Raw genomic sequence first — 121,896 nt, 5'->3', positions numbered from 1 at the left:
AGGCACCAAGCAAAGGTAAGTTTCCCACTTTGCGCTGATTTATTTCCCGTCACTAGATTCATGAGCTACATGTTATCTATGTTTAGAATACTGACTTCTATTCTTGAAGGTTAAGTTAAAGCAACTAGAGTGATTTGTGCTATCTTGAAGATGTTTTACCCATTGTCCAAAATGTGAAATGTCCTCAAGATACCAAAACCCAGTCCAGTTTATGACAGCCTGGACAACTGAGAACCTTTACAGATATTGACTTCTACCATTTCTGTCTACTATATATTATGGAGAGTTGACGATACAAGACACAAGATTATCATAAACTTAGAATATGCAAGTTTGGGTTTACAGCAAGAAATCCTTATGTTTTTGTTTTTCAAATAGAAATCTGCACTGAAACCCACTTGTATACCCTGCACACCTGGTGTCATCCGAGGTAATCTAAACTTTATTTTGCACTATAACTATAAAATTCATGAGCACAAAAGTTACTATGACTGTCCTCAATAAAATAGTCTTGCATGTATTTTTGATGTAAATATATTTGAATACGTTTTATCTTTAAACTTGTTTTAACCTATTTTTAAATGTGGAGCATGAGTCACACTGAGGTACATTTAAATGAACACTGTCACTATTCCCTTTTTGCAGTAAGGAGTCATCATGAGTGGAGACCCGGAAATGGAGTGTTTTGGCGCGGCGGCCATTTACCTCCGGAAGCCAGAAAGAGAGAGGATTGAAGCTCAGAACACTCCCTTTGATGCTAAATCAGCATACTTTGTGACTGAGCCCACTGAGATGTACCTCAAGGGGAAACTGATCAAGAGGGAGGGGGGCAAAGCCACCGTGGAGACCCTGGCAGGAAAAGTAAGAAGAGATGTGTTTGGACTTTGTGCCTCTACTTAGCAAAAGAAGGAAAAATCACCACAGCATGGCAGTGACCCACTAGCAATTTACATGTCCTCTCTCTTTAGAAAAGTCTCACGGTGAAGGAGGATGAAATCTTCCCCATGAACCCCCCGAAGTTCGACAAGATTGAGGACATGGCCATGATGACCCACCTCAGTGAACCCTCTGTGCTGTACAACCTCAAAGAGCGTTACGCAGCGTGGATGATCTACGTGAGTATGAGAAGATCCTTACCTTCAAAGGGGAAAATAATGGCTGGAGGTAGAACATGTTGGAAAGATTCTCCTCTGTGTCTCCACAGACCTACTCTGGGCTGTTCTGCGTCACTGTAAACCCCTACAAGTGGCTCCCAGTGTACGACTCAAAGGTTGTGCAAGGATACAGAGGCAAGAAGAGGATTGAAGCTCCGCCTCACATCTTCTCCATCTCTGATAACGCCTATCAGTTCATGCTCCAAGGTATCAGGCTCTTTATAGCTTCTGAAAATATCTATACTCTTTTGATTCAATTCTACTGACTGAAGGAAAAAAGTACACAAAAGTGTAATATATCTTTTCAAACTCATTTCTTGACAGACCGTGAGAACCAGTCAATCCTGATCACGTGAGTTTACTGTGTTGTTACAAATGGCAGCTTAATTGCAGCAGACACGTCACTGATATAGCCTTATGCTGTGTTGGGTTATGAATGAACCTACAGCACAATGGGTTTGGTTGCTCAGTGATTTGCCTTTTTCCCCCAAAGTGGAGAATCCGGTGCAGGAAAGACTGTCAACACCAAACGTGTCATCCAGTACTTTGCGACAATCGCAGTGGCTGGAGGAAAGAAACAGGAAGCAGTTTCTGGCAAGATGCAGGTGAATAATGTCATGTGACAAGAGCTCTGTGCATTAAGAAACATGGAACTCAGTTGTATTGGCGTTTTACTCTCTAAAGGGGTCGCTGGAAGATCAAATCATCGCAGCCAACCCCCTGCTGGAGGCTTATGGTAATGCCAAAACTGTGAGGAATGACAACTCATCCCGCTTTGTGAGTTTTTGCTCTTCATTACATTTCTTGTAGCTCTTGTTAGTGTGTTTACTCACACTGAAGTTTACATTGAAAACAACTGCATTTTCTCGCAGGGTAAATTTATCAGAATCCATTTTGGCACAACTGGAAAGCTGGCTTCAGCTGATATCGAGACATGTAAGATTACCCAATTTGTCCTCGGCCAGAAGATGAGATGAAAGATCAACTTGTGAAAGTGTGATTGTCCTGTTTGACAGATCTGCTGGAGAAGTCTCGAGTGACATTCCAGCTGTCTGCTGAGAGGAGCTACCACATCTTCTACCAGCTCATGACAGGCCACAAACCTGAGCTGATTGGTATGGGATCAGTGAATATCATGAAGACAAAGTGTTTTTTCTACACACTGGCTTGTAGGACACAGGAAATGACTTGCTGACATCATCAGGTATTTTTCTCTGTCTCTCTTTCTTCAGAGGCCCTCCTCATCACCACCAATCCATATGACTACCACATGATCAGTCAGGGTGAAATCACTGTCAAGAGCATCGACGACATTGAAGAATTCATCGCCACCGATGTGAGGAAACTTTGTTTGGATCACTATTTTTACAGATCAGGGTTCATGTTGTGTGTCGCTGGTTTTGTTCTTTTCAATTAGTTTTCAGTTGGGGGTTATTTAGAGCTGTTACTCATTAAACATTTTGGGAATGGTAAATATTTGCAGACACAAACTAGTGACTCTGTGTATTTCAATTATTTTCTTGGCAGACCGCTATTGACATCCTGGGATTCACTGCAGATGAGAAGGCAAGCATTTTCAAGCTGACTGGAGCTGTCGTGCATCATGGCAACATGAAGTTCAAGCAGAAGCAGCGTGAGGAGCAGGCTGAGCCTGATGGCACCGAGGGTAAGAAACATCTAAACCAGGTGCTCTTGCCCTGTTACTAATCAAAAAGGATGATCATGAATTTCATTCATAATTGGGAATGATGACATTGCATGACTGTACTCCTTCCTACAGTGGCTGATAAAATCGCCTACCTCATGGGCCTGAACTCAGCTGATTTGCTTAAAGCTTTGTGCTACCCAAGAGTCAAGGTTGGGAATGAGTATGTGACCAAAGGTCAGACTGTCCCTCAGGTAATGGAAGTCAGAGAGAAGACTGAAATTAAACTGCAACAATAAAAATAGCAAATCTAGGACACTCTTACATCTTCAGCTGATAGACTCATAATGCCATAAATATTAAATGTATTGTTTATTAGTTATTCCTATAATATTTCCTATCAATTGAACCATCAATCGATCAATGAAGCAGTCAATCAATTGTTTATGAATTCGGTGACCTTCACTTAACTATTCATATTTCTAAAACCAGGTGAACAATGCCGTCAGTGCCCTCTGCAAGTCAGTCTATGAGAAGATGTTCTTGTGGATGGTCGTCAGAATCAATGAAATGCTGGACACCAAACAGCCCAGAAGCTATTTCATCGGTGTCCTGGACATTGCTGGGTTTGAAATCTTTGATGTAAGTTTGTTTACCTGACAGTCCAAGCCACCATCATATATATCATATGTTTTTTAACTGCCTCTTAAAGGCCTATGCTGACCTTTGGTATGTTTTTAGTTCAACAGCTTGGAGCAGCTGTGCATCAACTTCACCAATGAAAAGCTGCAACAGTTTTTCAATCACCACATGTTTGTGCTGGAGCAAGAGGAGTACAAGAAGGAGGGAATCGAATGGGAATTTATTGACTTCGGTATGGACTTGGCTGCCTGCATTGAGCTGATTGAGAAGGTACAACACATCCACTTTGGAAAAACAGGAATAACTTCAAATGCCTAGGAAGTGTTAACATCGTCGTTTCATCACCACAGCCAATGGGCATCTTCTCCATCCTTGAAGAGGAGTGCATGTTCCCCAAGGCAACGGACGTGACCTTCAAGAACAAACTGTATGACCAGCATCTGGGTAAAAGCGCCCCCTTCCAGAAACCCAAACCGGCCAAAGGCAAAGCTGAGGCCCACTTCTCTCTGGTGCACTACGCTGGCACTGTGGATTATAATGTTCTTGGCTGGCTGGATAAGAATAAGGATCCTCTGAATGACACAGTGGTTCAGCTGTATCAGAAGTCATCAGTGAAGCTGTTGTCTCACCTCTATGCAACTCATGCATCTGAAGGTATCCTGAAGGGAATAAAATGCAAGTTTTAAGAAATAGAGTTAATTTACTAAGAGTCACAAAAAATTTTAATCTTTATTTTGTAGCTGAGGGAGGTGCCAAAAAGGCTGGCAAGAAGAAGGGTGGCTCCTTCCAGACTGTCTCTGCTCTGTTTAGGGTGAGTAACTCATTGTGATTCTTTACACATATGAATAAATATTATTACACATATTGTATAAAAAACACTCAACACTTTTGATTTCTCTGTTCTACAGGAGAACTTGGGCAAGTTGATGACCAACTTGAGGAGCACTCATCCTCACTTTGTGCGCTGTTTGATTCCTAATGAGTCAAAGACTCCTGGTGAGCCTCACATAGTCATTGTGGACATACAGAAGACACAGCTTATATGGAACAAGACTGACCTTTTTGTGCCTTTTCAGGTCTCATGGAGAACTTCCTGGTCATCCATCAGCTCAGGTGTAACGGTGTGCTGGAAGGTATCAGGATCTGCAGGAAAGGTTTCCCCAGCAGAATCTTGTATGGTGACTTCAAGCAGAGGTATTAAGTGGGATAAAATGAGGAATATATATTGATATTGTGGAAAGAGAGGCAAACCGAGATAAAAAATCATTTTTGAACATGTTATTTATTTTCCTCTTAATCAGATACAAAGTATTGAATGCTAGTGTCATCCCTGAGGGTCATTTCATCGACAACAAGAAGGCCTCCGAGAAACTCCTGGGCTCAATTAATATTGACCATACTCAATACAAGTTTGGGCACACAAAGGTATGTATTTTTATCATTTAATTGCCAGCCATGCTTATGCAAATAAATGAAAGAATTCACCTGCAGCGGCCCTCTGTTTCAGGTGTTCTTCAAGGCTGGTCTCCTGGGTACTCTGGAGGAGATGAGAGATGAGAAGCTGGCAGAGCTGTGCACAATGACTCAAGCTCTCTGCAGAGGTTACCTGATGAGGAGAGAGTTTGTCAAGATGATGGAGAGGAGGTAGTGTATGAAAAATGTATTCAATAATTTTCAATCATTTTATTACAAAATGTACAGTTTACCAGAGTCCAGCAGTACCTTAAATTTTTGTTTTGTTTTGTTTTTCAGGGAGGCCATTTACTCCATCCAGTACAACATCCGCTCATTCATGAATGTCAAAACCTGGCCATGGATGAAGCTGTACTTCAAAATTAAGCCTCTCCTGAAGAGCGCTGAAACTGAAAAGGAGATGGCACAAATGAAGGTGGACTTTGAAAAAACCAAGGAGGATCTTGCAAAGGCTCTGGCTAAGAAGAAAGAGCTGGAAGAGAAGATGGTTTCTCTGCTGCAGGAAAAGAATGACCTTGCCCTGCAAGTGCAGTCTGTACGTAACCATCACGCATCACCTGATAGCATTTCATGTAGACGTGTGTTTGTGTCACATAAGTCGCTTGTAAATAACATGAAGCCTTTTACATTGGCCACTAGGAAGGTGAAAATCTCAGCGATTCCGAGGAAAGGTGTGAGGGGCTCATCAAAGCAAAAATCCAACTCGAGGCCAAAGTCAAAGAGACGGCAGAGAGGCTGGAGGATGAGGAGGAAATCAATGCTGAGCTGACAGCAAAGAAGAGGAAGCTGGAGGATGAGTGCTCTGAGCTGAAGAGAGACATTGATGACTTGGAGCTCACCCTGGCCAAAGTGGAAAAAGAGAAGCATGCCACTGAGAACAAGGTGCATGAATCTTCTAAATGACTTCAAAATGTTATTTTATTTTATTTTTATTTTTATTTTATTTGGGCACCCTTGAAACTTATTTTGAAAATATGGTTGATGAAAGGTCAAAAACCTGGTTGAAGAGATGGCATCCCTAGATGAGGGCATTGCCAAGCTGACCAAAGAGAAGAAAGCCCTCCAAGAGGCCCACCAGCAGACCCTTGATGACCTGCAGGCAGAGGAAGACAAAGTCAACACTCTGACCAAGGCCAAGACCAAGCTGGAGCAGCAAGTGGACGATGTGAGGAACAATAACACACAGTCATTTCAGTCACATGTAAAGTTTGAAACATAATAAAAATGTATTGTCTCTGTCAACGCAGCTTGAAGGATCCCTGGAGCAAGAGAAGAAGCTCCGTATGGATCTTGAGCGAGCTAAAAGAAAGCTGGAAGGAGATCTGAAACTGGCCCACGAGACCATAATGGATCTGGAGAATGACAAGCAGCAGTCTGAGGAGAAAATAAAGAAGTAAGTTTCCTTGGACTTAATATTCAATAAGAAAATGACAACCAAGTGCAGGCGAGAAGTAATGTTAACCTAATTTTGCTTGATTCTGGAGAAAAATTGATAAAATAAATTTTCCATTCACAGAAAGGACTTTGAAACAAGTCAGCTTCTTGGCAAAATTGAGGATGAGCAGGTGCTTTCTGCCCAGCTTCAGAAAAAGATCAAGGAACTACAGGTGAGTAACTTCTGTACCATCACTGAATGACTGCACTCTTGATCAAGACCTTGATCAAGACCTTGCAAAAATAATAAAGAATATGGATATGGGCAGAGTGATTTTGTTTAACATGTCCATCTCAGGCTCGTATTGAGGAGCTGGAGGAAGAGATCGAAGCTGAGCGGGCTGCTCGGGCCAAGGTGGAGAAGCAGAGGTCTGATCTCTCCAGGGAACTGGAGGAGATCAGTGAGAGGCTTGAAGAAGCCGGTGGAGCAACAGCCATTCAAATTGAGATGAACAAGAAGCGCGAGGCCGAGTTCCAGAAGCTGCGCCGTGACCTCGAGGAGTCCACCTTGCACCACGAGGCTACCGCTGCAGCTCTGCGCAAGAAGCAGGCCGACAGCGTAGCCGAGCTGGGAGAGCAGATCGACAACCTCCAGAGAGTCAAACAGAAGCTGGAGAAAGAGAAGAGCGAGTACAAGATGGAGATCGATGACCTGACAAGCAACATGGAGGCTGTCTCCAAGTCAAAGGTAAAGTTAAAAAGGACGCAAGGAAAGTCATTTGATTAAATCCTGTTTATATCACTCAGCCTCAACATCGTCTTGTGTTTCTTCTGCAGATCAATCTTGAGAAAATGTGCCGAACTCTTGAAGACCAGCTGAGCGAGATGAAGACCAAGAATGATGAACATGTAAGACAGTTGAATGACATTAGTATTCAAAGGGCGAGGCTGCAAACCGAGAATGGTAAGTGAACATACAACTGCCCATTTCCAGGAATTTCAAATCTAATGCATGTAGATTTTGCTTGGTTTTAAGTCTCCATCACCTGCAGGGGAAATTTCTCGCCAACTGGAGGAGAAGGAAGCTCTGGTCTCTCAGCTGACAAGGAGTAAGCAGGCTTTCACGCAGCAGATCGAAGAAATGAAGAGACATATTGAAGAGGAGGTCAAAGTGGGTAAACATTTCTGAACATAGCTTTGGCGATTGGACTGGTTTTACTGAAAAAAAAAAAATATATATATTTTTTCTTTCATTATTGTTACCAGGCCAAGAACGCCCTGGCTCATGCCGTCCAGTCCTCTCGTCATGACTGCGACCTGCTCAGAGAGCAGTATGAGGAGGAGCAGGAAGCCAAGGCTGAGCTGCAGCGTTCAATGTCCAAAGCCAACAGCGAAGTGGCTCAGTGGAGAACCAAATACGAGACTGATGCCATTCAGCGCACTGAGGAGCTGGAAGAGGCCAAGTAATGAAAGCGTCTGGACACCAGGTCAGTTCCTCGTGTAGCAGTTCTGATCTTGAACCTCAACGTGTCCGTTACAGGAAGAAGCTGGCTCAGCGTCTTCAGGACGCAGAGGAGTCCATCGAGGCTGTGAATGCAAAGTGTGCCTCTCTGGAAAAGACCAAACAGAGGCTGCATGGTGAAGTGGAGGACCTGATGATCGATGTGGAGAGAGCTAACGCTCTGGCCGCTAACCTCGATAAGAAGCAAAGGAACTTTGACAAGGTGAGATTCTTCCATGTGGCTTTTCTGCTGAAATCAAGAAAAAATCATTTCGAACAACTAAGAGACTTTGGGGATTTTATATTCAGGTTCTTGCTGAGTGGAAGCAGAAGTACGAGGAGTGCCAGGCAGAGCTGGAGGGATCTCAGAAGGAAGCCCGCTCTCTCAGCACTGAGATGTTCAAGATGAAGAATTCCTATGAAGAAGCTCTGGACCATCTGGAGACCCTGAAGAGGGAGAACAAGAATCTGCAACGTAAGATGTTTTTAAACACAGCAAAAGTTTTTTTTTTTTCTTCCAGTGAAACTACACACTTACTGTATGAAAATAAAAAAGAGGGTAAAAGACACAAATTTGAGAACAATTCTTTGCACCTTGTTAACAGAGGAGATTTCTGATCTGACCGAGCAAATTGGAGAGAATGGAAAAACCATCCATGAACTGGAGAAAGGCAAAAAGGCTGTTGAGATAGAGAAGTCCGAACTTCAGACATCACTTGAAGAGGCTGAGGTACAGAATGACAGTTTAAAAAAAACATCTATTTTTAATGATGCAGGATCAAATGTTTGATTTCTGTCCCACTGTTGCTACTCTCCAAATCAAGGCCACCCTGGAACATGAGGAATCAAAGATTCTCAAAATCCAGCTTGAGCTCACTCAGGTCAAGGGTGAAATTGACCGAAAGCTGGCGGAGAAGGACGAGGAGATTGAGCAGATCAAGAGGAACAGCCAGAGAGTGATTGAGTCCATGCAGAGCACCTTGGATGCCGAGATCAGGAGCAGGAACGATGCCCTGAGAATCAAGAAGAAGATGGAGGGAGACCTGAACGAGATGGAGATTCAGCTGAGCCACGCAAACCGCCAGGCAGCTGAAGCCCAGAAGCAGCTGAGGAACGTCCAGGGACAACTTAAGGTTCATCTGCTCAACTGATCTTCCTTGGTGCCTTTTCACAAGGAGAAATCCAAATTGTTAAATACACCTGCTTGTGTTTTCAGGATTCCCTGCTGCACCTGGATGAAGCAGTCAGAGGTCAGGAAGAAATGAGAGAGCAGGTGGCCATGGTGGAGCGCAGGAACAACCTGATGGTGGCCGAGATTGAGGAGCTGAGAGCCGCCCTGGAGCAGACGGAGAGGAGCCGCAAAGTGGCCGAGCAGGAGCTGGTGGATGCCAGCGAGCGCGTGACCCTCCTGCACTCCCAGGTAGGTCAGGAATAAGAGAGCTAATAGGAGCAAAGAGATGGAAGTGGAAGATATAATTTAAAATCCTGTGTGTTTAGAATACCAGCCTCATCAACACCAAGAAGAAGTTGGAAGCCGACTTCATTCAAGTCCAGGGTGAAGTGGAGGATGCTATCCAAGAGGCCAGAAACGCTGAAGAAAAGGCCAAGAAGGCCATCACTGATGTAAGGCATCGGGGTACTTTAATGGTTATTTGGTGAAATATATTCTCAGAACTGACAAGACACCGTCTTCTTCGCTCACGTCTAGGCGGCTATGATGGCTGAGGAGCTGAAGAAGGAGCAGGACACCAGCTCTCACCTGGAGAGGATGAAGAAGAACCTGGAGGTGACAGTGAAGGACCTGCAGCACCGCCTGGACGAGGCTGAGAATCTGGCCATGAAGGGGGGCAAGAAGCAGCTGCAGAAGCTGGAGGCCAGGGTAGGTCCACTAATGTCCAGCTGGCTAACAGCTGGTGGAAGCTAGAAATGAACTTGAATCTCTTCATTTGAATGCATCCATCTGCTGTCCAGGTGCGAGAGTTGGAGGCTGAGGTTGACGGTGAGCAAAGACGCAGTGCTGAGGCTATCAAAGGAGTGAGAAAATACGAGAGAAAATTGAAGGAGCTCACCTACCAGGTAATTGACAAAATTTACACAACCTCTTATGGTTACAGTATTTTAAACATCTGTGCATACATCTGCACATGCCAATTGAAGTTATCCCTAAATTATTTGTCATTTATCAGACTGAGGAGGACAAGAAGAACATTGCCAGGCTCCAGGATCTGGTGGACAAGCTGCAGCTGAAAATGAAATCCTACAAGCGCCATGCCGAGGAGTCTGTAAGCATAGCAGTTTCATGTCAGCACACACCATAACGGGGGACTTGGTCGAAGGGGTTTGACTTCACCATGGTTTTATCACACAGGAGGAGCAGGCCAACACTCACCTGTCCAGGTTCAGGAAGGTGCAGCATGAAATGGAGGAGGCTCAGGAGAGAGCTGACATCGCAGAGTCCCAAGTCAACAAGCTGAGGGCCAAGAGTCGCGAAATTGTCAAGGTACCCTGCAACAAAAAAAAAGTCTGAGATAGAGCAACTCTGGATTTTTCTTTCCGCATATACCATTTGACCATATATTGTCATCCATTCATTTCAGACCAAGGAAGGAGAGGAGTGAAGAGGAATTCCAGAACATAGAGTAACAACAAGTCATATAATATGAACATGTTGTTGCTGTTTCTACCCTTTCACTTTAAAAGTCAATAAAAGCAGATAGTTTGGTGCAGTTTTGTCTTTCTATTCTTCTATTCAATGTTTCATCCCTTTTGGATCAATGTTTAGTATTTAACATACACAATGTGTTATATGACAACAGCCCTCAGGGAGCTAAAAACTACTGTAGGCTCAAGTTGTAACTTTATTCAAACAATATTGTTTTTGAGAAGCTACGGGCAGGGAGAGGCCTGTTTACGAGTTTGAAAGTCCCATACTGCTCACCTGAAGACCACTTCAAAAGTGAAACTCAACACTTAAGACTCGTTTTCAAAACAAAATGTATTACACATTAATAGGAGGTTGAAACTGAATAAAAGAAAAAACTGGAGCCAAGTATTAAACTAGTATGTGATGGAGGAGCGTCAAAAAAAGAAGAGTTGACTTACTGCTTTTGACCGACAGAGGCCAGCATTGCATCGCAAGACGACTTGTTGGAAATCTTGAAAAAATTGAATCGATTTCTGACAGGACCAAGGTCATATTACATACATATTTATTCATATTTGGAAATTTATTCCCAACAGGGGGTGTGGTTTATACCTGCACATACGCAAAAATGAAGCATTAAAGCAAAATAACACTATGACTATCCAAAACACACAGTTTAAAACAAAACAAAAGAATGGCTAAGAATAATACATTAAACTATTCTGAAGTGGCCTTCTATGAGCCCTGATGTAAATCCTGTTGAAAATGCACAAGGAGCTGAAACACACAGTTTGGAGCAGACACCCTTCAAAACTGAGACAGCTTCAGCAGTTTGCTCACGTGAAGTGGGCCAAAATCCCCGTCAAGAGGTGCAGAAGTCTCATTGAGAGACACAGAAATTACCTGATTGCAGTGATTGCCTCAAAAGTTTGTGCAACAAAATATTAAGTTAAGGGTACCATCATTTTACTTTTACTTTCGTTATTTTTTTTTCCAATGACTTAGTTGAACCACAATTAAAAAGTAATGTCTGATTTTCATTAGTGAAAAGAAAGAAGTGCAACACGCACACACACACACACACACACACACACACACACACACACACACACACACACACACGCGCGCGCGTATATGTACAGATAGATAGATAGATAGATAGATATAGATAGATGTATTTACAATATTTATACTGTAAATGCCGTGTCTCCCTCACTAGGTGGCGCTGTTGTTACAAGGGTCCTGAGAAAGCCTGCAGAAAGATACCATTGGGCCGCTGCTGACGGGGACTGCTGCAGTGTAAACAAGACCGTCCGAGGCTGCAGCAGGGTCCCTGTGAGAGGACGCCAGCGGGTTGTCGCCTGCCGTCAGGGAGCGCGCCCATTACGTGCGTCTTAGATCGTGTCTCTTTTGCTTTATTTCCTTCGTCGATTTGTTTGTTAAGTGCGCAACGACTTGGGAGTCCGCAGTGGAAGGCGCTCGTGTTTATTGCTCAACTGTGCACTTGACAGTCTTTGCACTTTTTGAAAGAAGAAGAAGAAGAAGAAGAAGAAGAAGAAGAAGAAACAGCCCCCTTTGAATCGCGGTCTTTCGGTCCGATGCGCCTCACCACCAACAGAGCTCCCTTTTCCTGCTCCGTCTCGGGGAAATGACGGAGAAACAAGAAAGTCAAGATGCCGAGGAGGACGCAGCACCGTCCGGGAGGAGCGCGACCTTGCCGCCGCTCCGGCCGCCCTCCGAGCGCCTCTCGTGCCAGAAGAGCAGCGTCTGCTCCCGCTCCTACTTCGTAGTGGTCATGGTGTTTTTCCACGTCTACATCTTCAATGTCATTGCGCTGCTGTTTTACGTGCACTACAGCAGCGGGCACGACCAAGACACCAGCCGGGCTCGTGACGCCCCCGGCAGTGAGCAGCAGCAGCAACCGCAGCAGCAGCAACAGCAGCGCCGCCTGGAGTCGAGATCTTCGCCACCCGAGCCTCGCTTCATGCATGACGTGTCTCTCGCGAGGGTCGAGGGGATAAGGGTGAGTAATGTGATGATGACGCATCGGTGCCTCCTTTTTGTTTCCTCTCTGTCTCTCTGTCTCTCTCATCCTTGCGGACACCAGCAGCGTCACTAACATCACCGGTTACTGTTTCTCCTGCCAGGTGGGACACGTCCAGGAGGTGTCGCTGGTCCCAGGCAAAGTGCATGAAATGCGGACTCTGAGTTTGAAACCTCTGCTGTTTGGTGAGGGGGCTTTTATTTGTGCGTGGTGCATATTTTTCTATCACCATCCATCCATTTTCAATACCAGCTTCTTCCTGCACTCAGGGTTGCAAGGGTCTGCTGCAGCCTCTCTCAACTTTGATGGGGCGATGGCAGGGTCTCACCCTGGACAAGTTTACCGCAGGGCCACATAGAAAGACAAACAAAGACATTCAACCATTCGCAGTCAATATAGAGTTCCCAATTCACATCACATGCATGTTTTTGGAGTGTGTGAGGAAGCCAGATAACCCAGAGAGGCCCCACACAAACACAGGGAGAACATGCAGACTCCACACAGACAGACCCCAGGCCGCGGGGATCGAACCTGCAACCTTGTTGTTAGGTGACAGCCCTTGTCATCATTTTGTGCACCATGTATTGGACAACATTTATGTTTTGTTTGCTTGTTTGCCTTGTTTTAGTGTGTCATCCAGTCAGCCTACATACACCACTAAGTAGCGTACATGTGTATGTGAAAATCAATGAAGGATGAATAAAATGGGCCAGTGTGTCCTGAGGCAACTGCTCCCCCAACAGTGCCCACCACATGCTGGTCTCGCTGTTGACTGGGCCATGCACTGGCCAGTGTGAAACAACACGAACGAACGCACAGTTCATTTTGGTTCCAATATACAAGACTCAAATTGTGTGAAATCAGCTGGCAGAAGACACTTACAAATTTGAGCAAATATATTTTCTCACAACAAAATTTAACAAACTCTGTAGACAAAAAAGGAGTTGACTGGAGCCGAGGCTTATTTTTGCCTCATATACAAGCCATAAAATAAGAAAGTATTTGAGTGATACGCATAAAGAAAAGAACAAATCTCACTGTAGATTCTTCTTCTTGATCATATCATATTTCACATCATGCTGCTCCAAAAGGTTGTCTTGCTTGACACAAACACCTCGCCGGGCTTGTCATCACTAATCTATTGGATTTGCCAGTGCCCTTGGTGACATCACGTAGGTGTGATTTACAGCAGTGGGTGTATGAGCGGACTTTCTGAAAAGTTGCCCAAGTAAAGGGAATTTTACTGCATTCTACTCAGTTCATTTACAGAATAGAGACATATTGGTAGATAACGTTGTTATGGTGAACTATTAAATGGTTGGTTCTAATAATATTAATACAAGATTGCTTGTTTTGACAACTCTCTTTTCAAAGCACTCATATTGAAAGCATGGTTTGTTCACCCCACAGTCATACTGGTGGGGGTGAACTGCATGTGTAACCGCCGCTGCCCTGAGGCAGCCAGGCTGACAATCTGTGTCAAACGGCCCCTCCAACCACCACTGAACGCTCACTCTCCTTTTTTCAAGACAATCTGGGTGAAGTGCACCAAAGGACACAACAACAGCAACTGGGATAGAGCAGGATTTGAACCACTCTACCTTCTGAGCTGTTGTCTCCCAGATTCTGCTCCCAATCAGTGCGCCACGTTTAATTGATGCCGCGTTTGCTGCAGAGATCCCTGGGTTTCTGTCCGAGGAAGAATGTCGGGTAGTGATGCAACTTGCACAGCTGAAGGGTCTGATGGAGAGCCAGCTGATGGTGCTGGACGGTCAGGAGGAGCTGGCCAAGGAGCTCAACCTCAGCCCAGAAGAGATCTTCACTCTTCTGGACATTAACCAAGATGGACAGTTGCAGCTCCATGAGGTGACGTTTCAGTTTCAGTTTGTACTGTGAGAACTTTAGCTGGTTCACCCACCCAGTCAGCCAGACCCAGCTGACCCACCCCTTATGCCCTCTGACAGATTTTGACTCATTCACGAGTAAGAGATGGGATTTGGCTCACACCGGAGAATCTTAAGGAGATCTATACTGGACTCAAGGCTGACAAGGATGGTAACGGTAAGAGTATTTGCATATTACAGGTGAAGATTGGATGAAAGCCATTTTTTAAAAGGATACAAGCAGTAAATACAAATATTTCATCAAAATAATATTCAAAATATTTCATTTTTTCCAATTTAAATGACAAAACATAAACAGACATGTTGATAATATGCATAACACATTTTTTTAATCTTATGAATTTATGTATGAACTTATGTTCATGAATCATTAACTCTCATGTGCTGTCCACGTGTTTGTTTCTTCTTATTCTGGAGTGACAAATATAAATATAAACCATGTGTCATGTTTTTTTTTTGTCTTATTTTGTTTTATTTTGTTTTATTTTTCTTTAAAGGTTGGACTGAGACATACAAAGCCCCAGCCCAGACGTGAAATGGGGGAAAAAATAACTAATTTGTGGCCACAATATAGATATAATTTGTGCACGAAACACTAATTCATTTCGTGCGCATGTTATACCTATTTCATGCTTACAAATAAGTACTTTGTGCACATGTTATTTTTTATTTCATGGCCACAAACTAGCATTTCATGGGAACAAATTATTGTTTCATAGGGACAAATTAGTATTTTATTGAAACAAATTAAGTTTTTGTGGGAACAAATTATTAGTGTCTGCAAATTCTATCTATAGCGTGGCCACTATTTAAATTTTTATTATGTAATTTCTGGGTCACTGTAAAGACAAGCTAATTAAGTTTTTAAAAAATGAACATACAGTAATGAGAAAGCCTAAGTATGCTTTCAGAAAGGCAAACTGTGATTGCAGCAGACAGTCACTGCTTTCACATTCTGGACAGGTTTGCTGAGTCTGGAGGAATTCCGCCTCCTGAGCAATGACGCCTTCCAGCGATTCCTGATGCAGCAAGGTGTAAAGAGGAGTCAGCTGGTGAGAAACAGCCGACACACCTGGCTCTATCAGGGCAAAGGATCTCACCAGGTGCTGCAGGACATCAAAACCAGGCAGGTCAAACCCCCCCCCCACCTTCCAGCGCTACAGTCTTATGCTTCTGCATAGAGTGGCGGGGAAAATTCAACACACACACACTGTACTGAGAGAAGAATTCAACATTTTTCCTACCTCTTTCTTTTAAAGGGTGACGCGGCTGACGCGGCTCCCGCCCACCCTGGTGGACCTCAGTGAGCCGCTCCAGGTGGTTCGCTACGAGGAGGGAGGACACTACCACGCTCACCACGACAGTGGGCCGGTCTACCCTGAAACCGCCTGCACGCACACCCGCCTCGCCGCCAACACATCCACTCCCTTTGAGACGTCCTGCAGGTGAGATCGGCCAGGGGAACGTAACTCCCCAAAGATCAACTAAGAGGGACGCCAAATCATGTCTGAATCCATTGTGTCTGATGTGGTTGTGCATCGACATCGTACGAGCCCTCTGTGGACTGCTGGCATGTGAACTTCTTCCATGTCTCTACATGGTCAACTTAAAACTGTGCTTTCCGCCTGTCTTTTTGTGTACGTCCGTGTAGTGCTTCTCTGCACGATACATGTGTTTGTCAATTTAAATCTGTGTCGCACACCTAGGTACATCACAGTTCTCTTCTACCTGAACTCTGTTGAGGGGGGTGGGGAGACTGCATTCCCTGTGGCAGACAACAGGACCTATGACGAAGTGGTGCGTAATTGTGTGCAGATCTTGCAAGTGTGTGCGGAGGCGAGTGTTGTGTACATTCTGTGCATGTCTCTCTGGTGTCTGTTGAGGCTCAATGGTTAGTCAGTTGGTGCATCACGGGCCTCTTTGTCGTACAGCGCCACTGAGGTGGATTTTGTGTTTCAGTGTCTCATACAGAACGACGTGGATCTCCTGGACACCAGAAGGAACTGTGACAAGAGCAACCTCAGGGTGAATCCGACCAAAGGGACGGCTGTGTTTTGGTATAACTACCTATCTGATGGAAGAGGTAGGGGCTCAGTGAAGTTCTTATTAATGTGGTGCTATGCAAATACATTGGTTTATACTGACTTTTAGCTGTGTAAAATCATCATACCATTTTCCATTGAGCATCACTGCTATCTGCTAGCTTGATAGCATTAATTATTCATGAAGCAGAGTCGGGATGATGAGAACAATTGTGTTGCTAGTTTATCAAAATCTGAAAATGTGTTTATATTCTATCACCCCATGTCCAACACTGCTCTCAGCGTTGGTGTTAGCAGGGCTCTGACCAATCCTAGCTATGTTAGGTTGAACGTAGGGTTCTCTTCAGGGTAGTCTGGACATTTTCAACTCAATATTGGGTAGGGCTATTGGTTTATAGGGTTAAAATCTATATACAGATTGTTTTGTTTGCAGCCATAACTCTTACGCAACTTGCGCCACAACAAAATTTAGACTTTTCTGTTGCATGTGGTCAGCGATGCTCACAGTGTTGTGCAATCAATGATTATGTAATGGCCCTTTGAAAAAGAGCCTTAAAGAAAAATCAACAGATTTTGTATGTATTTACCTAGTACAAACAATCACTTATTTGGCTTTCAGGTTGTATAGCTGTTAAAAATATGATAATAATTTTCCACAAACTTGGAAAATATTTGGACAGCTTCAACATCACCATGGAATGGAATTTAGCTTCATAACAGCACTTATGTATTGACATTTTTTTCCCGATTAGGTTGGGTGGGAGAGCAGGATGAATATGCCCTGCACGGCGGCTGTGTGGTCACTCATGGAGTCAAATGGGTGGCAAATAAATGGATCAACATTGATCCGGATTATCAGCGGCAGATTCGCTACCAGCAGCTGGTTGCACAACTTCCAGAGGATGAGGATGATGAAGGTTTGAACCTGAACCCTGGCATGCACACTTCTGATGTACATCAAGACCTATAAGCGCATAAACCAAATCTATTAAGTCTTCCTTCGTCTGTGCACAACGCCAGTCTCCAGTAGCAACATCCTCTGTGGCCGGTATGAAGAGACAAGATTTATTCAGGGAATGAGGTCACAGTGGATTTATGCAACTGTAAAGAAATGATTTTGCTAAGTATGCTCGGATAATGCTACCCTATATTTTTGAATCTCCCAGTGAATTTCCCATTTTAGTACTATTGCACTATAAACTCAAAAGAGTTGCTAGAGAGAGTCTATCTGCATGCATAAGCTTTACATGTTCTGCTGTGGCGATAAGCAAACTTTTGTACTTGAAAATGGCTAATGTAAACATTTCAACATAATACATAATAATACCAAAAAACATACAATAGAGTGAAAAACAGCTCTCGAGTCAAACCAGTGTGCATGCCGCCTTCTCTTTGTTTCTCGAGTGAAAATTCTGTCAAATTTGTATTTATTTACAGTATGGATGGGTTTTTGTTTTTTGTTCGTTTGTTTGTTCATATTTCCATGAAAATGCACTGCACCATTGATCCAAAGTGGGTAAATTAAGCTTGCAGACAATATTTTTATTGATTGTACTAAAGTGTACTATTGATGTCATGTACAAAATAAAACTGAGACAACTAAGAGTTTAATCACAGTCTTTACTCCGCCCTCAGTGTTGAACGTTCTGTTTGCTTGGAGTCCTTAAAGCTTTGTGCTGTCGTACATCTCCTGAAATACAGGCACAATGTTACAATAAGATTTCAGGTTTAGTAGCATGTAGTGGTAAATCAAATACATTGCAAGCAACATTGAAATCAACCCCTGTTTTCTGATGTCACACTTGATCTCAAATCCCTGATAGCATCTATTAGGTTAGGGTAGGACCACATAACCCCCTGAGCAGATCCAAGTTCCGGGCTACTTCAGAAATGGGGGTGACTAAAATATTGCTTTGTCTTCACAGTAGAACCAGTTCTTCATGTGAATGTAAATACCTTTTATTAGCAAGTGAAAAAAAAACATTTAATTTTAATGACTTTTCCATACTAAAACCATACATGTGTGACTTCTCTTTTGTCTCACCATAATTAATCCCATGTCAGTTTAGGGTAAATGAAAAGCAAGTGAATAGCTAAATACCATGTGCTCAATTCACTGATCAACAGCCTGTGTGACTGCTGTCTACACCTACCAGCGGGGGCTCGTAACTGGGGAATGACGTGGCTCCGTGATGACTCAGACAGTAGAGCACAGCATCGTGAACAGTGGCGAAAACACACCTCTGTGTTACTGACTCAGAGAAGAATTCGCCAACCTCCAGCTGTTGCATCACGGAGGCTTGAGAGCAAACAGAGGTCGCAGGCAAATTAGTTTTCCTGTGACCTCTCACAGAGACAACACGATCAGAGAGGTTATTCACTCACCTTGGCAGCCAGCCAGGTAGATGTCTACATCAATTTCACTGAAGTCCTGGAAGATCTGCCAATATAAATCAGAAAGGTAAACAACAAACCGACAAACCTTCAAATGCAATGCACCAAGCTATTTAGCTACTATGACTATTAAGACATACATTCTTTATGGTCTTAATCGCCACTGTGTCGATGAAGTTCGCCGTGGAGAGGTCTATGATGATGGAGTGAATATCCCAGGTCCACTTGCCCAGAGACCCAAGCGACACCCGCTCCAGATCTCGACTCAGCGTATCCTCACTGCTGGAGCCCAGAGTGGTGGTGTCCCCGTCCTGCACCTCAGTCATCCAACCCAAACTGGTGCAGTCTTGATCTCCTCCCTTCAGGTACTCCCATCGGGAGCGTCCGTCTGCCGTTTGGGGAGTGGTTGGCACAACAAACACCGTGCCGTTCTCTCTTTCGGTCCACATCTCGTCCTCCCTGTCTGACTCGGTTGTGTCTCCCCACCGGCCCGCCTCTTCCTCCACAGAAAACACTGGAATGGCTTTCTGCTGCTTATCAGCCATCTGTGCACGTCTCTGCTGAGTGGACAACGAGCAAAATGGCTGATTTGTCATTTAGGTATACATGTGTTGACGATGACCTTTTAACTGACACTTTTCTCTCAGTAAACATGTTAATGGAGTCACACAACAACCTCTCTCTTGGCCTTCTTTTTCGCTCGTCTTGCAGCCCTCTTCTCCCTGCGTTTTGCTTTGGCCTCCTGCCTCCTCTTATAGATGATCATCTTACTGATGTCAAGGCCACTCTGAAAACATGCAGAGGAAAAAGAGTTTTCCAAGTGTGCCGCACTTCTAAGAATCGGGCATGCGTTTTATGAACAGTAGTGCTGAGATATAGGTCACGTCCCAGGGGAAATGCTCCAATTTTTTTCTTTCATTTAAAGTTATTGGCTCTTTTGTTTTGCGCTGTTTGGTGGATTGGATGACTCAGCTCTATCGGTATGAAAGAACAAAGACACCAAATGGTTGATTTTATGCATTGTTCATCATGGAGACATGGGACTTCTACTGGATACAATTGTGTCCCAAGAGATTAGAGCATTGATTGCTCTCAGCGTCGACGAGCCTCATTGAGCCCGTGATGGAGGCTCTGACGCACACCATGATACTGACACTCTGAAAGCTGTCGCTCCAGTCGTGCAACGATCAGCAGAGCATTCAATCATCATGTACTTTGCAATTTCAGATCCAGACACCCAACGATAAAGAGCCAATACCAATAAATTAATATGAACGTTTTTGGTAGGAGGGACATCTGCTTCTTAGTTCTGCTGTACATGACACAAATGATCCTTTCTAAAATCATTTAAAAGGGAAATGAATAGGTTCTCCAGTTATACCAGACTCAGGACTAATAATAGCTAACAGCACCAATATTGGCCAAACACAGTCATATGTGGTTATGGAAATTTTCATTAGAGATTATGACATCAATCTGTTGCAAATTAACAAAAGAATATCTGAAAATACAGGTAAATTTAGGAAGTGGCAGATGAAATTAGAAAATAAATATATAATTGGCAGCAGCCATGGGTAAAATATATACATATACATAAAAAAAAATATATAAAAATAAGAAACTAACCTTTTCTTTTAAAGCTTCAAGGAAAAGTTCAGCATTGGCAAAATACACAGTAGCAGAAGAGCGAAATATAGTGATGCCTGGAATCTCCCTTGCCTGACGAGTCAAAAATAGTTAAGTTCCTAATAAGTCAAAATGAAAAGGTTGTATTTGTATTTGTATTTGTATTTCATCTGTTGGTTACCTTTCCATGAGTCTCTACATCCACATATAATTCTGTTCCTGGAACATTTCCCAGGACAGAGTAAGTTGGCCTGCACACAGGGTTGGGGCAGCCAAAAAAAGAGTTTACTCTCACACACACCAAATAACAGCATTGAGACTGAAACTGTGGCAAATTGCAGAGGACTCTTACATCTGAGTTCTGATGATTACAGTCAGCAAAGCAAAGGATATCGATGCTGCAAGACCCAGATCCAGATTTAAGAGCATTGTTGACACCCAGGTGACAAGCCAAATCATCTGGAAGGATTCAAATTGAGTTCAGTGTCTCTTTCCTGTGATGACAAAAATCTTTGCCATTACGGCAATAATGAAGTTCTCACCAGATCAATCCTGCTGCTTTTCCACAGAGTGACAACATCATAGTGCTGCTTAAACATCCCCTTTAGATTTACGAAGACAATGGATGCAAGAACAGCCTAAAAAAAATAAGCACACAACATTTTGTATGATTTATCAGACCTGTGCCTGCAAATTTGCATGGCAAACATTAAGTTAAAGCTGCAAGTTGCGTTCAATGGACTGAGCCTGCTGTGGCACGCTGACCCCTTCTGACCACTGCCGACGCCTGCTGACCCCTTCCGAAGGCTGCCAAAATCCTTCAATAAGCTCTCCGCGGCGTGACTGTATGAGTCAGAGGCCCCAATGAGAAAAACTATTGATTTATTTTTGCATCGCTGGAAAGCAGTCACATGGATCTGGGTGGCTGCTTCTGTTTAAAGATTCAAAATATTTTATTTGTCTCTTATCACGTTACATGGCAGTGAAATGTTGGTGTTGGTTGGTTGTTTTTCATAAGTGGCAATGTAGAGCCTAATGGGTTCATTCCTCGTTTTTGTAAACACATTTAGTTTGTGAAATATGTACTGAAAGAGGTCTCATTAGTCATAAGTGTAAGCAAGTTATGCAAATTGTGCACTTCAGAGTATATGAAATGTAAGTCTTGATGAGACCAGCACAGGGTTTTTTGTCCCATGTCTCTACCACCTTCCTAGTGGCCGCTAGGGCCACTTCAGTGTTTTTGGGTGTCTGTAGGGGGCGCTATTGACCCAAATTTTGTCATCTCTTCTTTTAATGATTTTTTTTTCACCAGCTTGCCAAATTTGGTGAGTTTTGGTACATGTTTAGGGCTTCTAATTTTGGCAGAAACAGGCAGCAGAACTGTAGTCAGAAGAAAGACGTCACAACTTCAAGTGAGGTCTTCGCCATGGCGATGACCTGCTCTGTTCCAGAAATGGTCTATTGCTGGGGCTCAGTCCCTAATAAAATCCATTACAGGTGCACAAAATATCTTGAACACTCGAAGTATCTGCTGTGAATGTCTAATCACAGTTCAGACAAATGGACACAACATGAAGAAATACAAACAGAACCTTTGGCAGCTCCTGGAACAAGGGTCCAAGTTTCAGTATTGTCACCAACACCACAAGAGCTGAGGCCAATCCTGCCAACTACATAAATCACAGAGCATTTGGGTCAGGTTACATTGATGGACTTGCATTCAAGAAAACCACAATTCTGTTAACAGCCTCAAACTGGCAACTGATATTCATTCAGTGGTGAATAATGAATTCCATTAATGCCCCTATAGGGTGATGGTAATTAACAGGGCACAAAGGTGGAATCCTTTGTTTTATCAGACAGATTTTTGGAGTGCTTTCATTTTGTTGCTAACTCACTTGTGTTTTTCCTCCAGTTGTCTCCTGAACAAGACTTCGAGACATTGAGGGACAGACCGAGTAGCACTGGAGGAAGCCTCCCACCGTGTTACTGAGTCCCAGCGCCACCAGCTCCTACCGCCCAACAAGAGTCATGAGAAGCATATGGTTTGCTACTGTCTTCTGCAGAATTAGACATATATAACATGTCTCACCTGGTTACTGTCCACCTTATATCCATGCTTGAGTGCAAATGTCTTTCCCAGCGAAATAGATATGGCATATCCAACTATGGCCAGTGCAAAAGCATCGCCAATGACCTCTCCAAAAACACTGACATCTGGTACACTGGGAGAACTTAGACTTGTGTGTAGAATGAGCACACACAGTAGTTGAGTGTCAAAAACAAGGCAGCAGTGTCACACAACTTATCTCTTATATATATCAATGTTCAGTCCAAATCCTTACCCACTGGGAATTTCTCCAACAACCGGTATAGTGAAGTTGCTGTTAAAGTTGCAGTAGGATGATATCAGTGTTGCTGCCACAATCTAAAAAAAAAAAAAAATCAAAAAAAGAAGCCACAGCTCTTTAAACATTTTTCAAACCCGCAAATCATCAATAGACTGGTCAATATTATGCTAGGAACGAAAATAATTATTAGCCATGAATATTTCTTTCTTTCTTTTTTTTTTTTTGCTGTGATGTGCAAAAGCAGAGGCTCAGTGCAGCTGCTGCGTCAGCTACTTGTTTCCACTGTGTCTCAGGGGTTTTTTTTCCACTCCTCTCCTCCCCCACTGCAGCAGCAGCACATTGTTAAGAGGAAAAAGCACAAGAGGCCAGAGAGTGTGTGTCCTCGTATCAACTGACTGTGATGAGCTCCACTGGGATGATCACTGGCAGCTTTGGACGAAGAAAGGAGTTGAGCTCCTTGGCTGCAATTAGAAACATCATGGACACGGCGCTGACCACGAGCGTTGGTATATGAGTGTGCGGCAGCAAGGAGCAAACATCTTTCAGAGTCTGAAGAATTTAGAAAGAGATTCATTGTTAAATGAATACAAGTCAGCCACTGAAGGAGTTTTAAGTTTTTGTCATGATCTTACAATTGACAGCAGGATTTGGACTGCGATTCGGAAGGTACTCACATACACCAGTGACAGAGGACCACTAAACCTCGTCGGCGACACTCCAAAGATGTATTTCAGCTGTGCCACCACAGCATGTCCGGCAGCCGCTGTCGTGTACGCCCGCACCAAAGGCTCAGACAAATATGTTCCCACAAAGCCAAATTTTACCAAACCAAGCACCACCTATGCAAGCAATCGCTTGTTACAGAGCTGCCAGCAGCATTTATCAATAAACTCTGCTGTAGTGTATGTGGGACACTATGTTCAGACCTGAATAAGTCCTCCTAGAACAGTAGTAGCAGCAGCCACCTGGACCCTGTATGAGTCCCGGGAAGCTGTGTCCACCTCCGCAGTGATGTTGGTCCCATTGGTTGAGAGAAAATTGCTGTCGGGGGCAAGTCTCTCTGTCACACTACCCACCATGATGCTGAGCACGGTGAATGTACCTAAACGCAGTTAAAAATGACACGTGTGTGCATGTGACAAGGGGGTCTCAAATAGTCATGACACAATGCATTTCTATTTACCAATGGAAATATGACGTGACGTTCCAAAAATGATGTAGACGAGTGCAGGATACAGAGATGTGTAGAGCCCAAATACAGGAGGCAGAGAGGCCAGTAATGCGTATGCCATACCTGTGAGAAAAGTCATTGTATATACAATTACATTCAAGACGCACACAGCAAAATGAAATTTGGCTTTGTTATAACTGCAATATTGTCTAGGAGGGTTTAAACATCTTATTATATTTTGGTAATTTAATTCTTCAGTCATAAAATTGGCTTAAAATGATTTATATCTCCTCTGTATTGAGAGTCACTTAATATAATGATAGAACGTGTATACCTTGTGGCAGATGCATTATGCCCACACTGATGCCGGACACGAGGTCAGGCATGCCGTAATCCCAGATTGAGTACTTTGGCAGCCAGTATAAGACAGGCAAAGTGCTCACTACACTGTGCTTTAGTTTTGGAATGCTGCATCTGAAGAAGCACACAAAAATCCAAGTGAAAGTCGTGATGAAAAATCGACAGAAATCTACAGCTTTAATATCCAAGCAGTTGTGTTGACTGCCTTCCTGTTTAACTGTTAAGATGTCTTTTACTTTGTGGTGACACTTTTTACTATGGATGAAAACTGGTACGAGTGTATTTGCTGTTCATTACTTGTACTATGTTCATTAACACGCACTGTGCACTGACCCGCCCCAAAAAACTAATTGATGTAGAATTCACAAAAGATGATCTTACCTTAAGGAGTCTTTACAGCGTTGGGTTAGAGGAGGGTGGCTGTCAGAGTACGTTTTCCTTTGTGCTATCTCTTGCAGTTTCTCCTCATCCAGCACTTCCCGATCAATTTTGTATTTTGAATATCTCCACATTGATTCCATTTTTTTTTAATTAACGAAATCTGAAATCCTGCAGATTCCAACAACTTCTTTCTATGTTCCCCTTCCTCTGTCTAACAACACTAACTTATGTCAGAAAACTAGCCTTACCTACATATGGGCATGACATAGTTTAATGGTTAACTGCAGTTGGGAAGTCCCACTAATTATCACATACATAGGCATATGAAATTAGTTCTCTACATTTGACGCATGATGCGGCTGACGATCCAACCCACAGTCGATGCTTTGCCACTAGACTGATTGGTATGGGGCCAAGTAATTCACGACAATGATGACAGACAAGAAGAAACAAGAGCACTAATTTTAGTCATGCAAGGGGAAAAGATTAACTTAATTTTTGAACTTTGACAGATGTGTTTCCGTGTTTTGACTTTTTTCCATTCTTTGGCAAAAATGAAGCTAATGAACCATGAAATGAGACAATTCATGCATGCCAAGAGGGGGAAAAATATATATTTTTTATTGTCTGCACAAATGGAATATTACCATCTAACTGCCTGTCTGCTGTTGATATATTTATCTAAATAATGTTGCAGTTGGTCTCAAGAGGTTTGATCTGTTGTTTTTTTTGAAGTATTGGTACGATCTGGTGTATAACACGTGGACATGCTGGGTCTTTAAGAGTGTGCCGTCATGAAATATGAAGCTGCGAGCAATGTTTCATTTCGGTCATTCCAAAGCCGATGACACGTGACTGTGGCAGACAAACTGGAGCACAGCCATAACTCAATACAAAGATCTAGATAGTAAAAAAATAATAATAATACATTTCTCTAAAAGCGTTAAAACAAGTCATTTTTGCAACATCTCTGTTTTATAACTGTACCCGCTCTTGAAAGTTCAAACCAATTCATGGTCCTCTTACTGTGAGCCAAAACACAGTCTATTTTTGGCTTTGTAGCTCAGAGGGCTCCAGTAAAGGGGGCACATATCTTTGTCTGTTTCAAGTGCAGACCTCTTTGAGCTGCCCTGACTGACAACAACAACACATGTGCTTGGGACTGAAAAAAATTGTGTTTTCTGGATTTTTTAAGAATAAGGAAAACTGACGAGAGGCACTACATGACTTGGTAAGGCATTTGGTTTTGCTTGACTTAACAATGTACAGTTTGCTTGAATATTAAGGACATTATAATTCCATTGCTACTTAGATTCTAATGCTTAATTATACCCCAACATTATACCATAACGGCCTTTACAATTTTTCAAGAAATAGGCATAGCATTTATTCTAGTAAGCATTGAAACATACAAATATAACATAAAATCCCACAAATACTTTTGTAAAATAATACAATTAAAAGTACCTCTTACTTGGCAACATATAAAAGTGTCATTTGTCAAAATCAATGCCAATGAAATTACCATTGCAATGCCATTGTGTGTTTCATTCTGTCTCCAATCTGTCTTTTTTTTTTTTGTCTTGCAGACAAGCACGCAGGTAGTTCTCACTGTAAAAAGCTTTGTGCATGCTTCTTGCATCTTTTTACATCTCGCTGTAGCTGAGATTTTGGGACAGCATGGATCTCACGTCAAAACACGGACTGGTGCTGCTCGACCAGCTGAGAAAGATGAGGGAGACGGAGCATCTGACAGATGTGGTGCTGGTTGCCGAAGGCGTCAGCTTCCCCTGTCATCGAGTCGTCTTAGCCGCCTTCAGCCCATACTTTCGAGTCATGTTCACTTGCGGCCTGCGAGAGTGCAACAACAGGGAGATATTCCTGCGTGACACGCCCGCAGACAGCCTCGCTCTCCTTCTGAACTACATGTACTGCTCTGATCTTCCTCTCAACAACACAAACGTACAAGGCATCTCCATTGCGGCCTTCCTCCTGCAAATGGACGACGTCTTCAGGCGCTGCCAGCAGCACATGACAGACAACATGGACGCCTCCAACTGCCTTGGGGTCTTTTACTTTGCCCGCGACCTCGGAGCGGAAGACCTCGCAGACCACGCTCAGCGCTACTTGAGGCAGCACTTTGTTGAAGTTTGCCAAAATGACGAAGTGCTGGAGCTGGAGGCCCATCAGCTGGGGAGGCTGCTGACATCCGATGACCTCAACGTCTCTCGGGAGGAGACCATCCTAGAGGTGGTGCTTCGATGGGTCAAGCACAGCGCTTACTCAGAGGGCGAGGTCCGCCTCCCGCACCTTCCCGAGCTACTGCGAAAAGTCCGTCTGCCCCTGGTTAATCCGGATTACTTGAGAGAGACAATGAAGAGGAATGCCGCTCTGCTGGCTGAAAGCGAATGTGTGGGTTTGCTCAACGAAGCTCTGGAAGCGACAAGCATGCAAGCCTCGGCCGTGGCGCGCAAACTCAAGATGCGCTACGGCATGGAAACGACGGATCTACTCCTGTGTGTTGGAAATGATGGCAGTGGGATCAGGTCAAGGTGTGGTAATTACTCGGAGCGTAGCTTTTGCTTTGCTCCGTCCACAGGCCGGGCCTACTACATCACTTCGCCTCGATATGGAGAGGCCCTGGGTTACGTGGCTGCCGGGGTTGTCACTGAAAAAAATGACATCATAGCAGCAGGAGAGGCGAGCGCACGCAAAATGGCCCGACAGAAAGACATCAAAGTTGAGATTTACAGGTGAACGTGACAAGACTTTTGATGATGTTTCCTAAAACTACAAAGCTAATGGAAATTATTATCTTTTGTCTCCAGATACAATGTAGAGGCACAAGGAAGCTGGGAGTACCTGACATCAGCAGAACACCGTGACTCATATGCCCTCGGGTCACTGGGTGAGACCTTGTACTTAATGGGTGGACTGATGAAACTGAAGAACCAGTTTTTAATCACTAACTGTGTGGAAAGATGGTCTCTGCAAGGTGGACCCTGGCGCAACGCAGCCCCCTTGCCTCTGCCTTTGGCTTACCACAGTGTCGTCAGAATGAAAGACCGCCTTTATGTGATGGGTGGTCGAACACCACAGGTGATATTCACGCGCTGAGAATTGTTGCGATACTTTTGAACTCAAGAAAAACAGCCTAATGTATGTTGATGCTCCTCTGTCCTTCCTTTGTCACTGTTCAGTTTAACTGTATAGATGATGAGCCAGATCGCCTCAGTAACCGCCTTTTGGAGTACGATCCAATTGCAAATAAGTGGACAGAGTTGTGTCCCATGATGTACTCCAAATACCGCTGCAGCGCTGTCGTACTCAATAACGAAATTTACGTGATGGGTAAGAATCTTTGTTTCTACCACGTGATTTTGGACAGATTACTGTGTAAGAATAAGTGTTCCAAAATGATGCTATTTTCCAGGTGGTATTGGCTGTCAGGGTACGGATCGTGGACAATCACGCCACTGTCTCAGTGTGGTGGAGATCTACAACCCAGATGGAGATCATTGGAGAGAGGGACCTGCTCTCCCTTGTCCTCAACTGTCACTGCGCACCACTGCTCCGAATGCAGGAGTGGTGGGCGGCAAGATATATGTGTGTGGGTACTACAAAGCAGCAGGTAATGTGTTTCAGAGATCTCTCTCTCTTTCCCTCCCTGTGACTATAACACCCTTTTAATTACTGTTCTAATTTTAGATCGACACGAGGATATAACAAAGGACATTTTGGAGCTGGATCCCTGGGAAAACCGGTGGCACGTTGTAGTTCGACGTGCGATGATGCATGACAACTATGATGCTTGCTTAGTGGCAACTCTCAACCCAAGGGGACTTATGTCCCCACCTGCTGACTTAGTTAAACAGTGACAACCTGTCAAATTAGATCCGAGTCGGTTTCAAAGACTTGGATGCAAAAATCAATCATTAATAATTGATGCACTTACTGCTGGGCCAAAGGCATACCTTTTTTCAAAAAAAGTCTTACTGCACTTTTGCATGAACGGGTCTCTGCGGAGAATGATTTGCACAATATTGGAATGAGAACAGATGAGTTGTAAATATGGTATTTTTGAATTTGAATCCAGAAACACCTGTAAAAGTTGATCACCCTAAACTTGCAGCTGATTTAATTTTCTGGGGGTAATGTTGATTAAGTTTATTTTGATCGTTCGTTATGTGTTATTTAATGCAAAAATCTAAAATGTTCATTTTGTTTATCCTGAAAAAACTAAGAGAACATAACACTGAGGATTCTTTGTGGCGCTGCATGCAAAAAAAAGAGTATAACCTATTGGATCATCCTAATAATAAATAACAATGCATTCTGGTTAATGTTTTGTCAGTTTAATTACTAATAGGTAAGTTATGTAAATCACAGGACAAATTGATAATTTTACCCACTTTAATACCTAAATTTAAAAAAATTGCTTGATTAAGAATTGATTTTAATTCTGCTTGTTTTTGCAAATAAATATGCACTGTGCCAACATTGTCTTGATGTGAGTTTTTATTTAAAATACCTACTTGTGCATTTATAGTCTGTTGGTGTTTTCTAGCATTATTGTGTAGAGATTTAAGGAGGAAAACCTGCTTTAACAGCTTTAAGGTCTGAGATCAATGTAATGATCCATTCATTTTCTATAGCTGCTTCCTCCTGCACTGAGGATCGTGGCGGTCTGCAGGAGCCTACATGCATGTTTTTTGGATTATGGGAGGAAGTATCTGGAGAGAACCCACATAGACAAAACACATAGCAAAATTGAATGATTGATCAAAGGTTGGTTAGTTGGCAAAGGCTTTTTATTGACACACCTACAAAATAAGTACAAAATAATTGTTGTTTCTCTAAATATAATGAAGTACATAGTCATTAACGATGCCAAGTCACTTCAGGCAAAATTATAGTTTTTATTCTTAAACTTGTACAGAATAGAAATAACATATGGTATTCTCAAAACTGAGCAGAACAAACAAAAAGGCTTAACTACTCTGAGCTCATCTTTTCTCATCTACAAATCGGAGTCAGAATTCATGTCAAACCACTGCCAGGGGCCTCTGGGGCTTCCTGGGGTGCCTGACCTGGATCCAGCGGAGAGCTTCTCCATAATAGGATCCATTTTTTGGACGCACTTGCTGTCCTGGGACCAGCATGTAAAAGGAGAGATTAAACAACTCCTAGCTTTAGATTTGTACATGGTCTGATGTTGGATGCAGTGTGGGCAGACACTGTCCTGGTTGATTACTTCTTTACCAGTAAACATATTTTGTTGTTTGTTATAATTATTTTCAGGTCGACAGTTTTCATCTGTGACTATGTGCTTATTCCTCTGTGACAGCAGCCGTGGTTTTCTAGTGTGCTTTTGGCTTCTCGGAGGGTCTTTCCTTTTTCTAACAGTAGGCCTAGGGTCTTTAGGAAGAACCTTTGTCTGATTGTGACCAAGGTTGTTGGACACACATGTGAGCTTAGTGGCTTGACGCTTGTTGTGACACAGTACGTCAGAAACCAGATGTTCCTGAACAGGGGACGTCTGAATAGCAACATCCATCACTCTCGTAGTGACAGGTTTGGCTGAGTGTTCAATGACAAAGGTGCTGAGCTGCTTGAGGGCCTCCTCAATCAAATTCTGTTCTCTCTTCTGATCTTCTCTGAGATACTCCAGCTTATTGTTTAACTTTTCTAGACTTGAGCTGAGATCAGCGGCGGCCTCTCCACTCTAAATGATAAAAACGTTCAAATCAATAAATCTGTGACACTTCGTCATAAACAAAATCTTTTTTTTTTTTAATCTCAACCTAATTCAGTTGTATTTTTGGCTCTGTAGATATGAATTCACCTTCCTTTCCAATTCAGTCATATTTTCCTTCGTTGAACTCACTCCATTCACCACGTTCTCCATTTGCTGGGAAAAGTCACTCAGGAGACTATTGAAACTATTCTGTACTGGGATAGAAATGGATAAATATGGCAACATTTGAAACTAATTTAGTAAAAGTCTCTCCATATGAAGATATATAAACAAACAAATCAAATAAGTATGAGTGTGAGTTAGATAAGATGAAAATCCTTATAAATCTACTGGGCTAAGAGCACCATCTACTGGCATTGCCTTTTCAATTTGACTCCTCAACTGTATACGCACAGTTCACTATGCACACATATGAAGACATGAGGTGGTATTAATCTTAAGAGTTCAAACAAAACAAATTACTTAAAAAAAAAAAGAGTAAACTTACATGTTGAAACAGAAATGTCAAGTTTCTCAAGACCAGTGCGGCACAGAGATGTATTTTTGTCAGTGCTAGAGACAAGTTCTTGTATCTGGGGGATCAGCACATTTTAAATTATTTTCCATCATCATAAGAAATGCTTTAACAATGGATTAGAGATTAAAATTAATGTTACTCACGCTGTTAATAGTTTGCAAAAAAATATGCCATTGCTTGGTTGAAACCTCACTGTTTGACAAAATAAATCATGAGGAAGCTGTTTAAAAAATCGTGCTCTGAACACCTTTTTCAGAAAACATCTTGAAAATGCAAATAAAGAAGAAATAAGAATTGTACCTGTCCCTATGGTCTTTTGCTCGTCTCTTATCCTCCTCAAATGTATCCAGTATTCCACATGGTTTTCCTCTGTCCTTTAATTCTCCAAACAGGAGAGGCTTTGTGTGATACGTACTAGAAAGCTTTTGTTCAGTTTCCTTGAGAGTATAAAATGAAAAATAAAGATAGTTAATTCCCACTCTCTCTATCTGAGTGTGTGTGTGTGTGTGTGTGTGTGTGTGTGTGTGTGTGTGTGAATCAGGGGTTATATATAATCAACAAAGTCGACACAACTGATGTATCTCACCTCAGAGCTTTGTTGTTCTGAACTCATATCTGGAGAAAGGGTTTGAGAATTTTTGGGCCAAAACTGAGACCCAAAAAATGCTTGAGAGTCTGTAACACTGGAGTAGCCACTGGTTGCCACATTCCTGTTTTCCCCAGTAAGGTTCCATGAAACAAAATAAACAAAATAAACAAGATTTGGTTGAAAATATTTAAACATTCCAGGACAAACAAACAAACAAACACACACACACACACACACACACACACACACACACACACACACACACACACATTTTATGCAACTCTTAGATTGATTAGGGGTACAACCATTTGTAGTATAAATTAGAAATTAAGTTAAATATTAATGACTGGATATGACGGTCAAACTCGTAAAATACCCACCTGCCTCCTGTTGGGATGCTCAGCATTTCTTTTATGTTTCTCATATGAGCCATTGTGTTCGGCAGCCTGCTTGCACAAAACAACACACTGAAAACTGGTCTCTATGTTCTAAAAACACCATATAAAAGCAGCTCTAGGTAACTTTTCGACCATAAAATGATGCTTCCAAACTCAGTAAAGCGGTACATGACCGATTAATAGGATCAATGGTGCCGCCTCGGCAGCGGGGGGGGTTGTGCCGGCTGTAACTGCACTGCGTAACTTTCAAGCGCGACCCGACACGCCGGACGAACCACTATATGGCAACGTCACACGTTTATTTAGAGGCTGTTTTACATACTACTATTACAAATACATAAGATTATAAAATGACGGAATGGAACCCAATAATTAACCTCGATGAAAGACGAAGTAATAAAATTGTTGAACGTTTGCTACGACGTTATTGTCAATGTCTGTTTTGCATTTCATATTGGTGTTTTTCCTGAACACATACGAGCGCTCCAGCTAGGCGACTATTTGTATTTTCCCACATCAACTAGCGCTGCAGCGTGTTTACTTCGTCACTTCGCCATTTCCACCGAAAGTTACCTGGAGCTGCTTTAATTGACGGAAACACCACGTTCGCTGTTTAATTCGATTTAAGCTAACACGAAGTAATTTTAAAACGTTTAACACTCAAATCGTGTTACCTGTTTATCTCGTAATTTCAATCAAGTACTTTCCACTGGAATTGTGAATTAGGCAATGCGGGTTAGTTGTACTACAATACGTCGTTCAAATCTAAATGAATATGGCTTTTTATAAATAAAAAAAAAAGTCTCTTCCTCGTCAAAGTTCGGTTAATGTGGAGGTTGAGATGCGGAAGAACGCGAGCGCACGAGACTCGGGCCATACGACTTTATGTAGCAAGACAATGAGTCGTTCATGGTCCACGAATCATGGGGGGAACATAAATAGTTTACCAAACGCCGTTGAAAGAAAAATATATATGGGACGTCTTTTCTGTCTTTGAGTTTACAATTAAACAAACACATTTCGTATTCAGTATTTTTATCAGTTTATTAATGTGCCTTGGAAAATCACATTTTCTTGGGGGGGGGGGGAGCGAGAGAGAGAGACGCCGGTTTGAGTTAATGAAACATGTGGCAAGATAACTGAAATGTTACGAGGTGCATGTTTTTGAACTATGCTATTACGACCGTCACTGATTTATTTTGAAAAGCCCACCCGGAAGTGTGCAGGCTTAATCGAAGCTATGTTGCTCTACAGGGTTGTGCGCACTGTAGGGTTATCTCTGATTGAATTTGTGTTTTGATGCTGTAGCTTCTAAAACCTTAAACGACAGTTTTAAAACGCCCTCGTGGAGTACGAGCTGAATCATCGGTCACGCCGCAGCCTGATATTTGGTCGAGCTGAGGCCTAGTGTTTAACAGGTAAGTTAACTTTTGGGGGTGGGGGTCCAAATTTAAACTGTGCAGCCGCTTAGCTTGTGATTGTGAACATGTCAGAAAACGTACGACAACGTTTAGCCTGTTACGCATGAACTCTGCTTGCGGAAGTGTTACTATAGCGCTGACCGAAAACCCCATCACGACACACGGCAGGTAACTTCCTGACAGTGACAGGTGCTAGCTGGCTAAGCACCTTGCCTTCATTCTGCCTCATTGTAACAATGCCTGCACAATATGTTGCCAATCATTATTCTTCAGTAATTATTATCAAATAAATGTATACATATATATTTGTATTTTTGCATAGTCCTACTTAACTTCGGCATGGAACTGCCTGTGACAATGAAAGTTCAAGATTGAAACTATAAGTCCTGATGAGTCTGACTGTTTGTTTGTTTGTTGTTTTGTGTATGCGTGGTTTGTTTTGTTTGTTTGCACCAGCAACAAATGTGTAACTTGTCATTCAGAAATAGAATTTCGATTGCACTTCTAGTTACTTGGGTGATGTAGGGCATTACATCAGTACATAACAAATGTATCTACCTATTGAAATCTTTTTTTTAATCTCTTATTGGCAACCACGAGTCCGATGATTTCAAGACAGTAGGAGGGTGGATTTGTATCTGATGAAAGTCTATTTGATATTTAAGGGCTTAGAAAATGGCTCTGTCATTCCTCTTGGTCTTGGCTGCTACCGTGATTCTCATCAGACCTGAGACCCCAGTGACTAAGGTATGAATTTTAAAGTGACGTGTGCAATTGTGTCTTTCCCCTCCCTCCAATGTTTAGCCTTTTTTTTTTTCTCATGATCTGTGACCGTTCTTCTGTCTGTAGGCCCTTCATCAAAACTCGCTTGAATGCTGTGGTGAAAAACAGAAGATCAACAATTCATGTTCAAATGACACACATTGCGAGCCAGGTACATTGTGCAGACATTACTGTCACTGTTATTTGATTATGAATAAATTGATCATTCGCCTAAACAATACCAAGTAAACTACAAAACGAAGAACGAAGAATAGATTCTATTTTACGGAGACGTTTAACAAAACAGAGATGGTGCAGTCTATCATGCCCCGTCACCATTGGTCAGTATTCAGTGGCTGGCTGGTAGTCAAAGACAGCGTTTACAAATTTGTGTGTTTTTTTTGTTTTTGTTTTTTTTTCAAGAAAATGCTAAATATTACTGATAGTGTCCTACTGTTTATTGTATATTTTATTAATCAGTTATTTCAGTTTACATCATTTTTACATATTTTTATTAAAGCCAGTAATTTACATAGACAAACATTTTGTATATTGGAAGGATTGGTATAGTGCACAGTGAGAGACAGACAGCATTACATTTGTCAGCAATCTGCTCTCTAAATGTCAGCCACTGACGTCTAATGTTTAGTTGTTTTGATCATTTCACATTATCTTGAGAGAGTGTATAATGTTGTAAAAACCCTGCTGTTGTTCTGCTGTTTGTCATTACTGACCAAAGATTAATTGTTAATATAATATTCCATTTCAGGATGTTTCATGCGATATCTTGAGAACAGCAACACTGTCTGCATATTCTGTGACTCGGCAGCTGTGGATTTGGAGAACATAACAGTTTGCACTTACAGTAAGGATCACAAGGATCTATCAAGCTATTGATAATGACCTGTTTTTATCTATAAAATGGTGAGTCTAACGTTGAGATTTCTTTTTCTTTTTCCCTTTTTTATTGCAGATTATACAGTGGATAAGAAAAATCACACAACAGTAACAACTGTCTTTCCAAAAATTGGTAAGATGTTACATCTGGTCACCTCTGTGTCTGTTGGAGTGCTTCACTTTGTGTGCCTTTGTGTCTGTGAGCAGGAGGGCCAGGTGTGGCTGCCTCTCTTCTTCTGGGGACTCTGTTGATAAGCTTGTTCCTGATTCTCTCCGTGGCCTCTTTCTTCTACCTCAAACGCTCCAACCGTCTCCCGAACATCTTCTACCGCCGCAACAAAGGTAAACACGACACAGCAGGCTACGCAGGCGGAGCTCTTTCAGGCCCAAATCACGTATCTCCTGCTCCACCAGACTCATGGCATGCATTAATCCTGCATGGCTGATTTGACTGCCAGCCAGTGAAGTTTGAGTTTTAACAATATTTTTTTCGTTTTCTTACAGCGTTCATATTCCAACCAAGTGAGACAGTAAGTTGATTTTATCACTTTTAAAATACAAATTTAATGCACATTTTACATATGTAAAAAAAACAACCCTGAAATATTTGCAAAAAAACTTTTTTTGTGTGTTTCGAAAGTTACTATCGCCTACTGCAGGCCAATAAATGCAATAATCCAAACACAAATAAATGCAAACAAAAAAATGTATATATTTTTTATTTATTCAAATTTATTGTTAAAAAAAATGTCAAAGAAAGCATGTGGGTTGTGGCTGACTGGACCAAATGATTTTGCATTTTAGAGTCATTCTAAATGCAATGCATGACAAATGCATTTGGTGTCCAAAAACTTTTTTCCTCCTTTGTATGAAAATACTTTTCTTTCTTTTACCACATCATCTGGAAAAAGGTTTTTGTAAGTGTTGTGTATTCAAGGTATTGTTTTAACTGAAGTTTTATTTTGTTACTCCAGGCTGTTATGATCCCCTCCTCTTCAGGTGAGACAACTAAACATTTCACCCTCGTAAAACCGCGTTACCGAGCAGTGATTCGGCCCATGTTTGACAGGGTGAGGTAGAAATGTGTTATCAACAGCCACTGAAAACCACAGGAAGCCAAAACAACACCCAGGTGGATTTTATTACGTTAAAAGGAGCAAGAAAAACCTGAATGCTTTGAACGTGTTTGTGTTCACTTAAGACGTCAAGACGTTTGGCTCAATTCTTTTATTTATTTCGAAAAAAGAGTGTAAATATTTTTTTCCCCTTTGTTCGGTGGCAGTAGTATTCGTATTACTATAAACAATGTGGACGTTGTTACGTAAAAGTAATAAAAAGAAAAATAGCAGCAGTCTGTGCCATTCAAGTCCAGTGCAGGTCTCCTCTTGTTATACCTCCCTGGTTGGTTATTATGTTCTTACCTGTTTTATTCTCTGTTGTAGTGAGGAAGCCAAGGTATGTCAGGAGGGAGCGCCACCCGGCAGCAACAGTGAACAGTGCCACCGTGCCAACCGCCTCCACTGCTGATGTGTAGAGGAGGAGGGAATTGTCGGGGGGGTGGGGGTGGGGGGTGCTGGTGCAGGTAGGAGAGAAAGCTCAGGAACTATGGCAAAAATTTTACTTGACGTGAAGGTGCATCAGAGCAGCTGACTCATTGGCAAGTGGCCACATTTATATGTAGCTGCTTCTGTTGCTTTCTGTACACTGAGGCTTGTCACCATCTATTTAACAAATGTCAGTCTCAACAAAGTTAGCTGTTTTTTTTAATAGATTTTCTTGGAAAATCTTCAAGAATTATTTATGTGCTATATTTCAGGCAGCACTCGCTTTTTTTGTTTTAAAGTAAGTTAATGTTTTTTTTTAATCTGCTGTTTTGCAATACTTTAAAAGATGTGATGATGTTTCTCTTCTTTTGTCCAAGAAACGTAAATCTTTTGTTGTGTCTTTTTAAAACTGAAGTTCACATTCATTACATGCTTATTTGCCCATGGGCAGCGGTTGTTCCAAATATTTGTGCGATGCTAACTTGCGGCTATTTTTAGCGTTACCTTATCTCTGCTACAGGAACAGCTACTGATAAAGAGGCAGCCTTATGATCTTTGATGTAAGTCTGTGTTATAAAATTGCTTATCAAAGTGGGTTTTTTTTTATTGTTTGTTATATATTTTTCTATTGTTTATGTATATGTAGTATTTATTTGTGTGTTTTTTTTGTTTTTTTTCAATGTACACTGGTTTGGTGTTTAGACTCTCACAGTTTAGTGCCAAGTTTTCAGCGCTGTGTTTGGGGTGTGACGCCGCCACCACAGAGACGTCCTCCGTTCAAAACAAACAGCATTCCTCCCTGTCTGCTGGTGCAGTCTTCTGGCACCGCAACACTATAATAGAGGCTGAGGGCGGCACTATTGAAAGTGTTGTTGAAATGTTCCTCACACCCCCACAGACATCACCATTTGTAGCCGCTGCAGCCTATAGTTGCTCAAAAATGATGATGGGGACTGGTGTTTTAGGTTTTGTCTGACAAGGGCCTAAACGTGAGAGTCGTTCAGTAGGAGTAGAGCCCTTATGAGGAAGAGTTACTGAAGACTACAAAATTACTTTTAATGCTTTTATTTTGTATTCTCACTTTTAATGACTAACCAAAATGAATGTATAACTCAACAAACCATTGCTTACAGCAGTTACTGAAGTGTCATTCTACACCAGGGGCACGCCAATAGAAGTAACTAAAAATCACACTCAACTTAAAAAAAAAAATCATGCTTTGTTTTAAAATTCTTCACAACCTCACTTGTATCTAGTGAGGTTTCCTTCCTTTACATTTATTTATTTCCTGAAAAATGGAACCATCTGATCTTTGTGCACTTTACTTGTCTGAGGTCCTGATCAAATTAAATGCATGGATGCCAGACTGACTTCAGGTTTTGACTATATTTTAGAAAGCGTTTGCCAAATGTTGTCTGAATAGAGTGGCTTTTACTGTGTGCTGTTAATGTGGACAATGTGCCGTTGTGAGCTTTAAAAGCAGCCAACATACAGTTAAGGTGATGAAGAATTGGGTATGATTTCTATCTAGTGGCCTTTTACTGCACATACTTAAAACCCAAGGCTATTCATATATAATATATATATATATATATATATATATATATATATATATATATATATATATATATATATATATATAATCCAATAAATTTAGCTACATGCTATTTTTTTCCTCATCATTTTATATCTTGACAACACTAAGGCTGAACAAGTTTTCTTGCTAAGTAAATGTGAAGAATATTAAATGAAATAAAAGGCAGCAATCAGTCCCCTTTTCACCTCAAATGTTTGCCTCTGCACAAGCATCTGTAAGCTGAGTACATGTATATATGGTTTCATACAAATGGAGTATTGTTTTTTGTAATGATGTACATATTGTCATTGCGATACCATGAAAATTGTACACAAGACGTGTAATGTTAAATAAAGCACCTTTGCAGAATAGCTGTTAATCTCTGTGCATCAATGCAGACACTAGGATTGACTGAACTCAAGTGCTCGAGCACAAATGTGCGCTTAGGTTGGCGCTTTGTTCTGTAAACAAACAAACTTTAAATACAATTCATTGTGATATGCATTGTCATAACGATACATTTTGATCGCTAATGAACACAAGAATTCCTTAAGTTTTTCTATACTAAAGTTTGTGGTGAAGTGCTGAATATTATCATTATGATTATTATGATGATTATTATTATTTTTACTGTTATTATTATTATTATTATTATTATTATTATTATTATTAAGAAGAAGAATTTGATCATATAGAGAAATCACAAGTGAACTAATGCCTTAGTCTTGGAACTTATTCCCCCATATGAAAAGGTGGTGACTTTCATATGAGGGAATAAGCTCCCCCATATTACAAGAGCTGGACATAGGATCACATTTCCACCAGGTGTGTTTAGTACCTATAAATATCAACCTCCACAATTATTTTTATAATGGCAGCAAAAGCTGTGTCCTGTGGCAGATCTAACTTGCACCAATTTCCCATGTCGCTGGACTCAGGACAGAGCTTGTGAGATTTTCTCTTTTTTGTTTGTTGTTTGTTTAAATGTCATGGAAATGAGATATGGATAATGACAGGATGTAATGTGGAAGAGATAACACTTTATTTGAAAAAGGTCAAAGATTTCCTTCCCTATAATATATACAGCATGCAGTTCAGACACATTTCATTTTAGAAATGTTTGGTTTTTTGTTTTGTTTTTTTACATTTTATGTTTACATTGAGCATTTTAAACAATAAAAAAGTTCTTCCTTTTTTTGAAGTGAGAGAAAAATTATATATTGTTACTTTTATAATTATTTTTTTTAATATTATTATACATAATTATAAAAGATACTCATTTGTTTGGGGGGGTTTTGGTGGGGGGGGCTTTGAAATGTCATACATTTGGTAATGGGGGGGTTGTGCGTTTATATAGCAGCTACATGTGACCGGGCATACTACTCTATTTATAACAGCTGAGGCTCCGGTTTGAAATAGGCAAGGACAGACAGACGTCAGAGCTGCAATGTTCCTGCAAGGTGAAAACACTGACACTGTCAAAGTGGACGCGAAGTCTTTCTGCCACAGGTAGGTCTTTTTGCATGCAGACATGGAAAACGTGGATTGTTTTTGTGGTACGTTGAGTTCTAAAGGGGTTCAAGACAAAAACGTAGTGAAAACAAAAAGAAAACTTTTGTAATTCAAGCTAAGACGGCGAGATGTGTCTTGGTCTCGTCTTCCGATGGTTGTATTCTGTTGCATCAGTGAAGTTAATATGAACTTCTGCGCTGCTGCGGTTTTAGTGTACTTTCACTCTCAACAGCAGATTTTTTTTTTTCTCCTATCAGGTCATGTGACTGAGTGCAGGGTCACACAGTATTTTGGTGGGTGGTCAGTTATGGATCTTGTGGCCAGAAAGTTGCTTTGCTGCTTTCTGCACTGTCACACTAATGCAAGCGCATGTTTGTTTTCCCCTCGACCTCTTAATGACCGCTATTTACAAGCAATGCTAAGCTTAGCCAATAAATTCACGCTCTAATTTTAACTCAAGTGTGTTGGTACAGCTCTGATCATAACCTCAGCGGGACATTGGGGACAAACTGAGGCCACCTTGCTGCTGAATCCACCGAAGCGGCTCCTTCAAAACCCAATGTTTTGCTTTTCTTTTTCTGCAGATTGAAGATCATGTAAAATTTCAAAATGGATGACTTAGATCATAGCATGTGCATCGCAGATCACGACTGGAAGAACTTCTATGAGGAAACAGAGGAGTGCTGGTTGCTGCAGCCCTTGCTCGCCTGCTCTGATGACTGGAGCCTGAGTGATTCTGAGGATTCGGGAAATTTAAGTGTGTCACTCGGCACATACCGACTAGAGCTGTGTCGGAATCCTGCTGCAACCAGTGATGGTGGTGAAAGTAACACAGTGGGATGCTGCACCGAAGATGGGGAGATTAGTCAGAGCCGCTCAGGCGGAGAACAAGACGATCTCACGGCTAACACTGAGGGAGAGAGAGGCAGACAAGCTAAACCTGCCACATGCTGCCACACCACAGCCCCCTGCACAGAGGCGGTGTACCTGAGGCCCGTAGAGCATGTTCTACAGGTGACAAGTGTCCCAGGAACATCACGAACCACACAACAAAATGCCCTGTCTCCAGATGGGAAAGCAACTGAGCTGAAAAAAGGAGACGGAGACGTGCAAAAAGAGGCCAACACGTTATCCCTCGAAGAGCCTGACCCACTTTCTTCCAACCAGAGAGAGCTTAGCGCAGGGAGAGACGTGAGCGGCGTCGCCAGCAGAGCAGAGAAAGAGCGCTGGTTCATCACTGTGAGTGACGGCCCTCCGCGGCAACGAGCGCGCACGAGGGCCGTGAAGACAAAAACGAGGCAAAAAAAAACTTGTAGAAAAGAAAACAAGCCTCGAGGCTCGCTGAAAAAAAAATTGCCTGGAAGTTGTAGGGAAGTGCAATCCAATGAAATCTCAGCAGGGCGTCCCGGCTCTGGAGGAGGCGCTGTGGCAGGACTCAATTTGGAAATGACTCCGGCATCAGATAATATGTTGACGACTGATGTCGACCGTCAGGACCCCAGCGGCCCATCATCCAGTACTGGACCCTCAGGGTTGGACAGTGAGACTGGAGACAGTCTTGAGTTTGTCTCAGCTCACAGCTGGGATTCTGACAGCTACCTGTCAGCAGAAGAGGAAACTCAAGAAGCTCAACACCTGCCAAGCTCACCCCCTCTGAGGAAAAACCCCAATTGCGACTCAATGGTATATCATGGCCACAACACCGTCCCCCAGAACTGTGAAAGCACAGATGCTGCACTGGCTCTTCCATCTGCTGCTCAATCTGCCAACAAAACTCCCAACGAGTGCTCGGAGTGCGATGCAGCCGAGGGCTGCGTGCCCGTGGAAACGCCTGGACCCCAAGCACATGGATCCGTCCATCCTCCAGCATCTGTTAGCTTAATGGGGGACGAGTGCGGCCTCCCCAATGTGCCTGACGTGACTCTGACACCTTGCACAGTGGCAGACAGCCCTGAAACATACGCGGCAGCAGTGGGTCACCCTCGCCCCGTCTATGCCATCTCGGCTTTTTGGGACGAAATGGAGAAACTGACGATAAATGACATCCTGCAGCTGAGGATGGGGAGGGGATCACCTCCTGCGGGTGCAGACAAGACGGCAACGCCACATGTTGATGACTTGGCAGAGAGTCACGGCTCTGCGGTCGACCCCGCGGAGCTCAGCCTGCCCGATGCCAGTCTGATGGACGGCTCCGACACTGCTGACTCGGACTATTTCACTCAGCCTGATGACTCCAAACCGGACCGCTCGAGTTGTGAATTCTCTGCTTCCGATTTTGAGGAGGAGTACTGGCAGTTTCTTGGCACCAGTAGGAACCCCAGCCCTGACCCTCAGACCGGCAAAGTCCGCGACTACCCATTTACAGGGCATGAGGAGGAGGAATCCACGTCTGAAGGGAGAGACACCCCGGTGCCTCCTGACAGCTCGGCTGATGGGTCTTTTGAACACCAGGAGGCTTTCACCCAAGGCAATCCGCCGGATCCGAGACCAATTTTAAAAAGCAAAAGTGTGCGCAACATACAAGCCCTCAACACATTGGATTTGCGTCTGGATTCTAAGGATGAGAGCAGTTCGTTTCTTTGCAGCTGTCTATCACTGGAGGGAGAAAAGCTTGAAGGCGCAGATGATGGGTTGGAAACTCAAATATCGTTACCCTTTCCACCCGACACGGTTGCAGTGAATGACTGGGCACAAATATCTTCCCTTGAAGTGCCTGAATGCTGCTACACAAAAGAAAATGCAGGGACAAACAGCAGGTCTGTCATTGTGTACAACCCAGAAGATATCTCACCGGTTTCTGCATTGGACCACAGTTTTCTGTACACACTCTGTTGTTCCCACGTCAGCAAGGAGAAACCCGTCCCTATTTTCTCCTATTCCCACTCAACCATTAGAGAACTCACATTCCCCAACTACATTTTCCTGAGCACAGACCCGATCGGCGACACAATCTTTCCCTTCACAGACGCAGGGGACATGTGTGACACTGTCCGTGGACTGTCTTCAGAAGCGCCAGAATGGTTTCCCACCTGGAACGGTCTTCTGCCAATGAGGAAGATTCACTTCCATGGTAAAGGTAGCATCTGGTGGAAAGGGTCTGGAGCCAGATTTTTCCCAGTTGAGGACCGCAAGTTTTGCAGTGACAAGGCAGACCTGCCAATACCTCGGACAGATCTCGAAAGCGTCTCTGCAACTGGTCTTCAGACACGCAGAGATTTAGCAGTGCAGCAACGGATATCGGACACAATAAAGATGAGTACGTTTGAGCTGAGCATCCACACAAAACACAATAAAAGAGCCTGCAGTTGATTTAAATATATTCTTCTGCTGTTCTCAGGGCAAGATTACCTCTTCTCCAAACTGAGGCAGTCCGACATGTGTTTGGTCTGCATCGCCTTTGCCTCCTGGGTGCTGAGATCCTCTGATCCAGATGCTGCTGATGCCTGGAAAGCTGGTATGGAAACCTGCATCTTCACATCGCTACTATCATTGAGAACTTTCTAAAAGAAAAAAATGTTCCAAATGAATAATGCACTGTCTAACTAACAAACGTCCTTTTTAGCTCTGTTGGCCAACGTCAGCGCACTGTCTGCGATCCAATACCTGCGACAGTACGTGAGGAGGAAACCTTCCCAGAACAACCCCTGATACGCCCACACAAACATCTGCAAATATTTTTTTTTTTAACTTGGGTCCAACACGCTGGTAGAGTTGCAAATGTGCCTTTTCTGTAACATGGTGGAAATTTTAATTGAAGGAGTTATTTGAATATGCTGACTATTATTCCAACTTGCCATTGCATTATGTAGGTCCCCATTTATGAGCCTGTGGTAGTAATGCTATGATGTTGTTTGTCAGCCGGGTAAAACACACAAATCAGCAAAAGAATTGCCATCGGATAAGTTACAGTAGCTTGTGTCACAATGAGTTAGACTGACACCGTTTGTTTTTTTTTTTTTTTTTTATTTTACTTTCAACATAATGTTCATTCGTCATGATAGCTTCTGTTAGTCCCATGTATGATCTGCCTTGTTGTGTTTTCGGGTTAGTAAGTAGTACTAAGATAGTTTCTAAGAAATACAGGGATTTTAATAGCCATTTTTGAAAATCACAGGACAGCAGTCCAACATGCAAATTAAATCAATAGACAAAATAATAGTTTAAATTACCTGCCTTATGCTTCGAGACATTTAACTGAATGCAATTCACAATTGTGTTTGTTTAAACCCCAGTATGTTCATGGATACATCTGGGACAAATGCTTAAACTGCTTAAACAGATCTTTATTTTTCACTCGTAAACATAAGAGCAGCCTCACGTTCTGGGAAGTTCATTGACAGGATAGACAAAACACTTTTTTGTAATTATGTAGTGTGGGACCTAAAACCAGATTTTTCAGGTCTGGTTAATATTGCTGTGTGGACCATCCTCCGTGTACAAAGGCGCACACATTTAACATGCCACATTTCCACATATTTCAGTGTTTTGTGAAGCTGCATTTGAGCCTTGATTAAATGGCAGCTAGCATTTATTTGGGAGCAAATATCAAGATGAGCACAGGGCATCGGCACAGGAAGGTCATCTAAGGTTGTGTTGCAGGTAAGGGTCTGGAAGGAATTTTGTGGTGCATGTTGAGAGAAAAGGCATAGTAGGTGAAGACTTTGGCAATGGTTGGTCCTGATAGACTGTCAAAACATTTTTGGCTTCATACATTTATATATCAAAACAGAAAGAATACTGTACGAAGCAAAAACTGCAGCAGATTTATGGTTTTGTCATTTGATCAGCATCTTCCAAACCATACTTTCATGTTAAGATTACGTTACGTTATAATCTTTTAAGGATTTTCCAGATGTTTAACCTTGTTAAATTTGATTTACACAAATTTGTTTTGTGCAATGATGAAATAAAGTCTCTGTGCAATTTAATAGCTATCAAAGCTATACCAGCTGCTGACAATGTGTCAATATTATTCTGGTCACGAGTTCCTTGAGTCTCCCACAGACCACGTTTCAAAAACCATAAGCATCTACAGTGAGTTGTCATCGCATTAACAATAGACTAAGGACACACAGCTTCACTGCAGAAATATTTATTGAAATAAATATGCAATGGATACACTTTCATATAATGTCACATAAATATGAAACTTAAAGGTGGTTCTTTTAGAATTTCATTAAAATGCTCAAAATTTTAGGTTCCAATTAAGTTTTTCTTTTTTTTTTCTTTTTTTTTTACATTTTGTCTCTAATTACACTGCCTGTATGGCAGATCATGGTAAAATCATTGTTTCACTTTTAAACACCATATAATCTTTTAGTTAATGACTTACTCTTTATTGTGATGACTCAAGGGTGAAGTGTTCACATCTAATGCTATATTAATAGTTCTCATTCATATAGTGAACATGTATTATATACAATCTCAAAGCTGAGGGAATAAAACCTCCGGTTATACCGTGAAAAGATATCTTAATATATAAAACTTTAGGATTTAGACAAATATTTAGCAGATTTAAGAGTAAAACCAACCTCTACTATGCTAAACACCATTATGCAAACTGCTACTCTAGTTTAATGGGAAATGGAGACTGAGTCATGCTAGGTCATTACAATCATTCAAACACTGGTTTAAATGTCATTCTGTACAAGGGAATCTTTTATAAACTATAGGAATATTTTTAAACTTAACACCACAGTCAGTCAGTTTTAAATCCATATTAATAGCTGTATTAAAGGAAGTCAATATCACTGCATATGAAACCAGCTTACAGTTTGTCAGAGAAAAGCCAACGCTTTAAATCTCACATGAACGGGTGAGACTGATCATTACTTTGATAATAAAATTAGTATAAAGTTTTGAGTTATATGAAATTCTCTGACTGACATTTTGACAGTCCTGTTAAGTGCTGAACAAGGAATGCACATAAAGAGTCACAAAGAGTTTTTATCTCTAAAATACATTAAAACAAAACAAAAAGAAAACCAGACACACAAATATTCTTCTATTGTTTTATATGTAATTATTATTCTATTGGGTGAGAGTGTAGAGTTTCATGCACCACCTGGAACTCAAGATGGCTTGTCACCTTCTTTCTTCAGACGACTAAAAAAAAAAAGAGAGAGAAGGAAACAGGTAACCGTTTAGGAGTGTCCTGCTGGAGCAATTGTTAAAGCAAGTGTGTGTGTGTGGAGTGAACGAGCCCGATGTGCTAATGTTAACTAAATTTATGCTGGACGTAACCCTAAATCTGCAGAGTTGCCAGAAGTCACCAGAACTCTGTTACCATGTCAGGTTTCCTAGGGGACCACTATCAGTGACGGACCTGCCTCCATGTTTTTTGTTTGATTTTCTTCATCCACAGCCAGTTCAATTAAAACTGAACCACTTGAATATTTTAGCAGAGCCCGACGCCCTTCATTTAGCAGTGTCACTGATTGTTGTCCCGTTGGAAACACAACGTAACAGTTCTGGTACCATACTGGATTCAGGGTTATACCCAGTATACTGTAATTCCAGCATTTACGAGCCCCTTTCATGCTATTCACATGTGTTCTCTGAAATTTGGTGTGGTTGCCCACTGCAGAGGTTGCTTCTGGCTATTTATAACAGCGAGAGGTGCAGCTGCCAATTCACACGCACTGACATGCCTTTGTGGCCGGAGGAAAATTGTGTATTGCTCCTTTAATAGCAACAATTTGCTTGTGCAATTATTTCTCTATTCTTCTATCAAAGAGAACTAAAGCCCACTAAGAGTCAAACTCAAACCGTTTCTAACTAAAAAAAACAAAAACAAAACCCAACTGAAGCCCTTGACGGGACCCTCAGGATAACTTACTTACCTGTAATAATCCTCCTGACTTGGTAGAGGGCCTCCGTGCAGGTGATGCCCATGCAGCCACTGCTGCTCCATCGCCATCCTCTGCAGCTCTGCCGACTGAGCGTGCATGGCCTGGAGCTGGTGAGCGGCAGACATGGGAGGAATTGGGCCCTGCAGCTCTCGGGGATACGCCGCTCCTACAATGAACAGAAGCGTGAGCGCACAGTGGTGGGCTGAACCTTAGGAATGCTTGAGGCGAGGCCGGAAAAAAGCGCGTAAGAGAGACACGACGAACCAAACAGCGGGTGACGCAACATCTCATGATCATGCGGAAGATCGCTGAGCAGCGGGTTCGGGATCGGGCCACCGGGGAAGGGGAATCGGGCCAAGCGTGGTCCATTTGCCAGTGGGTCGACCAGAGGGTGTGGACTGGACCCTGGGTGAGGAAATCAATTTGTGTGTAAATTAGAGCTGCCAGCATGAACACGTTCATCGTGACGGAATACAAATACAAGGAATAATGCACTCATTTTTTGACTACATTTCAATCGCAAGCCTTTTGTCCTTTCCAAGTTGTAGTGCTGTTCTGTCAAGCACCTTGTGTTGCATTTTTTATGTATGAAGGTGCTATATAAATAAAGTTTGATTTGATTTGATAAGTAGAAAAGTGTTCTTAACGCCCTCCTGACAAATCTGGTTTGGATTCATGACAGCGGTCATGTTTCATTCAACAAATGCTTATGAAATAAGTGGGCCTAGTGCAGCCTTGGACAAACTATGGCCCGGGGGCCATATGTGGCCCATTGAGATTTTTAATGTTGTTGCAACACTTTTGTTCCTTTTCAAATTAAAGCACATTTTTAGATAAATCCCATGATATTTTTTTTTTTTTTGGTGAACCACTACTCAAAACGTTTGCCCAAATCCTTCCTATGTGTTCATTTGGTTCCTAACTAAGACACTCTGGTAAGAACTGCTTTACATTAATATGGACATAAAAAGGAAAAACTACAGAATTTTAAACACGCAAATCTAAACTTTGATGAATCGCAGTTAACTATGGAAATTCAGACCTTGTCTGATTTAAAAATTGTGATTTAAAAATTGAATCTTCTGACAGCTCCGGTATGAACACATGGATTCGACTTGCGCCACGGCCGAGGGTAAAGGCCATTTGCAACCCCTCGCTCGCGGCCTCACCTTGGCCGAGCGGGTCCTGCTGGTGCAGGTGGAGGTGCGAGTGGATGTGGGAGTGCTGGTGGTGGTGCGGCGTCACGTTGAGCATCTGGAGCCGCGTCGCCGGGTCCGTGGCCACCGACGCCATCCTCTCGGCGTGCAGCCTCTCGGCGGTGAGCCGCTCGGCGTAGGTCAGCTCCGGGCGCAGCTGGGGCCCGGCCAGCGCCATCCGCTCCCGCTCCAGGTGGCCCAGGCCGGGGTGGAAGTGCGCGAAGGGATGCGGGGGCCCCGGGATGTGGGGCAGGGCGATGGCGCCGTGCCGGGCGAAGTGCTCCATGGGGTTGGCCGAGGGGTGCAGGGCGTCCAGGTCCGGGGGCTTGACCTCAAAGCCGGGCTTCATCCTTTCGCGGAGCTCCCTCTCGCGGAGGTTGCGCAGCTCGCGCTCCCGGAGGCCCGGCTCGGCGCTGTACAGGCCCGGCATGTGGTAGGCCAGCAGGGGGTCGCCGGGGCCCAGCGACACATAGAACGGGTGGTTGCGGTTGGTGGGCGACATGACGTGGGGCCGAGCGTACTCGCTCAGGGTGCGCAGCGCCGGCGTGTCGGGCCCGATGTAGGGTGGCACCGCCGCCACGGTGGTGGGCGGCTGCTCGAAGGAGGAGCGGCCGTGGCCCGGCGCCACCATCGGACCCTCGCTCATGCGGCTGTCCTGGGACGAGCTGGACGCTCGCTGCCGGGGAGAGCAAACGTGTGCGTGTGTGTGTGAGAGAGAGAGGGGTGGGGGGAGAGAGAGAGAGAGAGCGCGCTCGTGCGTGTGACAGGAGAGACATATGTCAGGTTTGCAGCAGCGGTTCAGTGTTTCACTCACAGCGCTCCGGTCCGCCTCCCTCTCTCGCTCCCTCTCTCGCTCCCGCTCCCGCTCCCGGTCTTTCTCCCTCTCACGCTCCTGCCGGGACGAGAGCTCGGCCTCGCGGCGCGACCGCTCCACCGCCTCCTCGCGTTTCTTGGCCAGCTTGGAGGAGGACAGCGGCGTGAAGAACAAGTCCGTTCTTGCGCACGAGTTGTAACCCCGATCCAAGTGTTTGATAAACCTGAAAGGAGGGAAGATATTTTCTCATTATTTTCTTGAAAAAGTTACTTTTTTCCACCTCATGTTGACTGAACAATATAAGATGTGAATTTAGAAAGACTCTCCATAAAGTTGTGATTTGATGTTTGATGTTTCCTTTTTCTATTGAAGATTATGTAATTTTAGCAGAATCACTTATATTGACATCACCGTCTCAAAATGTATCTCAAATCACAAAAATCTGACATTAAAAATTCTTAACTGAACAAAACAACAGATGAGGTAAAAACACTCCGACAGAAGCAGAAACGACAAACACTGAACAACTATGAACCATGTGACAGGCAGGACGCGTGCAGACGTACCGAGCAGACTGGCTGGCGTGACCGGCCATGTTGATGACGGTGGGCTCGGGGGAGGGGCTCCGAGGCGGCGACGGCGGGCTCTCGGGCTCCTCCATCTCGTCCAGCGGCTCCTCTTTGATCTGAATCTGCGAGCCGGCCAGGCCGGTGCCGGGCGGGGGTCTCAGCGGGAGAGGCGGGTACGACGGCTGGAGGCTGGGCAGGGGCCCCATGGCCGAGGCCGCGGCGGGAGCGTGCGGGTGCGAGGCCGCGGAGGGGGCGTGGCCAGGAGCCGCGCACTTCCCGGGGACGTGCTGCACCTGGGAGATGACGGGGAGGTGGGCGGGGGGGAGGGGCGGCACGGCCATGGGCTGGGGCATGAGCTGGAGGGGTGGCGGGGGGGCGCCGGGGAGGTGCTGGTTGGGCAGGGAGTTGAGGGGCTTGAGGGCGGGCGGGGGCGGCAGGTTGGAGGGCATCTGGGGGAAGGGCGTGGCGGACTGGTGCGGCATCTGCTTGTGCGAGGGGGGGATGGGAGTGGTGGGGGGGGGCCTGATCTGCGGCTGGACCTCCCGGAAGAAGGGCGGCGGCCGCTGGGGGGCCGGCGGCGGCGCCGAGCTGAGCGCAGGAGGGACCTGGAACGCTGAGGCCAGCGCGGCAGAGTCCTGGCTCATGGGCGAGGGGAGGGGGGGCGATGGAGGGGGAGGCGGGGCAGATGGAGCGTGCATGGCGGGCGGGGTCCGGCGCGCAGGGGCGGCCGGTGGAGGGGGGTCCGGCGGCGAGGCAGAGGGGGGGCTCGGGGCGGCCTCGGCGGAGGAGGCGGCGACGGCGCCCTGCACGGGCTGGGGGGCGGAGGGGGGCTTCTGGGACGGCGGGGGGAGGACCGGAGGGGCGGGAGGGGCCGGCGGGGCGGGGGCCTCCGCCAGCGCCGCAGGAGGAGGAGGGACCGGCTCCGGCGGGGCGCCGGCGGGCTGGGCGGAGGAGTCGGAGTCGCTCTCGTTGCCCTGCTGGGGGCTGGGGATGCTGGGCGAGGAGCTGCGGTTGTCCTGGTCGATGTCTTTGGTGTCGCTGCTGCCGTCGTCCTGAGCGCTGCGGCTCTCGGAGGAGCTCTCCTCCTCCACCTCGGCCTCGCCCTCCGAGCGGGAGCCCTGCGGATCCTGGGCGGCCACCAAATCACACTTAGTGACGTGTTGAATACTGACTTGCACAGCAGGAACTTTAAAACCGTCCATTTACTTTTAGGTTCAGAGATTAAAATTTTTAAGGAAGCTAGTTTAAGAGCACGCTTTGTATTTAGGGCCACTGAATACAAAGGCGGGCTTCCTTAAATCATGGCGGCACAAGATGGTAGCTAATTAGGAGCAAGACCCTCAGTGTTCTATGTATATTCTTATATATATATGAGAACCGTTTGACAGGGTAGGAAAACCAAATTACTTTGATTGTACTGCGAGAATACACTTTTAGTAATGTATTTATGGGCAGCATTTTAAGGTTTTATCAATATAAAAATCATAAATCATGCCAGGTTTTACACACAGGACCTTTAAGAGCCCCTGAATGTCTCACCTGTGTCTTTGCCCTTTTCGGTGTGACTTTCTCTGGCTCCTCTGGCTCCTGAGCAGAACTCTCACGTCCACGCTTTGTTGTCTTTGGCAACGTGACCTCCTCTTTGATCTTCTGCAAAAACAAACAATTGCAGAAGACAACGTGCTTGATTATGAGTACATCAAGTGCAATTTTTTTTTTATTTAACATGCCAAGTTTTAATGACAATGTGCATTGGACTCAAAGGATGCTGCAGGTGCAAAAGCGGGTGGTTGGGGTACGGTTAGGATACTTAGCAGCAATTTAGCAGGCTAAGTTATCGTTAGCATCGTGCAGTGTCCGTTGTAAACCACTATTTGCTGTTTAATGACAGTGTTTGGAAGAGGACCACAGGCTTAATGGTTTAAAGGGAGGAAGGAAGAGGACATTCACATACACATAAATGAGCACAGCTGGCCTGGCCGATGGGGAAAAAAAAGAAGAAAAAAAACGCACAGTGGGTGTCACTTTTTACTCTAGATGTCACTGTAGCACTACTTGTGCAGAAAGCATTTCTTCCTGAAGTCCAACAGGATGAATTTCACATATAACTCCTCAAAAATATATAAATAAATAAAATCCTAAAATTCTTAGGTTACATAATTGGTGGGCTGCACTCACTATTGAACTGTATTTTGCTCACCTTGTTCTTCTTCCTGTTGGATTCGTTCTTGTTGTCCGTGGAAGACGACCTCAGAGAAATGGAGGATGTTCCACTCATGGAGGTCTGGCCCCTTGACGGCTGATCCTCATTGGTGGGGGAGCCGGTGAGCCTCCGGTGTCCACTTCTCAGAGACGACAGCTGCTGTAAGATATTGAGCGGAGGACCTTTGAGTTAAAATACGCAGGAGGACTCCGTCACGATTACAAAAGAAGTAAGAAAAAAGAAGCAAAGAAAAAGGTGAAAGTGACGTTGGAGGGCGCCAAGCTTACAGCTGCTCGGCTCCGTCGCGTCCTCATGCCGTGCTTGCTGTTCACCTCCTCTTCCTCTTTGACGGGTTTAAACATGAAGGCTGCAGATCTCGGTAGACATCCATGCTTGTTTTCGTAATTCTGACAACTTGAACACAGCAGCTGGCTGCCTCGGCCAGCCTGGTGCCAGTCCTTAGAGCCTGGACGAGAAAACGCCAGCAGATATCTGTTTCACATTTGCTCACTGAAGTCTGCCGTGACACGTGACAGCTTACGGATTCACAACATGCACTCACTTGTTGCGCCACAGTGACTGCAGCTTTTGATTTCCTGCTCGCTGTCCTCGCTGTCGAGGTCATCGTCGCTGGCAGAGCTTGCGTCCACTGCAAGGGGGAGAAATCATTTTTATTTTTATGTTATGAGCTCCACGTTTGACAAAGACGTAGCTTTAGCAAAGCTTGACGGCAACACGTTTTGGGAAGAAGAGGCTGCGCGTGCTGACCAGAGTAATTTCGTGACGGGGTGTTGACGGGAGCGGCGGCCGAGCGGGTCTTGGCCTTGCGTGAGGAGGGCTGTCGCCGCTGCTGACGGTAAGCTCTCGTTCCGGCAGCCTCGGGAGTTTTCTTCCAGTGGTAATAAAAAGTGATCAGCTCCCCCTGATGAAACGACGACACGTCAATTCTTTCTTCTGAAAAGCGTCCCCGACCGCAGTTCAACCGCAACGCGGGATCGTGCACGAACGCAGGCGGCGTTAACCCACCGTCTTTTTGCCAGGCAGGAAGTCTTTTCGGATGCGAAAGAAATTCTTTCCATATTGCCTGAGGCCTTTGATGAAGCGTTTCTGTGGGGAAACATAATGTTAGCATCAGTTACGGGGATGACTTATTAGAAATGAGAGTTAAAAAAATAATTTAAAAAAATCAAGCTTTCAGTCGGTGAGATTGCAACAAGTTCGTCAAACTGAAGTGAGCCTGGTGAATTGTGAAATGTTCTTCATTGTTTAGTCATTCTTATACTCAATACTTCAATACGTCTCTTCAGGGGCCACTCACCACATCGTCCTCCGACCAGCATTTCTCAATGAGCTTCGGCAGGGGCTTCTTGACCAGGCGCTGGAGAGCTTTCGCCGCATCGTAGTGACTTGCGTGCAGCTTGATCGTTAAAAAAAGCGCAGACGTGAGGATTCATGATAAACATAAAAAAAAAAAAATGCACATCGGCTGAGGCCGGGAATCTCACCATGTTGAGTGCGTTGAGCGTGGTGTCGTCTCGGGAGGCGGCTAAGCATCCGTCTTCCGTGGATCCTCCGTCACACATTCCTGCAAATGCTGCCATGCTCCTGCGAATAACAAAAATAAAACAGTCATTTCTGAGGTTACTACTAGAATAAAAAGCAAGATGAAAAATGACTGACAGCACACGTCATGTTTTCCTGTTTCCAGCTTGATCCAGCCTACCAATGTTAGGCATCTTTATGTTGTATCTTCAACGTAAATGTTAACAAGTAACATCTTGTGAGACATCAAAATATTATTCATTTTATTATGATGTGCGTTGCATGTTAGTGTAAGAAGTGTGAGTGTGTGTAGGTGTTTGTGCGTCTCTGTATTTGTGGCTTTGGGAGGGTTGGGTTTTGTTTTTATTTTATTTTCTCTCTGTTGTTTATGTTTTCTGTCTTTGTTGTGAGGCACTTTGAGCTGCTCTCTGTATGAAAAATGCCATATAAAAAAAGAAAGTTTAAAGTTTGACGTTGGATATGAGTGCCCAAATTAAAACACGACTACTGATTTGCATACTTTATAAATGAGAACATGCTTGTACACGTTCTACATGTTTGTTCTACATGTTTGCTGTCTTTTCTAACCGTCAAAACTATTATGCCATAAGCTCTTAGAGCACAGCCTGCACCAACACAATTAGGTTACACACTAGGGTAAGTGGTCGGCCAGTGTACTGCAGAGTCACACTAACGCTAAGCTGCTGTAAGGGCCTTTTTTGCAGACAGTGTAGAGGATTTGGATTAAAATATACCTGCCAGCAGGTCAACAAAGACTCCAACTCAACCCTGAGGTTTATTAATAATCATAAAAACAAAATCTGCGTCTTTCTGCTTAACAATGAAGCGACTTGGACTGACCTGGCAGCTCTGAGATACATCAGAAGGTCACAGTCATTGACTCCCGGCGTCCACATCAGTTCTTCTATCTCAGTCTGACTCTGTAAGGTGGGAGCCGGCCGCTGCAGCAGTTCTGGCAGCTTAGCCTGCAGTTGAACCAGAGAGGGCAAGGACACGAAACAACACACACCCTCGTTAGGTAGGCTGCTTCTAATAAGAGCGACTGAATGTTTTGCCAAGATCAATATTTAGGGTAGTACAGAAAATAAGGCACAAGAGTGGGTCGTTGCATGTAAAATGCAATCGTCACAACGTTTACCGCACAACTTTGGGCAAACAGAGAGAGAAATAAATTGACATTTTGATATTAAAAGTAAATATTAAAGTTAACCTTAAAGAATTAAAAGTGTAATTTGATTTGAGTTACAGTAATGATTAAATGAAGGATTTCATTATGCAACATCAATTTTGATTGGGTCAAGCAGCAGTGGAAGTGAGTGCTCATTTCCCCACATCATTATTTATGACACTGACATTAATTCCATGCAATAAGACTTGACTGAAACATAGTGGGAGTACAAATAAAAATCTATGAACGTGAATTATAAATTTAAAAAAAATATCTGAAAATATTTTTTTTATCATTTAAATCAAATTTAAAGAAAACCTCATTATTAAACACTTTTAGTAATGAGGAAGCGACCCAAATAATTGCACAATGTACCTGATGACTCGGTCCCACTCTGATCTCACCCTGAGTGCTGTTCAGGCTCCTGAAATTAAAAAAATAATGATTAGGGTTAGGGGTTGGAAGAATAATAATAACAACAACAACAACAACAACAAATCATATCATCTTCACAATTTCAAACGCTTTACAGCAGCTTATACGCTTGGAAATTCCTTCAGATTTCAAAGTTCAAATAGATGAACATTATTATCATAACAGAGCCTTTTGGTATGTGCACAGACAGTAGTGTTAGTGTTAACTTGGGTGTTGTCACAGCAGCTCGCCTTCATCCCGCTGACTACACAGCAGTAAAACAACATCCCGCCCCCGCATCACGTTAACCAATCTCAACTGTCACCTGCGTCGCTTCCTCATCATGCGTGAATGAAACCCGAGCCAGGCCACAACGACGGACTGTCAATCAATCATACATGAGCGGCTAATTCTTTTACGGTCACCATTACGCGAACAGTGTGTGCTACTTTTTTTTTTCTTGACAGGCTGTCAGAAGCCGCTTGACTAAGTCCCATGACAGTGTTGGCCACATCGATGACAAACAGCGGCGTTAGCATGCACAACATGTCGTCAAGATACGTGAAAACCTTTACACACGGCAGCTTTAACGAGCCCTGTCAATGCGCGTCAGCCCCGACGGAGATAACAGCCGATTTACTAATCGTCCGAGCTTAAGCTCGATTTGATTTGACGACGGTGTTGCACTTGATAACCGCAGGAATAGCCCTTAGTTCGATAAAAGCGAGCAGGAAACCATAATCCCAGAGGGAATCGCTAGCTGCTAACGAGACTGTAACATTACGCCGTTATTTGGCTAGCTTGTTAGCCAGACACGAACTTCGTGACCACTGACACTTCAAGTATTTCATGCAAACGGCTCTCAAAGACACACCAGCACCGGTTCAAACGCGTATTCTCGCACGAGGCGGATGAAATGCGAAAGCTGACGCGGTGTAAATCAAGTTACCTGCGCGGACTGAACAGGTCGTCCATGTCGACGGATGTTTGGATGAGGCTTGTTGACACTACGCAGCGCAGTGGGCGATACACACAAACTATTCGAATCCCCTATTACATGGCTATTCAAAATGGAGGCGGTGTAGTGGAGAGAGGCGATGTTTTTTTTTTTTTTTTTTTTTCTCCCTCTCTCGCTCTCTCTCTCCCTCTCTCTCCCTTCCAGTGCAATGACCTCAGCAGCCACACAGCTAAACCTTCAAAGTTGTCTGGCTCTTCATTACTGAGCATGTGCCGCGGGTCGGCAGCAGGAGCCACAGGGGCCGCTCGACACAGCTGCTGCCGCCGCCGCCGCTGCTGCTACAGTTACACAGGCGTCCATGAATCAGAGATAGACGCGGTGTGATACTATCGCCGCTGTGGTTATTTAACCGCGTTATGCAAGCGCGACACTTCATGCAGGACGGCAAGGAAGGGAGCCATTACTGCCAGATTTGTCACGTTTAAAAGGACCATATTTCACGTTTATTTTATTTTGTTTGGTTTTTTTTGCACAAACGTTCGGACTGATGACTGACTTTTTAACATGTACTTGTTGGGCAATGTATTGGTTTTTAGGATATGGTCAAATGCAAGGATACTGTTTCATAAAAATAAAAAATAAAAAGATAATGAAATAGATGGTGGTAGTAATAAAAGGGAACATTTAACACATGGTGTCATAAAAACGTATCGTAAAAAAAAAAAAAATTGATACTGCAAATCTGTATGTCTTTACCACACTTATATTTACACAATTATAATATATACATATATACAACTATATTTGTAAATTGAAATAATTTGAACCTGTGCATAAAAATAATATATAATATTCTTTATATTGGTCACGTATACTGTACAAAATGTAGTGTAAACTATCGTATCGTATCATCCTATCGCACTTGTCCTCTTGTAAGCAGCAGTAGACAGCCACTGAGCAGCACCTGGGCACTGATGCCACATTAATCAGGTACAACATTGAATTATATATATATATATATATATATATATATATATATATATATATATATATATATATATATATATATATATATATATATATATATACATATATATATATATATGTATACATACATATATATATTTTTAATACCCACCTCGCCTCTTTAGCAATGGAAAACATGATAACAAAATAATGGATCAATTTAATTCAACGTGTTTCATCAGATGCAATCAAAGATCTAACACATGTTCAATGGTATTGTAATTCCATAACGAGACTATTAATCTACTCACTGAGGTTGTCATTTATATAGGGAGCGTGCAAGCTTCTCACCAAGGTTTGAGAATCTGTGTTTTGGTCATGAGCAGAAGATCTCACATGTTCTGCATAAATATAATTTCTTTTCACATCTTAACCCTGATCTTAGTATAATTCAATACTGGAAACAGGCTACCGTCTATTAAATTTTCCTCCAGTACAAATTCAAGTTAAAAAATAAGATAAACTACTGCAGATATTTTGATGACACAGCACCCACATTAACATGATAGTACATTGCGTCAATACCACAATGTGACGCAAATACTTCTGCGGGCAGAAAAAAATGAAATAAGCAGGAAAAGGGTGCACGTTTGATAATAACCTGCATCTGTCCAATTATTTAGTCATTCAGAGTAAAGCTTCATTTCTTGTTTACTGAAACTGCATGTTAAAATTTTAAATGATAAAACTATGTGATGTAAACAAAAACAAAATACACATTTTATCATTGACATAACTTTATTCAGTTTGTCTCCAAGTGCTTTGTTTGTCTTTAGTTTTCATTGTTGCAGATTAATATTCATTTTAGAATCCAGCCTATTCAATTATTGCACATAAACAAACAGGGCATTAAGATTTGATAGTCAAGTGCCAAATATCTGTAGCTACACAGAGTTTTTTCTACAATATCAAATCCACCTTTTAGTACAATTGTAAATCTACATTAACCATTAGCTCCTTAAAGTGGCAAGTGTTAAAATTCAGTAGACTGATACCAAGTAGGTGGCAGGATTACTTCGCTGAAGTAAATCGCTTAGATATTCACTTATCCAAGGGGTTTCTGAATTTCTTTCCAGCAAAACGAGCTGCATCTCCCAGTTCCTCCTCGATTCTAGAGTAACAAAGACAAAAATTGAAGAAAAAAAAAAGGGCAAAGGAGAAGTTGCGCAAATACAGCTTGCAAAAAGTAACCAAATAAAACCAAAATCCCTCAGTTTGTGCGTGAGACTTACCTGAGAATCTGGTTGTATTTGGCCAAGCGCTCAGAGCGACATGGTGCTCCCGTTTTAATCTGTGAGACAGACAGTAGTAACGTTATTTTACCTTCATAGTCATAATAAAACTAATAGACAGATATTTATCTATCAATAGATAGAATTTCCTGCCCTTTACATGGAGCTGGAATATAACCTGTGCATAAAAAGTAGGGTATGAAATACTAAAAAATAGTCTTCAGAACAAAAATTAAAAGCATAATGAAGGACAGGGATAAAAGGATTTTTTTTTTACATGCATGATTAATGTTACAACACTACATGCATCTTCAGGGTCAAACAATACAGGGAAGACGATGCTCCTACATAAATGATGGTTTAGCTGTGTATCAATAATAATTTAAAGTTGTGCTAAATGTGATGTGCTTTGAACTTTTTTCCTCATAAAACTTGCCTGATACGTTAACATTTTGTATTTGTTTACACTGTATGTTTTACCCCACAATCTAACATAGTAAATGTACTTTTTCCATGTATGAACTGTATGTACATCTTTTTTTTGAATTTTTGAAAGTTTTCATTAATGAAATGAAACAAATGCAGACTATTAATATTCTGATTACCTGTCCAGTGCAGAGTCCAACCACCAAATCTGCAATGAAGGTGTCCTCAGTCTCCCCAGAGCGGTGGCTCACCATAACACCCCATCCGCTCTCTTGGGCCATCTTGCACCTGTAAAGACAAATAAAAGTGAATGAGAAAAATATATATGATAGATACTGTACAGTTAACAACGTCATCCTGTGCTGTACATACAGTCAGCAGGTTTGATCGATGAAGATTTATTGCTTACAATTATTGGTTGGTAGTGATTGGCAGCAGGGACAACAGCATGTGTTTGTGGTAAAAGTAATTGCGTGTGCTTTGTAACACGTCAAGCTTCAGTTTCTCATCTGACTTACGCTTGCATAGACTCGGTGACTGTGCCAATCTGATTAACTTTCAGCAGCAGACAGTTGCAGGCCTTGTCCTCCACTGCCTTGCTGATGCGATTGGGGTTGGTGACGGTGAGGTCGTCTCCGACAACCTGGATTTCTGTGCTTCCAGTGAAGTTGGACCAGGCTGCCCAGTCATCCTGGTCAAAGGGATCTTCGATTGAAACCACTAGGAGCAAAGAATGTGTGAGATGTTCAGATAACGGGCAGATAAACTGGAGTGAGTCACCTTACAACTGTGGTTCAAAAACTGGTTATACGAGTTCAAAAAGGATTCAGTGGGAAAAGTGAAGGGTCATTTTTTTTCTTGAAAGGGTGACCTGGTGGTGCGGTGAAAACAGAACTTAATCACGCATTAATTCACTAGATGATTAGTTTCATTATAGTTTTAATGATAGTTGTAATTTTCTGTGGAAATCAACCATTTTTCATAATTACAACCTTCATCGTTTGATTGTGCTTTTGTCACACTGTGACATTTTTTTTTTTTAATTTTCTCTGCAGATTATAAATATCCTACACTTATTTTTGTTCAATATTGCACTGATCAGAAAGGTTGAGTATGAAGCAGCTGATTTGTTAATATTTTTCACTTTTTTTCTCTACGAGTTCAGAGCGGCGTGATACCAACAACAGCACAATAAATTTGGCGGGCCCTCTAGGAGGTGGATTGTTTCCTCGCTGCATGACTAAGTTGGATCTGGCATGACCTCGACAACGTTTGTCCTGCTGTTTGCCAACGGATACAACGATGTGTAAAAGGAGAGAGTCGGGAGGATACCTGGATAATCCTTCACAAAGCTCTTGTAGAGGTCAGCCAGCTCGTTGGGAGTGATGTAACGGCTCGGGTCATCAGGAGACTTGAAATCCAGGTCGTATTTTCCCTCCCTGAAGAATTCTGAGGCAGCCACGTCCATGCCGATGACAATTTCATCCGAGTATCCTGCTTTGCTGATGGCTTCTTTCAGCAGCTCCAAAGCTGCATGGTTAAAACATGGAAAACAATTATTTGCCGACAACTTTTTCTCATTTCCAAATGTTTTAAAAATTGTCCCGAAGCAGAAATTAAAATTTTACATTATGATATTTGGCAAAATATAATGAATTCTCATTCTGTGCCCAATTAAAAACATCTTTTTACTTGTGTGGCTTCTTGGTGCATGGTTAGACCTTTATCATCAAAGTATTGGTTCTCTTTTCCAAAAAGTTCTAAATCAGACATGATTTTTTCCAGTCTAATAATTAACAATAATTATTTATTTTGCTTCACATTGAATTAGCAGAAAATGCTCTTGATGTTGATTAAAAAAAAGATTTTAAATCTTAGATATTAGATTGTGCAGCATTTATTTGATCACACATAAGCACAAGATACTTTTTTCAATTTCAAAGAAATGAATTGTTAAGACTTTCTCCTTTAATATACCTTCTTTGTTCTCCAGGATGTTTGGAGCAAAGCCGCCTTCATCACCCACATTGGTTGCATCCTGACCATATTTCTTCTTGATTACATTTTTGAGATTGTGGTAGACCTCAGCCCCGATGCGCATGGCGTCTTTGAAGGTACTAGCACCAACTGGCAGGATCATGAACTCTTGCATTGCCAGCTTGTTGCCAGCATGGGAGCCACCGTTGATGACATTGAAGGCCTGTAGGAGATGGACATGAGAGGTGTGACCTCACAGTGAACTCAGGGGACGGAGTTGAGAGGGCGGATTTCGAAAAGCAATTTGGCACACGGAACCTCACCGGCACAGGCAGGATGACCTCTGGGTTTCCTGCAAGATCTGCAATGTGACGATACAGGGGGACGTTCTTCTCAGCTGCACCGGCTTTGCAAACTGCCAGGGAAACACCCAGGATGGCATTCGCTCCAAATTTGGCTTAAAGGGAAATAGGGAGAAACATACGATTAGATGGTATGAATATTCTAACTTAATCCTGGCTATCGTTGCTAATGGATCATCAAGCAAATAATAAAATTACATGAATTTATTTTTAATAAACTCGAGTCCTGACAAGATGACTATCCTCACATTTGTTGTCTGTGCCATCGAGGTCAATCATGAACTTGTCAATCCTCTCTTGCTCAACCACGTTCATATCCTGCGGACACAAGAAGAATTACGCAAGCAATTCACACCAGCATTAAGCCATAGCAAACCTCTGCAAAAGTTAAAATTGTCTTCCTACCTGTTCCAAAAGTGCAGGTCCAATAATAGAATTGATATTCTCAACGGCCTTTGTGACACCTGTGATGGGAACAGATAACTGGGATTACTGTCTAACAGCAGGAAGGACAACACTTTGACTGCCAATGAAAAGGGAAAAAAATCCAACACATGCAAGTTGCTTTTAATGCACACAAGAAAGAAACATGCGAGAGTGTATGTTTGAATTGGATTTGAATTTAGAAACAACTACTTTAGTTTTAAACCATAAATTGATTTGTTTTTCAATCAAGTCAAACAGTCCATGAGTACGTCTGACCATGCTTTATGCTTGTTATACATCGTGCACATCAAGTCAATTTAAATTCAATTCTTTTTATCCTCCATTGTAACACCCGTTAAATGACAATACCAAAATAATTCTTTATATATTTTTTTAATTGCGGCAGGCAACAGAAACTCACTAACCCCTTCACATGAGGCAAGAAGGAAGTGGGGAAGATGACACTAACATAAGAAAAGATGAGTCAAATAAACGTAATCCTTTACAATAGTTTTCAATTGCACACATGGCTGCAAAGAAATATAGATTGTGACGTGTGACCAATTCTCCATGTTTTAGAAGGAATAATGTATTGGCAAACCTTTGCCAAGGTAACGAGACTTGTCATTGTCCCTGAGCTCCAAAGCTTCATAGATTCCAGTGGATGCACCGCTCGGCACAGCTGCACGAAACAACCCTGTGAAACGTAAAGGCGAACACAAACAAATCAAATTTAAATTGGGAAGAAATGCATCTCACTGGTCGTATCTACTGCAACGAGCAAGTTCTAAATCTGTGCCAACCTTTGTCGGTGTAAAGGTCGACCTCCACTGTCGGGTTTCCACGAGAATCAAAGATCTCCCTGGCGTGAATCTTGACGATGGACATTCTGCAGGAACATGAGGGAGACAGACATTAAGCTTGCTGTTATGTGTAATAACATGCAGTGTAGGGAGACAACCCACTACGCTGCATGTTTGTCCAGAAGACACAAATAATGAGACAAATTAAACGCCTCCACTATTTAACGCCCACAGTCTCATTCCTATTGGTACCTGGCTTTTAACAGCTCTTCCCTTCGAGGTTACACTCAGAAATATCCTGACCTAGGGGGTAAGCTTAGGCATACTAACAAGCATGCCGCTGGCCTAATTGGATTTCACCTCCTCATCTGATTAATCACATGGCCACAGGGATGCAGAAAAGACTGGACCTGTCTGAACACAGTATCTCCATTCCTATCGTATTCCAAAATTTGACCTGGTAATTTATTTAAGTTGCGCTACTATTTTATCCAGTTTAGTGTGTGTGTGTGTGTGTGTGTGTGTGTGTGTGTGTGTGTGTGTGTGTGTGTTGGGAGGGGAAGTCAAGGTTACGTCATCTTATAATCACGTTTACTTTGTTTCTGTAGTTTTGCAACCGAGATTTCGCCGACTCACAGGGCTTAATTTAATCCAAAATAAAACGCCGACAAGTTCGCTCCGTAGCTACCAAAATAACAATGGTGACCTTAAGGCAGTGTGCACAACGTTTCTACAGATTTAAAAAAAAAAAAAAAAATCCACATTGCCAGCAGGCGGTGTGAGTTAGCGTGGCTAAGTGCGAGCGAGTTCGCAGGGGGGAAAAAAAACGTAATTTAGAGCCTCGAGAAAGCCACGGCTGCATAGCAACTGAAAATATCATCTGCACAGCAAATGTATCAAAAATAAGAAAATCACACGGATGTTAATGTTTGACAATTATTTATTTTTACCTTGCTGGGGGAGGCTTGAAAGTTGAAGAGAATCGGTGAAGTGACAACACCCGGATGAGATTCTGAACGGTCTTCGCGTTTAGCCGCGTCCTGCGCATGCGCCACATTGGCGTCGAGAGGTAGGTTGTTCTTCTTCGGATTTTCACGGCGGCTGACTGTCAAAGCTTTTTCATTAGCGCCATCCTCAGGTTCGAAAGTAGTACCCTTTGTTTAGTCCAGTCCTTTAAAAAAAAAATGATGTATTAATTTCCTTTTTTTCTGGTTATACTGTGACTCAGTTGTACTGATTCAACTCTTGCCAAGGGCACTATCTCGTGAATCTATCTTCGAATATAAGAAAAGCAACTGTATCTGACATTGTCTAAGTTCTGGTGTCAAAATTTGTTGACAACTGTATGCCTCCACGCCCCAAACAAAACTTGCTGTATCTGAACAAAAAAATAAGGAAAATATCTAGATATTGTTAAATTTGTTTCATTAAAAAGTATAAATATTCTTTATAAAAGCAGACATCTCTTACTTTGAGGCAAAAAATATGGACAGTCACATAGTTCAAAAACACTGGCAGGAAGCTGGGAGTAATGACATGGTTAAGAAGAGGGCAAATGCATGCACCTCAACATCTCAGATTGCTGTTATTAATAATAATGATTCCATATACTAACAACATCGTATATATTGTGGCAGCGAGTGTGTAATGTGTGCTAGAATATGATCTTGGGCAATAAATTACGTAAAACTGTCATATTTTGTTACCACATCAATAGTCGGTGAAGAGATTTAAATGTGCATTTACAAAAACATTTTCATTTACGCTTTGTTGCATTTCGCAACCTACAAAACACGGGATGATTTACCCTAATTTAGTATTTGCTTTGAAAGTTTCTTTCCACAGCCTGTGATGCCATGACAACGCGTTCACACGGTTGACGTGTAATTTAATCCACTAGAGGGCAGTAAGTCGTTTAGAGGCAAAGACACCGAAACCAAAGAAGTAAAACCCCGTTTGAAAGGAGTTGACTTGGTTTATCACGTTTGCCAGTGCGGCTAATTTAGTTTTTTATTCATTAGATATTTTTTTTTTCGAAATCGACTCGAAGTATCGGAAAGACGAAATGTCGGGGATACCTCCGGACACATGGCAGCCGAAAAAGGTGGCTTTAGAGACGACGTAAGTTTTGAGGGGAAACTACATGCTAACCATTGATGTGTGTTGCTAACTGTGAGCTATCTTCATTTCACATGAAGCAAGTGTAAAGTTGTGCGTTGCGCCAAAAATTAGTCCGTCGTCATTCATCCATTCATAACTTCTCGACTTCATTATACCTGTGTCTCCACCTTATTTAAGTGCTAGATTATTCCCCCCTCCATGCTGCAGTCAGAGAACAGATCTCGAGCTGCTCCACCATATGACAAATACTACGTTCAAAACCAGAAACGACCAGTTGTTTGCTGTGACTCCCGACAACACTACTGTAGAATGATGACCCCACGTAAAATATTTTTCTATGTGCAACACTTTGGTCCGCCTTGGTTTCTTTGAGTGTTCAATTTTTAATAAAAGCATAATACAATGACATGTGTTGCAGGATGGGCACCGTAGTAATCGAGCTGTACTGGCTGCATGCTCCAAAGACCTGCAAGAACTTTGCTGAGCTGGCCAGGAGGGGCTATTACAGCAACACAAAGTTTCATCGAATCATTAAGGAGTTCATGGTGCAGGGCGGTGACCCCACCGGAACAGGTGGGTTCAATACATTACATTATCTTGTCGTGTCATGTGTTAAACTAATAGGTTTGTTAATATGCTAATGGGTATAATTGACATACATACCTGAATGGAGCAACGTGGACCATCTTTAGTACACATATGGCCCTGTAACACTTATTTTTGGCTGCTAGTTGTTTTCTATTAGCTCAACTGTTGAAGTGACTGTGGATCACTTCTGGCTCTAAACCTACACAGTTGGGATTAACGGGTAACTTTCTCCTCACAATGTCATTCCATGCCCATCCTGTAAGACAATCAACTAACCAACTAGTCAACCAGCCATGGCATAACGGCAAACAAGTGGTTTTGTCCCTCTACGTCAGGCAAAGGCGACTCACGTTTGATTGGCCTCCCTCTTGTGGCGTGAATGAGTAATGTCTCTTATCGTCATATCTTAGGGGCAACTGGAGACTAAATATTTTGTGTATCGACCAGAATAAACAAGTTTATCAAATTAGGCCAAAATAAAATAAACCCCAAAATGACGCCAATGAACGAAGTAAAATTTCACAACATATGTGGGACGACTTTTCATTATCCTCCACGAGATGTTCATTATTTCTTCATGTTCATTGTAAACCTGTTGCTTACCAATCAATGGTTTTTGTCCCTGCAGGCCGTGGTGGTGCTTCTATTTACGGCAAACAGTTTGAAGATGAGCTGCACCCTGAACTCAAATTCACAGGTAACATGATTAGGAAAGAAGCAGATGTAGATGCAAATGTTGAATGTCTTCTGGCATTATAGATAATATGCAAATTAAGACTAGGATAAAGCTGAAATAGTTAAAATGAACTGTAAAGTGGCAGTACAGTGGATGGTTTAATAAACGTCATCAGCTTTGCGATAGCATTTATGTTGTGCATGATGGAACGACAAACGCATACCATGTACTGAAAGTCTCCATTTGTATGTCTGCCAGGTGCTGGTATTCTGGCGATGGCCAACGCTGGACCAAATACAAACGGAAGCCAATTCTTTCTTTCTCTTGCACCCACTCAGTGGTTGGATGGAAAGCACAGTATTTTTGGAAGAGTATCGGAGGGAATCAGCGTTTTGCAACGAATAGGGATGGTGGAAACCAGCACTCAAGACCGGCCAGTCGATGACATCAAAATTGTCAGAACAAGCATCGTTGACTAAGTGAAAGGCTTTGTCTTCTTTGTTTGTTTTTTTCGTTGTGCATTTTTCAAGTTTTTCTTTTATCTTCAAACATGGTGAATGCTTCATGTTTTTTTTAATACAAGGAAATCATTCACACTTTTTTCTATTACCTCTGATAAATTGTTGTTTTTTTTAATTGTAGATTAATAAAAGTGATTGTGAGAATGGAACAGAACGAGTCCCCCAAATGTCATGTTTTCATTTATCCTAAAATATATTTTTGCGTTTATTTGATTAAATGAAAATATAATTGTAGATATTCATACCTGAGTGTCCAGTTCAATTGTAAACTCTTTTTATTCTGGACTCCAGTTCAGCAGCATGATACAAATATTTAGAAAACAAAACAAAACAAAATCAATTTAGTGCTCCAGAAAAAAACATAGATATTTACTTCTGTTTACAACATATTGCAAAATTGCTTGGTTTTAACCTCCTACTAAAACTGAGGTTTTGTTGAACCTTTTACATGTTAGGAAGAAGAGTGTAAAAAGCACAATAAAACACAGCATCTACTTCTAATTTCACTGTAGGGATACAATTTCATTGCTAGAAAATGTTGGTAAAGTGAATTCTGGTTGATTATTTAAATGTCCTATTATGAAATGAGGGACATATAATAATCAGAGTGGACATGCGCATTTCAATAGAGACAGTGGGGCGATAGGAAAAACAGTTTTTAAAGAAAGGTTGGTTGTGTTAAAGAACTGGCAGATGTGAAGGATTTTGTGGGATCAGCAGAAATCCGATATCATCTCATATCTCATGACAAGGGGCCAGCCTAAAGCTGCATCAATTTATTGAACTCATTCATTCATTCATTTTCTATACCCGCTTATTGACCTCTGCTTTTTTTTTTTTTTTTTTTTAAATAGACAACATACCTCCATTACTTACTTTTAAGGAAACAAAACAAATCAAATTACCACCAAAATGATTTATTTAAAAAAAAAATACTGGATTATTGGATTTGAAAATGATAATCACTGCTATAAAAAGGCACAAAACCTCTCAAAGAAAAGGCTGAGTCAAGAACATCTGTGAAGGATACAAAAGACATGTAAACAGCTGTTTCTGTCTATATACAATACATACAGACATATGTATAGACATTATGTCTATATATAATATATAGAGACAAACAGCTGCTTCTATATACAGTGTACATTGAATATAAAACTAGCACCAAGTTATGAGCACTACCAAGGCTTAACGAATCCTGATAATATTATTGCAGGTTTTAATGAAAGTTAAGGCACTTAAAACAGACACATTTGAGTAAGAAAAACACGTTTAAAAAAAGCCCATATCAAAATAGAAATCTGACACATCTGGTCTTTGTACGCACTAAACAACTATTCGAGAAATAAAAGCCACATACTTTCATTTGTTAACCCCACTGACATCGTGGATGACCCTCAGAGTTCCACAAATGGGATCACACAGATGAATTAGTCTCTTACAACAACAGACTTATTGCTCATGTATTTTCAGCATAGAAAAAACAAAAGAACAAAAGGAAAGAATGTGGAAAACAGCTTCAGAGGTCACGTTGCACTGAGACCTTGTACATGCACATACAGCTGACAATTAAATTCAAGAGCTGTGCCAGTACAAGTACAGCCTTAAAACTACAATATGCATCCTGTGATGCAAATGTGCCACGGCCGTGAAAGCTGAAAAGACTGAAACCCTAGCTTTTTGACGTTGCTGTAGGCTATTGCGAAGTTGAAGTTGAAGTTGAGAATTTTCTTCCATTGTCATGCTTATACTGGCTTTACACAGAACAAAGAAAAAATATTTTCTTTTTTCAATCAGATGTTTTTCCTGTGGCTGCACGTTTGCACTGTCTTTATTTCCTTTTTTTTTTTTTTTTTTCTTTTTTTTACTATTATTATAATTGCATCACCTGTAATTCTTTCATTCCATTCCTACCTCAAGTTACAAAACAGAAAACACAGTGTCTCAGTCAAACTTATCCTTATTAAATCAAAACATTTTCCATCTTTAAGGATGGAAAATGTTGAAAACAGGAGTTATATGTTGTCATGATATGTTGCCCCTGCCCGATCATCAAGGCCATGCAATGAGGGACTGATGCTTTCCATCTCCTTTGCCTTCAGTGGAAGGTCATCTGCAGGGCGGGAACTTGACTTGAGGCGCTAGAAGAAGATCTAATATATTACATATTTCTTTACATGTGCATTCATGAACCAACAGTAGTTTTTCAATGTCTTAACTGCAAACAGAGTAAGAAAAAAAGATGCCCACAGCCAAACCCCACTGACCTGCCAGAGGGTCCCTTCTTGTTGGGCCAGTTTGAAGACCATGGCGATTGGAATCTGCACTAGAGATGAAAAAGCCAGAAACCAGCCAATGAAGTAGGCCCACCATGGATAAACGTAGGAGTTGTTGAACTTCAGAGGTGTGTATCTCAGGATCAGAAATATCATGGTGCCCTTTGAATGGGAAACAAAGTACAATGGCCAGTTTTACAATCAAGAAGAAAAAAAAAGGTTATTCTGTGAAGGAGCTTCTTCTTCAGACTTACGCTGCAAACAAGAGGGGTGCCGTACATCCAGAGGTACTTTAACAGTGGCATGGGCTTGTAGCCAATCATGGCTGCAATGTTGTTGCTGAAGCGCTCGGCACCTGCAGCAGAGACAAACACATCATTTGAATGAACTACTGTATGTTTCCTGTCTATCTCACCAACTTCAAATCCTTCTTTTCTTTACTTAATTGATGGTTTATTGTAGGGATTTGGTTTGCACCTCCAAACCACAACAGACATATTATTGGCAAGGCAGTTCTACGACCTCATATGACCTTACAAACTCAAGATTATAAGCCTGGTGTCCTGGGCCAATGAAGCCACGGCCCCCAAACAAGATAGTGTCTGGATTGTCTGCTCGGGCTCCCTGCGCTTCTAATTTTCACAATAAAAGCTTCTGGATCAGGGCTTCCGAAACAGGTGGTTAGCTAGTGATTAATAGGTCAAAAACCAAGGTGGCAGCGAGCAACACACTTGGCACCCTCTCACCCACAGTTTGTATTGGCAAAACAAAAGTCACGTGTGTTCTGTGTGTTCACCTGGATTAAAAGACCCGTGGGCCAACACCGAGGACATCTGTTGACGTGGGGGGTGCGCGGCGGATCGCGATTGTTGACGGGTGCGGGGGTGCGCAATCGTTGACGGGGGTTGGGGTTGGTGGTGCGCGCACGATTGTTTTTGGGCGGAGATTGAAGAGATCGCGTCATGTATTCCGAGTAAAGCCGCGGGCCAATTGAAATCAGTTGGCGGGCCGGACTTGGCCCGCGGGCCGGACTTTGGGCATGTCTGCTCTAGAAGCCTACAACCTAAAATTTATCTGCTGTCCGCAGTCAGACTTTTCCCGAAGCCCCTGTCATCCAAGTCTGCAAAGATGTTATTCCTGTGGCCTGCCCGTCTTGCTCCTCCGCCATCTGTCACAATTAGTACTCTCACATGTGTATTACCAGTCTTCAAATGTTGAATTTGAAGACAGATCAAATTCAGTTTGATCTGTTTGCTACACAAAACCAAAGGCAGTATGTCTTACCATAAATCCATCCGATTATCATCGACTGGAAGAATGCCATTAGAAGTAGGGCGGGTCCACTGCATACATAGTGGTCAAATATTTGCATGATATATGCTCCAGCCTAATATAAAACAGAAAAATGCAATGGAAAGGATGTTATTTGCTGTTGCTCCTACTGTTGCTGTTGTCGTTGAGAGGACGGAACATGAATTGAAAAACGTGACATACAAATACAAAGTTATAATAGCAAATGCATTTTTTTTTTTTTTTTTACCTGAGACACCAGTAGAAGGTCTATTACATAGCAAAAGGCACAGATCAACAGCAAAAGAAGCTCTCTGCGGTAACCTTTTCGGATTTGAGATGGGAAGATGTCGGACAAAGAGGTCATGATGCTTTCAAGTCCAATGAACTGGAGAGGGACAGAGGACAAAAAAGTTCAATGCAAGAGCTTCAAGAAAAAATAAGGAAATTATAATTATAATATATAAGAGCAACTTACTTGTCCATCTATTCCTAACAGGATGATCATGATAAAAAAGCACACGGACCAGAACTGAGGCCACGGTAGAAGAGTGACAGCTTGTGGATAGACTATGAACGCAAGGCCGGGCCCTGTAGTGTGACATCAACACAGATTAAATCCTTGCCTCCAGTTTTGGCAAAGGTTTGCCATTTGTCCCAAGAATTTGAACTTTAAACAATAATACACAGGTAGCATGAATTATAGAAAAAGACTGTTTGGTCAAACAACTTACACGGTAACAATGACAAAGTCATTTAAAATTGTATTACTTTCATACCAGATTCGGCCACACTGTTGATGTCAACACCCTGTTTTTGTGACATGTATCCCAGAACAGAAAAAATGGCAAAACCAGACAGAAAGCTGGTCCCGCTGTTCAGCAAGCAAAGATAGAAAGAGTCTCTGAAATCAGAACAATCCACAAGCACAGTCAGTATTTTCTCCAGCTCAAGACAGCACTGGTAGATACAATATGTACAGCCAAAGTTAAACAGTGTACAGACACACTGGACTGGGGTGTGGGGGTACATTACATACAACACTATGAAAGAAAGCATGTGTGGATCGTGGCCCCCTGATGGGTCTCGATGCTCGACGGGAAAGTTTCTCAGCTGTCAAATTTGGACTGTAAAACAGCACATTTTGCATCATAAAATATAAAAATCCCTTGCAGATTTTGCTGGTGTGGGTTCATTTAGCCGTGAAGGTCTTATGTCCTTTGTCCCACGAGTCATCACACTGTACAACTCTGCACTCAGTGGGAGGGGAGGGACCGTGGGAGGAAAAGGGAAGGGAGCCTTGCAGCGCTGTAGCACTTTTTGACTGGCACTTTTATCGATATTGGTTACAATTGTCTGCCTGGTATGGTTTTAATATCTTTTATTGTATTTTAACCATTGTTATTTTTTATTTTTTTTACTCTGTTTTTATGCTTTTCCGCACTTTATATTCCATACCTTTTTCTGTGGTGTTGTGTTGTGGCTGGAAACCAATTTCCCTGAGGGAATTCTCCCAAGGGATCAATAAGCATAATTGAATTGTATTGATGTAGTGTCACCCTAATATGCTAAACCTATTCCATGCATCCACAGAGACGAGGCCCCATACAAATAATTGATAAACAAAAGCCCTTCCAAAGGAGAAAAATAAAACCTTGGAAGACAATTTAAAGGTGATATTAAAAGAAAGCGATAAGATAACGACAAAACGACTTGCCTGTAACAATTGTTGTTATACTTGTTGTAGCTCCCCAGTGTTGTCAGACAACCTAAACATATGGCATATGAATAAAATATTTGGGTTCCGGCATCTATCCACACCTACAAACAAAGACACAAAACTGAAAAAAAAATCCTAACTTGCACGGGTGTAATTGAACGGCGGCAGAAACGCGGGCAAAACAATACCTGCGGGTCAGCGAGCCGAGCCGGATCTGGGTATAGGTAATGCTTGATGCCATGGATGGCTCCAGGAAGTGTCATTCCTCTGACGACAAGCACCAGTAACATAAAGAAGGGGAATGTTGCTGTGATGTACGTAGCCTTAAAAAACAAAAAACAAATCAGAGGAGTACATTTGAAATTTTGACCCACTGGATAAACAATGCAACCTTAAGTTGAACTACTGTATAACCCAAAGCATTTCAACCCCTGCATGATTTATCGCTCACTTGTAAAAATCTAAATTAGTGCGCAGTTTACAACACGTCTTGTCAAAGCGCCTTCATGCTTCCTGGGGCATTTCCCAACACTGTCATTGATGCATTCATAAACCCCCTCTGAACCTGCAAATATGCTGGCCTCAGATCACAAGAGCTGTGTGTTAAGAGCCAGAAACCTGCCCAACAGTTAATACTCCGCTGTTTTGTCTGACTATATTAGTGTCACTGTGTATACTCAGTTGTGTCGTGTTCAACAACTCGTGGTCTTTTAGCCAGGGCCGACACACTGGTTCCTCTCGAGTTTGGTCAACCTCATCGTGCATACCTCAAACGTCATCGCCAATCCATGATGATATATGTATGTATGTCACGTAAGCAGCGGCAACGACTTGTTGGATCACTCTCCTTACCTTTCCCGTCGACTTGACGCCCTTCCACACGCAGAAGTAACAGAGGACCCAGGCCAGAAGCAGACACAAAGAAAGGTCGCCCTGTATGTTTCCCAACTTCTCGATGCCAGAAGATATATTGAGCACTCGCCGCCTGAAAGCACCAAAATGATGAGTGGAACCACTGCGCTTATAACAATACGAGGACTGCAACTGTCCTGACATGATCAGCATGATGAGAAAATTTGCCACAATTACTTTTGTTTTGATCTGGAATGAACCTGGTGGGTCAGAACAACCGTACAACATGTCAATGTTCTCTTTGACGAAAACACCCCACAATGATAATTAAAGACAAGGGGAGCTGAGCTGAAACAAGACATCAGAGACGTGGATTTTACCACAGGGCAAATGCAATTGGAAAAGCCGTCACACAATAGTGACAAGCGGCTCTGACAAATTCACAAGTTAATAGAGGTGAGGAAATAATGAGTTACAAGTCAGTAAAATGACTTTTGAGCGATTCATTCAGGACTTGCAGTTCACTACCATGCTTGTATTTTTGGCCTGAGGGTATTGTGTACTCAGTTTACCACTCTCTCAGATTTGTTGTCTTTGCTGATGGTTTTTAATATATCTTACATAAGAGGAAAACGATGGACATAAGCTTTATTGGCTTTATTGTGCTCTAAGTTTGATGGCTTTAAGTGCACTTATTGGCTGCAGATGTAGTGTAGAGTTGTTTCACCATCAGTCCAGCACAATAGTAAACAGTAAGTCTGTAACAAATTCATGTTATTGCCTTTACTCTTTTGGACAACAAATGTATCAGGATTTTCCAGAGATGCAGTGTGATAATTATAGAAAATACACCAAAGTTTTGTTCAAGTGAAAGGAAGTGAATAAGACAGTTTCCTCCCTTCAAGCAAGGGTTGTTTAACTCAGTGTATTGTATTGAAGTTTGTTGCTTGCGGGGTATGGACAAAGAAACAATAAATGATAAATGATATTTAATGCAAGATTGAAGATAAGAATAGGCAGGGGCTTAGAGAAAGATTAAGATTGTATGAGAAATGGTCGTTACACTAACTTCCCAAAGATGGTCAGGAAATGAAAGAAATGAAGGAATACATTTTTTAACTTTAACTAGATTGTCTCTCTGACCATGATAAAGTCTTCAAAATTGAAATGCAAAGAACTGAACGAATCATCAAAGCCTCTTTTTGTGAACACTGCGATCAACTCTGTCTTGGCTACATACGCACAGTAAAGCAACTCCACTGCCGTCTGTCGCTACAATTTAAATAGCTAACAGTCGAATGGACGAGGCGATTTTCAGTGACTAAGGAATAACTCAGCCCATTTAGTATAATCACGCAGTACTATGTGCGATGCTCAGGAAGTTATTGTTATACCATCATGAAAATTGGTCACCTAGTTTTTCTTTAACATACGCCATAATCTGACATTTTTGCTTAATCCTCGTCCAACTTTCAAAAAAAACGTCTTTCTGTCGACACTTTTAGTGGGCCCTGAAGTCATTCGCTGACCTTCTGCCCCTTCGACAACACCTTGTCTCCATGTTAATTGCTTTTAAATGCTGCACAATGCCTCAAAACAGTTCCTGCTGTGTTTTGATCCGCTCTGGATAAAGACGGACTTCCTTTCGTAAATACTAGTTACCGTAACTGCACACTTTCTGCCAAGTCGCTGCAGGCGGCAGCTGCTGAGATTTGGCAGTAGATACATTTTTAGCAAGACATCTCATGGGTTTTGATGTTTGATGATGTTGTGTACTTCCAATGACAGCGGCTAAACCCAGCAACCTCCTGGGCAAACTGATGTTTAGATCAGGTAGGAATTTATTATAACTCCAATCTGGACAATCTGACTCCACTGGATGGAGCTGAGCTAAGCATAAAAAATGTCATATTATCTGCACATTGCTGCTCATTTTGTACATATTGTGGTTTGGCCATTGGTTTGGGCAGTGCTGTGGCTGAGTGCACTCCTAATGCAGTGTTGCCAGGAGAACTGATACTAGCAGAGCTGGAGCTGGGGTCTTCCTGGTCTTCTGCCAGGGTGCAAGAGGATCTCGCCTTAAACCCGGATTACCAAGGATTAACGTTTTTCTAATCTGTTTAATTTTCGTAATCTGTGAATTCTTGTGATTTAAAAGAATATTAACTTTTCGGCAAAGGACAAGTTGTTCGAGTTTAAGGAAATTTCCAAGTTAGGTGGTGGTAAATGTGTTGACCATGTTGGTCAATCTTAAAGGCCGTTTACACAGAACATTATTAGAGCCAATATAGTACTGCGAAAAGCGCTTGGTTTTTGAGAAAAAAATACAAGGCATTCATTTTTGTTAACAAATCCATCACATATCCTGGGTGGGATAACTAGATTGCTGTTCTCTACTGCACTGTGAACAGTAATTTTGTAATCTTTCAGGTTTCATTGTTGCCACCATAGCCAATATTAGTGGGACACCCTAGGGGCCTTCGACACTTTCAGAGATGCTTTAGACATTTTCTGGACCAAAAAATAGGCGTATTAAAAAAAGCATTGTTATTTTTAATATTTAATTTAATTTAATTTAATTTAATTTAATTTAATACAGTTAACACATTTTTTTCTCACCTACATGAGCCTACTGTGAAGTTCACATCAGCAATGAAAGGGATACTGATAACTCTAATAACTCTGATTACTCTAATAACTCTGATTACTCTAATAACTCTGATTACTCTAATAACTCTAAATTGTATATATAGCCCTCTCTCTCAATGCTGCCCCCATCTGCTGAGTTGTGTTACAGCACAACAACAACAATAACAACAAACACCAGCTAGTAACGATCTGATACCAAGGTTGTGATCTTTATTTTCAATAACTGGATGGATCAGCCCAAGTGTGAAGTTCCACACAGGAGCTTTAATCTGCAGTACTTGGCATCAACTATCAAATGCCAGATTTCTATGTTCACTACTAAGACTGTTAAACACTGACTGGATGAACTCACACCACCTCGTTAGTGGTTAATCTTCACGAGTGAGTCTTGACTCAAGGATGACAGCAGCAGTTGTCAGATCTCTCCGTGTCTCTGTGCACATTAAAACAAATGGAGGCACTGCCCTGTGGACAACTGTTAACATGTGAAGAACTCAGATGATCAAGGACTAGGTCATGTGATCCCATGCAAATCCGATTGAGCTGCCACTGATTGTCTGTTCTGTCAAAAGATCAGGACAGTATGATCATATGAAGCAGCTTATGGTCATCTGATTTCTGCACATGGCTCTGGTTAATTATCCCTTAAAACAAAAGCCACATTTTGCAAAGTTTTTTTTCCTCTATAATTATGGGAATTTAAATGAAAACTTACTGCCAGAACTCCACTACCGACGACGATCCATTCACAGGGAGCCCAGTCCAGTTTGCATCAGCATTGTAGGTGTTTAGCACCAGACAAGATTCTGAAATAAGCCAAAGTATTGAATATTGAAACAGTGCACAATTGTTAAATTAAAAATATGTAATTTCAACCTTAATATTATTCAAGATCTTTTTTTTCTCAATGGTATTGGCTTGAATTGGGGGGAAAGTGCTCTTGCCATTGATAGTGGTCTTTGTGCTTGATGAAAAATTACCTGTGTTCCATGTATTATTACAGGTGGCCCAAGGCAGCGTGTCAGAGAAAGAAGAGAAAAGGTAGAGAAAACCCCAGGCTAAAATCACAATGTAGCTGATGCATCCATAGAAAATGATCATTTGGCCTGCATATCCCATTCCTGTAAAATAAAGTTCAGTTAAAAGTATTTCCACAATACCCTGACTGTACGTGTGTCAGAATGCAATAGCACTGTTATTTTAAACTATTTTAATACATACATATGAGCGATCCTACAAAGTTGCAACACTGTTGGGCTTTCTTTGATTTATTAATTAACTCAAAATGAAGTGAAGAGATTTTTTTTCAGGACAAGGCCTGCATTTCTATTCTATGTTCCTCCAGCTTGGACTTTACGCTGTTCTTCACTTGGCTGATGAAATGCTGCTCTCAGAAATAGGATAGCTGTACATTTTTTACTGACAGGAATTTGGTATCCTGGGGTTTTTACTGCGGGGAGTCTGTGACATTTCAGTCCAAAATTCTGCATGTCCGCGTACTTGAAAACTCCCATCTGAAGCATGTTGAGATTGTCTGAACTGGTGTCCCGAGCATAGATAGAATTTTGATCAACACAAGAGGTTAAATTATGATGAGAATCATTAAAAATTCACATAGGAAGACCAAGGAATAAAAAAGAGGGAAAAAATTGAAACAGCTGCTGCTACAGACATTAGGTGTTATCCTAAAGCAGAAGCAATTTAAAGGATAGCTTTGTCTTTATCGGAGAAAAAGAGCAACAGTGTCTTTTCTCTGTGTCGTACTGATTTTGGCAAGCCTGTCATGGTGTCATAACATGCCTCAATTGATGTTCCTTTCACCAACAGGATGCCTTTTAGCATCTTTTCTTCTTGTGTTCTTTTATTAATTATTAATTAAAAAGACCCTCTGCTTTTCCATGGGCTTTTTACATATGGATGTATATATAAAAAAAAAAAACTACACAGCATTAGAACTGTTCAATTTGGTGCGAGAAGCAACTCAGTCTACTAAAACCTGCCTCCTCAAATTAAAACTTTTTTTTTTTCATAAAGGACGGTTTTATCAATTACATTTTTTCACAGAGAGTCAGGCTCTTCACACTCTGACTACAGCAGATCATAAACTGGGCAGATGCACCTTACCCTCAAACAAGGGGCAGATTTTCCTCCAGCACATGATTCCTCCCCGACTGGTGTACTGGCCGAGTGCTGTCTCCAGTACAAACAATGGAATGCCACAGGTCACCAGAAAGAGGATGTAAGGAATGAAGAATGCACCTGTAATGATAATTTGGCAGTATTTGATCAGGACCAAATGGAACAATGTCTGTCTGTCTGTTAGAATCCATCTGACGCACCTCGACACTCAACACATTTATTCTGGTTTAAAGAATCATTGGTGTGCCCACGCTGCCACTTTCAAGCCTCCTGAGCCAAGAGGTCATGTGACGACTGTGTGTTTACTTTTGATGAACCTGATTCATTTAGGATGGAAGGTTCAGGAGTGCATTTTGTTAAAATCTAAAGCGCATTTAATAAAGTGTATCGTATATGTTGCTTATTGCCTGTAACCTAAAACTTTAAAGTTGGCTTGGATCTCTTCATTTGCTTTACCCCGGCTCACACTGCTCTATTGTGGTTTATTGCCTCCAATCCTGCCTTAAATGTAAGATGTTTTTGACTCCTCCTATGAACCTGCCCTTGATGCTTTTAACCTCAATGGAGAACAAATTAATCTTTATATTGTACCCCTGTTTCTTTTAAACCTGCTACACCAACACTTTCTCCTCATCCAACTGGCATCCAGTGTAAGATTAAGATTATTATAGGATAAAGCAAAAAGATGCCATCTGAGTCAACATGCACCACATCCTGGTATGCTTGGTTGGTCAGCAGTTCTTCTCAAATATTTACATATTGTTGGAATCAGACATTTAACATCACGCATCATAGCCTATTGTGCTATTATATCTGTAACATTACATTTATATGTTGGAATTATTATATTGAGTTGAATGTATAAATGTATTGAATGTTACTATATGTAGTAATTTGGAGTATATTAGCTCATCATGACCAGTGCCCTGGGGGTGTTTAAAACCTGGTAAGCAAAGACTGTGTAACTCATTAAGTCTAATGAACAGTGACCTGGGGTGACCAGAGAGTGGTCAGCTGAAGGAACTGCCTTTGCGACCCTCATAAAGTGTGCGACCCATCCAGTCACAGCGATGGGAATTTATCACCTCAAGCTTGTCTTGCAGCAAATTGTTTCAACAGGTCACACCGGAAGGAAGGATGGACCGTTTGGCTCACGGCCAAATAATGACCTGCTTCCTGATTCACAAACAATGACAGTAACACCCAGGAACTGAAGGGGGAGAATGGACAGCCAATCAAAGGACGACACTTGACAAGACATTCAAATCAGGAGTCAGATTGTTTGTCTTTGTACTTAAGGACTTTCGTGGGAGAAAGAAGTCAGTCTGACTCCGGCGACGTCCAGGACTTGAATCCAGAGATCTCTCCATCAGATCTCTGGACCAAATGTCTTTTTCTTCTTCTCAGATAAAATTGATTAAGATTTAACTGTCTCCTTTTCTTCATTAAAAGAAACACGCGGTTTGATACCATGATACTAGGTAAAGGAGCCAAACCAACAATATGTACCTTGAACGAGACTCAAACAGTAGCGATTAGATTACAAAAGAGCAGAAAACATGCCTTCATGTTACTATCATCGGTCATCACCTCTGTGATTTTCTCTGTGCAAACACTTGTCAGAGTGCAGCATTAGAACTGCATTAGAAATGTTATACATATTAAACATATTAATGACTGATAAACTGACAGTTTAGCCAAAGGTGGATGTTCTACGCAGTAAAGCCCATCTACATGTGAATATTTTGCATTTGCCTTAAGTGAACACACGTTTTTCTGAAAATAACTTTGTTCACATGTTTTCCATTTAGGCTGTCTCTCAGAAAGCACGGTTGTAAAAATAAGAGCTTTGTTTTTATTTATTTTTTGCTAGCATAGCCTTCGTTGCCCCTATGTATCTTCACAAAATGAGGTAGATATGAAGCAGGTCCTCGTCATCCCCTACATGAACATGAGATAGAAATAAACTCAAAAAAGAGAGACTGTATTGTGATTCATTGGCTTTGTCTTCAGTCATTAAAATTTGTGACAGCATTCTGCCTCATGTCAGGTTACCAAACATCTTCAGTCTCTCTTTCAAAACAGATCAGTCGATGATGTGTCAGAAGATGGTGTTTTGTAAGTGCAAGTTGGGGAGCGCCTTTATTTTCGTGTGAACGTTACATCACATCCCACCTCTTTTGTAACACGCCCCAGCCCTAATCATTAGATAAGTCGGAGGCATAGATAATAATTTCATAACTATGTAAGAGTGCATAATGTGACAATGGAAAATACGTACACACACACACACTCACGTGCAAACACACATACACATATATTATATTTTACAAAATTTGACATACTGCAACTATTAAATCACATGCAAACGAATGAAATCCAATTCATTAAATACAAGCTGGTTTTACACAGTTCCTTGTATTTATTTTTTTAAATAAATGATTTTTTTTTACTCCAAAACTTGAAAAAGTCAACTGAAACTGAGAATAGTTATGTTAATTTAAATGAAAAAGCTATTAAATAATTGTTCCTTGTTAATAAAAAAAAACAAAACAGATTTATTATCGATTTCCTCATGATTTTATCCCATTTAAAAACAGCCTGCTAAAAAAAAAACAACCCTTTGCAACGCTATATTCATTTCCTAGCAGAAGGAATAGGAAGGAATACTAAACCGACCGGAAGATTAAAAAATAAAAAGTGACATACCTCCGCCATTCTTGTAGCACATGTATGGAAATCTCCACACATTCCCAAGTCCAATGATGGCACCAGCAGCAGACAGAATGAACTCTGTTTTGCTTGCCCATTTGCCACGCTCCTTGACTGCTTGTGGAGCGCGCTTTAGAGGGAGAGGACTCAGCCTGCACAGGGACTCGGCCATACTGCTCTGTGAGAAATGCTGGAATGGCAAAAGTGCCGTGCCTCTTAAATGTCTGGATCCACTCGCTAGGGCCTGCCTACTTTAGCTCCCTTTGAGGTGACCAAATTGTAAGACAGCAGACTTGAGCCACAAGGGAGACTCTTTTTTTTTTCTTTTAAAAATGACTTTACAAATGACAAGAACGTAGATGTTTTATTTCTTTATTTTTAACAAAAAAAAAAAGGATCCCCGTGAACTGGAACATCGCCATGATTTGGTTTTGCATATATGCGGAAGCCCACCTGATTATGTTATCAGCCTGCCAGTCTTATCAAAGCACATTACATTTTAAAACTTCCACTTTATTTTCTAAAAATGCCAACGTGTGAATGATTCAGAAATTTTGGCGCTGGTCTTTATCATCTTTCCAAGCACGCCAAGACAAGTCATGTTGGGCTGGTTCATGATCATTACTTTCAGTGAAAGTGTTTCGCCATACTAACAATTACGCTTAATTTAACTGAGATTTCTTTTTTAAGTCAATGAAACAGAAGATAGAAAAACATTTTGAAACAACTTTTTAAAAATTACATTAATAATCTTTGTTTATTATTAAGGAGTAAAGACAATTGGGCAAATCTTCTGTATGTCTTATTCAAAACTGATCAATCACAGCACGGACCAATCAAGACAGTTCCATGTCTGACTGCTTCCTAACTGTTTCGGATATGGAATATGTTTGTCATGTTTCTGACTAAGAATCAACTGTCAGACAAGAAAAGTGGTTAGAAGTTTGCAAAGTTGGCAGTCCATACAGAAGATTTCATGTATAAGACTTTGTTCTTAGATGCCAGCAAGTTTCACAAAACCAAGATCAGCCACCGTCACATACATCCTCTCATTGTTGTGATAAGGATCGCAACCGCGATTCTGGGAAAGCGCCATATACCTATCATGGATGCATTATTAAAACGGGCACATTATTAAAACTGTCACTGACCTACGCCAGCAGCACCTGTCCAACAGAAAAGAAATAGTAAAGACATGAGAAGAACTTAAGGTTATACACATAACCTTGGTTCTCTGAGTAATATGAGTAGAGGGCCTCCTTATGGGATGCACACCCCCTTGGCAGACACCCAGAAGCATTAATCTTGTTACGCCAATCCTGATTGGCTGGTGAAATATGCTCGCAACAGGTAGTCCCACATACCAAGTACCTCCCGCGGGCCCCACCTCCTTATTCAAGAAAATAACCTCTTCTCACGTGCCCAAGCAACAAGGGTTGTCTGGTGAGACATCTCACTCATTTTACTCCGAAAACCAGGGTTAATAACCTCAAGGTCTCTTTCCTCATACTCACTCACATGTCTCTCACGTTAGGATACACTAGCTCCAATATTGCCAAACAGACTTATCTATCGTCCACCAAATGTCAGAGCAGGTATTCTGTTCCAGTCCGGACTGTAAAACCACGTGTGCAAGGCATGGGGGGACACATAGAGAAGCACACGTGGTCGGGTGTGTGCCAGTGTGTTCATGCTCAGAGGAGCATCCATGCTGCGCATAGAGCAAAACAGCATGCACGTGGGTTTTCTCTCGAAGGGGAAACAGTTCTAAGGCGGCTCGACCGTATTGTATCTTGCCCATATTTTTTTGCACAATCTCTGGATAAACAGTTCACTCCCTATCCACTGGCAGCAAAAAATCCCAGAAAGATTATGTTTTGTGCCGAGGACAGCCTTAACCGTTTCAATTTTTATCACAAGGCCAGCTCAAGTAGGTTCACGTCAGAACATGTGTTTGTGCCCTGGTTTCCTGTTCTGACTGTGCCAGCAGTGTAGGGGAGGAAATATCTAGAAAACAAATAATAATATCTCCCCAATACGTATTCCATCGTTCCGGTGTGAACCCTTTAAGCGCCATCATTTCGTCAAGAAAATATTCAATTTTGATATCAAGATTTCAAATGGCTGTGACTTGAAATCGGTTAGAGTTAAAGCCATACTGTAATTGAGATGTGTGCAATGCTTCTTCGTGGCACTGGAGTAGGAAATGGAGCTGGTAGCTCACGAGGGAGGCAAAGCTGAAGGGCTTCATTCACCTTCTTTTCTCTTGGCCTCACACTGCTTCTGCATCCAGGTCAGTGCAGAGCCAGAGAACCCTTCCAGTACAATGGACATGTCCAGGTTGTTGTCCTTCTCTCTGTCTAACAGGTTAGCGAAGTTTTGCCAACATGCTTGCTACTGCAAAACCTCTGTCCTCAGCGCTGTTCCTGTGGTGTGGGCCGTACAGCATTGGACACAAACACACCTGTCGGAAATTACCAGTAGTTCCTTTCATGTAGCTGGGTCCTAAGACTGCCTGATGTCAGGACATTCTGCACTCTGGCCAAGAGCGCTGCCTCCTTGCGTGCCTTCTCAGTCAGCAGTGACTGGAAAGGGAACTGCCCATTAGTCCAACCTCCCATTAGTCCGGCAAATTGCCCATTAGTCCGAACTCCCAATAGTCCGACAAATTGCCCATTAGTCCGAACTCCCAATAGTCCGACAAATTGCCCATTGGTCCGACCTCCCAAATTGTAACCGTAACCCTAACCGTAATGGGAGGTCGGACCAATGGGCAATTTGTTGGACTAATGTGAGGTCGGACTAATGGGAGGTCGGGCCAATGGGAGGTCGGGCCAATGCCCTGGCAGACCTGGTGTGGATCCATGCTTGATATCTTGTTACCACAGCAACAGAGGCGAGCATCCAAAACTTTCAACCCTCTGGTGTGAGAGGTTTTATCCTTGATCGGTCACAAACTGTTGTACTGAAACGGAGTCGAGGTGGTCAGCTGGTGTCCCGACTGAGAGATAAGCCGGTGTGTTCTCGGAGCGCAAACCAAGCCGTGGAGGGGTGAGGAAGCAAGTATAAGGAAAGAGAAATAGCCAAGCATTTAAAACAAAGTCATGTAAATAAAACATGTACTGAACCTTCATAACAAAAAAAAGATAATTACACAAACAAGATAACTGAAGAAACGAAATAATTAGCACACTGCAAAGCATCATGGCCTTAGCAACAAGCCAAAAAAACGACAACAACGAAACAATTCAAATAACAAAATGATATGTTCAAATAATTAACATACTGTATTACAAAACAACAAAACCTTCATTTTCATAATCAAAAGGAAATACATATCTGTAATAATTGGACCCCATTGCTATGTTGGCACCTGGGCATATAACCTTTCTTTAGAGTACACTTGGATCAAGCTTCAACAGGAACAGCTGAGTTCCTAGAGTACTGTACCAGTTTTAACTGAGCAATGCAGGAATTTAATAAGAATATAACCCCAAAACAGAATAAAGAAAAAAACAAAAAAACCTCAACACAGAATCAAAATAAAGAGTCCTCCAAAATCCTGACTTCCACAGAGAGCCAGAGGACGTTAGCTGTGAAAGCATGTTCTCACTGTCTAAAAACATGCAACAACATGCACAAACAGCCCTGTAATTGATAGACGGAAGAGCAAGAAAAGTAGGTTTACCACAAGGACACAATGCCAATATTCAGAGTGATCATGGTTGTATAAGTCGGGAGTATTTTCCTTAATGCTGCCTAGATGTTACCACCCACTTCTGACTCACCACTATACATTTACGTTCATGGTGTATTATTTTCTCATAATTATTTGCAGCAGGACACTGCACCGCACCTCAAAATGCAAATCATCTCAAACCTGTTTAGTCTAGTGTTGTTAGTCTTTGGAGTGTGGATGGGAACTTGAGTACCAGTAGAGAAATTAGGCAGGCCAACAAAGAGAGAACATGCAAACTCCACACATAAAGGCCCCGGGGTCAGAATAGAACCCGTGACCATCTTGATGTGAGCCGACAGCACAAAACATGGCACCACCTTTGTGAAGGGTAATCCCTTTTCTCTTTTTGGCACTGCATTTTTTTCATAAAGGATGTGGAATCTGTGGTTCCCTCTCCCTGAGTCCAAAAATATGCTTGTGAGACTAACTGGGAACTCTAACTTGTCTATTGGTATGTTTGTAAGTATGAATGGTTGCGTGTATGTATGTGTGGTAAGGTGAAGAGGGCCCGGGCGGGCTTCGAACCCCAGACTCCGGGGTAATTGTCATGCACGCTTAACCAATCAACCAAAGGGATGTCCCTTAGGCCGACCGGGAGTCTGGGGTTCGAAGCTTGCCAGGGCCCTCTCCACCCTGCTACATTCTGTCGTTGTCGGCAGGATCCATGTAGCACTGGGAGTGGGACAATGGATTCCTCATGTGTGGCAGCCTGTGCGGCGCACGAGGATCTGCTTGTGAAAAGAGGGGGAGAGATGTGACAGTTAAGGATCCTGTCACTATGCCTCCAATTGACCATGTCCCCTGGCTAATTGGCCAAGGGGATATTCTTTTGGCCAACTGGTTAAGCGTGCATGACGTTTACCCAGGAGTCTGGGGTTGAAGCCCGTCTGGGATCTCTCCACCCTGCCACATATGTTTAGCAACTTGCCTAGGTTGTACCCTACCTTTGCCCCATGACCGCTGGGATAAGCTCCAGCAGACGCCAGGAGGAAGCGGGTATAGAAAATGGATGAATGGATGTGACATCTGTGTTTTCTTAGGCCACTGCACTTTTTAAAACTGTAACTGTTGACACCTAATATTTATCAGAGCTACCTTCAGACACACCACACACACAAGCGCGCGCACACACACACACACACGCACACACAAACAGTATATATAGTTGTCTTGCAGCCATAATCAGTCACACAGTTAGTGTGCTGACACTCAGTAGGTTCTTAAGAAAAGCACACCAGAAGAAGCAATAAAAAACAGGAATTGTAACATGAATGCTGCTGTGAAATCTAGATAATACCCTATGTCAAACTAGTTACATGCTAATATAGCACATCTAACTAGTTAGTCCAATTGTTGATATAGTTAACTATTATACTAACTTTATTGTTTCCTATCTAAAATAGAAGTGTTGCTGGTTTAATTTTAGCAGTCCTTATGAATAAATAAATAAATAATTAATAATCTGCTTTATGAAATAGCCTGTCAGTAAAGCCTCTTGAAAGACACTTTTTCATTTATTTGAATTCAATTAATTCTATTATTCTATTTAAAGAATAAAAATAAAAATGTGTCCACAATATAACCCCTGATAGAACATGACAACAAGTTCAATTTACTTAAATTGCCTCCTCAGTCACAAGATCTAATAGAACCAATATAAAACCTTTCAACGTAGTGGAATGAAAGATTAGTGTTACGGATGTATTGCTGACAAATCTGCAGCAAAAGCATAATGCTATCGTCTCTATATGGACCACAACATTGAGGAACTTTTCCAACATCATGTTGAGGGTTTGGAAAAGGATCAATTAAAAAAAGATCACAGAGTTCTCTCAACTGATTACTGCAGCTGTAAGAGCTCCTTAAAAAAAATGTCATTCTTCAGTCCCATACACATTTTTGTTTGTTTAGGTGACTGAGCAAACAGATCACAAAACAACACATTGAAATAAATAAATAAATAAATAAATAAATAAATAAAGTGTGCTGACCAGATGAACATAATGATGTCAGCCACACATAGCTGGCATGTTTTATAGTGTTATTTGTGAACAGAATGAAGAGTTTTTATAGTTTGGCTAAAACTAGTACCACGGCAAACACAGACAGTAAACTGAAATCACCTAATGGCTTTTTGGCATGTACCATAAGTGAAAAATTGAATGGAGTTGTTGCTAAACTATTTTGTTATTAGTGTATTGTCTGCAGCAGTGGAGCAGCCACATTGTTACGCTAAGCTCAGGGTTTTCTGTTCAGGCACAGCAGACACATCCCCATTCTTGTTTTGCTTCATCAAACAGTTGGTGCAACTGGTTATTTGGGGTGCACACATGTAACTGGTTAGTGTGGCTAAGCTTAGTGCTTGCGTGAGAGTGGCAGCAAGGGCCTGTGCAACCACATTGGCAATGGTGACTTTTCAGATGCTTTACCCCCACAGAGACTTTACAGTGATGCCAGTCACATTGACAGAATGTGCAATTAAGTATTAGGTGAAATATGCTGCAGCAATCAGCAATGTTGATCTAATAAAGGAAGAGTGGAATGTATATTTACAATTTCTTTATTCAGTGTAAAAAAAAAAAAACTTAACAATCACCAGTGCAAATCAGGTGAATCAGAATCAAGAAAAAATGTTAAAACTGTAACCAAATATTGGGATTAGTGCACATTTGTAAATAAAGATGTATAGAAATGGATCTCATAGCAACAATAATTTAGCATGTTTCTTCCACTAACAAACTTACTACTGGCTTCTAGAAAATAGTGCAAAAAGGGGAGGATGTATGCTGATGACACATGCTATACATGAATATTACAACTGCTGCAGAAAAAGGAAAAAAAATCCAGTCATAACGTTGCATGGAGGAAGTATGTCTACATAAAATCTTTAACAATAAAAAGTTAAGTGTTGCCCCCTAGCTGCTGGATTGAGTTGATTTTTCCATCACAAGGTTGCAAAATTAAAACTGACTTTATAAATTAGGTTCCCCTTTTAGTCTTCAACTATTATTAAATTCGCGCATGAATAAATACATACAGCAGACAACTGATCACTTTACAGCTTGAATTTTCCAGGGCACGAACACAGTGCAGAACCTTTACAACGAAATCAGAATGATTCTGTTGAACGTCGTCTCCAGTTAGCTCTTTCATGTTGTGTGACTTCACCCATCTGCAGCCTAACGACTATTTAATATAATTTCCGATCCTGTCTATGGATTTATATCAGTGCAGTGGTCGTACTGCCTCACTGAGGTGATAATGGCTTAAAAAAAAAAAAAAAAAGCAACACAAAACTATATTTGCAATATCTGTCTTTAATAGACAGATCTAAAAGTATGTGACCAGCACCGATTAGGAAACAAAGAGTGCATGGAAAAGCCAAAACCAGAAGAATTAGTTAGAACATGCTCTTGTATGCCTCAATTAAACTGATTATGAATATTAATGATGTGTTATCTTATTAGAAAGGGATTGAAGAGATACATTCCACAGAACAACAAGAAGAAAAAAATGGGCACAATATTTTAACTAAAAAAAGAAAAACTAAAAAAAAACAACTCCTGTACGCTCTGTTTGCATCGTCAGTACTTGATGCTTAAATATTTGAACATTAAACACTAATGATCAAATTGAAGATCTTTAGTAAAGACATTTGTTCAGCCCAGTTTATTTTGCAGGTTGCAGATCTGACAGGCTGATCAAATCATTTGTTCGATTCAAAATGCATATGTAATAATAATAATGAAGATAAAATACTACCAAATAAAAACACCATATTTCCAACCGCATCAGTTGCTGTTTTGTCACATGTTTGTCTCCACCTCCATCCCACTACTGGCCTTGTATTCAACAACGGCTGGGGCAAGAGTGCTGTCTGGGTTCAGAGGCAGCTGCTCCGGTTGCTTCGACTTGTTGTGCGTCTCGATTTCAGGGCGGCAGAGCTGCGTGATGTTCTGTAGAAAGAGGATGGCGATGCACCATGACAGCAGCAGTGTCACAAATATCAATGATTTAGAGAGACGCAGAATTGTATAGAAACAAAGCAAATTGTGAAATATGCACATTAAACACACATGCATGGTTTTATGCAGGAAATATCTAATGCACAAAGTCGGAACAATAAGATTTACGGTCTTACATACGGTACACAGCATATACACACAGCTTTGGGGGATTTAGAAGTAGAATTATTTAGAAATTATGCCATTTTGCCATGCAAACTAGGGGAGAGTATTTGAACTACCACAAGCTTCACTAAGCAGTGAGTTCAGCAAGTTCAGCAGAGATACGGCATTTTGTAGGAAATGATATGACCCTAATAAGAACATTATTCTGGGTCTCTGAGTTGTCTCATTTTTGTCTTAACTTTTATCTATTTTTATTTTTTTAGGTTTAGGTTTACACAGTTCTAGAAATATAAAAGGTCTAACTTTATTCTCAATGTTACTTCACAGATATGTACAATAAAGACAGAGAATGATGGCCCTCGATCAACATCAGTGAATGCACAGAAATTATTTTATTATGCATTCAAAACTGCAGCCTGAAAAAAACTGTAATATTCAGATAATAAGTATGTGTCTTTAAAAAGTCCCACAAAAATAGACATCAATTGACCCATTCAAACACAAAATTCACTAATCTAAAACTATTGAATCCTAAAAGTGCAAAAAACACAGCTGCGGTATTTGACGTTATACCACCTCCTTATGCTACGCTTCAGATTTTTTTTTTTTTTTTTTTAGATTGTTGCAAAGCTTGGAAAGAACACTCTTTTATGCTTTAGTGTGTTCAGTCCTCACGAAGGGTGAAACACTGACAAACATGAAATGTTTTACCATCATCAAATGTGTCTTCCTTCATCACTGCCTGCACATACACACCTGTAACGCTGTCCCCTTCATCTGATTGGCTTTATAGACGATCCACAGGGGAACCAGGAGAACACAGAACAGTCCGAGGCTCCAGCCCAGAGCATAAGCCCAGGTTGGGTAGATGTAGGTTTTGTTGAACATGAGAGGTTTGTACTTCACCACATTAAAAATAAAGGTACCCTGGCAAAATAAAAAGAACGACAACAGGGTTTGGAAGGTAGCCTGTGGTGAAAGGAACTTGTGTGATGGCTTCAGAACTTCTCTCATTCTCAAGCTGTGCATTTCAGTTTATGCTATTATGCTTTTTTTGTACTTTATCATAAACTTGTCCAAAAGAGAGAAAAAAAAACATTCAGCTGTGTTTAGTATGTGTTTAGTGTTTTGTGTAATGTGTCCAGTCCACTTTCCAATTAACCCCTTAAATCCAAAGCACAGAAAAATGCAGAATAAAAGTAGATAAAACCACAACTCAAGGACCCATAGACAATAATTTGGTATCATTAAATGTAGCTCACTTCAACACTCACCATACAAACAGTGGGGGTCACATAAAGCCAGCAGTACTTCATTATTGGCCATGGACGATAACCAATCATGTCCTCCAAATTGTCATAGAAACGGTCCGCACCTGGGAGACGAACAGAGCGACTTTGTTGACAAAAACACAGAATAACTCGACTACAATACAGAGATACATCCAAATGTGTATGCTTCAGGTGAAGAATCCTTGAGTGGCGTATTTCACCGTTTTGGAAAGATTCGTATAGAATAGCCACTTGACAAAGTCAAGTGTGACATACCTTTCTCCCTACAACCACAGACCCCTTTGGAACAACGTTTAATCCCCGCTGAGAAGAGGACCATACAAAATAAGCCCTATAAAAGCCTTTGTATATGTTCACATAGACCTTTCCTGGGGCCTCTGTATAAATTTATTCACATGCCCATCAAGCTTAAGGGATAAAACATTTAAGTGTAGAACATGAGATTTAAAGTGAGAGAAAACATATTGTACTAACAAGTTTGAATGGAATTGTTTTTCATGAACAGCTACAATAGAACAATCACTCAAATGTTCCAGATTTTCCAAACAGTGAGTACAACAGATATAATGGTGGCATTCATGAGTTAATTTGAATTCAGTCCCATCACTAACCATTGCGTACATTAAATGTTTTATCACCTTAGATTGGATGCCTTGATTATCATTATTGATTGTTTACTGTATTTAAAATACAATACAATTGCGTGTAGCCGCCGCAGCTGATGAACAGATAGCTTCCTCAAAAAACATGAAAAAAAAACTCAAATAAAAAGCATGTAAAAACTTTCTGAAACAATACTTGACAAACCTCACCGCGGTGAGGTTTGTCTTGTCTTGGTTTTTTTTTCGTCCTGTCATTTCCTGTTTTATTTTGAAAAGAAATGAACTCTCCTCTCGTTTCAGAGCGCTTGCCCTTCCTCATGTGTCACCTCTGTGTCTGCCCTGAATACCGATTGTCTTCACCTGTTCCCCATTACCCTCCATCTGTTCAAATAGTCTGTGTCTCCCTTGTCCCATGCCAGAGTGTCTTTGTCTGTAGGTCAGTCACCTGACCCTGTTCCCAGCCCTTGTCCACAGTCACAGAGATTGCCGCACCACGTAAGCCTTTGTTCCTTGAGACGAGTGATTATATATACCTATATATATATATATACATATATATTTTTTTTTTATTACTCTGTGTCTTGCATAGCATAACATGTCAAAAGCCAACAGATCTCACTTGATAGACAACTAGCCAGACCAGCTTCCAGTGGGATGTAAATAAAGTTGTTGAGATTCCTCAGCTGTTTCTTCTAAGGAGAGCATGCCAGTTATTTCCATCTCCATTAATTTAAGACTTAATAAATTCCACAGTCACACCTGGTCAGTTTTTATTGCATTTTATCATTTTGCAGTGGGAAACCCTAAAGCCATTCTACACCTTCAAGGGGCGCCTAGAAATTTTCTGGCCAAAAAAAAATAAAAATTTTAATCTAAAACTTAATTGTTTTAAATATTTCATTTCATCAGCTTGTCCAGGGTGTACTCTGCCTTCGCTACATGACACCTGGGATAGTCCCCTGCAGACCCTTGTGATCCTGAGTGCAGGGGTAAGCGAGTATAGAAGATAAATGGATGATCTCATTTCATAGAATACGTTTTCTCTCATCTCCATGAGCCCACTGGCAAGTTCACGTCAGTAAAGAAAGGCTTCTATCTGTCCAATTAGAATCGTCAGAATTTACAAAAACAAAGTTAGATGGATCATTCATTGGTTTGGACTTCATGAGTCCAGGAGAAGGTCAAGCTGCGAGGGGTGAAATGAACGATCACGGCTTTATTTTAGGTGGACAGGAAAAAAGAAATAGTTGTAGGCCTTTTTGGAGTCTTATCTTCACTGTCTCAGATCCAGCACTGGTGAACGATCGAGAAGAGTCAGAGAGTGACTTGGCGGAAGGCAATCGTAATATTGTAACAAGCTTGTCTGAGTAGCAGTCCTGAGTGCCGCAGAAAAGCACTTCACTGCAAGACATGCTTAGTATTTCCAGCCTTGTGTAACTATTGGTGTAATGCGCATTTGAAATGGGTTTTTACTTTGATGATGGGCATTCATTTATTTGACTCGGTCAGTGTGTGTGTGATTTGTTATGTGCCGGGATTTCATAGTGCTGACCAACATGGTGATTGACTAAGCCTCGGAGTACATATGTGCAGGTTTCATGAAGTTTATGTTGAGCAGGTTGTTGTGGAGAATGTTGATGTTATAGCCTATAGCTGACATACTCGTCATTGATTGGATGATTGCGGTTAAGCGCTTTCAATTCATGACACTGTGACTTTTTTTCCCCCGTGATGACGTCCTTTGCCATTTGGCTCATGCACAAGTTCATTCTCAAAGAACTGGTTCCAACACTTCTATGAAAAGATTTTTTCACCACTTGGAATAATTTTAGCAGGCCTTACGCTTGCAACTATTCTGATTCCACAAGAAAAATGAAAAAGAAGGGCACAGAAAGTCACCAACCATATATCCATCCGATCGCTATGGATTGACACGCTGACAGAAGGAGAAGGTTGTTGCCACTGCAAACATAGTGGTCAAAGAGTTGAAGGAAGTACAAGCCACCCTACAGGACCAAAGAAAGATTGGCTGTGAAGATGAAATACAATTAACAGGAATGTGACTGTGTTCACTCCCTCCCTCCCACATGTGCCTCACCTCTGTGACAAGGAGGAGACCGAGAAAGAAGCAGACTGCGCAGAGGCATAAGAGCAGCAGTTCTCTGCGATAACCCTTCCTGAACACAGTGGGGAACATGTCGGTCACTGATGTCATCAGGCACTCCAGACTCACAAACTGCCAAAAACAAAAAACCACAAAACAGACCTTTTTGAATTTAAGGAAGAAAAGTCTTAACACAGCCATCTGGAACAAGTTAAACAACCCAACCGTGACAGTGTTTTGTCTTTCCCACCTGTGTGTCAGCCCCTAACAGAATGACCATGACGAAGAAACAGACAGCCCATAACTGAGGGAAAGGCATCATGGCTACTGCACGTGGATAGGCTATAAATGCCAAGCCAGGTCCTGCATTAAAACAATGTTTGTTTATTATTATTTTTTCTTTGTCTCACCACAAAATACACAATTAAACTCTTGGTTTGTTTATACGTGATGAGTGCAAGTGGAGCAGCCGCAAGTCTCTTCGTGTATCTTTCACTTTCCAAAGTACATGCCAACTACTGTTTTAGTGATCAACAGGAAACATGGAAATGTTGGAAGATTAAGTGGGAGGGTTTCACTGCCTGATCTGGGATCCTTCCTGCCCATCTAAATCCAAAACCACCTTGCTAATTTTACTATGAAGTTTAAGAAGTCAAATTATTTCTATTTGAGTTTATGCAGCTGCTAAGGTATGAATTTACATAGTAATGTGACAAACAATGGAATTGTTTGTTTCACATGAGCTCCATTCAAGTACTTTATAAATATTTTTTTACCTATTTGTGCCACAATTTTTAACAACTAAGGCCAGAGGGTACAAAGCAAACGATTGCAATTGCAACAAATATCTAACAGCAGTTAGATGGTCTGAACTAACTAAGCACCTTGTGTCAAAACATTGCATCCAAAACAGACGCAGCGGTAGATCTGAGATTATACTGTAAGCATTTAATTGACAAATATGCTTGTTCAAATAAGCTCTGCTAAATTAAGAATGGCCAATGAATTATTGGTTGGACAAAAATGACATGCCATATTTTGATTCCAAATGCAGCAATGGTCTTACCTGTGGCAGCTACTTCTGATATTGGCAGTCCTTGCTCATATGACATAAAACCCAATACAGAAAAGATTGCAAAACCTGCCACAAAGCTCGTTCCACCGTTTAACAGACACAGAACAAATGTGTCTCTGTGGAGGCAAAAGCAAATTCAGCAAATTAAACAAATTAGACATATTAATGAATAATAACAATGTAAAATAGATTGTATTTGAATAAACAAATACTGTCTGAATAAACAAGGAATTAATATAGTCTCTGATCAACAATTTAAGAACAAAAAAAAGCAAAGAAGACTTACTTATAACAGTTATTGTTAAATGGGTTATAACTGCCAAGAGCTGTCAAACTCCCCTGACAAATCCCAAAAGAAAAGAGCACTTGTGCACCAGCATCCATCCAAACCTGAGTAATGGCAAAAATGTATGTTTTTGATGTGTGTTTTTTTAATAAAATGAAGTGTATGTTTGAATTCTATCACGTACGCTACTACCAGAGTGGTGTGTAGGGTTTTCCAGCATTTGGGCCCCTAATGGGAAGCTATTGAGCTACTTGCTATTAAGTGTGTTTAATTTTCATCACTTACTTGAGGGTCCACCAACCTTGAAGGGTCTGGATACAAGTAGAATTTTAAACCTTTCATTGCTCCTGGTAAAGAGAGTCCACGAGCCAAGAGAACCACCAGCATCACATAAGGGAAAGTGGCTGTGAAGTAAACGACCTGGCAACATGAGACAAATTCAGGCATTCCAAGTGATTAAACAGACAGATGGGAAGACAGACAGCCAGACAGATTGCACTTTTACCTTTCCTGTTGATCTCACTCCTTTCCAAACACAGAAGTAGCAAATGATCCAGGCAAGTAGCAGACACAAGACCAGCTCCCACCTCAGACTGCCAATCTGCTCAATCCCTTTAGAGATACCCAGAACCCGTCTCCTGAAAAGATCCAGAAACACAGTGCATTTTCATAAGAGGATTGGTAACCACTTTGAAGATCACAACATAATAGATACAAAATATTAAGGATTGTTACGATTGAATGTTAAATCAATGGTCAATTTGCTACTAATTTTGCTCCGTATAGAAGCTACAACAGTTAAATGAGTTCATTTTAAAAGCACTGTAGAATTTGCTAAGGACTAAATAAATAAAATATGACCTGTGCAATTTGCTTTTAGACAAACTAAGACATTACAGGGAATAGAAGGGTTAAATTGGGGCAACTGGACTTGTTCTTGTGATCTTGAAGATGTTTCGACTCTCATTTGAAAGGCCTCTTGTGAAGAAGCCTTTCCCAACTTAACCCTTCTACATTCAGAAGACCTGGATGACTGAGAACCTTCATGAGACATCTCAAGAAGGTCCACCAAGATCTCTTGGTCAGTGCTCATGTGACGCAATATGTTCCATGTGCAAACTCCACACAGAAGAAAGGCCCCTGGCCGTGGGATAAAACCTGTAAACTAGTTGCTGGGAAGTATCACTTCTAAACTGCACCATCCTGTCACCTTGCGAGACTGAGAGGTCTGGGGTTCGATTCCCAGGCTGGATAAATGTGACAGGCAGGACATACAAGTTCAATTTTTATGGTAAATTAAATTAGTCTTCACTGATGTAATGATCTACATTCACAAAACAGCACAATTTTGAGTGTGACATTGACTTTATAATCATGATTTTCTTTCAAGAAATATTGTGTTTTCTAGGAATTGATAAATTATTTATAGGTTTGCAACTGGACTGCACCGTCCGTCTGAGTAAGTGGAAAACCACCTATCAGACCTGAAGCGTTACGCATATGGTTTATAATCATTGTCAACGTCATCCCCTATGGTTCACACAGCTTGTGTTGACATTAGCCACAGACAACGACAGCTTGTCACTACAGTATGTCTGTGTGACTGTGTAGCTGTAAATCATGCCTCCTACAGGTTATCAGATAGAGACGTGCACCTGTTATCAACATTTTGCGAGACCCCCCACAACACCACCTTGTCTGGCTTTCATGCAGCACCAGTGGGATTTGGTTTGAATAAGTGACTAAAACACCAGTGAGGGTCAGCGTGGCAAAGCCAGCCTAGAGTCAACAATCTAACCTGCAAAGATTGCAAGCAGTGTGGTTGGTATGTCGGTGAATAACGGTTGAACCACTCATAATCCCTCACCCAGTGCTGGTTTAAACCCGTCGGTCCACATCAATGACAGCAGTCTTGACTGATTCAGTTCTCCTCAATGGGTTACTGCTAAAAGCTACACAAACTGGAGGAAGTTTGAGGTCCTTGTGCTTATATAATATACATGACATGCAGATCCCAAGACTGGACTACCGCAGGGCTTTGTGTCAGGAAGGGCAACTGAAGGAAGGTGGATAGGCAAACTAGAAACTTTGAAGCAGGGTTCAAGTGGGTTTGTGACAGGAAGAGAAATTAAAAAGGTGCTATCCTGCGGGAGTAATCTATGAGGAATGTTCTGGTGGGCCAGAGATAGTAACGAGCCTGAAGGAAGAAATTTAAAGTGTCATTTTCTGTGTTGTAGCTAAAACAGAGGGAGAAAACCTAGAGGCAATGAGATGAAGAGATGCAGAATATTCCCAGTGGCGAGAGAGTGGTGAGTGGTGCATACCTCAATGGACAGAACTTAGGGTGACTTGATAGGCACCTTGTATAGAATATGCGATCTGAAGGAGATCATTGACTGCAGGTTAGCGGTAGGTGAGAATCAAGGCCAGACAGTATATGATGGTGGTGTGTAGGATGACTCCGGTGTCGAGGAAGGAGAAGAGGACAAAGGCATAAGGATAAAGACTTTGAGAGAGGCACTACATGGTCAGCAGCTGCTTCCAAGTGAACGGGATTAATTTAATTATTCTTTCTGTCCAGCCCGGCCCGGAGGTTGGGGACCTCTGATCTAGAAGAAAATAGATGAGGCTATGGTGGAGTGAGGAATTGCAGAAGTGTATGAAATAGTGGGATGCCGAGAGTACTGAACTGAAGGGAGTACAGGGAGATACAGGGTAAGGTGAAGGTAGCTCAGGACAAAAAATGCAGCATACAGTGACTGGTACGTTAGGTTGGTCAATATTCACAGATAACTGTAGTCGGATTGGAAGATGGAAGAGTACTCTGATGAATTGAGAAAATGAAAGAAAACAAAGAGTCGAGTACTGGAAGTTGATTCGTGATGTTGAAGTGAGGCAGGCACTGAACAGGATAAAGAGTAGAAAAAAACTGTTGATCCTGAGTATATAACAGTGGACAGTAGGGGAGCTCTATTTCCACTAAAATGACAAAATAAAAAAGTATATAAATGGCTAAATATGGAATGTTGTGTTCAAACAACCCCTTTGTTCATTGACTAAAAATGCATGAATGAGGTCATTCAGAATCTACTGTACTTAAGGTTGACTCATTTGATTTCCACCCAATCTTTCTTTGTAGCACGCAGCGTATTTGTCTGTTGACGCTCAGGATCCAAGGACTTCTACATGTTGATTGGTGCACGTGTCAAAAGAATCAGTCGTGTTTAGGGTTAGCAAATTTCAATCAGTATGGCTTTAACTTCCAGAGAAGTGGTTGCCAAGTTTCTGACTTGTTCCAAAAAAAAATCTGACAATCACTGACAGCAAATCTAGACCTATTCATAGACGCTGAACAAGTCCCCATTGATGCATTTAACTGCAGGTTAAAAAATGGCGGTGAGCCTCTAAATATTAAATATGGCAGGGCTGACTTAGTGCTTGGTGTCTATGCTGGGATTCCTTTATTTTTTGCCCTTTAATAATTACAAACAGCTGTGTCTCCCTCCCACGTTTCTCTTTTTCTTTGAAGCACTTGTACTCCTCCTACATTCATACTAAATTCAACTGAGAAAAAGTGACATTTAAGAAAAAAATATATGGTTAATGATGTTCTGCTGTGGAGGTGGGAACTTTGTATAACGTCTATAGGTGCCATTATTACAAAAAGATGACCAGAAAGACTGTTTTACTTTCAAGCTTGACCTGTTAGAAGATCCGGTTACTCAGCAAAACAATTTTATAACTCTTTGGGTCCAGAGGAAGCCAAAGGCACTATATTGACTAAAGGGTGCTGCAACAATTATTATGGAGCTGCTGGTGAGAAGTTTCAAGTAGCCTTACATGGCTGCAAAACTTGAGCAGAAGTTATAGTAGCTTGTGCAGGTGAAGGCACAAGCCTTTTCAGACTGTCCCCCATCACTATGTTCGTGATGGGGGACGAATAGACAACAAGAAATTGTGGCTATTCAATGCAACGTTTTATAATTTACAATAGAAGTTTTGAAATGGAACATTTTCTGCAACCGTGCAAAAATAATTGTCTATATAACCAGCCAAATTACACCCATATCACACCGACATGCCACGATATCAAGTTTAGTTTAGAATTTGTCCTATCCCTCGTAAAAGGTAGATTTCGCTGCTTTAGAGGGCTGTAGATCTGCGGCGGCTGAGGGCTAATGTGCTGCTAGGGCAAGACGGATTACACAGTGGCAGCCAGTAAAATGCACTGATGCCAGTGCCAGTGTGCTTGCAGAAAAGGTGTCAATAAAGAATAAAAAAGCAGTTTAGAAAATACATTTTTTTGTCGCCGAGAGGCTTCTGGAAAGTCACCAAATCTGAAAACAAAGGTGCCAAGTTCAGAAGACTGGACAGGCCTCCTGTTGTATAGTTGCATAGTTTTTTTAATGTAGAGACATCATCTTGCTATTGCAAGGATAGTGATCAGTCTAGACGATTCAGTATATGTATAAATGGCAATAGAGGATTGATGTACGTACGCTCATCCTGGCAGAACACTTCTTCAACATGGCGTTATAAGATAAGATAAGATTTCTTTTATCAGTCCCACAGTGGGGAAATTTCCATCATCTGCAGCAGGCATAATGGCTGAGGTCAGCAGACACATAGACATTGGGCAGTGCAACAGAAATCTTGTAAACAGCCATGGCAGTCTTCAGACTTAACCGTTGCAGTCTTAAGACACACACCCCAGCCCACAACCACTCCTCATTAGTAGTCAACAGCAACATTCAGCTTAAAGACCAACATTTTGATGAGCTCAGTCCTGAAAGAAGGTGTACAATCCAGCAGCAAACACTGGTGGACATGTACTACGAAAACCTCTGAATGTGGCAATTTCAGCAGAACATTTGCCATATTAGCATCTGCTTGCCGTATCTGCATAAGCATCTAATAAAGATCATATTCTTTCAATGTGAGTGAGAATGTCCAAGATGGTTTTGTTCTTATTAGAGTTATACTTAATTAACCCTTTTCTCACTTTTGTTCCTCTTCTTTCTAGTACTCCCAACCGAGAATCTTGTACAATGTGCCAGACGGTATGATGGTTCATATGACTTTTTGTTGATTTGATTCATGGCTGGGTGTTCACCACATTCTGTAATAATCTAGAGATGAATATTTGCATTTGTTCTGTAGCATCTCTTTGGTGTTTGTGTGCTTGGTATAACGCCAGTATGCCAAGTGCAGAGGAGTCACTCATTGTTGGTAGCACTGTTGTGTAATTGTCTATTATACTGTGTGCTATATATATTTGTACGCATGCGTGCCGTTCATCAGTGGCGTTATGATGCTGCAGCACACTGCCACCTTGACTTTTACGATCACTTTTACGGGTCAGTCTGAATGGTAACATTTATTGTACCGGACTCATAAAATAGTAACTAAAAAAAACAAAACTCAAAACTGTGGTACAGATATATATAGTATATGTGAGCTTGAATTCTTGTCCAAATTTATTCAATGACGTGCGCATCGTCACTATATTAAATTATTTAACAGCTGAGCATGTTTGGCGTAGCAGCTTTGCCAATGTGTCACGTTATTTACATTATAAATTGCAGATAAATCTTTAACTTGTCCTTAAGCCATCGTTGAGCGGTTAAGTTAAATCTTATAGGCTCTTGGTGCCTGTCCAATCACAGGACGCGTACGTGTGCAATTAAGCATAAGGCCCACAGGCTGGCCTTGGCATCACATATTCGGGATCTGATTGGCTATCGCAACTTCAATGTCGATTCTGAAGGCCCAAAGCAAACACAAGCCATCTGAAATATGATTGGATAAAAACGTAACCGTAATGTACAACAGTGGAAGCAACGCAAGCAAGTGGATATTATATGAGGTGAAAAGAACACTAGGCTATGGAGGATAACTTTCATCATATTTTTGGGAAAATGTACTTTTCTAAGTATGTTTTGACCAGCAGAGGAGGCCTTGCTGGCCCAGACGGCCCGCCCATGCTTTTGGTATTGCGTGTCATTTCTGCCTGCAGCCATAAGGCTGAACAACTGCACTCTGTGAACACTCATTACTGTGCAATAGCTTTTCTCTCTCCTCCACTTTGAATGCTGCTGTGATTAGGGACATTTCCCAGGACTAGCTTAAAATAAATAATAATAATCAATTTACAGTGCTTAATTTATTAATTAACAATTTAAAGGAATATATCAACACTATTCAATATGAGATTTGCGTATTAACACAAAACTTCTTAACTTGGCATTCAAACTAGTTAAGTTGTTGTGGTAACCTTTTTCTCTTGTGCCAGCAGCAGTGCAGGAGATTAAGCCTCCCTCTTCAAATTTTTACAAAAACAACACGTCTCCATCTAGTGGAGTTGTGTTGTAGTGGTGGTCCTTAAGACAGGTCAAATAAATAGTAAGGAACCATGCTCCTTGATCAATTCTTCAAAGTGTGATTACTGAAGACTCGAGACCTATAGGATGAGGGGGAACGAGGGTGCACACCAATGGGAGGCTTCAGCAGTATCCTCACTCATCTATTCTGTGATGTCAGTAAGAGAGCGTGTGAGCAGGGTGGAGAAGCCATAATTCCTGCTCAGCACTCAGTACGGTCGACTTCGAGGTCTCTCTTGGCTCATTTTGAAGTTCCCCAGTGCCGCTCTGGTCCGCTCATGATGAAAACATGATGTACATTCTTACATTCAAAGCCACTCCATGCTCTGGCAGAAATAATGCAGCTCGGCTCCAGCTCTTCTACGCTCACATGCTGTGGTCTGTAAATCATCATTTATTTCTAGTGTGCGACTCTATACCGGGATGGACATATTCCGTTTTGATTGTTTTGACTTTTTGCTCTTAGCCACTGCTAAAGAGTCAAATTTGAATTTGAACGTATCTCCCAACACAACTAAGTGTGCATTTAAAAAAAAAAAGGAGTGGCAATGAGGAAACCAACATTCTAACATCGCAGGTGTTTGTGAGGCATTAAAAGTGTTCACTTTGTTTAACATGCAATACAATGTCTCTATCTTAGCACGACTGCTGTCATGATTGGAGGGCGGTCATGGCGCGTCAGTCTTATGTTTTTTGTTATATATTTGACAGTTCACTCCATCACCTGAGTGCAATTTGTAGCTGTTTTGTAACTGTTGATCAAGTAAGTGTAGGTTTAAGGTTTCAGTGGTAAGTGATGAAACTTTATCTTTATCAAACTCAGTGGACATTTTGTCTGTGTTACTGTACAAGCACTTGTTGTCAATGTTTTCCATGGAGAAATTAAGAATTTGTCTAATTTCATAAGAAGGACTAATAATGTTGGTCTCAATTGTATTTCAAATTCAAATTCAACTGTATTTTAATGTCATTCACTTCTCATCAGCTCTGCAGCGGGAGAGAGTCCTCTCTGAAATACCACCAGGTTTTTGCAGGTGTTCACATTTGCATGTGTCATGCACAAAGTCACCGCAAGGCATTATTATTATGTTATTAGATATGTTTGCATAGAAGTCGCTTTGCGTGATATGTATGCAAAACATCAACTGACGATAGGACGCAATTTGTTTTGGTTCCATCTTTGCCAGGTTTTCCGCCACAAAAGCAACGCAATAACTTTGTCAATCGAGTTCCCTTTTCAGAGTTGGCTTTTCTATCAGTAATATTATGGTAAAGCAAGAAGTTATACTTACTCCCAGAATTCGGTGGCAGGTGTTGTTGCATTCACAGGCATCGTCATGTTGGATGACCCGTTTCTTTTGTCAAATTCAACGCAATACACTGAGAAAAAACAAATGAGATATAGAGCTGTGTGAAACTGCTTGATATTATAATATACATATATTAATTAGTCAGTCAATAAACCAATCACTAAAATAATGTTAAATTCAATTCATCCGAAGTTGTGCGGATACGATTCAAAGGTCTTGCTGGATTGCTGCTCTGCAGATTCAAACGCTTGTGCACCTGTGTTCCAGGAGTTCCTACAGCTGGCCCACGGGACCTCAGCAGTGAAGGAGGAGAATAGGTAGAAGAAGGCCCATGCCTGGATCACAATGTAAGACACTGCGGCGTAGGCTATCACAATTTGCGTAGCGTAACCGATCCCTGAGAAAACAGACAGCAGATGGTGACTGAGAGAATGGATTTCAGTAGCAACTCAGGTTAAACCTAACTTGACAGTTATAAGGCTTTAGACGGCTTGCCCTCCGGACATTTCGACTTGTCAAAACAAGGAACCTTAATAACATAAAATGATTGTTTAATAAAGTGTCACAGTGAGCCTAGTGTGCAGCAGCAGGACTTTGTGGAATGCAGCCAATGCAGCGATCAGCACAATTTCTGCGAGAGTCCTGCTGGCACGTGTTCAAAGCGTCTGTGCATGCGGCCCATTGTGGATCAATGTACTGCAGCAGCTAAGCTGTAAGGCAATATTTATATATAAACATTGTATGTCTTTCATGACATGAAAAAAGACTGTAATGACTAACAAACACTAACATACAAGCACCACAGTGCTTGTTGAGGCAGATGTTAAGGATATTATTGTATAGCTGGACCTTTAACGCATGACTTAAGGAGAACCCGCCTGGTAAATTCCATGTGTGCTGCTGCTCCCTGTAATGCTATGTTAACAGCCTGATTACACATATTTTGGATCGCGTTCAAAAGATCTGGAGTTGAAAGTCCACAGAAAAAGTGGAGAATTACTTGATAAGAAGGTGGTAGAAGGATTTCATCAGTTAGGCAAAATGCCCTGTACATTGACCGGACTGAAATGTATGAGAGTGAAACGTATTAATAGTTTGCTCAACACAGTGCGCCCTGATGACACGTGCAGAAGATTATGTAAAATCACATCTTCAATATCATGTCAGAAAAAAAAACAATTCAATGGCCAATAAGAATTAAACAATTACAGTAAACAATTAATACAAGAACTTGCAAGAACTTGTTTCATTTATGTAAAGTTGGGGTAGGGGGGTGAGTGGCTGTTGTGCCTCAGTATTTCTGTTTGTATGAGACGTGCAACACACTGACCTTCAAACAAGGGACAGAAGTACCTCCAGCAGGTGATGCACCCTTGGGAGGTGAACTGTCCCATGGCTGTCTCCACGAGGAACATTGGGATGCCACAAGAAAGCAGGAACAGGACGTATGGGACCAAAAATGCACCTAGGAAATGTTGACACACATGTTTGAAGGCTATTTTTGCCCAAGGGAGAACTGATGAATCACACATGTGATCCGTGCTAATAATACTTTATTCCGTTTTGCGGAAGAGTCGCAGCAGCATCGTTCAAAAAAACATTTTTCACTCAGTTGTTTTTTCCTTTGGCATGGCGACATCTAATTTGGTCCAAATTGCATTACGGGCAGAGTAAATTAAATTTCACAGCCACGTACTTTCTTTGGAACTTACTCCATACAATGAGCAATACATCAATGTAATATGACTCCAGACTTCTACAAGTCATGTCTTGACTTTCAGAGTAGTGTGCCTTACATAGTTTAAGGCCAATGCCCAGGGATCAAATAAGGAAACAAAAAAAAAAAAGTTTTCCTTTGGCACAGAACTCACAACAGTGGCTTTGTTGCCGCATCAGAGCAACACCCTCAGATAGATTAAACAAGTAAGGATCACTTTACCACTATTGTTTCACTGCATACTGATAGTCATGCAGTTTTGGCTCAAATGCAGAAACAAAAAAAAGCATTTTGTTGTGACGCTATGAATGGGAATCTCTCTTACCGCCTCCATTTTTGTAGCACAAATAGGGGAACCTCCAAAGGTTTCCCAGTCCCACCAGCGTTCCAGCCACAGCCAGCAGGAACTCTATTTTGTTTGCCCACTGGCCCCGGTCCAGCAGCTGGGTCTTCTTTGCAAGAGTTATATCCTGACTGGGCATCTCGCTGCTCTTTCCTTTCCGGACTTCCCTTCATATGGTTGGGCAAGAACAGCAGGTTAATCAGTGAAATCTGACCTGATCCTTGCAGCTCCTCGCACAGGCAATGGGACAAAGCAGTGTCAGAACTCTGCCGCTGTGAGTTGTGTGCAGAGACAAAACTTCTCAGCTGATCATCTGGCACCACTCAAACGCTTTGTTTATTTAGTTCCTGAACTCAAGCTGAGGGCGGATTACAGCAATGGAAAGTTTTATTACTGGCAAGTGTTTTGTTGTTTTTTTTTGTGTGTGTGTGTTTTTTTTCTTTCAGAAAAGCTGCACTTCTTAGAGCACATTTTTGAGAATTAAAACAATGCACTTAGCAACCTAGTGTAAAAACAGAGCGAGGTACTTACCCCTCCATCAGAAAGCTCCCCCCTCCCCCTCCCACAGAGCTGGATACAGCAAACTAATCAGTATTCCTCTGCGTTCTGAGGGCTCCCTACACAGCCAACAACATGTTTGGGGTAAAGCGAGAAACAGGAGCTACGGCTGCGTGTGCTGCTACTGTCACCTCTCTATTGTCCAATTGGACTGCTTGCCATTCTGCTGCACATGAAAAAAAGAAAAAAAAACCCAGCTCCTCTCTGATACAGGCCCACGCTGCACTTCTTCCTCCCTGTATTTTTCCATTCAAACAAGGGCCGTTTGAGTCACTGAGATTAGCTAATTTGCTAACAACTAAACCAAGTCAGCTGAGCAGACTCTGTTTTGGGAGTGGTCGTACAAAGGCTTCAGCTTCCATCTGCTTCCTTTTTCACGGCCCCTGTTATTGAATGGGGACTTAACATTAACCACTGCCACCAATAAAGTTTATATCTAATCTTCACTTCATATAAACAATTTTAGTTTTTAAAGACTTGCGTGGACTCTGACTCATTGTAAAATGGATTGATAACGGTCCCATTATTTTCACCGCAAATAGTTAAAATGCTCTCGACACTGCCTGGTTAACAAGAGCTGGAGTCGGTCACTCGTGTCCTCAAAGCTCACATACCAAAACAAAAACCAGTTAGTTCAGCTCTCAGCCTTGCACGGTGTCTTATTTATTGCTATATCAAATGGCTTGGATTGTGCAACACCGGAATGTGTTCACAACAGACTCTTTTCAGATCGCAGTGCCTGTTGGTTTAGTGATCGACCCTCTGTGACACTCAATGAAACACAACCCTAAGTTCTTATTATTATTCTGTAAACTCCACCGGTATATAAATCAAGTATGGACAATTTCTGCTGAAAAGGTCTATTGTTAGCCTGCCCAGAAAAGAAAAGCTGCATTACAGTTAACATTACAGTTACCTCTTTAACAGCAAGGTTCCTGTGGGAACACACCTTGACACACCTTGGCTTTATGACGTTACTCTGCCATTCATGTTTCAAGGCACTTGACAATTATCTATTGAGTCGATAGATAGATGATAGATAGTTAGATAGATGAATAATTTATTAATCTCCAAGAGAAATTTGCAATCCAGCATACACACTCATTTAAGTAAATATAACTTGGAGATACCTGCGATTCCCAGTGGAAACTTCAGTCCCTATAGCTCCTAAATGCTTAGGTTACTAGATCTTTGTGACGCTATCAAAACTGTCCAGGTAAGTAAATATTTAATAACCTAATGTCTGATTAAACTAAACCCAACTCAAAGAAAGGGCATACAACAAAACTCACTCAAGCAATTGTTTTGCCACTTACCCTGCAGTTGAAGCAGGTCATCACCCTTTTTTTTTGTTGTTGTTGTTCATTTTGATCAACTGTCTATAAAAATATAACCAAATATCATGAATCAGACACCTGGAATAGGACCCGTCATTGATTAATATTGTGCCTTTTACTGGTAGATAATTATTTAATGTAATGCATATCAACTTTGCACTATACCATAGCGAAGCCAAAATAACATGTTTAGTTTCTGAATTAAGACATTCTTATAATAAGAAAAAATAAATAAATAAATAAAAAGATGTCCAGAATAGTATTCTGAATTAAAAGTAAAAATCTGGTTGGACACCTTGCAGGTGTGATTGACATCACCTATGCACACTGATGTAAAAGTGAAATAAAAAGGCAAATAAAATGTCAAAATATGTATGTTTGTATGTATGTATGTGTGTATGTCTATATAAAAAACATATATCTGTGTATAAGAATAGTTATAGCATAATATCATAACTTTATTACAACAGCAATAACAGCATAATAGCAAACTAACTCAGTATATCTTTCAGACCGATGTTTTTTCTTGTCAAGTGATACGTGACCAATCGCACTTCCAGTAGACCATTACCTTTGATGATGTAATATTATTTTATTGACTGTCCTTGGACACCAGTTAAATTTTCAGTAATACAGCTACTCACAAATGAAACCAAACGTTAAAATTCCATCAGACATTTACTGAACTCAAGTCAGTGGGGTAAGATCAGGATTTTAAAGACAGAGAATAAAGGAGGCCTCGTGTCTGATGTCAGGTTGAAAGTTTGAGAGATCAATCATATTAAATGCAACCAGTCCCCTTGATAAGTTTAAAAACAAATCCAACATTTTTAAAATTGACTCTAACTTAGACCAGATGCCACTGCAGAGAACCCAAAATAGTTTCGATATTCTCTCTTTTCCTGCTAGCAGTCAGCGTTATGACGCTACATTCGGGACTTCCAGTACCTGAAAGTAGACACTAGCAAGACCAAGGTAGTACAGGCCATGGGGGCTTTGCCATAATCTAAGTGCCATCTATTAAAAGTATGAATGTAGTTTGGCACATCAAAATTAAAGTTAGTAGATCTTAGTTTTGCAATAATTCACAATAGGGAAAACTGTAAAAACAAAGAAAAAAAGCTGCTGTTCTGAACAAAAAGATGACACCCAGATTGTTTGACTGCAGGGAGGGGTGGAATTCTCTTGAAGGTATGGCAGAAAACTATTGAACTTTGGACAATGAAGTGGTTCCCTGTCTGAGATAACACTTGAAGCATTTAAAGGCTTCAGGCCAAAATATAAACCCAGGTTGGTTGGTACTTATTCTGAAGGAATTACAGGTTCTTGCTTTAGTTGTTGTTTTTTTTCACCCAGACCACAAACTCAAGGAAAACTGAAACCCTCCTCAGTTGCAGAGCACGTTTCTAGGTGTCACATGCAAGTCTGCAGCCGCTGTCGATCTCCCTGTGTTCTGTTTCAACCATATTAATAATTGAGTGCTCGCAGTTAAGAACAAGCCCAGCACATTTGTGACATCAAGTAGGTTAGAAACAACAACACGTCTTCATTGTTGTTTTTTGTGTTTATTGTTTTTTTGTAAGGATCTCCTGTAATTATTCATAAAGCGGCAAAGTCCAGGGAACACAAGACAACACGCCCACTAGTTTCAAGGAGCAATAAGAGATTTTCATCCCTGTCAGGTGTGACGTAATAAAAGAAATTGTTATCTGAAGCTCTTGTGAGTTTTAAACTCCTCTGGGGTTGAGTGTCACATTGCGTGCCCTCTCTGCCTCTTGATGTCAAGCACTGTCTATCCTCTATCCTCCTCCTCCCCTACCCACCTCCCTAAGGTCAATCGGCCTGCTCTTAGACCACGGGCGTTGCTTGCTGCTGCCTGATAAAGTATCAATCGATCAATGATGCATGCGCACCGGTGAGCCCACACTTTTTTTTTTTATTCATTCGCCTTCATCTGCTAAGTATGGTTTATTTACCTCTTTGTCATGTGTGCCACAAAGTCTCAACAGACCAACACCCTGGAGTTTGCACAGCCACCTCCTCTCGCCAAACAGTTTGTCCCACTGCTTTTATGAATAGCGTGAACCAACACGCGGTTGTGCATGCCTCTGCAATGAGGATTACACCTGTGGCATACAGTAAATCATCTAATCCAGAGTGACATCGGAGCTGGGGGGCAAATAACAAGCAATGTTGTATTTCACACTATGCTCTAGCTGCAGTCATGTTAATAAGATTTTGTGAACTCTGTAGGTCAAGAAACGGCATTAGCTTCAGGCTCTCTCAAGGTCATCTGACGCAGTTGGGTAAGACATATGTTTCAAAAGGAGACCAAGACATTAGCAAAGGTGGCAATGCAGCTGATGAACTGGGATAATCCTTCAGACAATATGGGATGCAGGTATTACTTGAGGTTGGAAGGTTGCAACTGGAAAACATAGAATAAATGAAGCTGGGGGGACAGGAGGACATGGTTTGTTCAAAAAGTTGTTTTCACTAATATGAGACGTTAATAATAATGATGTTGGGGGGTGGGGGGGGGGAGAAAAAATGCAAAATGGCAAAATTAAACTAGGTTTTTTTTTAATGTAGTTTGCCTCTAATGGCAGAATACGAACTTCAAACCATTTTAAATTAATTTTAAAACTGATATCGACTTTATTTTGACATTCCATACAACCTTTAAATTAACACAAACATGAGTGAAACAGTTTGTGTTTGTTTTGTTATTCTTTTGTGAGTTTTGTTGACTCTTCCTTAGTTTTGTTCAGAAACTAAACCAAGTTCTGTTAGACGTGAAAGGAACTGTGCCGGGGTGTTATCACGCCAGACGATGTTCTCTTTTTAATGTCATATCAAACGGCAATTACAATCAAACAGGTGTTATCGCATATCTCCTTACTTGTTATCTTGTAGGCGTCATGAGTAAAATATTTTTCGAACATGTAACGACAAATCCACAACCGTATCTGAATTCCATTGTTACCAGTCTACTTTAACGTTGTATGCCATTTTATACTGTGTTCATACTGTGAATTCGAACATTTGTTTTGTTTGATGGGGGAAAAAACACTGCTGCTGTAACAAAAGAAAACAATGTCATGGGAAAATTACAGATGAGTAAATGCACTACATTAATAGGTATGTAATTAGAGATAGTATTTGTTGAAAACAATTGGAATCATACTACAAAAATATATTCATAAAATACAATAAAAGATCAAAACTCCATACAAACTCTGCTGAAAAGATTCGGAAATATTAAATTATTATATATTTTTGAAGTATAAATGCATTACCAACAAATACTATGAGTTTTTTTGGTTTTGTTTTCTCTAATTTTACTGATAAAATATTAAAGTTGCATGCTTACATTTTAGTGTTTTTATGTGGCCATGCATTGAACTGGGAACTAATCCGGTGTGTACTCCTTCACCCCAAAACAGCAGACACAGACTTCACATCCCCCATGAACCTGAATTGACGGGAAGTGTTGATGGATGGATGTTCTAACACTTAGTTCTGCAAAGGCTAATGATCGGCTTGCAGTCGAACATGTCTCAGCAATGAGGCTTATACCACCTCAATATACAGTAAATCATGCCGAGTGAGTGCAGAGCTGGAGGGCAAATAATAATGATGAACGATAGTTTTCACACATTTGTACAGCTAAAGTCGAGCAGTACCAGAATAATTTATTCTCCTGTCAAGAGCTTCTCGGGTTTTGTAAATGACAGCCGCCAAAAAGAAAAATGTTTTGAGTGGCTGCAAGCAAAACGTGAATGCAGTCATATCACTGTAACCAGGAGTGTACAGCATCTCAGGAGGTGACAACCTTTGATGCGCGTGTTCTATTGGTACACTCGTCTGACAGTAGACATGACTGGCTTGAGGGATTTTAAACTGCTAATTAAAGGTTCAGCGTATACTGGCAGTACAACAAAGGCAATTTGGTTTTACTACCCATATGTTCTTATACAGCTTTGGTATTTAGTGTGATCGCTCACGTCCTCAAATAAACCAACGTAGAAGAAGGTGGACAAAGTACCCAGGTTTGTGTCTGAAGGCCACCGTAGTTCACTGGCAAGCTTGGGAGAGGGCGCCAGATCGCTCTTGTCCTGTGTGTAACCAGTGTGTAACCAGTGTGTTGTGCCTTGTTAATACCTGCCTTTCAGAGGTGATACATAACAACACAAACATATTGGCCACAGTCAGATTCAGCTTTGGTAAATCAAAGTGCGGCCTCTGCGGAAATATCTACACATTCTGTCAGAAATGCCTGTATCTACATATTCATTAAGCTAAAAGTGCTGAAGAGACTCCTTGTGTTTAGTTTTTTTTTTTTTTTACCCAAGTAGAGCTTCGTCATTAGTCGAATGAAAAAAAAAAAAGATGTGAACCACCTGATCCCGCAAAAAATGCTTGGTTTGTTGAAAAGTTGTTTATTGATTTGAGACATTAAAAGTTTGACTTCAAGAGAGAGAAAACAAAAAATTGGACACTACTTAGTGGAGGGTACGTTACTTTCTTTTGCTTCATTTTAATATTGGAATGACATAAAGTTTTACATTTTCTTTTGACAAATCCACACTGTAATTGCTAAAATCAGGGGGATACCCGCCTCCCCCCACGTCAGGCTCACATTGCATGTCAGACAAGGAATGAAAAAGGAGCTTAGATAACATACAACGCATCAGTGTGTGTCTCAGTGTCTGTGGTGCGTGTGTGCATGTGTGAAATTGTTCAACAAGGTACATGTCCCACATGTTTTGTTGTCGTCTACCAAATGAAAGAAATCTTTTATGTATTTTTTTTTTTCATTTTACCTCTAATGACAGCATAGGATAAGACCATCACCGCATATGCATTAATAAGCCATGGAGAGACATACAACAAATATTCGAGGAAACTTCTTTTTTTCTTTTTCAAAATGAGACAAAAACATAAACAAGTGTCCCGTCCCCGTCTTTCACCAAAAATATTTGTCATGGTTAAACCTTAATATGTGCATTCATTCCACAAGTAGAGTCTACAATATCAGTGAGTCACTCAAGCCTCAGCTCGATGAGTCAGAGAGTACCTGCAATTCCTTATGAGTACCGGGGTTTCTTTTTGTTTTTGTTTTGTTTTTTTTTTGTCATGCTCAAGCATATTTGGCACTCATTCAGTTCATAAATTCATATAATAGTCACAAAGTCCGGCTTTAGCAACCTGCATGTCAATATACAAATTACTCACAAAAAAAATGTACAGCGAACACCTGTACATGTGCATTACCCTCTGATGGTGGTCACAACCTGGCAACCAGACAAACTCTTCTTTAATAGAACACACTGATAATAGAAGATATTACACTTTTTTTCTTTCTGATCCTTCTCAGTTCTAACAGAGAAGTAGCTCATAGGATGGAGAGGAAGCTGAGGTTTTACATCATGTCGTGCGTAGTATGAGCTTCAGTGGGAGTAATCCCTTTGTATACTTACTGAAGATTTGATGATGACGATGATGACGATGATGATGATGATGATGATGATGATGATGATGATGATGATGATGATGATGATGATGATGATGTGTAGCTCTATGGTGCACATGCTGTTGCTGGCCTTTTCTCCTTTTCCTCTCTTTAACCTCATCTCACTGAATGAGTACAAATTGGAAAAGTACACAGAACAGTAATCTATGGAAGGAATCTTTATTTTCACATTCTTCTGCACTACAGGCAGAAATGGCAGCTGGCTGATGGGGCGGGGGGGGGGGGGGATCTGATGACGTGCACCATAGTAGCATGACAATGTAATGACAAACACACTTTGATTTTTTTTTATTTTTTTTTTTAAGTCTTCATCAACATTAGGTGCTGCAGAACATACTAGCCATGATATAACATCTTTCAGTCACATACGGTTTGGCTAAAATGCCACATCTGCCGAACGTTTCCCACCCAAATGAACAAAGTTCAACATTTTTGGGAACACACTTTATAAAAGTCAATGTTTTCTTGCCAAAACTTGGAAAAGAAGACCGATAGCGCTCTCATTTGTTTTTTTTGTCAGATACTTTTCAGTCGCGATGTGTTGATGCTAAGCTTAAAGCATCTGTTGGGTGTAGCTTTACCATAAGGACATGAGCTTACTGCCAATTCTCTGTTACTTGGACGAAAACAAATAATTCCCAAAATGTCCACAATGTCCCTTAAAGCAGACAATATTTTTTAAAAATACAGTCTGGCGTAGAGCGATCAATGTTTGGCACTTAAGAAAATAAAAGTAAAAAAATAAACCATCACATCTTCCAAGTACAACTTATTATGACATGAATCCATTTTGACTCAGGCCGTTTTTGTTTTGTTTTTTGTTTTTTCAAAAACGTATCTAAACATCAAAACATCAAACGGATAGTGTGTGTATGTGTGTGTGTGTGTGTGTGTGTGTGTGTGTGTGTGTGTGTGTGTGTGTGTTGTTTTTTTTTAACAGCATCAATCAAAGTTTTCATTAGGTTGAATATGAAAGGCACAGAGAGAAATGTATTTGCGGAAACAGTTCACACTAAAATCAAAAATACATCCAGAATTGATAGACTTGGAGTAAAGAGTCAGAGGACATATTTCTGCTACTGGTGTGAACTGTCCCTTTGAATGGACGTCAGGATACACATTTGGACACGTTTGGACAGTAAACACAGAGCAGAGCCCTTTAGTTAACTACCTGTGCAAGAAGCTCCGTTTTGGGGAGCTTCATAACAGGAGTGGCATTGACGTGTAGCTTCATGCTCTGCAGATCAGCTCAGCAGTGCAAAGACATGTTGGCGGAGACGGCTTCTCACATCACTGTCTCAATACGCATCTGTAAACGAGGAGCGCTTGGGATGTTGTTATCAAAGAGGACGAGGTTGACTGGCTCGTGCCTTCATTTTAAAATGACAGCTGACGCGACCCAGCCGTGGCTCTTCCCAACGACAGCGTCACAACGCCTCCAAGAGGAAACACTTGACCGCTCGCATGAAACGTCGGAACCGGTTTGAAAAGTTTGCAGACGTGAACTAAAGTACTGGCGATGGTCACCAAGTGGCGGCAGTGTTTGCATGAGTTTTAACAAACCATCATCAGCGATCAACTGAAAAAGCGTGACAATTTTGGGCGTTTTTTTCACACTTTCAGAGTTGCAATCAAACGATGGAAAAGATATTGAAATATTTAAAAAATAAAAAATAAATAAAAACAACAAAGCTGATTCACACAAGAACAGGCGATTAAATACATAAAGCTCACATCTATAAGGACTACCACTGAAATTTCACGCGTCACAAATTGCTCCGATTTAGATAAGACAAAACAATAGTTCACATGTTATTGCAAAAATGTAAACATCCTTCAATGGTTCATGACAACACCATTGCAAATACAGTCAAAAATGTCAGCTTAAAAGTTGACTTGTTATTTCTTGAAAAGATTTTTTTTTTTTTTTCAAAATGCAACATCAAAGTATAAGCAACCAGAGAGAACACAAATCATCAACTCTATCTATTCTTTTCTTCGTAATGTTTTTTTCCAGGAGTCTCTGTCGGCAGTGTGTTTCAGAAACTAAAACAAAATAGTTTTAATGTCACTTCAAACCATGGTAACAATCAAACCGGTGTGACTGAATAATTACGCATTATTATCGGCATTACTCGCCAAATATCTTTCCTGTGAAAATTACGCATTTTGCAATCGTCTGTTTATTAGCGTCAGTATTTGTTCTTTACTGACAAGTTTGAAGTTATTTCAATGATATATCTCAATATGTTTAATGTAAATGAATTATCTCTTCTTTTGAAGTTCCCAATGTCAAAGGTCAAATTGAGCTTACAAATGTTATTCAACATTAATGTACATTTCCACCAAAACTAAGAATTCCATCCTTTATTTATTTTTGCTCGCTTTACTGGCAGGAAAAAGTGGGGGGGGGGGGGGGGGGGGAATCTCTCAGAAGTTGATGATTTGTATCTCGTGTGTGTCTCTCCGGCATTTTTTTTTTTATTTTTTATTTTTTTTAAAGAAAAGGAGCACAACGGTAGCTATGAAATGCCACGTAACATCTGCGCCTGGAAACATTCCCTCCACAATGATAAGGTGACGGTCGCTTCAGCGTGCCTGTGCTTCTCTTAGCTCATCCACCGCACGGTTAACATGCCTAGAAAACAATCTGGATTCAGTGAAGTACTGGCCAAAATCAACATTCTCTGAGAGAGTACACCGTATGTCTACCTGGGATAACACAACAGCGCTACTTCTAATAGCAGTCAGCGATATGGTTGAGGTTGTGACATCACATATGTTTAAAACACATATGTCGCTCATTTCAGCTACAGAGAGTATGTACACGTAGCAGCATAAAAAACCAACCTGCGAGTGATTATCAGACCACAAGATTACCAGTCTTAGATCTCGTTCTGATATGGCTGTAAATAATGTGGATGAAGTGAAATGTGCGTTTTCATCTTGTTGTTTTTTTGTTGTTGTTTTTTTTTTTTTTTTTTTGCCTCTGGAGCATTAATGCCTCTCTGACCTTCAGTTTAAGTACAAATCTTATTGGCACGTCCGACTCTCATCCAACAAGTTTTCAATTCAAGATTTGGCACTTAAAATATAAATAGTCTTTTCTGAAATATCATTTCTAAGCACAGTTACAACAGTAATACACCAGTTTCCAGTGATAATTTGAGGTGAAACTTTGGTCTCCATTTTACCGACTGGATTACAAAACGCTGGTCATCACTTTGAAAGTAAAAATAATTTAGAAAAGAACGAATAAATAATTCAACAACAACAATAATAATAATAATAATAATAATAATAATAATAATAATAATAATAATAATAATAATAACAATAATAATAATAATAATAATAATTATGATTGGATGATAAATAAGCATCTGAAATTTTTTCTTCACCTGCTTGACTTAAATATACCACTGAACACAGATCATTCACACCTGACAGCTAACAAATTAAAGACTCAGCGCATCTCATGTGAGGTTATAGCTTAATGCTGCTATATGAGGTCATTGATTTAATTCATCAAAACGTATTAGTAAATTCTATCTACAGTGCTGACTAAGAATTACACGTGTGGCCCCCTGCTTTTGGTTAAAGGACGTGATCCAACCTATGGCTCCGGCGGGGTGACAGCAGGGACAAAGAGCGCTTTAAGGGGCAATGGGGTCAAAGTGCAACGTCAAGAAGAAAAAGTAAAACCGCACCGTCCAAGATAGTTATGCTACTTTTTCTTTTGCTGCATGTGGACGGGAGGGAGCCGAGGCCTCGTTTTCATCCGTATGTGCTACTTTTACCGTCACTTCTTTCAGTGTTAACGATCCACGCGCGCCACAATCCCTGCTGTTCCACTCGCTCCTGTTGCCTCCCTGAGAAGAGACAACCCCATTCTTAAAACACGCTTTAAAAACAAAACAAACAAAAAAAGACCCAAAAACATCCATAGCATGGTGTGCAAAACGCTCTGAAGGCATAAAGTAACAACTGCTCTTTCGACGCAATATTCGTCTTTTATGCTTGCAATGAGGTATGAATACTGGCCAGTATCTTGAGGGAACCGTTTCCCCTCCTTTCTGCCAGCAACTACTCTAGTTAATCTGTAATGGGGGGGGGGGGGGGGGGGAATAAATCTTAGGAACAAAAAAAGGAGAACAAGAAGAAATGAATGGCGATGGGTTCATGAAATAATACGTGGAGTGGAAAATTCTCCTCGGAGACTTCCCATGTCCCTCCTATTTGCACAGATAGGTTGCAGTTAGACTCTAATTAGGTACCTGTACTGTATTAGTCAGCGCGACAGGGTGGATGGATGACAGTGAAGGGTCCTAGTGTGCTAAGTTGAGGATGAGCCTTCGCCTGTCTTCTTCTTCATCGCTTTTCTTTCAGCTTCCCCACCCCCCGCCCTCCCCGACACCGTTTTACAGAGGCAGGTCTGTGCTGTTGTGGCGAGTCTTTCTGGAAGTGCCGTCATCCCGGGGCAGCGCCTTCTGCAGGTTGGACATGGCCGCCGTCTTATTCAGGTCGATGACGGCGTAGCACTCGCTGCGCCGCGGCGCCGGCGGCCCGCACTTTTTGGGCGGCAGGCGCTGGTGCTGCGGCTGGGCCGCAGCCTGGCAGCCCGGCTCGCTGTCCAGGTCCACCTGGATGTAGTTCAGCTGCCGCGAGGGGGGCATGTGGCCGTGCTCGCAGCCCCCGGCCCCCGACCTGGATCGCCTGCGCAAGTCAAAGCTGAAAACCCTCCCGCCGCCGCCCCCTCGGTCGACGTGGCACGGCCTCGTCGTGTGGTGCGGCGGCGGCGGGCAGGCGTGCCGCAGCCGGGGCGGCTGCACCTGCTCCGTGTTGACATAGTTCTGCAGGTCGTCCCGGTGGACGCCCCCCCGGCCGTCCGGGTGGTACCCGTTGGGGGTCCCCGAGCCCTCCGAGAACTCGTAGTCGTCAAAGTCCTCCTCCTCGTCGTCCTCGTACTCATCCTCGTCCTGATCGTCATCCTCCTCCTCCTCCTCCTGCTCCTCCTCCCTCTGGAGGGCGCTGTACTCCCACACCGGCGGCAGCGACGGCAGGTTCTCGTAGTTGAGCAGGGCGGTCCGCCGGTGGGCGCCGCCCATGCCCCTCTCGCAGGGGTAGCCCTGCGGGGGGAGGGACGCCGGGCCGTGGGCGTGGGCGTGCGGGTGCAGGAGCGAGTGGGAGTGGCTGTCGCCGGTGGTGCTGCTGCTGCTGCTCGAGCCCACCGACTGCGACACGCTGCTGGGGCTCAGCCGCTGCTTCCGGCTTCCGCTCCGCAGCCCGTTGATGTTCTCGTAGGTGAGCTCGCTGCTCGGGCAGCTGTCCGAGTGCTCCAGGCCCGGGTGCCGGTGCGCGTGGTGGTGGAAATGGTGGTAGGAGTGCGAGTTGCAGAGGCGCACGGGCGGCTCGTCTCCCTCCGTCTCCGAGCCTGTGGCGCCCTCTGCTGGCGGAAGGCTGTGAGGGTTGTGGCCGTGCCGGTCTCTCTCCAGGAGATGGCGCTGCGCGGGAGTGGGGCCCAGCATGAATTTGACCTCCTGCGAGGACGGCTGCAGGAACACCTGAGGGTCGCTGTGCTCCTCCAGCGGGCAGCAGCGCAGGTTGGGCTGCAGGCTGCCTTGGCCGCCGCCGGGCATGGCTCCGTGCGGCGCCGTGCCGGGCCTCACGCAGTGACGCATGGAGAGGTCTCCCTCCATACTGACAGTGTTGACATAGGTGTGGGTCTGCCAAGAACAAAAGTATTTTTTTAAAAAAATAAACCAACAACAAAAAAACTATCCTTAAATACTGTGCTTCCTTAAAAAAATGGCGGCACAAAACGGCAGCTTATAAGGAGCAAGACCCTCATTGCTATATGTATATTCTTATAGAAACATTACACAAAAAGCAGGGAAGTTTGCGTTTGGTAGATTATCTCTTTGTTGTAACAATGCTTCTTGGAAATAACTCTTATATCGCTGTTCCTTACAAGTGTGGCACCATTTAAAAGGGGAATAAACAGGCTTTCCAACGATGTAAGATTCATTTCCAAGAAGCATTGGTACAAGAAAGAAATAACCTCCCAAACACAAATTTCCTCACTTTTTGTGTTATGTATACATGAGAACCCTTCTAAGGGCAGGAAAACCAAATTACTTTCATTGTACTGCGAGTATACACTTTTATTCATTTCTGTATTTATGTGCAGTATGTTACGCTTTTACCAATGTAAAAATCAGAAATCAAGCCAAATTTAAATTTTACACACTGGACCTTTAAAATTGGTACGTAGAAAAATAAAATGAGCAGCGTCACCTGGTCTTCCAAGCCCATGAGGCTGTGTCCGTGGTCGTCGGCAAGAGAGGGCTGCGAGGAATCCCCTCTCATTGGATAGCCAGGGTATCCGTTGGGAAAAGCCTGAACAGGGAATGCTGGAGCTGCAAGCACATTTTTTAAAATGGTCATCAAAAGAAAATATCATCATCACCAATACATCCACTTTTACGAGGGGCTTCCTAAAGGGGCAGTGCTCGATTTCTATCACTTTCAGATATAATTTGAAAAATGGTATGTGAAGGTCTGCTGGTGTTTTTTCCCCCTCTGGGGCAACATCTCACACCCTCTCTGTCTGTTGAGATCGAGCCCTTTCCATCCTTTTGCTTTGCAAAGCCAGATTGGAAGTGTGCGCACGTTAGTGCATGTGAATCTCTGCCTCTTCGCATCGCACAGGTATTAATGAACAGCTGGTGAACGGACCACATCTTCAAAAAACACATGTAAGCAGCATGAGAGATGCTGCAAATTATTTCTTGGCTACAATCATGTTGCACACAAGTCAAATCAAAGGAATTGCCTGTTGTTAGCAAAACTGTTTTGAATCACGTGTTTCCAAAGGGACAACTGTTAGTGACGCACCTTCACCCGACACTGAAAAACACACACTCTGCTAAAATACACCAATGGTTTTGTTTTGTTTTAACTGGCTTTGGATGAATAAAACTGAAGACACAGAGGCAGGTCCGTCACTGACTGTGGTCCCCTTGGAAACACGACATGGTAACTGAGTTCTGCTAACAGAAGGCGACGCTATGGATTAAGGGTTACATCCAGCATCATTTTAGCAAACGTTAGCATGTCCAACTCGTTCACATCCACGCACTTGCAGCATTATAGATTTTTAATCATCACTCATACATTTCCTTGCCAGTGCAGTGTGTTTGTATAGAGCGGCAGGGCAAAAAAGAGGAGCGTGAACAAGAAGCCTCTTTTTTTTTCTTTTTTTCTTTTTTTTGGGGCAGGGGGGTTTGCATGCTATGCTCAGCATTACCACTTAAATGTTTCTTTTTCTTTTCCAAGTTGGTATGACTTACTAGACAGGTCTCAAAGGTATTAAAAATTATTTTGGAATATGACAACAATCATTCAGGTCGGCTATTTTGGGGCTACGACAACAATTCCTGTTTGTTATCTGTTTTGTTTTGTTTTGTTTAAAAAAAAAAAAAAAAAAAAAGCAAACTCTAGACCCAAGACATCTCTGGTATGGACTTTTTAGAGAGACTAGAACCACCGCTTAAGTTTGTAACTCTGAGTCATTGCATTCACTTTAGCACAAGTCTATTAATAGCTTACAAATGCTGCTAATTCTACAGCTGCATTGCTGCATCCAAGTTTTACAATTAATCCTATTTGTGTAATTAACAGGAATGTGTGGGTGTGCGTGCGTGCGTGCATGAGTGCGTGCGTGCATGCGCACGTTGTATGACTCACTATTGGGAGTCTGTGGGGTGCGAGACATCTCCATCTCTGGTGTGTGACCACTGCCACTCATCATCATAGACTCCTCCACCACGTTGATGCTGTTACATTGCATCAGCTCCTGAAGCAGATTGAAGATCTCTTCTGCCCGGGAACACTTGAACGCGAAGATGCCTAAATGAGCATCCAAAGCGGTGGCAATGTTAGGCAACAGTTTGTCGGCACATTGACAAGACTGAACTTGACTGAGCTTGATGAGCAGACTTAGATTTTGTACTTTTTCAAATATAGGTTAAAATTATTCTTTTTTTTTTTTTTTAGGAATTAATGTATTACTGCTTTGTTCAAACAAATTTTACAGTGACCGGACATGCAATAATGAAAAAAAAAGTATATTCACTTCAGGTGTTCCATCCAAAATGTACTGATTTGCACCCATAGGTGCTGATTTATTTTTTTGTTTGTTTTGATTTTTGTGTAAACAATTAAGAGCAACTGGAAAATTCTAGACAACACAACGAAGATGTATGATGTTATCCCCTTTCACCTTCTGCAACAGCAGAACAACTGGTTCCACATACTGTAGGTCCAGTTATATCAATTTAATACCTAATAATCTTGCCAGTCACCTCAACAAAACTTTGTGCAAAGGTTTGGAACTGAGCCAGCAGCTTTAGCTGCTTATTCTTTCACACCTGTGTTACAAATCTGAGTAGTTTCAGCAGCAGTCAGGGTTTTTTTTTTTGTACCCCTCAAATAGACGGGACATCAAATGTATTCAAAATGCATTTTTACAAACTTGATTACTTAATTGTACCAACACACTGTACAAAAAAGCTAGAAAAACATTACCCTGGCCGGTCTGACAGCGACGTCCGCTCTCAAAAGAAAACAGGTTGGAGTCGTAGCCGTAGCGCCGCAGGCAGAGGTACGGCCACCGGATGGCGTCCCTTTTCCGTGTGTGAAGAATGAGCTCCGTTTGGGTGAGCTCCATGATTCCTGAGCCCAGCTCGTTGCCCTCATCATCCACATTTGTGACCTGTGACAAAACACCAGGAAATGAAATCAAAGCAAGCAAACATTACTGCGTTACCGTGTATTGACAATGGCGAGAAGCTACAATCTTGCGCGCATCTTCGTTTGAGAGTAGTATTTATGTAATAGACCAGTTGGAATGTTTCAAAGACAGTGGTTTTAAATCTGTCTGGGTAAAAAGTTAATAGAAAAAGATTTGTAAAAGGAAGCCCTTCCTAAAGAACCTTGTAAGGTGATTGGAGGAACCTTTTGCCTATCACATCCAATTAGAGCCACACTGGTTTCCTCATTACCTTTGGGGTCTGTTCATAAGACTTATTGGTGCAGGGGTAATAATAATAATAATAATAATAATAATAATAATAATAATAATAATAATAATGGATTGGATTTATATAGCGCTTTTCTAGGCACTCAAGGCGCTTTACATTGAACTCATTATCCATTCACACCACATTCACGCTAGTGGGAGTAAGCTACATGTGTAGCCACAGCCGCCCTGGGGCAAACTGACAGAAGCATGGCAGCCAATCTGCGCCAAACGGCCCCTGCGACCACCACCCAAAATTCACTCATGTTTGTACGAGGCAATGTGGGTGAAGTGTCTTGCCCAAGGACACAACAACAGACTCAGACAGAGCAGGATTTTGAACCGCCAAACTTTTAGTCCTTGAACAACCCGCTCTGGCTCCTGAGCTACAGTCGCCCCCGTGCAAAGCATTCCAGTGTTTTAAAAGTCTTCCTTTAGTTAGTCAACAGCAGTGAAAAGCAGGAGTGTTGTTCTTTTCTCATCTTTCAGTTGGAAAATACTGCGCACGACAGATAAATCTGCAGTCACGCATTGGGATCAGTCACAACTAATCACTAGCCAGAAACCACAGGTCTCTTTTTTTCCTCAAGGGACTGAGATTGCTCGACTGAACTTCCAACTGAGATTGGAGTTTTTCGAGATGGACGGGTGAGAATGCAGAATGGAATTCTGGAGAAATTGAGCCAAACCAGTTCTTTCGCACACTCAAGTACTTTGTGGTTTACCTTAAATTTAGTGAGATGGTTGTCTCGGACGGGGTCTCTGTACAGACAGCTCCAACAGCTCCCCATAGTTTCAGCAGGCCAGCTGAAACCTAAAAGAAAAACACTCACTGTTGCGACTTTGTTTTGTTTTTGCAACAAAAAAAACGATTTTGTTTTCACTTAGAGAAGAAAGCAGTCAACAATGAACTGATTTAGGGACACAGCCACACACAAACTTCTTACTAAGTCCAGGCCATCAGTAAAGGTAAAGGGATCCACGTCTCAGTCCCAGGATCTTCGACCGGGCGTCATCGTCACCAGCCAGTGGGTTTGTTGGACTGGTACCTTCAGCATTACTGTTTCCCCCCTAAAACAAGGTAAAAACAGTCAGGCTTAAACACCAACAGTAATGCACGTCGAAACATCTTTGACCAAAAAAAAGAATCAAGTAGCAATCGTGCACTATGCATTATGGATAATCTTAGTAACCTGGTTTAGGAACCTTTACATCTTTCGCGGCCACTTGTTCGCATTGTTGATAGACTGAGAGCTGCAAAGTTGTGTTTGAGTTCATCTTTGAAAATTCACATTCAAACTAGTGTTGTAATAATTTGGAACTATTTTATTTACGCAGCAACTTTTTCTTTGACTGACGAAAGCTACTCTGTGATAAAGGGTAATTACCACATTTATCTCCCTTATCCATTTAAAACTGCCATATTATACCAATTGTCTCTAGATATGAAGAAAAGTGAGACAAGACTTGAGCTGGAAACAAATACCAGGTTGGGAGGGCTGTTACTGAAATCTGAAGAAACGCAAATCTGCCCTACGTGATGTCACAAGGGGCTGCTTAACAAAACTGCCAGTTAAAGCACAAACTTACAGACAAAGGAGGCAATATTTAATTGTTGTATTTAATTTTAAATTCTGTGTAGCTAATTAGCAAACAGGAGACGCACACTACTGCTGGGAAAAATGCAAGCAACACGGGGGAAAGAGAAAACTACAATGAATAATGCATAAAAATACGATTAAGGACATGAATTCTTTTCTTCTTTTTTATCTCTCACATATCAAATCGTTCAAGGTCTAAATGAAAAATGTAGGGTACCTGTCCGTCATGCTAGAGGAGAAGGGGGGGGAAAGGGGGTGGGGGGGGCAACAACAACAAATACACCGAACACATCTGTTTGATGGGAGCTGGCAGCGGCGGACGCAAAGCCGGAAATCATGACTCCCCGGTTTCAAGTGCTCGCATCTGCACCCGGCCGCCGCCACCATCATCATCATCACCACCACCATCACCACCACCACCGTGCTATTCCTGCTCCTTGTCACCCTCACTCAGCCTCCAGCACACCGATCTCTGATCAACACCGCCGCATTGTGTTGCGCTCTAACCCTGGGCCTCCACATCTGACTGAGGGGGGGGGGGGGGGGGGGGGGGGGTGCCACGCTTGGACACACACACACACACACACACACACACACGCACGCACGCACGCACGCACGCAGCGCAAATCGCAGCTAACTTGAGTCGAGCGCGAGCGAGCTACAACAAACTGGGCTACGTTACACGCTCGGCGCAGTCACTGGTGGAAATGGGCAGCGGTTTATCTTCACCTTTCACAATGGCTTTGTTTGTGTGTGTGTGTGTGTGTGTGTGTGTGTGTGTGTGTGTGTGTGTGTGTGTGTGTGTGTGTGTTGTTGTTGTTATGATCATTTCTGTAATACTGTTATTTTTATTTTATTATTTTTTTTGCTCACTTAGCCCAGCCGACGCACAGCCCTCCTCCTCCTCCTCCTCCGCCTTCCCTCCTCCTCCACAAAACAAACCCGACAGCAAGGCTTCATCTGCCCCATCTATGTGCAAACACCAACCGGCAAAGGCAACATGAAGGCAGCGCGCGCGCACGCACACGTACACACACACACACACACACACACACACACACACACACACACACACACACACACACACGGAGAGACACACACACACACGCACACTCGCACTAAAAGGACATCATCTCGCCTCAGTGACCATTCGTTCTCGCCGGTGTTAGGATAACAATAAGGTTAGTCATAATTAGTGGAGATCGACAGCAATGGGTTCCTACTCACATGTCTAGCACGGTTTTTTTTGGAACACATATATTAGCTCTGGTGCGAAACCAGCGGCGAGGCTGCGATGGGTTGGCGGCAGCGGCGGCGGCGGCTGTGGCGGCGGTGCTGGTGGTTGGCGGCGGCGGCGGCGGCGGCGGCGGCTGCAGCAGCTGGTACCGGGATGTGGCAACTTGCACGCCGGGGGACGCGAGTAGAAAATGCGGTAGAAGAGACGGTAGAAAAAAAAAAAATGTTATTTCCCCCCCACTCCACTATTACGCCCCCCGCCCCCTACTGCAGCAGGGGCCTCTGCCTGTATGACATTTCCAAAGCAGCTGGGGTTAGAGTTCACCGTCAGACAACGAAACGGAGAGAAGCGCCAA

At 41.9% G+C, this 121,896-nt stretch overlaps 13 protein-coding genes across 20 annotated transcripts in view; 6 read left to right on the top strand and 7 right to left on the bottom strand.

Moving 5' to 3' along the window:
• The first annotated feature begins 376 nt into the window (after positions 1–376).
• LOC142895884 (myosin heavy chain, fast skeletal muscle-like) lies at positions 377–10,517 on the top strand. Its single transcript, XM_076037217.1, has 40 exons — positions 377–430; positions 646–861; positions 969–1,115; positions 1,205–1,361; positions 1,479–1,506; positions 1,648–1,759; positions 1,839–1,931; positions 2,027–2,090; positions 2,171–2,269; positions 2,387–2,490; positions 2,682–2,820; positions 2,935–3,053; positions 3,292–3,441; positions 3,541–3,711; positions 3,792–4,095; positions 4,182–4,252; positions 4,350–4,437; positions 4,518–4,635; positions 4,743–4,866; positions 4,949–5,085; positions 5,194–5,449; positions 5,554–5,796; positions 5,903–6,079; positions 6,162–6,307; positions 6,431–6,521; positions 6,647–7,036; positions 7,126–7,252; positions 7,341–7,459; positions 7,555–7,751; positions 7,829–8,012; positions 8,099–8,264; positions 8,395–8,519; positions 8,614–8,922; positions 9,006–9,209; positions 9,287–9,412; positions 9,498–9,668; positions 9,761–9,865; positions 9,976–10,071; positions 10,158–10,289; positions 10,387–10,517. Exons 2-40 carry the CDS (start codon positions 658–660, stop codon positions 10,405–10,407), a joined length of 5,814 nt encoding a protein of 1,937 aa, XP_075893332.1. The 5' UTR covers positions 377–430; positions 646–657; the 3' UTR covers positions 10,408–10,517.
• Positions 10,518–11,689: 1,172 nt separating this feature from the next.
• p4htmb (prolyl 4-hydroxylase, transmembrane b) lies at positions 11,690–18,028 on the top strand. Its single transcript, XM_076037238.1, has 9 exons — positions 11,690–12,456; positions 12,581–12,662; positions 14,153–14,343; positions 14,442–14,538; positions 15,345–15,507; positions 15,641–15,826; positions 16,088–16,178; positions 16,341–16,464; positions 17,176–18,028. The coding sequence occupies exons 1-9, from the start codon at positions 12,082–12,084 to the stop codon at positions 17,391–17,393; spliced, it is 1,527 nt and encodes a 508-aa protein (XP_075893353.1). The 5' UTR covers positions 11,690–12,081; the 3' UTR covers positions 17,394–18,028.
• Positions 18,024–25,067, bottom strand: slc26a6l1 (solute carrier family 26 member 6, like 1). Of its 2 annotated transcripts, none has more exons than XM_076037232.1 (19): positions 24,707–25,067; positions 24,300–24,439; positions 23,978–24,088; positions 23,721–23,896; positions 23,469–23,633; positions 23,191–23,343; positions 22,789–22,871; positions 22,536–22,683; positions 22,342–22,455; positions 22,036–22,113; positions 20,986–21,081; positions 20,796–20,902; positions 20,625–20,694; positions 20,444–20,536; positions 19,494–19,604; positions 18,958–19,377; positions 18,809–18,863; positions 18,577–18,722; positions 18,024–18,113 (listed from the first exon to the last, which is right to left on the bottom strand). In XM_076037232.1, the coding sequence occupies exons 1-19, from the start codon at positions 24,844–24,846 to the stop codon at positions 18,087–18,089; spliced, it is 2,433 nt and encodes an 810-aa protein (XP_075893347.1). In that variant the 5' UTR covers positions 24,847–25,067; the 3' UTR covers positions 18,024–18,086. The 2 variants fall into 2 exon arrangements, with proteins under 2 accessions (XP_075893347.1, XP_075893348.1); XM_076037233.1 differs by having other exon boundaries at positions 18,958–19,374; positions 24,707–25,066.
• A 731-nt stretch (positions 25,068–25,798) lies between these two features.
• Positions 25,799–29,044, top strand: kbtbd12 (kelch repeat and BTB (POZ) domain containing 12). The gene is made up of 6 exons (XM_076037237.1): positions 25,799–25,937; positions 26,296–27,459; positions 27,535–27,805; positions 27,907–28,057; positions 28,140–28,337; positions 28,415–29,044. The coding sequence occupies exons 2-6, from the start codon at positions 26,387–26,389 to the stop codon at positions 28,582–28,584; spliced, it is 1,863 nt and encodes a 620-aa protein (XP_075893352.1). The 5' UTR covers positions 25,799–25,937; positions 26,296–26,386; the 3' UTR covers positions 28,585–29,044.
• A 457-nt stretch (positions 29,045–29,501) lies between these two features.
• Positions 29,502–32,854, bottom strand: ccdc36 (coiled-coil domain containing 36). The gene is made up of 8 exons (XM_076037242.1): positions 32,643–32,854; positions 31,951–32,016; positions 31,568–31,691; positions 31,282–31,418; positions 31,125–31,173; positions 30,952–31,036; positions 30,552–30,658; positions 29,502–30,431 (listed from the first exon to the last, which is right to left on the bottom strand). The coding sequence occupies exons 2-8, from the start codon at positions 32,001–32,003 to the stop codon at positions 29,727–29,729; spliced, it is 1,260 nt and encodes a 419-aa protein (XP_075893357.1). The 5' UTR covers positions 32,004–32,016; positions 32,643–32,854; the 3' UTR covers positions 29,502–29,726.
• Positions 32,855–33,190: 336 nt separating this feature from the next.
• Positions 33,191–36,592, top strand: cunh1orf159 (chromosome unknown C1orf159 homolog). The gene is made up of 9 exons (XM_076037256.1): positions 33,191–33,386; positions 34,055–34,136; positions 34,239–34,323; positions 34,921–35,016; positions 35,125–35,181; positions 35,256–35,390; positions 35,553–35,578; positions 36,023–36,047; positions 36,491–36,592. The coding sequence occupies exons 2-9, from the start codon at positions 34,065–34,067 to the stop codon at positions 36,580–36,582; spliced, it is 588 nt and encodes a 195-aa protein (XP_075893371.1). The 5' UTR covers positions 33,191–33,386; positions 34,055–34,064; the 3' UTR covers positions 36,583–36,592.
• Positions 36,593–39,564: 2,972 nt separating this feature from the next.
• On the top strand, positions 39,565–44,052 carry perm1b (PPARGC1 and ESRR induced regulator, muscle 1b). 2 transcript variants are annotated; one of them, XM_076037231.1, is made up of 5 exons: positions 39,581–39,677; positions 39,938–39,973; positions 40,265–42,936; positions 43,018–43,134; positions 43,243–44,052. In XM_076037231.1, the coding sequence occupies exons 3-5, from the start codon at positions 40,290–40,292 to the stop codon at positions 43,326–43,328; spliced, it is 2,850 nt and encodes a 949-aa protein (XP_075893346.1). In that variant the 5' UTR covers positions 39,581–39,677; positions 39,938–39,973; positions 40,265–40,289; the 3' UTR covers positions 43,329–44,052. The 2 variants fall into 2 exon arrangements, with proteins under 2 accessions (XP_075893345.1, XP_075893346.1); XM_076037230.1 differs by lacking the exon at positions 39,938–39,973 and having other exon boundaries at positions 39,565–39,677.
• A 704-nt stretch (positions 44,053–44,756) lies between these two features.
• On the bottom strand, positions 44,757–55,731 carry rereb (arginine-glutamic acid dipeptide (RE) repeats b). 4 transcript variants are annotated; one of them, XM_076037223.1, is made up of 17 exons: positions 55,408–55,728; positions 54,420–54,468; positions 53,717–53,841; positions 52,819–52,918; positions 52,632–52,730; positions 52,340–52,420; positions 52,082–52,235; positions 51,876–51,962; positions 51,601–51,779; positions 51,311–51,469; positions 50,650–50,760; positions 49,108–50,237; positions 48,542–48,764; positions 47,701–48,403; positions 46,796–46,936; positions 46,523–46,697; positions 44,757–45,785 (listed from the first exon to the last, which is right to left on the bottom strand). In XM_076037223.1, exons 1-17 carry the CDS (start codon positions 55,431–55,433, stop codon positions 45,752–45,754), a joined length of 3,576 nt encoding a protein of 1,191 aa, XP_075893338.1. In that variant the 5' UTR covers positions 55,434–55,728; the 3' UTR covers positions 44,757–45,751. The 4 variants fall into 4 exon arrangements, with proteins under 4 accessions (XP_075893338.1, XP_075893337.1, XP_075893336.1 ...); XM_076037222.1 differs by having other exon boundaries at positions 51,311–51,472; positions 55,408–55,727; XM_076037221.1 differs by having other exon boundaries at positions 47,701–48,764; positions 55,408–55,731.
• Positions 55,732–57,161: 1,430 nt separating this feature from the next.
• On the bottom strand, positions 57,162–62,771 carry eno1b (enolase 1b, (alpha)). Its single transcript, XM_076036972.1, has 12 exons — positions 62,619–62,771; positions 61,669–61,754; positions 61,467–61,562; positions 60,845–60,903; positions 60,688–60,757; positions 60,401–60,534; positions 60,078–60,300; positions 59,433–59,630; positions 58,619–58,820; positions 58,280–58,388; positions 57,675–57,733; positions 57,162–57,553 (listed from the first exon to the last, which is right to left on the bottom strand). Exons 1-12 carry the CDS (start codon positions 62,723–62,725, stop codon positions 57,484–57,486), a joined length of 1,413 nt encoding a protein of 470 aa, XP_075893087.1. The 5' UTR covers positions 62,726–62,771; the 3' UTR covers positions 57,162–57,483.
• Positions 62,772–63,606: 835 nt separating this feature from the next.
• Positions 63,607–65,728, top strand: ppil1 (peptidylprolyl isomerase (cyclophilin)-like 1). The gene is made up of 4 exons (XM_076036973.1): positions 63,607–63,789; positions 64,208–64,362; positions 65,006–65,074; positions 65,312–65,728. The coding sequence occupies exons 1-4, from the start codon at positions 63,734–63,736 to the stop codon at positions 65,530–65,532; spliced, it is 501 nt and encodes a 166-aa protein (XP_075893088.1). The 5' UTR covers positions 63,607–63,733; the 3' UTR covers positions 65,533–65,728.
• A 20-nt stretch (positions 65,729–65,748) lies between these two features.
• Positions 65,749–79,384, bottom strand: LOC142895727 (sodium- and chloride-dependent GABA transporter 2-like). 3 transcript variants are annotated; one of them, XM_076036967.1, is made up of 14 exons: positions 79,210–79,384; positions 76,486–76,620; positions 75,342–75,482; positions 75,077–75,167; positions 71,713–71,845; positions 71,049–71,183; positions 70,858–70,961; positions 69,920–70,044; positions 69,619–69,731; positions 69,391–69,528; positions 69,135–69,237; positions 68,105–68,205; positions 67,842–68,012; positions 65,757–67,715 (listed from the first exon to the last, which is right to left on the bottom strand). In XM_076036967.1, exons 1-14 carry the CDS (start codon positions 79,382–79,384, stop codon positions 67,590–67,592), a joined length of 1,791 nt encoding a protein of 596 aa, XP_075893082.1. In that variant the 3' UTR covers positions 65,757–67,589. The 3 variants fall into 3 exon arrangements, with proteins under 3 accessions (XP_075893086.1, XP_075893082.1, XP_075893083.1); XM_076036968.1 differs by having other exon boundaries at positions 67,598–67,727; positions 79,210–79,368; XM_076036971.1 differs by lacking the exon at positions 75,342–75,482 and having other exon boundaries at positions 65,749–67,715; positions 79,210–79,368.
• A 6,109-nt stretch (positions 79,385–85,493) lies between these two features.
• LOC142895984 (sodium- and chloride-dependent GABA transporter 2-like) lies at positions 85,494–103,082 on the bottom strand. Its single transcript, XM_076037385.1, has 15 exons — positions 102,722–103,082; positions 102,173–102,357; positions 101,461–101,595; positions 100,387–100,527; positions 100,113–100,200; positions 92,946–93,078; positions 92,726–92,860; positions 92,441–92,544; positions 92,146–92,270; positions 91,330–91,442; positions 91,074–91,211; positions 90,879–90,981; positions 88,356–88,456; positions 87,838–88,008; positions 85,494–86,907 (listed from the first exon to the last, which is right to left on the bottom strand). Exons 1-15 carry the CDS (start codon positions 102,727–102,729, stop codon positions 86,758–86,760), a joined length of 1,830 nt encoding a protein of 609 aa, XP_075893500.1. The 5' UTR covers positions 102,730–103,082; the 3' UTR covers positions 85,494–86,757.
• A 9,868-nt stretch (positions 103,083–112,950) lies between these two features.
• Positions 112,951–121,896, bottom strand: part of frs3 (fibroblast growth factor receptor substrate 3) — a 10,468-nt gene continuing 1,522 nt past the window's right edge. The window contains exons 2-8 of the mRNA XM_076037384.1: positions 121,532–121,896; positions 119,651–119,774; positions 119,429–119,517; positions 118,211–118,397; positions 117,371–117,532; positions 115,919–116,040; positions 112,951–115,347 (exon numbers count right to left, since the gene is read on the bottom strand). The exon at positions 121,532–121,896 is cut by the window's right edge and continues 1,050 nt beyond it. Coding sequence (XP_075893499.1) covers positions 114,043–115,347; positions 115,919–116,040; positions 117,371–117,532; positions 118,211–118,397; positions 119,429–119,494 — 1,842 coding nt within the window. The 5' untranslated portion in view covers positions 119,495–119,517; positions 119,651–119,774; positions 121,532–121,896 and the 3' untranslated portion in view covers positions 112,951–114,042. The remainder of the gene's footprint in view (positions 115,348–115,918; positions 116,041–117,370; positions 117,533–118,210; positions 118,398–119,428; positions 119,518–119,650; positions 119,775–121,531) is intronic.

The sequence above is a fragment of the Nelusetta ayraudi genome, unplaced genomic scaffold (assembly GCF_046127955.1).
Source record: "Nelusetta ayraudi isolate G7.1 ecotype Tasmania unplaced genomic scaffold, CSIRO-AGI_Nayr_v1 ptg000050l, whole genome shotgun sequence".
NCBI classification, from domain to species: domain Eukaryota; kingdom Metazoa; phylum Chordata; class Actinopteri; order Tetraodontiformes; family Monacanthidae; genus Nelusetta; species Nelusetta ayraudi.
This window is presented reverse-complemented; position numbering and strand designations above follow the sequence as displayed.

What these genes read in the sequence shown, in the direction of transcription:
- kbtbd12 (XM_076037237.1), top strand. Translation starts at nt 26,387, where the DNA reads ATGGATCTCACGTCAAAACACGGACTGGTGCTGCTCGACCAGCTGAGA. An exon ending in ATCAAAGTTGAGATTTACAG is followed by an intron (nt 27,460 to 27,534) that starts GTGAACGTGACA and finishes TTTTGTCTCCAG; the next exon opens with ATACAATGTAGAGGCACAAG. An exon ending in TGGGTGGTCGAACACCACAG is followed by an intron (nt 27,806 to 27,906) that starts GTGATATTCACG and finishes GTCACTGTTCAG; the next exon opens with TTTAACTGTATAGATGATGA.
- ppil1 (XM_076036973.1), top strand. Translation starts at nt 63,734, where the DNA reads ATGTCGGGGATACCTCCGGACACATGGCAGCCGAAAAAGGTGGCTTTA. An exon ending in AAGGTGGCTTTAGAGACGAC is followed by an intron (nt 63,790 to 64,207) that starts GTAAGTTTTGAG and finishes CATGTGTTGCAG; the next exon opens with GATGGGCACCGTAGTAATCG. An exon ending in CGGTGACCCCACCGGAACAG is followed by an intron (nt 64,363 to 65,005) that starts GTGGGTTCAATA and finishes TTGTCCCTGCAG; the next exon opens with GCCGTGGTGGTGCTTCTATT.
- LOC142895727 (XM_076036967.1), bottom strand. Translation starts at nt 79,384, where the DNA reads ATGGCCGAGTCCCTGTGCAGGCTGAGTCCTCTCCCTCTAAAGCGCGCT. An exon ending in TCGGTAGTGGAGTTCTGGCA is followed by an intron (nt 71,846 to 75,076) that starts GTAAGTTTTCAT and finishes TGGTGCTTTCAG; the next exon opens with GCGGCGAGTGCTCAATATAT. An exon ending in GCGTCAAGTCGACGGGAAAG is followed by an intron (nt 71,184 to 71,712) that starts GTAAGGAGAGTG and finishes TTGTTTTTTAAG; the next exon opens with GCTACGTACATCACAGCAAC.
- LOC142895984 (XM_076037385.1), bottom strand. An exon ending in ATCAGAAGTAGCTGCCACAG is followed by an intron (nt 91,443 to 92,145) that starts GTAAGACCATTG and finishes GTTTTAATGCAG; the next exon opens with GACCTGGCTTGGCATTTATA. An exon ending in TGAAGGGGACAGCGTTACAG is followed by an intron (nt 86,908 to 87,837) that starts GTGTGTATGTGC and finishes CTCTTTCTACAG; the next exon opens with AACATCACGCAGCTCTGCCG.
- ccdc36 (XM_076037242.1), bottom strand. Translation starts at nt 32,003, where the DNA reads ATGGCTCATATGAGAAACATAAAAGAAATGCTGAGCATCCCAACAGGA. An exon ending in AGCATCCCAACAGGAGGCAG is followed by an intron (nt 31,692 to 31,950) that starts GTGGGTATTTTA and finishes TGGGGAAAACAG; the next exon opens with GAATGTGGCAACCAGTGGCT. An exon ending in TGACTGAATTGGAAAGGAAG is followed by an intron (nt 30,432 to 30,551) that starts GTGAATTCATAT and finishes TTTATCATTTAG; the next exon opens with AGTGGAGAGGCCGCCGCTGA.
- slc26a6l1 (XM_076037232.1), bottom strand. Translation starts at nt 24,846, where the DNA reads ATGGAATCAATGTGGAGATATTCAAAATACAAAATTGATCGGGAAGTG. An exon ending in AAAGCAGCAGGATTGATCTG is followed by an intron (nt 20,903 to 20,985) that starts GTGAGAACTTCA and finishes GAATCCTTCCAG; the next exon opens with ATGATTTGGCTTGTCACCTG. An exon ending in GTAATCATCAGAACTCAGAT is followed by an intron (nt 20,695 to 20,795) that starts GTAAGAGTCCTC and finishes CCCTGTGTGCAG; the next exon opens with GCCAACTTACTCTGTCCTGG.
- p4htmb (XM_076037238.1), top strand. Translation starts at nt 12,082, where the DNA reads ATGACGGAGAAACAAGAAAGTCAAGATGCCGAGGAGGACGCAGCACCG. An exon ending in CGAGGGTCGAGGGGATAAGG is followed by an intron (nt 12,457 to 12,580) that starts GTGAGTAATGTG and finishes TTCTCCTGCCAG; the next exon opens with GTGGGACACGTCCAGGAGGT. An exon ending in GACAGTTGCAGCTCCATGAG is followed by an intron (nt 14,344 to 14,441) that starts GTGACGTTTCAG and finishes GCCCTCTGACAG; the next exon opens with ATTTTGACTCATTCACGAGT.
- cunh1orf159 (XM_076037256.1), top strand. Translation starts at nt 34,065, where the DNA reads ATGGCTCTGTCATTCCTCTTGGTCTTGGCTGCTACCGTGATTCTCATC. An exon ending in TGACACACATTGCGAGCCAG is followed by an intron (nt 34,324 to 34,920) that starts GTACATTGTGCA and finishes ATTCCATTTCAG; the next exon opens with GATGTTTCATGCGATATCTT. An exon ending in TATGATCCCCTCCTCTTCAG is followed by an intron (nt 36,048 to 36,490) that starts GTGAGACAACTA and finishes TCTCTGTTGTAG; the next exon opens with TGAGGAAGCCAAGGTATGTC.
- LOC142895884 (XM_076037217.1), top strand. Translation starts at nt 658, where the DNA reads ATGAGTGGAGACCCGGAAATGGAGTGTTTTGGCGCGGCGGCCATTTAC. An exon ending in CTATCAGTTCATGCTCCAAG is followed by an intron (nt 1,362 to 1,478) that starts GTATCAGGCTCT and finishes ATTTCTTGACAG; the next exon opens with ACCGTGAGAACCAGTCAATC. An exon ending in TGCAGAAGCTGGAGGCCAGG is followed by an intron (nt 9,669 to 9,760) that starts GTAGGTCCACTA and finishes TCTGCTGTCCAG; the next exon opens with GTGCGAGAGTTGGAGGCTGA.
- eno1b (XM_076036972.1), bottom strand. Translation starts at nt 62,725, where the DNA reads ATGTGGCGCATGCGCAGGACGCGGCTAAACGCGAAGACCGTTCAGAAT. An exon ending in GTCTCGTTACCTTGGCAAAG is followed by an intron (nt 60,904 to 61,466) that starts GTTTGCCAATAC and finishes TTCCCATCACAG; the next exon opens with GTGTCACAAAGGCCGTTGAG. An exon ending in GTCACCGAGTCTATGCAAGC is followed by an intron (nt 58,389 to 58,618) that starts GTAAGTCAGATG and finishes TTGTCTTTACAG; the next exon opens with GTGCAAGATGGCCCAAGAGA.
- rereb (XM_076037220.1), bottom strand. Translation starts at nt 55,433, where the DNA reads ATGGACGACCTGTTCAGTCCGCGCAG. An exon ending in CCCGTCACGAAATTACTCTG is followed by an intron (nt 51,963 to 52,081) that starts GTCAGCACGCGC and finishes TCCCCCTTGCAG; the next exon opens with TGGACGCAAGCTCTGCCAGC. An exon ending in CGAAAAGGGCAAAGACACAG is followed by an intron (nt 50,238 to 50,649) that starts GTGAGACATTCA and finishes GTGGCCGCCCAG; the next exon opens with GATCCGCAGGGCTCCCGCTC.
- perm1b (XM_076037230.1), top strand. Translation starts at nt 40,290, where the DNA reads ATGGATGACTTAGATCATAGCATGTGCATCGCAGATCACGACTGGAAG. An exon ending in ATCGGACACAATAAAGATGA is followed by an intron (nt 42,937 to 43,017) that starts GTACGTTTGAGC and finishes TGCTGTTCTCAG; the next exon opens with GGCAAGATTACCTCTTCTCC. An exon ending in TGCTGATGCCTGGAAAGCTG is followed by an intron (nt 43,135 to 43,242) that starts GTATGGAAACCT and finishes CGTCCTTTTTAG; the next exon opens with CTCTGTTGGCCAACGTCAGC.